We start from the raw sequence: 131,229 nt of genomic DNA, 5'->3' as shown, positions 1-131,229 counted from the left end.
TGGCATGATCCTCCCTTTAGTAATATGATGCAATCACCCTCTATTTTTGCAAAATGATGTGGTCTTTAGAATCTAGTCATGCTGATAAGTGAAGAGTGGGTGTATAATTACTTTTGCCCAACACTATGCTTAATTGAACATATCACTGTTATTTTGCACTTTTCAAGGAAATAGAGTGTAGTAATGTTTTTTCTTTCTGTTTCTTCAAATGGTTTTTTTCAAAGTCATCCTAATCTCTGCACTAATAGCAGCCAGTACTAGACATTTATAGCCACTATAATAGCCATCATCATAATTTTAGATGTACTTTTAGTGAAAATATTAAGCTTTTAGTAGATGCAAAAAATAAACTGTTTTAAAGAAAGCAATCATATAAAAATTTTTGTTTTTTTAAATCATTTTATTAGGGCTCATACAACTCTTATCACAATCCATACTTACATCAATTGTGTAAAGCACACTTACATATTCGTTGCCCTCATCATTCTCAAAATTTGCCTTCGACTTGGGTTCCTGGAATCAGCTCCTAATTTTTCTTTTTTCCCTCTCCCTCCCTCGGTGGTCCCCCCTCCCTCATGAACCCTTAATAATTTATATATTACTATTTTATCTTATCTTAAAAAGTTTTATTTTAAATGTCAGATTGTTTACATATTTGCTATCTACTTGCAACTGAGGACCACCTAAATTCATTCTCTCAAAGCATATTAAGAATTTTTTTAAAAAGCAAAAAGAAGAACTTAAGAACCAATCATTTAACCTTGACCATGGTGTTCATGGAAACATGCAACATCTCTAAGACACCAGGAGAGCCAGTATGGTGAAAGTCATTTCCCTGAAGGAATTCTCGAACTTGCATCTCACCTGCCTGGGGTTAGTATCCAGGGGCATGGAAGCGACCCCTCTCAAAGCCATGGAGAGACACGTTTGCTACCTGACTTCATTACATGACAAACAAACAGCCAGGCGCTGAGGTTGAGCAGCAGGTGTGCTCACAGCCAGCCGACACATCCGGCTGGTGAGTGGGACAAGCGCCCCATAAACTGCCACCTTCTTCCTGCCAACCAGTGTCCTGTGGGCAAAGGAAAGAGGCTCCCATATTCGGGGAAGACTCTGTGTAGACTGGGGTTTCATGAGACCCAAGGAAGGTCCTTCTTGGCACATTAATAGCACTTCGAGGGCATTAGTGACAAATTTTGTGTGTTTGCAGTCTGTGCTGGAAAGCTGTGCTCCACATGGCCTGAGCAGGGTTTTTTGTTTTATTTTTCCCAAAATAAGTGTAAATCACAGATATTCAGGGGCCAAAGCTTAGAATTTAAATTATTTCATAAGGGCTTTCTACTCTCTCCCCAAATTATGTTTGTAGCAACTTTTCCTCTCGCTCTTCTCACAGTATTAAACTATAGAGCAGTGTGCGTGCACTACTGTGTGCCTGTGATGCTGGCTTCCTGGCTTGAAGTTTTATGTTCTGTTCACTGAACAGATTAGGAATTAGCTATTTTTAAAAGTTTTTTTTTTTTACATAAATTGTTTAAAAGATATTAATTTTAAAAATACACCTTAATAAAAATGTGGTTTCATTTGACCATTCCTTGGAATCAGTGATGTGTGTGAATGATGGTTTATTTGCTGATAACATCTCTCTGGTTGACTGAGACATATTTCAGTTGTCTCCCAGTCCCTCCAACCCCGGTGTCGGGAGACCCTGAGTGGCGCAAACATTTAACACAGGTGCTTTCAAACAAAGGCCTGCTAATCTCCTTCTGAAGAATCAGCCATCAAAACCCAGTTTTCCTCTGATGCACCCCTGAATCAGAATCCCATCGGTAACTCTCCAAGGCCCCTCCAAAGCTGGCTCACACCATTTAAAAAAATGACTTGCCAACATTTAAATGTTGGCAGAGGTCTCCTAAAAACCGTATGACCTTCTTTGGAAAAAGAAGAGGGTCAGAGAGCCCGGATCGCGTGGTCTTCACCCCTCCCTCTCCTCCTCTCCCCCCTCTCCCCCACCCTCGCCGTGCGCCTCCCACAGAGGCCACGTGCTGCCGCGCTAGTGCTGCTTGAGACAGGCAGCCCATGGCGCTTTCGCGCATCCCGGCCCTGTAGGCAGCGGAATTCTGGCAAAGCTTTTGAGAAGGTAGTCAAATTCTTCTGAAGTGATTCCCAAGCTGTTTGGGAATCTGAGTGGGGAGGGGAGGGGCAGCACACATACACCTAAGAGAAAATGAATTTGGAATCTTCTCAGTGAGCTTTCTTGCCCAGTAAATACTTCAAAGGAGAAAAAGGCACAATGTTTAATAGGAAGAGCGTTGGCTCAGTCTCTCTCTGTGAAGGGAGAAGAGGAAATGAGTACAAGGCCAGAAGGAAGCTCCTTCCTCCAACAGAGCCACGCACCACTGCACGATTGAGGGACCAGTCCAGCCTTCCAGACCACTGAGCAGAAGGCCAGTCATGGGAGCGTGGAAACAGAACAAGGCAATCCAAGAACGAACTCATCAGGACACTTCTGCAGACAGCCTCACAGGTGCTCCCTGGGCACACAGAGCTGCTGTTCTTGCTGTCTTCAGATGCGGGAGAGGTTTCATTCTTGTTTTCTGGTCGGGCCTCTGCCAGCTTCTAAAATATCAGGATAATCTTCATAAAGATTAACAGAAGCTAATCTCCCAGATCGCCCTTCATAAGTTTCTTCATTCTTGGAAACTAGTTTTTGCCTGTAGAGGAAGGGGAAGATGTATTGTTAATGATGCCAATGGGTGAAAGGGACGTGGCTATTTGAGGAAAGAGGAACGTGTCTTTATCACATCAGTGAGTGGCAGTGGCTTTGATTGAGTGAAGTAATCATGTTTGGATGGCAAGTTCTCATGCTAGGGATTTCTCACTAATTCCATATGAAGAGTAACTTTCTTTTACTAAAGGGTTGGGCCCGATAAGTTGTAAATGATATAAGACGCTTCTTTTGGGAACAATAAAATTTCTGTCTCAGACTCACTTCCCATCAGAACCAGATGCAGCACCAAGGGTAAGCCAAATGAAAATCCAAGTTGTTATTGCAAAGTGGATTCTGACTTGTGGTGGCAATGTGGGTCACAGAGAACTGAACTCCACAGGGGTTGCTTGGCTGTCATAGCTACAGAAGCAGATTGATAGGCCTTTCTCCTGCAGCACTGCTGGCTGGGTGGGACCCACTCCTTAGGAGTTGAGTGCACCATATTTGTGCCTCCCCGGGACTCAGAGGATAAGCCACCGACCCTTCAACCAAGCTCTCAGGGCAGATGGGTTTCAAAATAACCATCAGTCACAGAACTACATAAAGTCAGGGCTTGCAGATGGATCTGTGTATTCTTTTACATAAACAGATAGACAGGCAAGTGAGGGAGGTTTAGATCAATCCCTAATCCACCTCAAATTATCTGTCAGACCTTAGGCCAGCCAATTGCTGTGGCCAGGTGCAAAGTGACATACCTGCCTCCTAAAAAAGTGTGTTGACCTCACTGAGGGGCAGGCACTCAGGCTCGTGTCCATTTCTCTCACCCAACTCCCTAGCAGCATACATACTTTAACCGAATGTTTTCTTGTGTCAGGAGCTGTATGGTGGATTTATACTTCTCTTCCGCTTCAGTAAACTTGGTCTGGAGTGTTTTCTCAAGATACATCACTGCAGTTTTCTGAAAAAGAGAAGTGTTATCTTTTCCAAACCAACAGCCCCTGGGGTAGAGTAATACAGCCGAGCTGCACAGGGCTCTAGCTGTGTGTTTCCCGCCAACCTCCACTCTCACCTTAGGCAAGACCCACCTCTTTCTGGAGTTCCAACTGGGTTTGGTAGAGGGTGGTGTTAAGTGATTCGAGGACAACGGCTTGTGCATGCAACTCTTCCTCTATGGTCTGTACAAGAAGAAGTTGTTTCAGGCCCCAAGACAAAGAGACCCCGGCCCTGTAAGGCACCTGGATTAGAACCTAACATATGCACAGTCACTACCCTTCACCTGTACCCCGCATAGCCAACTGGCCACCACACTCTTCATTTTCCCACCTCAGTGTCTCCAGATCTAGACCTCTTCAGCTTCACTGTCACTGTCCCAGACCCTGCCCTCACCAGCATTCACACAGGTTGTTACAATGGTGATTCATCAAACAAGTATTTATTAAATTTTCCTACTGCGGGAACTCTGGTGGGACAGTGGGTTACACACTGGACTGCTAATGGCAAGGTCAGCAATTCAAAACAATTAGCCACTCCATCGGATAAAGATGAGGCTATCTACTCTCATAAAGAGTTGCAGTCTCAGAAACCCACAGGGACAGTTTGACCTTAGCCTATAGGGTTGCGATGAGTCCAAATAGACTTGTTATCAGTGAATGTAGACATATATGTTATCAGCCTTTGTGGATTATACATCTTAAGAGAAGAAGATAGGGGAAAATTAAATAAAATACTCACAATAATCAATTGTCATAAGAAAGAAGGAAACAGGGGATGCTGGAAAGATGGAGACCATGTAACACACACTGGAGAACTTCATGCTAGTCAACACAGGCGAGCCTAGAGTGGAAAACTCTACTCTTCCAGGTCACAGGAGGAGCATAAAAAAGATCCACTAAGCTTTAAAAAATGACAGGCTTTTGGCTTACCACCACAATGACTGGCTAGGAGTTAGCTTTAGCCCTGCCACAGTCGCAGTTGGTGCTGGGCTACCTTGGCTGGTCCAAGAACTCTACGTCAACACTGCTACACCTGCCATTGCCTTGGGTCTATATTTAAACCCCTCAACCCCCATGGTCAGGCAATTGGGGCCTCTTTTATTTCTTAAAAATAAATCTTCTCTCTTTCCTGCCAAAATCACAGCTGGCTACAGCTGGCCTCCAGGGCACTCCACATCACCTAGGGTACCCCCTGCCTGCCCTCTGTGGTGCTCTATGCCACAGTGGGCCATGCTGCCACAGCTTCTCACGTGACTGACCGGCACACTGCCACCCTTGTGTCCCTCAACTGCCTGACTAGTGTCCCCTGAGAGTGCCATACAACTTGTCCTCCAAATAACAGAATCCCAGCTGGTCAGTGAGGGAGTGAAATACCAATGAGATAAATCAGTAGCCTGACACTCCAATTCAGTTGGCTACAGGAAGTCCAGAAGCATTCCTATAAGCCTCCCAAAGAGATAGTCCAGTGCTCTTTGCTTCTCTGGAAAGTGGCGCTGAGCTCCTCTAAAATGACACACAGACAGCAACCAGCCGAACAACCTCAATGAAGAAAAACAACAACAGGAGAAACAATATGTAATGTCAGAGGAAGTGCTGAACCTAATGACGTGCATAGAAGAAGCAGATGTTGATTTACACAGAAAGAAATCTTCAGAATGCTGTTGGAGTCATACAGGATAGAATGGAAGCAATACAGAAAAAGGATGAAACAATAGAGGAGATAAAGGCCACACACTGAAGGGAAATACAAGAGTTAAGGGATGAAGTAATAAAAGAAAATAAGTTAACAGACATCACCAATAGACTAGAAGACGTGAAGAATCATACCAGTGACATCAAGGACAACCAGGCAGACTTCAACAAACAGAAAATACAGTCAAACAAGTTAATCAAAGAAGCTGAAGAAAACCTAAGAACAATGTCTGATGCTATGAAGAGGAATAACACTCGAATAATGGGATCACCAGAATAAGACACAACCAAGAAGTCAACTGTAAAAACAGTAAGGAAATTCCTGGAAGAAAATTTCCCCAGCTCAATGAATGAGAATCAGGCAACAATTCAGGAAGCAGATAGGACACCAGCTAGACTGTATCCCAGGAAGAAGTTGCCAAGACAAATAATAGTTAAATTGTCTAATTTTGAGGAAAAGGATAAAATCATAAGAGCAGCTGTGGGGCAAAAGGCAGTCGCCTATAAAGGTACTCATATAAGAATTTTCTCAGACCGATCAGCAGACACCATGATGAAGAGGAGTGAGTGGAGTAACATCTTCAAAAAGCTGAAAAAGAACAATGCCAACCCAAGAATTCTCTACCCTGTCAAACTATCTATCAAGATAGATGGAGAAGTAAGGTCTTCCCAGACAAGGAAAACTCAAAGATTACATTAAGAAAAACCCAATTCTACAAAAATATTCTTACCAACCCACTCTAGTCAGAAGAACAACATATAGCAATCAGAAATAGGAGACTACCACATAGAGCAACTCCACCCAGAGGTCAACATATTGAAAACAGTCCCCAAGATAACATTAGCTCAACACTGAAAAGAAGATAAGAATGAACCTGAACCACCCACCCATACACACAATGGACTGACAAAAAGGGAGGTAGGAAAATATCCAACATAAAAGGTACAAGATGACAACACGGAGTCCACAGTCAATGGACTGAACTCACCCATTTACATACCTGGATTGGCAGACTAGCTCAGGAAACATAACCCACCAATCTGTTGTCTACAAAAGACAGATCTCAAGCTCATAGACAAAAATAGGCTGAGAATTAAAGGCTGGTGAAAAATATACCAAGCAAACAGCAATCCAAAGAAAGCAGGGGTTGCAATCCTAATCAGACAAAACTGATCTCAAGGTGCAAGCCTTAACAAGAGATAAGAAAGGGCATTCTATAATGCTCAAGGGATCAGTAGACCAAGATCCCGTGAACATAATAAATATATACATGCCCACCGAGAGAGCCATGAAATTGATCAAGCAAATGGTCCAAATATGAAAAAAGAAATCACAGGTTCAACAATCATAGTAGGTGACTTTAATACACCATTCTCTGAGATAGATAGATCACAGGGGAAAAAAAGCTTAACAAAGAAGTTACAGAACTAAATTCCTAGATAATTTGACCTACAAGACATTTTTAGAGCTCTTCACCCACATGAAAAAGTATTCATATTCTTTTCAAGTACACATGGCACATACTCGAAGATAGACCACACGCTGGGACACTAGTCAAGCTTGAGTAAATTCAAGCACATGGAGATCACTCAGACTTCCCTCTGAGACTACTACACAATGAGGCTGGGAATTTTATTTAAAAAGGTGATTAAGAAAACAAGGGAAAATAATTGGAGATGAATACCTCCTTACTGCAAAATGAATGGGTACTGGTACAAATCAGAAATGAAATTATGAAGCTCTTAGAAATCAATGAGAATGAGCATACAACGTACCAAACCTTTGGAACACAAAAATGCAGTTATCAGCTGAAGCTTGATAGTGATAAGTGCACACACAAAATGTAAGACAGACTTATGATTGATACACTGTCACAAATCCTCTAGCAATTAGAGGATAGTCAACAGAATAATCCTACTAATAGCAAAAATAAAAAATAAAAAAAAATAGTAACAATAAACGCAGAGATAAATGAGTGGGGAAACAAGAACATAATACAAAAACTCAATCCAGCAAAAAGTTGGTTCTTTGAAAGAATTAACAGAATTGGTAGACCATTGGCAAACCTAACCAAATAAAGGAAGGAATAAACATCAATATCCAGGATGATGGATGAAACAGGAGAAATTACAATGAACCCTAATAAAATTAAGAGATTAATTACACAGTACTATGAAGGTGTATACTCTAATGAATTCAACAACTTGGAAGACATGGACAAATACTTGGAAAAACAATCCTTCCCTAAATTATACCAGATGGATGTCAAGGACCTCAACATACCCATAGCAATAGAAAAAATAAATAAAGTTATCAAGGGAATACCAACTAAAAAATCCCCCAGGCCAGACATATTCACAGGAGAACTCTACCAAGCTTTCAGGAAAGAACTGACACCAATCCTACACAAACTCTTCCAGAGCATAGAAAAGGATAGCAAGTTTCCAAACTCTTTCTAGGAAGCTAGAATAACACTGATACCCCAAATGGGCAAGGATCTACCAAGAACTGAGAACTACAGACTGATATCGCTAATGAACATGAATGCAAAAATTCTTAACAAAATATTGGCCCATAAAATGCAAAATTACATAAAATGAATAATTCATGATGCAGTGGGATTCATTCTAGGGATGCAGGGGTGGGTCGACATCTGAAAGTTCATCATCAATATTTGCTACATTGATAAGAAAAGCGAGAAGAACCACATGATAGTATCGATAGATGTAGAAAAAGCATTCGACAACATCCAACATCCATTCCTGTCAAGAAGATAGGAATGGAAGTAAAATTCCTTAATATAATACAAGACATATATGAAAATTCAAAGCCAACATAGTAATCAATGGAGAAAGATGAAAACATTCCCACTGAGAAAGGGGACCACACAAGGATGTCCTTTCTCCCTCTTTCACTCAACATCATACTTTGAGTCCTAGTTAAAACATAAGGCAAAGGAAATACATTAAAAGAATTCATCTGGGGAAAGAAGGGGTGCAACTATCATTATTTGCAGATGATATGAATCTATATATTGAAAACCCCAAAAGCTCCACAAGAGGAGTGCTGGAAGGATAGAGGAATATGGCAGAGTGGCAGGATACAAGATGAATAAACAGAAGTTTATTGGATTGCAATATACATCAGACAAGATCATGGAAGAGGAGATTAAAAAGGCGGTACTCTTCACAATAGCCTAGCACAAATGGAAATTTCTAGGGATATAACGCATATACTTGTGTAATAAGTCGAGTTTTTCAGCACATATTTAATGCACTTTTTGTGGTAAAATTAGGGTCTTCGGCTTATATTTGGGTCAGCTTATACTTGAGTATATATTTGTATGAGGAAAACTACAGAACACTATTACAAGAAAGCAAAAGTGACCTCCACAAATGGAAGAATTCTCATGCTTGTCCATCGGAAGACTCAATATAGTAAAGATGTCAGTCCTACCCAAGGCACTATATAAATTTGACACTATCCTGATACAAATACCAACATCTTTTTTCAAAGAATTGGAAAAACTGACTACCAACTTCATAGGGAGAGAAGGAACCCAGAATTAGCAGAGAACTCTTCAAGAAGAAGGAAAAAGATAGGAGGGCTTGCTTTACCTGACTTTAATACCTATTACATAGCCACAGTGGTCAAAACAATGTGGTACTGGCATAACAACAGATACTCAGACCAATGGAAAAGAACAGAAAATGCAGAAATAAAAAACATCAGCATACAGACAACTGATCTTCAATAAGGGGTCAAAAATATCATATGGGAAGTGGATGCCCTCTTCAACAAGTGGTGTTAGGGAATAAAAGGATATCTATCTGCAGCAAAATGAAGCAAGACCCTCACCTCACTCCATGCACAAGAATATAAAGTCAAGGTGGATCACAGATCTCAAGGTAAAACCCTAGGGCCATCAATGAGGGAATTGGGACAAAACTAAGAATGTTGATGCAGGGAGTACATAAGCTAGTGCAGATAGGGAAGTATGCAAACACAGAGGAAGCACAAACTGACAAGTGGGATATATTCAAGATAAAACACCTGTGTACATCGAAAGACTTTGCCAAGAGAATAATAAGAGAGCCCACAGACTGGAAAAACATCTTTAGCAATGACACCGCAGACAAAGGCCTTATTACTAAAATCTGCAATACTTGCTAGCCTACAAGAAAAAAAACCCCACACAAGTAGCCCACTGAGGAGGTGGGCAAAAGACCTGAGCAGTAGTTTCCAAGGGCAGAAATCCAAATGGCCAATAAACATGAGAAAATGTTCCTGATCATTAGCCATAGTGAAATGCAAATTAAAACAACTATGAGATACCACCTAATGCCCTCAAAGATAGCCCAATACAAAAAAATCAGAAACCAACAAGTTCTGGAAGGGGTGTGGTGAGATAGGAACTCTCGTCCACTGCTGCTGGTCCTGTAGGTATGTGTAGCCACTATGGAAATCAATCTGGCAATACCTAAAACAAATGGAAATCCAGCTACCATATGATTTAGGAATCTCTCTACTGGGCATATACCCAGAAGTAAGAAAGAGACCAAGACCAGAGATCTGTGCGCCAATGTTCATCATGGCGCAATTCACAGTGGCAAAGAATGGGAAATAATCAAAATTTCTATCAACTGATGAATGGATGAAAAAAACTCTGGTATATACACACAATGGAGTACTATGCAGCCCTAAAAAGATGTGATGAAATCATGAAGCACATTGTCTCGTGGGAAGAGTTGAGGAAATTATGCTAAGTGATGTTAGCCAAGCACAAAGGGACAAGTACAATATGAGTCCACTGAGGTAAGCTCAAAAGCATAATAGGCATCAAGGATAAGCTACTTAATGCATAATTCCATGGTTGAAGTCCAGGCCCTTTGGCAGAGGTCAGACCCAACCCAGGGATGCATATGGCAGCCAACTAAAAATTAGGGGGAAAGGGGGAAGAAGAAAAAAAAAGACAAGGATGGTGGGAAACAGGACACTAATCCACCCATGGGGAGGGTACTGTTTATGTTTCCACAGGAAAAGGAGAGAGGGACAAGACCTCAACCTAGTGCACCAAGCCTTGAGGGCAACCTACTGGCATGGAGCAGTGAACTAACACAAAGGATGATGGGGCTGGCCCAAGCTGAGCTTTGTTGACCCTCTCCCCAGAAGAATGTAACACAGCGGACAGCACTGAATATAGCCTGGGGAGAGTGGCAGATATGACCAGATCACATGGACACAATCTAAAAGGGAGAGAAGGAGAGAGAGAGAGAACCTCATCATGACCCACCAAGCCCCGAGGATGACATCCCTGCTCAGGGGAGCCAATGGACAGCGAGGACCATAAGGCTGGCCCCACTATGACATACTACGTCCCCTCTCTGACTCACAATGCTACCGGGGACAGCACTGGAGACCCTGTGAGGAAATTGTGCCTGGTCTGCCCACACATAGCGGGGCACACATGAAGGGAGTGCCACGGGGCAGCCAGGGGAGCAAAGTAAGCAAGTCCTTGAGGAATCCTGACTCGGCACCTCATCAGACCCAACTGGGAAACATTCATAAGGGTCAGCAGACAGATCTGGAACTATTTACAGGCTTTTTGTTGGTTTGTTTGTTTTGTTTCTTTTCCCTTTTTCTTCTTTCACGCTATGTTTATCTATATAAGATAGGCAGGATAAACAATACTGAGGAGAAAAAACAGGACTGGTGGTTCTGGGGGGACATGGGAGAAGAGGGGATGGGGAGCCAACAAACTCAGGGACAAGGGAACAAAGAGATGTAAAACTGATAGCAAGAAGGACATAGAATGCCTGGTGGGGTTTGAACAAGTGCAATGTATCTGAGAGGAATTATTGAGAGCTGAATGGAGGGTGAGCATGATGGTGGGACAGGAGTTAGGTGAAAGGAAATAGAGGAAAGAAATAGGAGGCAAAAGCTATTTATAGAGGTATAGGCATGTATATATGTAAATATATTAATTTATAACAACAGGGATATAGGTCAATGTACATATATTTATATGGTAAGTATTAAGATAGCAGATAGACTTTGGGCTGCTACTCAAGAGCTCCCCAAACATAAGAACACTTTGTTCTAATAACCTGGCACTCTTTGATACCTTCCCAACATGATCACTGAAGACACAATGGGTGCATAAGTAAATGTGGTGAAAAGAGCAGATAGTGCCCGGCTATCAAAAGATATAGCATCTGGGGTCTTAAAGGCTTGAAGTTAAACAAATGGCCATCTAGCAGGGAAGCAACAAAGCCCACATGGAAGAAGCACACCAGCCTGTGTGATCATGAAGTATCGATGGGATCAGGTATCAGGTATCAAAAGATCCAAAACAAGCACTTATATTGATGCAAACTAGGGGGGTAGTACTGGAGACCCAAAAGCCCACCTGTAGACAATTGGGTATCCCCTTACAGAAGTGTTATAGGGAAGGGATGATTAAATACATATCAACATTCCTCTAGTTTCTGAATGCTTCCTCCTCCCCACTATCATGACCCAGTTCTACCCAAATCTGGCTAGACGGAGTATGTACATTGGTACAGATAAGAGCTCTTGATACATGGAATTCAGGACAGATAAACCCCTCAGGAACAGTGGTGGGAGTAGTGATACCATGAGGGTAGGGAGAGGGTAGTGGTGGGATAGAGGGAGAGGGGAAACTGATCACAAGATTGAATATATAACCCCCAACCCATCCCAAGGGGGACAAATAATAGAAATGTAGGTGAAGGGAAACAACAGGTGGTATCAGGTATGAAATAACAATAATAACAATAATATATAATTGAGCAAGGATTCATGAGGGTGGGAGGGCGAAGGGAGGGATGGGAAAAAAGAGGAGCTGATATCAAGGGCTCAAGTAGAAAGAAAATGTTTTGGAAATGATGATGGAAACATATGTACAAGTGTGCTTAATACTGTTGAATTATGTAAAAGCCCCCCCCAATAAGATGGTTAATAAAAAAGGAAATAAAGAAGGAAACAAAACAAGGATGAAGCTCGAGGAGAAGGCGTATGAAGGACTAGGAAGGGTGAGCTTGGAACTGAGATTGGTTAGGGAAGTACCCTCCAAAGAGGGAGCATTTACACTGGACATGAGAGCGGAAAGAGGGCTGTGTAAATACCCTAAGAAGGCAAAGCACTCAATGCTTCTGAGGACCTGAAGGCACATCAGTGGCTGGAATCAAGAGAGCAAGCAGAAGAGTGGGCCGAGGTGAGGAGAGAGAGAAATGACAGGGCATCCTGGACCTGAGAAATCTCTTTGTTAACCAAAGACAAGGAAGTACCACTGCAGGGTTTGACACAGAGAAGTGACACAAGCAGTTCACATGTAAGTAACACATGTGTTCTGTGGAGAATGGGTTGGAAGGTGGCAAGAGGGGAAGCAAGGAGCCCAAGGAGAAACAGTGATCTAATGTGTGAAAGTATATCATATTGGAGACAGAGATGGATTTGGCATGTGCTGCAGAGGCATCACTGGAACTGGTAAGTTGATAAGGGGTGAAAGAAACTAGTGATGATTTTTGAGGTTGAGACTTGAACAGCTAGTTAGTGGAAGTATTCCTGGTTGACAATTACAAGGGGTCAGATTTCCAGGAAAGGCAGGAGTGTGCAGTTGGACACATCACGTTTGAGGTGTCTCTACATCATCAGTGTAGAGTGCCCAGTGAGCAGTTGTTTATACAGCCTAGGGTGCCGTGGGGCACTCACAAGCGACGTATTGAACTGATAGCCACAGGGTCAGCCATTCAAATCCACCAGCAGCTCCACAGGAGAAAGGTGAGGTTGTCTATTCCCATAAGATTTAAAGTCTGAGGGTCTCTGAGCTGGAATTGACGTGCTGGCAGTGAGTGAGTGATAACAGGCCTGGTGTTTCGAGGAGAGCAGGCAGTAGGGTATTCGTCTGAGAGCACATGATCGAATTCTGCAAGACCAATGACTAATTCCTTGCAAATACCCCTTTTCAACAACATAAACCTGCAACTATCCACATGGGCCTTGCCAGATAGAATACCAGCAATCAAATCAACTACATCCATGGAGAGAAATGATGGAGAAGCCCAACCTCATCCATCACAGTGCCACCAGGGCCAACTGGAACAGACACTCAAGTGCCCCTCTGCAAATTTAAGTTGAGGCTGAAGAAAGTGAAAAGAGCCAGAAGACAGTTTTGGGTACCGTATATACTCGAGTATAAGGCAACCTGAATATCAGCCGAGGCACCTAATTTTACCACAAAAACTGCCTAAAAAATGTGCTGAAAAACTCTGCTCATACATGAGTAGATATGGTATATTTCATTTGAATTTTAGAGACCATCTCAAGAACTGTTTGGCACGCGGAACACTGATGAGAGAAGACCAGACAAGTTGTTATCAAATATATCATACATGAAGAGACTTAACAGTCATTTTAAAAGGTGGGAAAGAGAGCAAAGACCAACGGGGATGCCAGAAAAGACTCGGTGGAAACTTGCTCATGGAGGCATGAACTCACGAAGTAACAGAGCTGAACAGATGATTTTAAAGGTTGACTTGAGGAGACAAAGTGTTATAATTACCTGAAGGGTGACTGAGGGCCGTAGTCTCTGGGGGCCCATCAGTGTGGTCTTCTTTATGATTTTATAATTGCATCCCATGACAAAGGTCATGAATATTTAAATTAGCACAAAAGCATTCAGAATCTAAAACCAAACAGCCAAACCCAGACTGAGTTTGTCTCAGCCTGTCTTCTCAACCCTGGGCTGTTTTGTCAATTCCGACTCATACTGGTGCTGGGGCTCCAAGGCCCATTCCTTTTTCTGTAGAACATCTTCGTCTGTTTGCCTTTCCACATGACTGGCACCTGCCTGGGCTCTCAGATATCATCCTATGCTTTATAACGACAAATCTTTGCCCCAAACCAATGCACTCAGTCAAGGCTGACTCATATGGACAAGCTGACTCAATGGAAACGCTTACCTCTTTGGTCTTGGTCAATTCTTGTAATTTCACAACATTCGTCGCATGCTGTTTCAAGAACTCCTTAAAAAAAAGGAAACCGTGAGAAAGGGCTTCTGTCAGAGGTGTCCTGGTTGCCCGAGGCTGACTACAAGGCTTCCTGCTCCCTGCTTCTGTAAGATCTACCCCAGCATCGGCCTCCTGTGAGCCTTCACATGCCAGGAGGTCCAAGAGCCCCTTGTTTGAACTGTTTGGGACCTTCTTGGTGATTCATATTAACAACCACACGGATGGTCGGGTTTGGGCAGAATTTGATGTAAGCATTTCATGATGAGTATCAAAGTGGAAGGAACATGGCTATGACGGGTAGCTAGTCCTCACCCGTTTTAATTCTTTGTAGCTAGTCCTACTAAGAGGTGCACATTGCCACAGCGACAGTCAAGGAGGAGAGGCCATCTAGTGACTGGGGTTTAGGGTTTCGTACATGGTTGTAGAGTTGGGGACCCCACGAGCCATGAGATCAGACCATTCTGATGCATAGGATTTGCAGTGGTGAATTTTTCTGAAGTGGACTGTGAGGCCTTTCTCTCTACCCATACCTGTCTAGCATACCTGTCTAGCATCCTCAAAGCATGAAAGCCTTCACTAACAGATGGTTGGTGGCTATGCCTTGGGGGTGGGTACAGAAGCTGGATCTCCTACACAAAAGGCAAGAATTCTACCACTGACCCACCAGCGCCGCCAAGTGGTGCAAGCAGTCAGTGCATTGAGCCGCTAACCTGAAGGCTGGAGGCTGGAGTATATATACCCAGGCATGCCTTGGGGAGACGTCCCGGGGATCAACTACTGAAACCTTCACGAAGCACACTCCTACGCTGACCACACGGGGTCGCCACGAGTGTATTGGTGTACATATATTAACAAACTCTAAAAGGCACCGCCATCCGGTCCGTTCCAACCCAAGACGGTCACTGTATGGGAGTGAAAAAGTGCGTCTTTCTCCTGAAGAGCCACGGGTGGTTTCAAACTGCTCCCCTTGCGCGTAGCCGGCCAACGTGGAACCACGACACCACCAGGGGTTCCTCGTTGTACATATTAGGATCGTGTTATTTCCCGTCCATGACCATTTTCATCCCAATACCTGCGGTCAGACGGTCCCGCAGAAGGACAGCACCACTGTCAGTCCACTTGCAAAGATGCTCAGGCAAGCAGGGAGTCCATGCCGAGAAAGGCAATGCTATTGCTTTGGTCAGGGGCACGCCCGGGGACACTGGGCGACTGCCTCGGCTCCCCATCGCACTCCCAGTGGGCTGTGGGCTGTGTTACCTCCTTCTCTCGGGTGAAGTTCTCCAAGGCCGTAGTGTAGGAGTCACTGATCCTCTTCTTCTCTTCTTCTGACTGTAACTCAAACTTCTTTGTCATCCTGTGTTCTGGAGAGGCGACAGGCAAGCAAGTATGGGCAAAGCAGGGGCAGAGTGAAACTCAGAAGATACGAAAAGAAATGTAGACACGGTCACATGCAAGGCCCTTGCAACCCAGCATGTGGGCTCCGCCACTCACCTGGAGTTGCGTGGGTGTCACATGCTTGTGGCGCCTGCCCTTCGTAACATTAGCCACTCCAATTCGACTCACGTGTCTCTGCTTCTGTTTGGTTTAGTTTAGTTTGGATCTGATGCTTATTCTTTCATAGTGACCCCGATAGGACAGGGTAGAACTGCCCCTGTGGGTTTCCAAGACTGTAACTCTTAATAGGAGGAGAAAGCCTCGTCTTTCTCCTGAGGAGTGGCTGGTGGTTTTGAACTGCTGACCTCGCAGTCCACTTGTGATCACTATTGCCCTGGGCTCCTCGCTATGAGTCAAAATTGGCTCCATGGCAGGGCTGATTATTTTGTCTATTTTCTCTGCTGAAGTAACCACTGCACCCTTGGATTATCTTTATTTTAAAATAAAGATCTTGGTGAACATGTCTTTGACAGCAATATAATTCATTATTCACTTGGCACAGGGCTTAAATGGCATCTGTTTAGTTTGGTTTGGGTTTTGGCAGAGGAGGCTGCCCACAGAAGCCAGACGTAAGCAGGAGGAAGGCATGAAAGGGTAAACATGAATCTCCTCTTCTGGGCCGTGGTTCTGAGAATGGCTGGGCAGGGTGTGGGCTGCACCTAAAGGTTGACCTGACCTACTTATGAGCAGCCAATGTCTGCTCTTCTTCTACATGGGTTGTAAGAGTTTACCTTGGCTCCAGGAGCCTGAGCTGAGTGTAGTCCCCGTCCTTGGAAGGCTGGGGGATGGTCTGGGTCAGGCACCAGGGTTCTAGGTAAAGCCGGACATGAGCAAGGCCCGTGGACCATTCCCTGACTTTGCAGGTAGGGTGTTCACACTACCCTGCGACATTTCAGGGACCCTTATGCATGGGCTGTGATCTATAAGGTAACAGTTCGAAACCACCAGCTGCCCAAGGGAGAAAGCCAGGGCTTTCTACTCCTGTGAAGAGATCCCGTCTCAGAAGCTCCCAGGGGCAGTGCTACCCTGCTCTGTATGCACTGTGAGCAGGCATCGACTCGATGGCAGAGTCAAACCAGGATGTGAGGATTCACTTTCTCAGGGACGAGTTACCTTTAAATGATCGCATTGTTGAAACCAACGCACCCTCTGATAGGAATGGAACAGGATGTGGCTTAGGTTTGCAGATGCAAGCCCCAGTCCTGCTTTAACCAGTTGTCTAGGCCCAGTGGCCAGAATTTCTGCACCAGAATCTCTCTCCTTTGTCCATTTATGAAGCTCCATGAGAGTGGCAGGGGCTCATGCAAAGCACTCTGTATGACCCAAGCTTTCTATTCAATGCTGGAAATATGAACGTGCCTATCAAACATGGCTCCCTTTGGAGGGATGTGCTGGGACAGAGGATCTTGCCGTAATGGATTGCAAGCCCTCCCCAGCAGCTCAATATTGAAAATCCTCATTCTGAAACCTCTGGAGCTTGGAGGGGCACTTCTGTCCAGATAGCAAGCCTACACACCCACCCGTGTCCCCACACGTGTTTCAATCCATGAGGGAAAACTGGCAACTAATGAGTTTGAAGCGGTCTAGCCTTAGACCCTCTGCTGGCTGAATCCCAGAAGAGACCTTGTGGTCACTTTTGCTTTCTTGGTAACTCAGACACTACCCACATGGGAGTCCAGTGTGGTGGCTCCACTGTCCTCATTCTCAGAGAGTCCTTGGCCATTTTCCTCAAGTGTGACCAAGCACGGAGGCTGGTTTTGCAGCACCCCTTGGCATACTCACTTTGCTGTAGCAGGATCTTTTCTCGTTCCATCCTCTCATCCTTCTCCCATTCTGACTTCCTCTTGGACCACTTGTCCTCCATCTCATCATGAATGCTGTCCTGGGGGCGCACAGAGACACACCATGCAGGGAAAAAAGAAAAGGCCCGTGCTTGCTTCCCAACAGATCACTGAAGATAAAGTGGGTGCATAAGCAAATGTGGTGAAGAAAGCTGATGGTGCCCGGCTATCAAAAGATATAGTGTCTGGGGTCTTAAAGACTTGAAGGTGAACAAGCGGCCATCTAACTGAAAAGCAACAAAGCCCACATGGAAGAAGCACATCAGCCTGTGTGATCATGAGGTGTCGATGGTATCAAGTATCAGGCATCAAAGAACAAAAAAATCAAATCATTGTGAATGAGGGGGAGTACAGAGTGGGGACTCAAAGCCCATCTGTAGGCAACTGGACATCCCCTTACAGAAGGGTTGCAGGCAGGAGACAAGCCAGTAGGGTGCAGTGTAGCAACGATGAAACATATAACATTCCTCTAGTTCTTCAATGCTTCCTCCCACCTCCTACCCCCACTAACATGATCCCAATTTTACCTTACAAATCTGGTTAAACCAGAGGGTGGATACTGGTACAGATAGGAACTGGAAACACAGGGAATCCAAGACAGCTGAACCCCTCAGGACCAGTGGTGAGAGTGGCGATACCATGAGGGTGAAGGGAAGGAGGAGGAGAAAGAGGGAACTGATTACAAAGATCTATATATAATCCCCTCCCTGGGGGATGGACAACAGAAAAGTGGGTGAAGGGAGATATCAGTGAGTGTAAGACATGACAAAATAATAATTTATAAATTATCAAGGGTTCATAAGGGAGGGAAAAAAAACGAGGAGCTGCTACCAAGCACTCAAGTAGAAAGAAAATATTTTGAAAATGATGATGGGAACAAATGTACAAATCTACTTGACTTAATGGATGAATGCAGGGATTGTGATGAGTTGTATGAGCCCACAATAAAATAAAAAAGGGAGGGAAAGGTCCGTGGTTGTGAGCAGCACAGGGAAAGTCCCTGACTGCACAGCACCCTGGCACGAAACGACACCCTTCTTTCCAGCTTCCCTCCCTGGGACCCTTGCTGCAAAGCGCCTTTGTGGGCCACGTGGTATGGGAAGACTACCCTGGCTAAGCCCATCTGAGCTGCCAAGGCAAACAGGGCTTGGGACTTGCCCCTCTGGAACCGGCCTGCTCTGGAAGACAAGCAGGGTCTTCCCTGGGCAGAGCTCCCCACTCCACTGAATCACTCCTCAGAACCCGGGGAGAAACACCAGAAACGCCTAGGAGCTAATTTCAATATTTTGAAAACAGTGTCCAATTTTTCCTCGACAGATCTAACTTTCTTTGTGGTTAAGGGTAAGTCAATTAATGCAGCGATTCTTCTCTCCCCAGAACACCCATTGGCAGCCAATGCAGGGAGCATGCTGTTCCAGAGTTCGAACATCATGCAGTATTGCACAATTGCTGGCACAATCAGTTTCAAAACATTCTCTTCCTTCTTGAGTTCCTGACATCAGCGCCCTCTTACTGCATCCCGCCCCCCATCACTGTACTCCACAGCGAACCCTGTTTACTCGCTATCCCTATAGGTTCATTGATCCTGGGGTTCATATACTGAAGAACAGAAAAATCATCCACCCTGGATTCCCTGTGTTTCCAGTTCCTATCTGTACCAGTGTACATCCTCTGGTCTAGCCAGATTTGTAAGGTAAAATTGGGATCATGATAGTGGGGGTGGGAGGTGGGAGGAAGCATTGAAGAACTAGAGGAAAGTTATATGTTTCATCGTTGCTACACTGCACCCTGCCTGGCTTGTCTCCTGCCTGTGACCCTTCTGTAAGGGGAGGTCCAGTTGCTTTGGGCTTTGGGTCCCCACTCCGCCCTCCCCCTCATTCTCAATGATTTGATTTTTTTTGTTCTTTGATGCCTGATACCTGATCCCATCGACACGCTGTGATCACACAGACTGGTGTGCTTCTTCCATGTGGGCTTTGTTGCTTCTCACCTAGATGGCTGCTACAGATGATGTGGAAACCAGATCAGGTCCAATGTGCACCTGAGGAGGGAACAACTGACAAGGTTTCAACCATTTGTCAGGACTATCATTTTGATCTTCAGTAGTCATGTCTTCAATGCACTCTGTTTGGTAACCTGCTTCTTCTCATCTATCTTTTATGGGTAGAGGGAAATCACTGGAGGCTTATTTCCCATTAGATCCCACAAATATATCTTGGGGTCCCACTGTCATCCACAGCCTTCTGCAAACCCGATTTTCACAGTTTGGGCTCTGATACTATTCCCTCGGCTTTGGATTATCTGAGTTACGATCCTTTGGTCGCTGATATTGGGGTGCAATGGCAAATTAGTTGATGGGTTCAGACTTTATGAACATAAGACCCCAGGAAGGTGTGACATGCAGGACCTGGGGGCTACCAGGAAGTCCGAGGATGCTGTACCCCTTTCAAGTTTAGATGCAGATTCACATGAGACAAACGTGTACTTCAGGCCAATTTGTATGGACTCTGTTTCCTACTCTGTAAGATCCATGTGCAGCTCATTGCCCTAAGGCCAGGCTTAAACTTCTCCAGAGAGGCACAGGTTGGAGCAAGTGTAGACTATGCCCAGGAAACGGAGGCAGCTAACCTGGACATAAGCCTGACACTTCTCTTAGGCTGTGCTCTGGGATGTTTTCCCTGATAGTATAAATGCACCTTGGAAAATGAGCTTTGGACATAAGCTAAACACTGAACCTGAGTTGTGAGCACAGTTTCAGAAGTGGTGTTAAGCTGGTTCCCTCCTTTGATAAGGTTTGACCAAGTGGCTCTGCAGGTCTCAGACTGAGGACTTTCCAGCAAACTAGGATGCATGGGTCCCCCTGATGTTCGGTGCCATTGAGTTGGTTCTGACTCGGTGACCCTACACACAGCAGAACAAGCATTGCTCCTGTCTGGTGCCATCTTCCCAATTTTTTTTAAGTTTGAGCCCATTGCTGCATCCCCTGGGTCATTCCATCTCACCGAGGGCCTTCCTCTTTTCTGATGCCCCTCCACTTTACAAGCATGATGTCCTTCTCCAGGGCCTGGTCTCTCCTGACAATGTATCCAAAGTATGTAAGACCAAAGCTTACCATCCTTGCTTCTTTCCCCCCCACCCCCCAATCATTCATTAGGGGCTCATACAAGTCTTATCACAATCCATACATACATCAATTGTGTAAACCACATTTGTACATTCATTGCCCTCATCATTCTTATAACATTTGCTCTCCATGTAGGCCCCTGGCATCATTCCCCTCTCCCTCAAAGACCCTTGATAATTTATAAATTATTATTTTGTCATATCTTACACTGTCTGACGTCTCCCTTCACCCACTTTTCTGTTGATCATCCCCCAGGGAGGAGGTTATATGTAGATCCTTGTAATCGGTTCCCCCTTTCTACTTCCCCTTCCCTCCACCCTCCCGGTATCACCACTCTCACCACTGGTCCTGAAGGGATCATCTGCCCTGGATTCCCTGTGATTCCAGTTCCTATCTGTACCAGTGTACATGCTCTGCTCTAGCCAGATTTGTAAAGTAGAATTGGGGGGGGGGCATTTAGGAACTAGAGGAAAGTTGTATGTTTCATCATTGCTACACTGCACCCTGACTGGCTTGTCTCCTCCCCACGACCCTTATGTAAGGGGATGTCCAGTACCATCCTTGCTTCTAAGGAGCACTTTGGCTGTACTTCCTCTAAGAAAGATTTGTCCTTTTTAATAGTCCATGGTATTTTCAATATTCTAAACACATTGATTCGTCTTTGGTCTTCATTATTCAATGTCCAACTTCCCCATGCATATGAGACCATGGAAAATACCTTAAGATACGTCAGGCACAACTTCGTACTCAAAATAACATCTTTGCTTTTCCACACTTTAAAGAGGCCTTATGTAGCAGATGTACGCAATGCAACCTGCTGTTTGATCTCGTCACTGCTGTTTCCATGAGCGTTGACTGTGGATCCAAGCAAAACAAAATCTTTGACAACTTCAACCTGAGTGGGCCAATTGTGAGGATTTGGGTCTTCTTTACACTGAGTTGTAACCCATAGTGATAATAAGCCTTTCTCCGATCCTGATGCCACATTATTTTTCACATAAGCACACTTTTCTGATTATTTGCTCAGCATACAGACTGAATAAGTATGGTGAGAGGATACAACCCTGACACACACCTTTCCCGATGTTAAGTCATGCAGTATTGCCTTGTTCTGTTCCAGTAACTCCCTCTTGATCCACATACAAGTTCTGCATGAGCCCAGTGCAGTGTTCTGGAACACTTCCCGTTCTTCGTAAGACTATCCATAATTTGTTATGATTCCCACACTCACATGCCTTCGCCTTCAATAAAACACAAGTACGCATTTTTTCCAGTATTCTGTTTTCAGGCAAGATCCATCTGGCATCATCAATGATATCCCTTGTTCCAAGACTTCTTCTGAATCTGGTCTGAGCCTCAGTACAGTTCCCTGCACTGCTACAACCATTGTTGGATGATCTTCGGTAAAATGTTACTTGCATGTGATTATCAATGATACCTTGAGTTGTAACACATAGTGAAGGCTACAATCCTTGATCTTCATCAGCAAGTGCTTCAAGTCCTCCTCACCTTCAGCAAGCAAGTTGTGTCATCTGCAAACTGCAGATTTCCAAATTCTGTTGGGTCACCTTTCTTTGGAATGGGCACACATATGGCACTCTTCTAGTTAGCTGGAAAAGTAGCTGTGTGGCAGTTACATAATCTCCCGTCAATTTGAGCGAAGGGGTGGAGCCTAGCCTGTCAATCAAGTCATTACCCATAAGGCCTCTGTGTGGGCATAGCCTTCTCCTGAGGAATCTGGAAACTCCTGTCTTCCTCCTTGGAGGCGACACACACACTCTCTGCCTTCCCTTCCATGCAGTTGAGACACTGAGAGCTGGAGGAGACATGTGAAGACCGCACCAGCATTGAGATGCTCCTACAGCCACTGGATCCACAAGAACTTCTACCCACTAGCCTGTGATCTTGCTGCATTTGGCATCATTGCATGTGTTGCATGTGTCGAAAGAGGAATTTATGGACTAGTATCAGACTTATGGGCTAATATCAGACTGATGGACTTGACCTGGACTGGGCTGGGATATTTTCTCCATATACAACTGCTCTTTTATATAAAGCTCTTTATGGATTTGTTTCTCTAGTCAACCTGGACTAACACAAACTATCTTCCAAGCTTCCTGGCTAAGATGAGTGAGTACTTTCAGTGTTTCATCAGCTTGTTGAACGTTTTCAGTTGGCATTCCATCAATCCTTGAAGCCTTGTTTTTGGTTAATGCTCACCGTGCAAGCTTAACTTCCATCAGGAAGAACCATGGGTTCTTGCTCATGTTGCCTCCTGAAGAGGTGGGTGATTGACTAGTTCTTTTTGACACAGTAACTCTGTGGGCTCTTCGATCCATCATCCATTCACCAAGTTTCAGAGTTTCTTTTGGCATCCACTTTGATCTTTTCTTTCTTTCCTGCCTTTTAAATGACCCTTTGTTTTCTCTATGAACCATGTTGTTTGATGTCATCAGTTCAGCTGTGATCAGATGAGCGGATTATGATCCGAGACAGACAGTCAGGGAGCACTTCCACACCTTCCTTGAGAGGGTTCCCATCAGGAGCCTTTTTGGATGGCGATTTGGTCTTAAAAAAAAGTCTTTAAAAATTCCCATTCCTTTTGACCCAGCACTATTGTGCTGAAACCGAAAGTTATATATTCAAAGGTGTTCAAAACAATATTACAGCAAACAACTGGAAACTATTCAAACGCCATATAGTAGGAGAGTAGTTAAGCACTTAAATTCCTTTCGGTTAGATTAATATCCAATCCTTAAAATGGGGAAACAAAATTTACTTGTGGTTACCAGGGGCCAGAGGAAAGGAGAAAGGGGTGGGCAGCTATTACTTAAGGAACACTGAACTGCTGTTAATGGTGATGAAAAAGATTGGAAACTGACTACAGTTATGGTTGCTCAACATAATGAATGTAACATAGTGAATGTGACATAGTGAATGTGACATAGTGAATGTGACATAGTGAATGTGACATAGTGAATGTGACATAGTGAATGTGACATAGTGAATGTGACATAGTGAATGTAACATAATGAATGTATCACTGAATTGTACACATGAAAAAGTTGAGATAGCAAGTTGCATACATGAGTGTACGCGGCATGCACACACACAACCACAAAAACACAAAAGCAAACTAAACCCATAGGAATGGGTACATGCCAACTCATAGTGACCCTACTGGAAAGGGGAGAGCTGCCCCGCAGGGTCTTCCAGGCTGTAATCTTTAAGGAAGCAGAGTGCCACATCGTTCGCCAATGGAACAGCCAAGTGCAGTGTAATAAAATCATTTATTAAACAAAAGTCTCACAATGTCCAGTTATTGTCCCTCATACCCTCCCATCTCTCTAACCCTTTCCTGAAGAAACATGTCCTCTTCAATCGACACCACATCCATCCGAACAGGCGTTGTGGCTTCCCCCGAGGGATTCCAATCCTGTTCCTTTGGAATGTTCTTTGATTTTGCTAACTAAAAGAAGTCGGAAAGAGCAAGATCGGGGTGTAGGGATGATGAGGGAAGGTTTCCCAAGGAAATCCTCATACAACAGCCCTGCCGGCCCTCAAATCATGAGCAGGTACATTGCTGTGATGGAAAACAAAAACAAACTCCTTGGCACAAATTTCCTGATATTTTTCTTAGCAATGCAGCTTTTGATTTTCTTAAAAGTTCTTCCTCATAAGCCCCCGTTGGTCCCTGAGAAAATATATCAAGATTTTCCCCTCAAGGATCCCTCAAAAAAGAGTCACCATCACTTTCTGAGAAGACTGACCTCCCTGCTTTGAATGCCATTGGCCCAGCAGATCCTCTGCGAAGCCATTGCTGTGTTTGGAGCTTGCTCTCTAGATTGTGTTGGTCAGATCAAGACTCGTCGTCCGTGATGACCTGCTCCAGTGAGCTAAAAACCCCCAAACGTGCTGATGCCAACATGCTCACTTCCACCTGATTCTGGACTTCAGCCACAGGTTCTTCATCCGCCGCAGTGGACGCTCTTCTTTCTCGTGCATCTTCTTTATTTTTTTTTTAATTTTAACAATTTATTGGGGCTCATACAATTCTTTTCACAGTTCATATATATACATACATCAATTGTATAAAGCACATCTGTACAGTCTTTGCCCTAATCATTTTTTTCTCTTTTCTTCTTTTACATTTTATTAGGGACTCATACAACTCTTACCACAATCCATACATATACATACATCAATTGTATAAAGCACATCCATACATTCCCTGCCCCAATCATTCTCAAGGCATTTGCTCTCCACTTAAGCCCCTTTCATCAGGTCCTCTTTTTTTCCCCTCCTCCCTCCCCATTCCCCCCTCCCTCATATGCCCTTGGTAATTTATACATCGTTGTTTTGTCATATCTTGCCCTATCCGGAGTCTCCCTTCCCCCCTTCTCTGCTGTCCCTCTCCCAGGGAAGAGGTCACATGTGGATCCTTGTAATCAGTTCCCCCTTTCCAACCCACTCACCCTCCACTCTCCCAGCATCGTCCCTCACACCCTTGGTCCTGAAGGTATCATCCACCCTGGATTCCCTGTACCTCCAACCCTCATATGCACCAGTGTACAGCCTCTGTCCTATCCAGCCCTGCAAGGTAGAATTCGGATCATGGTAGTTGGGGGGAGGAAGCATCCAGGATCCGGGGGAAAGCTGTGTTCTTCATCGATACTACCTCACACCCTAATTAACCCATCTCCTCTCCTAAACCACTCTATGAGGGGATCTCCATTGGTCGACACTTGGGCCTTGGGTCTCCACTCTGCACTTCCCCCTTCATTTAATATGATATATATATACATATGTATACATACATATACACATATATACACATACATACACACACTTATATCTTTTTTTTTTTTGCATGATGCCTTATACCTGGTCCCTTGGGCACCTCGTGATAGCACTGGCCGGTGTGCTTCTTCCATGTGGGCTTATTTGCTTCTGAGCTAGATGGCCGCTTGTTCACCTTCAAGCCTTTAAGACCCCAGACACTATCTCTTTTGATAGCCGGGCACCATCAGCTTTCTTCACCACATTTGCTTATGCACCCATTTGTCTTCAGCGATCCTATCATGGAGGTGTGCAGTCAATGATATGATTTTTTGTTCTTTGATGCCTGGTAACTGATCCCTTTGGGACCACTCGCTCACTCAGGCTGGTGTGTTCTTCCATGTGGACTTTGTTGCTTCTGAGCTAGATGGCCGCTTGTTTATCTTCAAGCCTTTAAGACCCCAGTCACTATCTCTTTTGATAGCCGGGCACCATCAGCTTTCTTCACCACATTTACTTGTTCACACACTTTGGCTCCAGCCGTTGTGTCGGGAGAGTGAGCATCATAGAGTTCCAATTTAATAAAAGAAGGTATTCATCGTGCATCTTCTTTAAAGTGCCTAATCGATCTAGACACAGTCGTCCTCAGTGGCACAGGGGGAAAAGTAGCACAGCAGTCCCATGAACTTGGTGTAAAGCTTCAGTGATTCGGAAAGATGTTCACTTGAATTTTGTTAAGCATTTGATAGAAACTTTGACCTCAAAATAGGCACAACAAGTATGTTTTGTTTTGGTTTTGAAGACATGGCGATGATAAGGAGGAGCCCGGGTGGCCCTGTTGGGTAAGTGCTTGACACTCCACATTCACCCCCATGTCATCCCGCCAGGCCAAACCTTGCACCTCTCGTACGCTCCTAGTCCACCAGGGGCGCCGTGACTCACCTGATACACATGAAACATATTCTTCAAGTATTTATATTCCTTTCTCAGCTCCTCTGGATAAAAGGAAAACAACACACTCCTCAGTTCTGATGTGCACACTTAAAGAGACAAGAGTACTTTCATACTTTTGCCACCTCAAACCCCACTCCTAAACTCATAAGACCTTGGTGCAGCTCAGAAATCACCTGGGAAGCTTATTAGGGATGCAGCTGCCCGGAACCACCCCCAAACTACTGACTGGGAATCTCAGGGAAGGAGCCGGCATCTGTCTGCAATAGGCTCCCTGGTGACTCTGATAGCCGGCAAGCCTGAGGACCAGGCTCCAGGGTCAACAGACGTCTGTGGAGACGAGGGGAGCAACACCTCATGGCCCACATTTGTAACATTTTAAAAAATAACACTGCACGCTGTCTTGAGACAACTGGAAAAATCAGCAAGGAAGAAATAAGATAATCCCTTTTAAAAATCTAAGGCAAAATAAATGTAATCGCAGAATATCTCCCCCCTGTGGACTTCCGTAACTGTAAATCATTTTTTGTTGGTTTTTATTTATTTTTTGATTTTAATAAATCATTTCATTCAGGACTCTTAGAGCTCTTATAACAATCCATACATCAATTGTATCAAGAACATCTGTACATATTTGCCATCATCATTTCCAAAACATTTTCTTTCTATTTGAGCCCTTGGCATCAGCTCCTCTTTTGTCCCCTCCCTCCCTTGCCCTCGTGAGCCCTTGATAATTTATAAATTATTTTTATTTACATACTTTATACCATCTGCTGTCTCCCTTCGCCCACATTTCTGTTGTTCATCCCCCTGAGGAAGACTATAAATCTTTACAGGAGTAGAAGCCTCATCTTTCTCCCAAAGAGTGGCTGGTAGTTTTGAACACTGACTTTGAAGTTAGCAGTCCAAGGCTCAACCCATTATCAGTCAGGGCTCCCGTTGCCCTTCCCAAGGGCAGCAAAGCTATTGGGATAAATGACCTTCATACATCTGGTGGAATTGAAAGACATGTCATCACGTTTGGGGTGAGATACTTGCTAGATTGCAATAGCATTGCCTTACATCTGTAGAACTTTAACATGTACTGTGAAAAAATGATTTCTTATTATTGTTCCCAGTTTCCAGACCAGGAAACAGAGCCTCAAGAAGATGCCGGCGTTTGCTCAGATCTGAAGACATAGTCCAGGTCTGTCTGTCTCCCAGGCCTGGAAGAACATGTTCCCGGAGTTCCCTTCACCCCCTTCCAGCCTTTTCCACTCCCTTCACCTAGGCTTAAGAGAGAACGTGGAACTAAGTAGTGAAGCCTGACCCCGTCTCTCCTTAGACCAGTAGTGCTCAACCTGTGGGTCGCGACCCCTTTCGGGGGTCTGATGACCCATTCACAGGGGTCACCCGATTCACAACAGTAGCAAAATGACAGTGATGAAGTAGCAACGAAAATCATTTTATGGCTGGGGTCACCACAACATGAGGTGCTGTATGAAAGGGTCTCAGCATTAGGAAGGTGGAGAACTTAGACCTTCACGGGCAGCCATTCACCCAGTCACACGCCCTCGAGGCAGACATACCCAGCTTCTGCTGGGCAGCCAACTTCTCTGCCTTCAAGGCTTCTTTGTGGCTTTCTTCCAGTTCACCAATCTGTGTTGCATAAGCCTCTTTGAGCTCCCTGTGGAAGCGGGGAGAAGGGAGAACTGTCAGTGAAAAGCTTACTCCCCTCCCATAACACAAGAAGTCAGTACACAGGATGAGGCTTCACTTCTTGAGACACGTCCCTGGTGTTCCCTCCCCTCAAACTACTTGAACTGTTTTGAATTGAGCTGTCGAAAGCCACCCTCAGCCCCCAGGCAGTATTGTCTGAGCCTTCCATCTAGCTGGGGATAGCTCGGGTCACCTCAGACACAGGGATCATTTCAGAACCCAAGATACCCCCAGCCCCTTTTCCAGGAGGCTGCGACAGGCTGTGTTCCTGTCAAGTGTTCCATAAGAAAAGCTCCCTCCCTGCCAGTTTTCAGCTCCTAGGATTTCTGGACTGGTACCAATGCCCAGCAAATAGTCTGGAAGGGGAAGTTTGGCATAGTTTAAAGCAGTGGTTCTAAATCTCTGGGTCTCAACCCCTTTGGGGGTCAAGCAACCTTTTCACAGGGGTCGTCCGACTCATAACAATAGCAAAATGAAGTAGCAATGAAATAATGTTATGGCTGGGGTGGGGGGTCATCACCACATGAGGCGCTGCATGAAAGGGTCGCGTCATGAGGAAGGGGGAGAACCGCTGCATTAATGCAACCCAGCTCTGTATTTCCTCCCTGGTTCGTCTTCGCGGCTCTGCTGGCTGGCTGTCCTATAACTTCTTCCCATGTGACCCAGGCTCAACCTCCCAGCCAGGAAGAGCTAGAGGTGGGGGGAAGGAGGAGAAGGGGTGTGGTGGGCTTGAGAACAGTGGTTTCACACAGAGATCCAAAGGGGAGAGAGAGAGAGAGAGAGAGAGAGAGAGAGAGAGAGAGAGAGAGAGAGAGAGAGAGAAGACATAGAGGAGAGAGAGAGAGACTGCTCTCAACCACCACCACCACCAAAAAGAGATTAGAATGAAGCAATGAAATGATAAGATGCAAATGTAGGAAAAGTCATAGTTAGTGATCTCTGATCAAACTATCCTCCTTTTCAAAGGCAGGTACCTCATTGTCCCCCACCCCTCCCCCTTCCAGGCTGCCCTTCAAGCCGTCGGGATTTTCAGTGAGCCGAAATCCTGCAAAGGATGCTGGGGCTACAACACACAAGGGCATGTGCTGGCAAGCGTACCTGTGCTTGTTTTCAAAGTTCTGCTCCAACTCGGCACACCGTGTTTCCATCTCACTGGCGAGCTGGAAACGAAGCCTCACATTAACAACCCGGGAGTGAGACCCATGGCACAACCTGCCTCGTCTGCTCCAGGGGACACCCGCTCAGCACAGCTCCTGCTGCAGTGCCAGGGCACCCATGACTCCTGAGGCAATGGAACCATATGTGCTGGTCTGTATGCTTTTGTACTTAATCCGTTCCTAATGCTGAGGTACAGAAACCATCTTTTCCACTAGCTGAGTCTGGTCCCCTCTGCTAGACTCTGGTCTAAAACTGTGGCCTTCCGGTTCTAAGGATTTTGATCGAGAGAGCCAAAGAGGGCTACGATTCCGACCCTGCCTCCATTGACCCTGAAATCCAGTGTTGCCACGTCCTTGTTGGCAGAATGGTCCAGTGCTAGCAGCAGGGTTTGCTCATTCCATTCTAGTCTATCAGAAACATCTGGCGAGTGTCCCAGAAAGAATGGGAACTTTCAAACCACTGAGTGGTCACAGTCAGCTAAACCCAGAGTTCAGGCTCCTGCCCTGAGGCGGGAAGGCTTTATGTTATCAAAGATGCAGGGCTGCTGGTGCAGCCAAGTGGTCAGCTCCAGCAGCACAGACGGGCCTGCCACAGTGGGGGCCGGTCCAGGCTCTTTGGTCAGGCCGCACAACAAACTGGTGAGTTCACAGAGGGCAGACGTTTAAGGCTCACAATATCGGGTCTCTTCATGGAAGTGGTCTTTAACTATGTCTTCAGCACAGATGGGGCCCTGGTGGTCTGCGGTCGTTAGATTTAATGTCAACCCACACTTGAAGTCACAGCCTGATGCTGCCTCCTGGGGGAGACATGGCCTTTTTATAAGAGAAAAATCAGGGAACGTCTTTTCCCTCTGCCCCTGTGCCTTGCTGCTTGCGGGGACCCTGTGCCTGGCTCCTGGGCAGCCCCACGTGGGCTGCCTGACACTGAGAGCTTCCTCCGCATGCCATGTTTCCACTGACCTTGGGCCCATGGGGCTCTCTGCCCACTGGCCTGTGATCTTCCTGCATTCCGCTTTCCATCATGGGCCCGCAGCTACCTGTGTCTGAAAAGGGCTCCGGCTAGCATCAGACCCATAGGTTTAAGTTGGACTGGGCTGGGCTGCCTTCTTGCTGTGAGATTTCTTCTTGACAAAGAGCCCTTTCTTAGACATAGACAAGGGTCACTGGTTTTGTTTCTCCAGATAATTCAGCCTAACACATGGTCTCAAGGTTCATCTTGCCCAATGGCCAACTATTGATGAGCTGAGTGAGTTTATGCAGGTCATTTAACTGCTCTGAGTCTGTTTCTTTGGCTCTAGACTGGAGACCACAAGCATGGAGAGTTTTAATACAGATAGGATAATGAATAGTAGTGGGAGAGGCCTCAGCTTGAGTCTTAAGCTGGGTCAGTCTAAGGGTCAGACACGTATGGGGCAAAGAGAGGCCAAGGGCAGGCCTGTCAAGTAACCATCTCAGAACTAGGAAGTTGACCCTCATGAGTGAGTTTCAATAACAACAGAGGCCCGTGTGGTCAGAACCTGTTTGTGGGCATAGTTTTGGTCAAGTGCTCCAGTGAAGCCAACCAACCACTCCTGCTTGAGATGGGGAAGAAGGGATTGTGAGAAGACAGATGGCGAAATCTAAAGGAGAAGGGTCACTAAATTGCCCAAACCAAAAAACCCCAAACCTCCCTGCCATTAAGCTGATGCTGACTCACAGTCACCCAATAGGACAAACAAGTAGAATTGCCCTGCGAGTCTCTGAGACTGTAACTGTTTAGGGGAGTAGATAGCCCTGTCTTTCTCCCTCTGAGCACCTGGTGGTTTAGAACTGCTGACCTTGCAGATCGCAGCCCACAGCCCTGCCAGGGGCTCCTTCAAGAAGCAAATGTCTATTCACAGATTCTGAAGTGTGGGCACTGGGAGCTTCAGTGGTAGCAACAGGAAAGGGGAACTGGCGGCTCCTGCCATGCTGGAAGCATGGAGTGTGGGGGGTTCCATCAGTGAGAGGTTCAGCCACTTAACTCACCACACAGGTCACCCCCAGTGTGGGGAGAACCATGTCACTGAACACGCAGGAGCGACCCAGAGAACTTCCAGGACTACCTGAGCTCGATCTTGGAGACTTGAGCTCTTGCCATCATGGATGAGAGTGGAGTCAGAGAACTAGGACGGGGTAGCCCAGGTCCTATCTTCAGATGGCTGTGGCCTGGACGACATGGTTTGCATGAGTTAAACGGCCTGGCATCTGGTCGGGTCTATAGCAGGTGATCTGAGAAGACTAGGTTTCCTCCTACATACATGTTTGTTCATTTGAGGTACACTCACCAATTTTTGGGCAGCCTGGTGGTCCCTGTTCAATTGCTCTATGATCGCCGTCAGTTCCGAGATCTGCTCTTCCAGGTCAGAAATGATATTAGTCCTGCGGGACAAATGAGTCTTCTCTCATCCATGGAGCTGACTTTTCTATGCAGCCAGGGTCCCCTGGGAGGGCGGGCTCTGGCCTGACCAAAACACAGCACCACCATCATCATAGGGGCTGAGTGGGAGGACGGAAGGGCGGTCCAGGAGAAGGAGTTGGCTGTAGGGTGGTTGAGCCCCAAACTACCCTTTTGGACTAGCTATCCAGAGTGAGGAGGGGTGGCATCCTCTTGAATAGCAAGGAGATTGGAATCTGTCAGAAATGTATTCGGGTTTGCTTTTGCTATGTGAATAATTGTAGAGATAAGGCTTTGAAGCTCGGAGAGGAGAAAGCGGGAACACAGGACTGATGGTGACGGTGACTCACAGACGGGGGATGGGTCTGAGGTGGAACTGAGGATGGATTGCATAGAGCGGCTTTGAGAACAGGAAAACGGCACCCTGTCTTTGAGCCTGGCGTCTTCCTGAATCGTTGGTTATTTAGTTGGACTTGGTGGAGGTGGAGTAGATAGGATGGCAGGCAGTGCTGATGTCCAGCGGAGGTAAAAGAAGGTTCCCAATCCTGTCTACCTGGAGGCAGGGAGGATGCGGAATGAGAAAACGAGAGGCAGGATACAGGAGGAGAGCGTGCCAGCGTCCAAGAAAGCTGAATCGCAGAGCATCCTGTCTTTGGGCTGCGATCTTCACTGTCGATAATCCTCACACACCTGGGCTGCTTCTTCTGTCTTATTTTGCCACACGCTTCTTAGAAGACCAAGAAATGGATGTGGTACTGCCTTTGCCTGTGAACCAAGGCCTGCTTGCTTGCTGCAGAGGGTGGGCAGCAGGGGAAAGAAACTGGATGGAGGCTTCCCTGGATAGGAAGGAGTTCAGCTTGTGCTTTTCTGGGCCAAGTCAGAGCGGGGTGACCCTAGGCCTTGCCTCCCTCACAAAGGTGTGTGGAGCCATGAGCCGACCCTCAATCTGAAGGCCTTCGCAGAGGTAATGCCGACTGCTGACAAGTCGTGTCCTTTCTATACACAACAACACAAGGCTCCCCAACAAATCAGGAATCTGTTCCAACTCACGGAGAGGCCTCGGGTGTCAGAATCACGCTGGGCTCCACTGCGTGGTCTGTGGCTGAATTTTTCAGAACTAGACGGCCATCCTTTCTTCCCAGGCACCTTTGGGTAGACTAGGACTTTCAATCGTTCAGTGAGCAGCGGGGCACGTCAACTGTTGCCCCCGCCAGCTTCTCCATGCACTGACAGCACCAAGTACCTAACAAAGCGTGTGTGTGTGGTGTGTGTGTGTGTGTGGGGGGGGGTGTCTGGTGGTGATGGTAGTTGTCTTTAAGATTTCTGGAGTTCTCATCAAAGCAGGCACAAGCCAGGAGGCAGAGAATCACTTGGGAAACCTTCGCTGAAGGGCAGGGAAGGAGATGCAGCTTTGGGAGTCGGGATGGAGCTCCAAGGATGAGGGGACAGATTCGATGTGAGAGTGGATGGTTAGGAGTGGACGGGCTTTAGTGACAGAGAGAATGGCAGGGGTTCAACTCCGATGGAGCTAGCGGGAACCTTCCCTTCCACGCTGCGTCTCCAAGAGGCATCGATTGAGCGAGGTTTCTGTGGTCGTCATAACGAAGCGCATACCCAGGTTCCTGGAAACTACGGTTGTGTTTCATGCACATTCTCTGAATGCATGCTTTTTCATGAACATTTTATCTGCTTCTCACCTCCAGGAAAAGCTGTGCTATTGTCTACCAGTCGCATGACACCACACCCAATCGTTTTCTGGTTCATCTGCCTGATGTCACCTTCGTTGGCCCCTTGGGTCCAGTAATGGGACCAGAGCAGAGAGAGGTGGGTGTGGCACAGGCCTCAGTAAACAGGGTGGAGTGTGAAGGGAGCTTGCAGGGCCTTCAGCAGGGCACCCAATGACCTGGGCATGGGTATGGATTGTCTGAGAAGCCAGGCTGGCCCGAGAGGGAAGGCGTGGAGGGGTGGATGTCGGTCCGGGAAGTTACCTGGAAGTTCCTGTTTTGCTGGTGATCTCAGTTTCTGAGGGCTTTTTTTGGTCGAACAGCTCATCCCCTAATGTGACCGAAATCTGCTCCCGATTCCGAACAAGGCGATAGCCAGGTGACACGTTTACCACTTCCTAGGCACCAGGACGACAGGTAAGATCGCAACGCAGACTCAGAGTGCCAAGACCCCACAGAACGTCTACTCCTGTCCTCCTCACATTGGATGGACTCAGGGCACTGCCACACTCTCTCCCACTTACTGCTAACACTGGCCGTTCCCCTGAGATCGAAGCCCAGCATTCAGCTGGCTTCTCCATGTCCACTCAGCCGCCCCCGAGGCCTCCAAACTCAAAAATGCAACACAGAATCTTCCACAGCACACTCCAGGCTCAGCCCCTCAGCTCTGTACCTCCTCTGAGATCTTCCTCGGGGCCAGAGGCTAGGAGGCAGCTGGGCATCATGGAAACCACTCAGTTAGGGGTACCAGATATCCTGCCTCTGCCACCTACCAATAGTTAATCTCCATCCATGTGCCTCAGTTTCCTCATGAAACAAAGGTTCTCTTCCGCAGCTCACTGTGGTTCCCAAGCACAGCAAAAGCTTGCCTGAACATGAACTCTATTCTGGCCTGGAGGAGCTCTCACTGTCTGGTTTCTCGGACGCTCTCCGGCCGCCCAGGTGGTATTGAGTGGTAATTAGACGCTGGTTCTGGGCGCTTGTCGACAGAGTTCAAGCTCTGTTTCTGCCACTTATCAACCATATATGAGATGAGGGGGGATTTTTAAAGTTTGTAGAAAAATGGAATTATATTATAATGAAATGTTCCCATAAACTTTTTGAGGCTCCCCCCATTTAATATGCAACAAAAACAGCCCCTCCTCACAGGATCGTTGGGAAAATTCAGTGAGGTAAGTATGGGCAAAGGCTCATGCCCACACACAGTAGGTGCTCAATTACGGTTAGTCCCACTGTCCTCTTTCCATGTTTACTCACATAAGGTAGTTTCATGCTCTGTTTTCCAAAATTGATTTTCAGTCCAAGAGGGGAAGGTTTGCTCAGAAAACAACCAGAAAACAAGGAGAAGTTCAGAGCTTAGAAGCAACATGTTGGCCCTGCCCTCCACCCCGCTTTGCTCTCTGAGCTCCACCCACTCCACCTTCTTCCCATACCCTGGGTGGCAGGAGAATCTAGGCCCAGGCCCTATAAGATGTTCCTGCCCCAGGAGACTAAAGAGTTCTCTTACCTATGATGGCGAAGCACTTTTGTTTTGCTAGGATTTAAGTCTCTCTTTCTCCCCTGCCCCCCCCTAAACACCCACCCACCGCACATACTCAATTCATTGGAGAATGAAGTATTTTATGTAAATAAATGTTCTGGACAAAGACACACATTCCATTGAGATGGGAACATTTCATTTTAAACTGTTTTTGCATTCAAATCTTTATGCATGCTATATATAAAAGTGAATCACCACCGCCATTGCCAGGAGTCATCGGGTCTGTTCTAACTCATGCCGTGTGTGTGTGTGTGTGTGTGTGTGTGTGTGTAACAGTGATCCATAGGATTTGCACTGGCTGATCCTTCAGAAGTGGACTACCAGACCTTTCTTCTGAGGCACTTCTACTTAGACTTGAACCTCCAAGAGGAGTTGGCCTTTCTGTTAGAAGTGCAGTGTGTGAACTATTTGCACCACCCAGTCTCCTTAGCAAATAATAGATGTTCCCAAAGGACTTCCCAAGTGAATGGGATGCAAAGATTTGTAAAGGCCTAAATAGTTCTACTTCTAAGCTTGTAAAATGTGGATAAGCATTCTAATTCGTGAGTTAAACACACACACACACACACGCACACAGAAACACTAGAGTAAGTTAGTGGTGCTTCCTGAAGCTCTGCCCTTGAGGGGTCAGTTGCTGTGGCCTCCAGGCAGGAAACATCTGGGAAGTAATCTAGCTAAAGACTTACTTGTAAAGCCTTTGAAAACTGCTGGACTAGGGAGCCACGGAATCTACACATAGGGTCTAAGGTTTAGGAAAACCTTGGTGCCTTCTGGAAATCTCTGGCAGCAATTCATTGAAGTCAAGCTGGGCTGTGAAGCCCAAGGCAGGGACATTCCTTATGGACATGCTTCCAACTACTCCTGCAGCACAGAAGTAAACATACTTACTTTGGGTCAAGAGGTCTTGTTGCTAGATGGCAGTCATCCTGTTTTTTTGAGTCTGCTGCAAGAGGACTTAGCCTGGAAGGGAAATAATAAATAAAATAAATGAATTCTGTACCAAAAATTGGAAGATGGGGGAAACCAGAAAGCACTGCCACTCCATCACGTTGTTGTTAGGGGCTGGACGTCTAGCGACGTTGTGCACCATAGAAGGAAACAGGTCTTGCGCCAGCCCCACGATGGTGGCGCTGGAGCGCCTGGCTGAAGCCACTGTGCGTCATTCAGCTGCTGAGAGCAACTTCCTCTTTTGTGTTAACCTGTTTCTTAAGCACAGCATTCTTTTCCCGGACCCAGTCTTCCCGGGTAAAATGGCCACTGACCGTGAGACGAAGTCTTACCACGCTCATTTTCAATGAGTATTCCAGCTGTTCTTCTCCCAAGACATTTGTTTGTCGTAGAAACCTTTATTGAACAAAACGGTCATTTGGGTCTGTTAGGTAGCTTAGCCTAGGGAATTGGGAAGTCCATTTACTCATGGCCAGGAGAGCCAGCAAAGGACAAAGCTGGATCTTCCCGCTGGTAGGCGTGGATGGGCGTTACACCTGGAGCAGCCTGCCTGGGCCAGGTGATAGCAATTCAGCCAATGGGAGCGACCTAGGGTTGTTCACCATGCCTCCCCCGGAACCCTTGAAAAGGCAGGGACTGGAAGGGAGAGGGGCTGGGCTGGTCGTCTTCGTGGGAGGAGAGATCCTTGTGTGACCCGCAGCAGTCTGGAGCAGTCTCTGCCAGGCCGCATGGTCAAAGGATTCCTATGGGTGCCACGTAAAACCTGAAGCTTCTTTTAACTCTTATTAAATTCACTTGGATCACAAGCCCGGCTTCAGCGTGAAATCTTTCTCGCGTGGAGCCAAGGACCGAGGCTGAAATCTAGCCCGGAGACAGAGACCTTACAGGTCTATACTCCTCGCTTTAACCCTCCCTCCCAAGAATCCTGTGTCCCGAGTGACACCATGTCAAGTAGCAGTTTCAGCCTCCTGGAAAGGCCCAAAGGATTTGTGTTCCTTCTTGCTGTTCTTTGAACTTCAGGAACAAGAGGAAGTCTAAAAGAGCGAGCCTGGGCTGTCGGCTGATGGACTAAGGCTTTCCAACAAACACTCAGAGAGAGGAGAGCTCTTGCTGGCTCCAGACGATGAGCAGTTGCATTGTCAGTGTGGTAGTTCCATAATCTGGTGTTAATTGGGGGACTTGAGAGGATGAAGAGTGAAGGGGTGGAGTCTAGACTGTCAATCAGGTCATAGCCAATGAAGCGCCTGTGTGGGCCTGGCCTTCCCCTGAGGATTCTGGGAATTCCTATTTTTCCTCCTTGGAGGTAGGTGGGAGACTCTCCCTCTGCTCACTCCCTGAGAGAAGGTCTACTGACAAGACACATGACACTATGCTGATAGACTGTGTGCCCTGGGAGCTGAAGGAGCCATGTGGAGACCCTGCCAGCACTGAGATGCTTCTACTGCCACTGGGTCCACAGACTTCGCACCCACTGGCCTGTGGTCTTCCTGCCTTTGGCGTCATTGCATGTTTCATGAGTCTCAAGAGGACTTTATAGTTGGTATCAGACATTTGGGCTATAACAGACTTTATTCCATTTATTAAAATTCTTCCTACTAACTGTTCATGATCAGCTATACCTTTAAGAAAATCTATCAACATTACCCCTTGGGAATCCCCTAACACAGTCACCATACCCTTCTGAACTGACCTCTCTTACTTGAATTTAATTGGCCCAATAGATCCCCTCAGAAGTCACTATTTTGGTTGGATCTGATTTTTGAAGGAACCCCAATATGATTAAGAGAAACTCGTCTGCAGCCAACCACAGATTCCAGAGACATGTTTAAACCCATGCACACGTTAACTCTTTAACTTATCTTCATGTGTGGTCTGGACACAGACATTTTCCTAATCTGGGCAGTTCAAGGGAACCTCAGGCCCAAGGCCTTGGCACTTGCTCTCTGTCCCAGGGCATCTTGGGGTCGACAGTGCCACGAGGGCCACCACCATCCCCACCCCCCGGTTTCAAAGTGGGTATCTTGTGAGCGAAGAAAGACTGCAGGTGGAACTCAAGCCCCTTGAAGGGCTTCACCTACCCCAGCGGTCCTTACTTGGGCTTCCCTTTAGGGGTCTTGTGTGGTGGTCGAGGGGTCTTGATTAGCTTCCGTGGTCCCAGGTTCCAGGGGTCCCAGCAGGTACAGTAGATCAGAGGATTGGGATACATGATTCAAGGTCATGGGCAGTCTGGGCTGCTGGATCAGGATCTTGCTAAAATGGGGAAAGAACATCAGCAGATGAAACCTGAAGGCCCAGCGTCTCCATGTGGAGTCCGCAGGCGGTGTTGATCTCTGCAGGTCTTGCTTGGGGCGGGGGGAAGGGGAACACCTCCGCTCTTGCCGCCCAGTAGACTTGACTCAAAAGCAATTTAATCTTTACTATCATTGAGTGCTTACTGAGCCTGTTTCACAATACACAGTCAATTATTATTATCTGGACTTTATGAATAAGTATAACAAGGCCTGGAGAGGCCACGGAGAGAGCAATTGAGAACAGAGTTGGGAATCATGAGACGGTCTGCCAGTCCCAGGGTGTGAGGCAAACTAGGCTGTGGGGAGGATGCTTGCAGGGCTGTGGACAACTGTCATTTACCATCCGGAACAGCAGAATCTCGATATTTCAATAGCCGGGTACACCAGCTAAACATTAGCCTCTGACTTGATACCCTTCCAAGAGGAAACCACTCTGAACAGCTGCTGTGGGCTGTCCTTCCAGAAATGTTCTAAGTCTGTAGAATGGTCTATGAATAGACACAAAATGTGCCCTCATTTGTATACATTCTTTAAAAGATTTGGTGATCTTTACAGCAATTTACAGAATTGTGTAGGATTTATAGGAATTCTATATCTCATTTAGGAAACTTACATAATTGTGAAACAAACAATCCCCCAAACTAGAGCCCTGGTGGTGCTGTGGCTTAAGCATTGGGTTGCTAACTGAAATCTTGGTGGTTTGAACCTCCCAGCTGCTCAGTGGGAGCAGGATGAGGCAGTCTCCTTCCCTAATACTGACAGCCTTGGAAACCGCAGGAAGCAGTCCTGTGCTATCGAGTTGCTATGAGGCCAAACTGAAGCCATGGTAACATATAAACAAATACATATATATATATATATATATATATATATATAATGATATATAATTATGTGTTATCAGTTGGGACTTATGGCAACTCTATAACACACAGACACACACACACACACACAAACACACGACTCTAAGAACATTTTTGTTTAATTTTTCTTTCTTCCTCCTCTTGTCCTTTCCCAGATTCCTCTGAAATGATTTTACCTGAAAGTCAACCGCCCAACTGCACGAATTGGTGATACCGCAGTCAGCAATGAGCCAGCTGAGTTTTCAGAGAGAGTTCACTGTTAGTATGAACAACCAGCAGGAAACAATATGATATAAAACATCCCTTCCACAGAGCTTACCTTGAACTGCCCCCCAATTTGTTTTTCCCATGCACCTCCTCCTCGTCAAAAGTTTTAAAGAAACCCACACCGTTATTGAGAAATCAACATGAAATCAGAGCAGGTCAAATCCAGAGGTTCCAGAATTTCAGCCTCAAGTGGCTATTCCAGTTGATTGAAATGCCAAAACAGAAAATAACACTTGATGTGTAAGTCCGGGGACCGCCTCCCAGTGACTCCAATCAGAGGCTTCCAGAAGGCTCACCGGCCTGGAACGGGAGTTCCCGGTGAGAAAGACAGTCCGGCTGAGTCTCAATCCTGCGGCGAAAGCCAAGCTAGAGCAGACCGCTGCTCCCTTCCATTCAGACTCCCTAGACTTGGGCCTGGCTGTGAGGTTGGTTTGTTCTTGGGAGGTGTCTGGCAAAGGCTTGTTTATTTTATTGCTATGGAAACAGAATGGCAGAACCTCATTGGCTCAGAGCTCTTTGCTCGGAAGAGAGAAAGTGGGAGACGGCGTCCAGTGAAGAAATCCTCCGAGACCCAGACCGTGACCATTCTCAACCAGCAAGGAATTCACAGCCAACGTCACCATCTGCCACCAGGCAAAACAAGCGATAGATGCACTTTCGGAGGAAACAGGATTAGATGGCACCCGTAAGTATAATTGAACTGCGGCAATAATTGCCCAACGGAAAAGGTAACGGATTTTGAATGGCTGTGCCATTTGCTCACAAGAACCTAACGTCTGCAGTGGGCACCTGCCCCCTGGAACGGAATATGGTTTTAAAATCTGTGAAGTCGAATCTCTCTTGCACAGGGGCGTCTTCTTCCATCCCTAAGGGCTTCAGATGTTTATTCCTCCCTAAATGACGTTGCTTTTTCTCAGTGCAGAGGAAAACAACAGTAACATCTTGGCATCGGTTCTGCCGTGCTTGTCCTGCTGTGGAGGCTTGCATGCTGCCAGAGGTGTGGCAAGCCCCAGCATGATGGCCCGCGGGACAGATTTCCGTGCAGTTTCTAGACCAATATAGACTAGGGGAAGAAAAAAAACCCCAAGTGCCTAGAGACGTATTTCCAACAATCTGGCAATGAAAACCTTACGGATTCCAACAGAACACTGTTTAAATCGCTTGCTCGGATCCATCATCAGGAGGGAAGGGCAGGCCTTTGAAGGAAGGCAGCGTGTTTGGGGAAGTGGGGGCCAGGGCGAAGGGTCTCCATGGATTGGAGAGGACAGCAGCTATCTTATCGTCTATCTAGTCTATTACAGACAGGTGGCTTCCATTTGTATATTCCTATACAACTCATTGTAAGAAATATATCTTAATACATTGCATACCTTAAACATTTTAATGTAATAAGACACTGCTGACTTGTTCTCGTCGGTTCCCCACTCTCTAACCCTGCCCCCATTAAACCTCATTGCACTCCAACAGTGTAGTCTCCTGGCCCAAGGGCCGGTCACCACCAATAGCTCACAGTTCCCAATGCATCTACTCATGCGTTCATTGTCTGCTGTGTGCCAGGCCGTTGCTAAAGGCCTGCTGCGTTCAATGAAGGCACCTGGATCTTATTTTAAGGGACTCATCAGTTGCAGTGGGAATTTACAGCAGGAATTTTTCTTCTAATGGGTCAGACAAGGTTTAAGCAGGGAATGACCCTGGTTAGACTTGCATATTGTCATTCTGACTGCAAGGGCCAGAAGCCATTAGCAAGGCCAAGCTAGGCGGCCAGGCAACCAATCAGCTGTCTGTGGCAGTGGTCCAGAGCGACAAATGGTGGCCTCAGCTGAAGCTGCAGTGGGGGTGGACAGAAGAGGAAGCAGTAATACTTGGTGATGGATTGGATGTCAGGGGGAAAAGGAGTGAAAATGATGGCTCCTGGGTTTCTCATTGAAGCAGTTGATTGGATGGTGCCATTTATCAAGATGCAGGAAGCCTGGGAGATGCGCAGACTCAGAACAGATCCTGAGTTAGTTCGGAACATGCTGAGTTTGAGATACCAGGGAGATAGTCAAATGGTGATGTCCAATGGTTTGTTACAGGTGTCTGAAGCTCAAAAGGAGTTTGCGCTAGAAAAACAGTTAGGAATCAATAGAGCAAATATTTAAAGCCAAGAAATGTCCCCCAGAACAATCTATACTGTTTTGTTCTCCCTCCATATACATATATTCACATATCCTAGATACTGATATTAGCTTAACTCTAAATTTATATAATGGAAACAGAGACGGATATCAGCAACATGCTCAGAACTCCAAATCTGTAACCTCATTGGAATGTTTTTTGGGCTTAAATATCATTGACGTTCACCACAAATACATTTCCTATTTGGCTTATTCCCCCAAAGTATTCATAATTCTTATTTTTTTAAAGGCAATTCAATTGAGGGATACAAAAAAAATTGTCAAAGTTTTTTTTTTAGTTAACAAGTTTAAAACTTAGTTTATTGTAAACTTTCTCAGTAAAAGTGTCAACAGTAAGTTGTGGGTTCTAAGAACTGCTTCATACTTCCTGGTCTCAAACTTAAGGTATATCAATGGCTTTAGACCTTATTTTTCAGCGGTGTCACTTTCTAAGGAAACAATATGATAGATGGACAGTTCATTGTTTAGATGTAAGACCTGGCCACTTCTGAATGAAGTTTGTTGGTTTGTGTGTCAGTTTGACAAATGGAGGCTGCTTTCTATACCAGAGAAAGCACAATGGGAAAGCTGCTGCAGGATCGTTTCACCGAGAGCCACAGTGAAGAGCTATCATCGCAGAAACTGAGGGGCAGTTCTACACTGTCCGATCTGCTCCACATGGGTCAGATTTGACTCAATGGCATGAGGTTGGTGCAGAGTCTGAAGACAAAAGCAGACAAGACGATGAAAATTTAAGACAATATTAACGTTTATTATCCGATTTACACTTGATAAAGCAAAAGTAGGTGCACAAAGAGTTGTTTGACGAAGTTCAAAGTCCCAGGTACCAAATAATAGATCCTGTCTCTCTGGCCTAAGGCAGACGACAGTGATGCCCACTCCTGGGTGGCTGGGCTCCTTAAGCAACCAATCTGTGTCTGCCATTTTGCTGCTACTGTTTTGCCGGTAGAGGTGTTGGGAGACTACCCACATGATTGGTGGTTCAAACCCACCAGCCGCTCCAGGGGAGGAAGCTGAGGCTGTGTGCTCCTGCAAAGATCTACAGTCTCAGAAGCCCTGTTCAGGGCCAGGGAGGCTGAAAGAACGCTGTGGCAGTGTTTTGGGGGCTGTGTTGCTGGTGGAGTGGTGGCCTACACCCATCTGATATCAAAGAAGTGGATCATTAAACACCAGCACCGTGAACTCCAGATGCCGCCAATGGTAACAAGCAATAATCACGAGTTCTCGTGGTTGCAAGAAACAAGCTTTGAATACTGACAATTGGCTCCTATGAGCTGCTTCTAGCTTACTTCCTTCCCTTGCCAAAGTCTGTGCTATATGTCAAAGGAAAGACATATCGCACAAAATATTTTTAAAAAAAAATGACTAACAATGTTCCTTCATTTTTATTTAAGGCTATTTACATGATTTGGGATCATCAATGTTGTAAAATGATTTTTCATAGGTGAAACCCTTAGTTCTGAGCTCATAAAGATATTCCTATTTGAAAGAATAACTCTGCAGTACCTGAGGTAATAAAGTCACTGAAAACATTTTTGGAGGAAGAAGTTGAGGTTTCCTATGGTGCTAAGAAAGCATGTACCGTATACACACCGAGTTTTTCAGCACATTTTAAATGCAGTTTTTGTGGTAAAATTAGGTGCCTCAGCCGATTTTTGGGTCGGCTTATACTCGAGTATCTACGGCAGTTGATGTTATAGAGAAACTGGAAACGAGTGGCGCCCAAGGGTCAGAGGTAAGCTGAGGAAGAACTAGCTGCTGACTCAGTCTCTCCCAAAGGCTCTGCCCACAATTCCATCACAGTAGAGATTTCCAGGCTGCATTCAACATGAACTTTTTTGCTGGAAATGCCGAATGTAGCAAAACCTACTACTAAACAAAGACTTTGTTCCCGAAACCAGCACCCAGAGGTCTAAAATTACTGTATTTTGGTGGAACATTATCACCCTTCTTTTCAAAAACCTAATTCTGGCTCCTTTAATCAGATGTGCTGATTTGGCAAATTTTCCTGGACACCAGCCCCCAGTTTGGCAGACTCACAGGGACCCTATGGGCAGCACTCCCACGGTGGAAATCTCCGCAGCAGCAGGCTGCCGGCACGACCGACGGGCCTTTGGGTGAGCAGACACGTGCTTAGCCAACTGAGCCACCAGGGCTTTTCATTCGTGTCCCTCCTCCCCCCACCCCCCAAAAAGTAACGATCTGGTCATTTACATATCAGTTCTTTAAAATGTATTAAATATAATTCAATACAGCACACTATACAAATCTAGCTCAATTTACAGCTATTTATAAGCTATATATAAATCTGATCATTTGGTACTTTGTACTATTCTCTGGGCCTTCATTCTTCCTCTGCTTGATGTTTCTTGGAAACTGATGAAATGCTTAGGCAACAGATGACTAGTTTCGTGAGAGAATAAAAAGTTTTACCAACTGGCTACAGTCTCCTCACGAAAGACAAGCCCCATGCTGCTTATTCTAAAGTGAACTGCAGTATCTTGGAGTCAGCACAGCAGGCCACCCAGTGTGATGCCCACCGGGCTGCAGAGACCCCTTCTGTACATCCGCTCTGCGGACTTCAGCACGGCTGAATGGACCAAGGAGAAAGGGGTGAAGACCACCTCACATTTTCTGTTTTGGGGAAAGTTAGGAAAATTTTTATCAAAAAGCTATAAAAAGGATAGAGAACTCCTACATTCTTATCCTCCTGGATATTGGTCTTCCTACCCTTCTGAGCGCACTGCTCTTGGGGAAGAAAGGCAAGAGGAAGGCAAGCCCTCCCTGTGGCCTGGGAACAGGCAGGAGCAAGATCCTTCTGGGTTCACAGCTTTCCAGTGACTTGTCTTTCAGGATATTTGCATATTAAACACCCAAATAAATAGGCTCATCCCTCTTTTAAGAAACAATTAGAATCAGTCCCTCTTCGCTTCTCTCCATCCCGCCTGTCATTTGCTCCAGATGGCCCGACTCGTTGATGCTATCTGAGGAGCAGACCTGGATCAGCTCACAGCCCGCCTCACCCTGATGACTGCTGAAGCGTAACCCCAACGGCTTACCACGCCATTTCATAGTTTAAGAGAGAAAAAAAGGGGGGGGGGGTTGAACCAGAGAAAACACAAATGCTTTGACTCTCCCTTTAAGCAGTTCACTCTCTAATTCTACCGCTGTCTAGTACCAGGCAGGTGTGTGTTCATTCGATCACATTAAGAACAAAACATGATCTCAAAGGAAGCACCTGGGATTGACTTAGTTTATAATTTAATGTGCCTGAGAATTTTTGTGCAAACACGTCATTGTTCATTAAAAATATGCATAGCATACTTTGGAAACTATTTAATTGCAATCAGTGTTCCATATAAAAGTTTTATATAAATAGACAACATCCCCTAATTCCTATGGATTGCACTTCTGCTTTAATTCCTGGCAGCCTTCAAGGATATTTGAATGCCCTTTAATTAGGTTCATACTTCTTGGTCACTTACCAAAGGAAGCACTCTGGAAATGAGTTTCCTTGGTTCCCTCATAGCCCTGTTCTTTCTTCAAGTAAGCCTCTTTCAGGGCCACCCATGTTGTGTTTGTGCGTCTATGTGTGTGTGTGTGTGCAGGCTGCATAAAAATACAAATTTAAAAAGTAGCCAGATGTCTTCATTCATTGCAAATACAAAAGGAATTTGGGTGGTTTTTGTGCTCCCCGTGACTCAAAGGCCTGCAAACCTAAGAAAAGGGGATTTCCGCTTCTGATCTTGTGCAAAAAGGCAAGAGTTCTTGCTTTGCTAATGCTGTAACCTGCCTGTAGAGATGGGACACCCACAGGGAAACCATCACCTTGGAGTTTACCCATGGCTTTAAGCAACAAACTTTTCCTTTCTCTCTCTCTCTCTCTCTCTCTCACCCAAGGTCTCCCTGCTTCGGCTTGCTGACCTGAAATAAAGTGGGTTAGCAAGTTCAGGATTTCTGGTATGTTGCAGTGTTACAGAACCTGGACTTATTCACCATCGATTCTCATGACAAGAAAATCTACCTGAAGGAGTGTAGAAACTTCCCTTTGCTGTCTCCAAACGCTCACAGTCCCTTCATTGATCAACTTCACTTACCACACCTGGTCCGCTAGGACCGTGTTCCAGCTCTATTTCCCTCCCACCACTTGCTCCTTTGCACGTTCCCAGCCCTCCTACGACATACTTTCCCCTCACGTGTCCATGCACGTCTACCATACATGAACTCAGGTCACTACTGAGCCTCAGTCCTCCTTCACGACACCCATTTTGGGTGAGGATGTGCAAACTGGGGTTCCAAACCTACCTATCATGACTGGAAGACTCTGGTTCCTCCTCAGTCCTAATAAATTGCTACCCGAATTTAAATAAACAGCAGAGTCTGGTTTTTGAAGACCAATTTCTGCCTCTTGGCTTCTTCCTTTCTCCTGGGCATTGGGGGTCTTGACCACTCTGGCTATCCCCAGTCTCTTGAGCCTGTCCACCAAGTTCATCTTCAGCTGGCCAATGTCAGGAGGGTTCCGGGAAGGTCTCAGGCCATACATCTCCTGGAGGAAAGTTTCAGCTGGTCGGGAGGCCAAGAAATTTTCAGAGGCATGTGCTCGAGATTCAAAGGGCAGCGGGGAAGGGCAGGGAGAGTGCAAAGGTGAATTTGGTGGAGTGGAAGGGGTAGTCAGGGTTTTAGGGGGACAATGGCGGAGGAAGGGGCTCTCTGAGACTGGGCTATGGTACACTGTAGCCGAGATGCCTTGCTCTTGGAGCAGCTTGGCCAGACTCCTGGTGCTGCTGAGGGTTATAGTGGCATCCCGTCGGTTGGTGATGGACTCTCCAGTGCTGAGTCTGTAGGAGGACAGCGCAGAAGGGGCTGCTGTGCCCGATGAACTGCTCCCACCACTTCCGCAGGAGAGTGAGGGGAACCCAGAACTTCAGAAACAGACAGAAAAGGGGGACAAGAAGCAATTTGCAAGTCATAAGTACTTAAAGTAATTGTAAGTTATCCTTAGTTATGCACCATTATACATAATAATACATATACAAGATTATATGTTGTACACAAGGGACTTGGTATCAGATTAGTACCTGGACCCTGAGGAATAGATTCAAGGAATAAAAATTCTGATGTGACACATCAATGATTGGTTCATTTTAAAAAATATTTTGCAGCTTAATGACTAACTTATTAAAATACATTTCTTTTCAACAGAACATGAAAAGGAGGGTGTACTCTTAAATTTTAACACTACAACATTCTTAAATTTAAATGCAAAGATATACCTGCAGATAATCATCTGAGTTTTCTGATAGAAATTATTTTAATTTACAGAATAAAATGGATCATTAGATTTTTGATTAATATATCAATAAAAAAAGAACTACATCCAAAGGTAATGAACCGCTGATGAACAGTCCTTCAAGGTTTTTGAAAATCCAGCATTTGTTAAACCTAAGAAGTTGCTCTAAAAAGCAATTAACCTCTTAACCTTTTAACTTTCTACTACTGAGACATAACCTCCACATGTTAAATTTCCATTTTCTCAAGAAATGCTAACTCCAAATAATAGTCATATAAAGCTATTCTCAATCTTGACTTAGAACATGTGTTTCTGGGAAATTAAAAACAAAAACTAAACTAAAGTTAAAACCGTTGACAGTTATTAGAATCTCTTTCTCCTATGCAGTTAAACGGGAGAGGGGAGAAGGCAGGGAAGCAAACGAAACAGGAACTACAGGATTGCAGGAGCGGAAGGCAAAGGCCAAGGTTGGGCAGGGACAGACACCTTAAAGAAGTTAAGGATGGAAGGAAGAGGTGGTGTTTCTTTGGCCAAGTCTCCCACCCCTTCTCCCCAGGGCAAATGCTATCAGCGTTTCATAGACAACTAACTTCAATACAAAATACTCAGCATATTGAGATTTATCAGACTAATGAACAAAATGTAAATGGAGGATTAAGAAATTTTCTAGAATACCAAATGTGTAAACAGGGGAAAATTCAAGCAAGTTTGACTCCTTGGTCAAGTCAGTGCAGCTAAGAGCCTCTGACTGGTGTAGTTTATACATCGCACCATGGAGCCCGTCTATCCCTAGTCTCCCATGTCCTTCAGTCCCACTTGACTGTAGAATTTGCCCATCCTTTCCCAATCATACACTGAGTATGATGATATCGGCCTGAATGGAGAGTCTCAGGACCCAATTTCAAAAAGCACTCTGTCAGATCAGTGTGGGACAGGTAGGTGCACCTGTTCATTCCAGACTTTTATCGAGAGCTTCACTCGCTAGCACTCCAACTACTCTTCTAAATAACGGTTTTGTTAGAATCTTGTAGAGTCTGTGAATCATAATCTTCTCCCTTTTCAAAATGACAGGAGTTAAGACTCAAATAAGTGGCCTACGTTAGCAAGCACATAGGCTTTGGTATAATACATATGCTAAACTTCTCTATTATAACTTTAGTTGATTCTTCTTTCTTCTAGTTAACATTCCCCCTGTAGTTTTCATAGCTATCATGGGAAGCTTTTTAGGTGCCTTTGAGAATTGGCTGGATAGAAACAGCAGTGGTGTGGCTTGAACCCTGGAACATGTGCTAGAATATGTGTCTCAGCCCCAGGTTGGTCACTGACTACTGCTCTGCCCTTGGCCACTCCTAGTTCAATTACCTCACCACTTGACGGCTCAGTTTCTTCATGTTTATAATGTACACTTGCCTGCCTACTTCAACGGCCAATTGAGCCAGTGCAAGAAGAAAACAGTTTAAAGACAAGTGACCAGAGAACATTTATTAAAACTCGGAGAACAAATGTGAACGTGAGAAGCAAGCTGGATGAAAACATAGATGAGGAGGAGTGAAGCCCCAGGATGCCCAGACTCTTACCTGGGGGTGACCTGAGTGATGTCAGAAGGATGCAGTATCCTACAGGTGGTGAAGGTGAAGGTCGAGTTTGTGAATGACAGACACTTTCCTGGGTTTGGGGCTGCAACTTTAGGAGGATGTCAGGGAATAAAATATAAAATCAAAAGACAAGGTTGGTAATATAAAGAGTTGATCATTACTTGTTAATAATACAGTATTTATCAAACGCCTTTTGTTCTAAAGTTTGCCAAATCGGAAAAGGAAACACCAAGGCTGTGCTAGTATCACCCTGAGAATATATAGGTCCTCCTGCCAGACTTTCACACTAGATGTCAAAAGGTATAATGACAGCACACATGGGACACATACCGTCCTAAAGAATACATTCAAATCAACAAAACATCTAGCCATCACCATCTAGCCAAACTACCTATGCCAGTGGGTCTCCAGGCTCCATGGGAAACTACAGAGTGAAAATTACTTCGCCAGCAATATGAGGCCACTGTTTACCTTTCTGATGGTTACCATTTGTAATGATGGCTCAAAGAGGCAACAGTGGGTAGCTGGCTTCTTAAAACAAGTCGAGACAGTGATACCGGCTGTAGAGCCTTCTGGACTAATATGTACTCATGAGTTTAAAAAAAGAGGAAAACAACCCACATTCACCTAAGAATGTGTTTGATAAAGCAGTAAAAAATATGTGTTATGTTTTCGATAGTCTGTGTGACGCAATGGGCCGTATACTTCTGCTCAGTGTTGAGATAAATTGGTTCCAAAAAGGAAAGGCACTTCTGTAATTGTCTGACTTAATTTTTTTTATGGGACGTAATACTTTCACTTGAAAGAATAAACAACGGGGACTATTCAGAACGGGGTATTTGGTGGCTTTCAGTCGGCTGATAGAATCGGCCTTAGAACAGATGTTTGAGTTTGAAAGCTTCTTAGTACTTAAAGGCCTTTCTGAAAAGCTGGGTGGTGATGGTAATGCATGTGCTTTTAATATAGTAGATACTATTTTTCATTTAGGAAATCTGCATCACCAACGCTTTCCAAAGGATCAAGGCATTATGTTATGAAACCACAGGTGGATAAAAGATGCATTCAAAATATTAAGTTAGACCAATGGGTCTGTTGTAATAAAATACGAAAAGTTCGATAGGTGCGTAGTAGAATGAATTATTTAATGTGGCTCTTCTAGTTATAATCTCTCTAAGTCCCACCAAACAACTCTTCCCTGGTGGGTCTCGGTAAGAGAAGGCGGGGCAGATACTGCAGAACTCAGCTGTGAGCGATTGTATTGGACAGGGTTCTCTAGAAAGACAAACCAGATTGCTAGTAATTATATATAAATATATTTATAAAGATAGATATATAATTCAAGAAATAAACCGTTAAATAATATACAGATAGATAATACAAGAAATTAACAGTTAAATTATAAAGCAGTGAGACACTAGCAGTCCTTCAAGTTTTTGAGAGCTTCCAATTACTATTCCCCTTCTGTAGAGAGAGCTGGGCTATATATACCCAGGCAGCAAACTGCAGGGCAGGTCCCCAACTGTCATCAACTGTCAGTCCCCAGCTCCAGAGATGAACATTCCAATCGTGTGGGCTTAAAAGGACCTCAACTGACAGCGACACAGTCCACAAGCTAGGCATCCCCCAGGTAGTGTACCCCTTTAAACTGAGGCACAGAATAACCAAGGTGAGGCTCACTGAGCCATTTATCCCTCTGCCCTTCAGTTAATCCCACTGTGTTTATCGGCCAGGCTGGCACAATAAACTATAGCAGCGATTAACAGGTTCGTTGTGACTGCCACCCTGCTGGGTGTACAATGAGCCATCTCAGAGGCAGTCGGAGGGAATCGGACGAACAGCAGCCAAAGAGAAGGCCCAGGAGTGAGGCATGTCCCTGAGACTCCAGGTCCCGGTGTGTTCAACCTCCTTGATCCAGGAGGCAGCCGTGGCAGGAGCAGAGCGGCAGCGGCAGCACCAGGAGCCAGAGCTTGGGGCAGAGTGGTGGACCTCCCAGCCCATTAATTAAAAAAAGGTCACTTTCACAAAACGTGTTAGTTGTGTACATAACTATTATTTTAAAATGAATTCGTGTTTTAAAATTTCATCAAGTCTGGTTTCTAGAATGGTCAATATCAGTAGCAAAAACCCTCATAGATGAGCCTCTGGAATGCTCAATGACTGTTTAACAATGCAGAGAGACCCTGAGACCAATACGTTTGAGAAGCACTGACGGACTCTCATTCCCGTCTGTCTGTGCAGGGCTCACTAAATCAAAGAGGAGAGAATGGGAACCACCACTAATAGCAAGTGCTATATTTCCCCATTATCTTAGATCCTTCCGGGATTAAGTATGTTGCAGTGAGCTTTGTGCAGAGCTAACCAGCTGATCACACAGTAAGTCAGAATGCAAAGTACTACCCGTTACTAGGCTAAATTCAACCTGTACCCGGCTCACCTGCTGACGTCATGGGTGGGAGGAAGATCCCCGTCATTGGCTCGGCCATTGAAGCTTTCTGCTCCACTTGAAGAGGGGGCTGAACTTGGAAGGTGATTCCCTCTTCTTCATCCTCTTCCAAATCTGAGAGGTGGTAGACGGCAGTGTCCTTGGGCCACTGGGTAAAGCCCTTAGTGATGACACCGGGCCGTGGGTCAAGAATGGTTCCCAGGTTTGGTTGAGCAAGCTGCTGCCAATGGTGCAGAGTTTGTGATCCTGAGTATGCAAGAAAACAAAAGGCATGCCTAACATCACCCACAAGTCTCAAATTCTGAACAGAAGCGAACATTACATGTGAAATGGTGATACTGATAATAATTAGTTCTTTGGGCTTACTAATTTGGTAAATTCAGGTGCCCTGTGGGAGACTGGAAGACTGACAAGATTACTACAGGTATGAATAATTATTTCAAAAGTTAGCATTTCAAAGGACAGCTAGAGCAATTTGAAGAGTATCATGTATGCCACTGAATTACACATGCAGAATTTGTTAAATTGGCACAAACAACAAAACAGCAAACAAGCCAGCCTCAGGATGAAGGCAATGTTGGAGAGCAGCTGTGTCCCTCAGAACTGGCATGGTGTTTACGCACTGTGACCAACATCAAGACTCCTCTGGCCTGGGACTGCGCCTCTGAACTCTGAAATCAAAAGCCAGGCTCCCAGGCCGAAAGGCATGTCAGATTTTTGGGGTTATTACCTCCCCATCTGGAGCAAATTTCTCCTCCCCAACTCCTCAGGACAGCAAGACAATGAGGTGGTGGGAAAAGGAAGCTGTGCCCTGGAACCCCGATGTAGGGTTATCCTGAGCATGGCACCAGATGCAAATCTTCACCCCCCGTCACGGGAGTCCCTTCGTCCTGCACACGTGCACGGTGTCAATGCCTGCATGGACCCCTGGGGTTTTCGGGCTCTCGCAGGTCACCTCAGGAGCCCTGGTAGCTCAGTGCACAGACGCTAACAGAAAGGTTGGCAGTTGGCAACCATCGGCTGCTTTGAGGAAGAAAGATGTGGCAGTCCACTGCTGTAGAGAGTTCAGCTTGGAAACCCTGGTGGGCAGTTCGGTTCTATTGGAAAGGGTTCCCAGGAGTGGGAATTCATTTCATGGCAGGGTTATAACTGACTTACTCAAGATTTTGTCTAATGTACAACTCTGAAGGTAATTGCAGAGAATCATCTGAAGATTGTTAATGTTTCAGAAAACAAAAAAATATATTAAATCTCGGTTCTGTCTTGGGAACTTGCCAAAGTGTTAATAGACTGGGAAAAAAAGGAAAAATCCAAGTACATACTCCTCTAAATTAAATTTTGTGGGCAAATAACTGATGGTTTCAAAAGGTGGGTTCAGAAGAAGGATTCCATCATTTTTATTTATCATGTCCCATTTATCTTCCCATGAAAATGACTGTCAACAATACTCTGTAGCAAAGAACAGGTAGAGCTTGTTACTCGCTCACATTTGTGTAAGGGGCACCAGTACCAGAGGACAGCGGATATCAGCCAGAAGGGCCCGCTCTTCACTCACTCACGTCCCACAAACGACAGCACTGCCCCATCCACGAGACTGCAGAGAAAGGTCTCCCTCCACTGGAGCACCTGGCTGGGAACGGGCTGCTCGGCTCTGGCCCTCTTACCTTCCAGGGGCTTGACGATCTGCAGCTTCTCTGGCATAAACCCCCGAAAGCAGCTGGCACTGCTGAGGTCCGCTGTCTCCGAGCGGTCGGCGCAGAGAGCAGCCGTGCTCTCGGTGGGGGTGGTGCAGCCACCACCAACTTCTTTTTGGTCAGCTAGAACCTGGATCTTCCGCTCCCATTCTTGAGCAAAGAACTGCTTCTCACTCAAGTAGTTCTGTCGACGCAGACTAAGGCGATGCAGTGCTGTCGCCAGATCGCCACCTCCAGAGGGTCCTGGCTGACCCATCTCCTCAGCATTCCTATGGGGAAACCACACCACTGATTAGATCGGTAAGGGTCACAGACGCAACCTGGGTTCCTCACCTTCAAAATACGAACTGTTCCAGAGATGGATCTGAGGCAGTCCCCCAATCACAATGGGATTAGTTCCTTAGTGTGACAAAACGTTAAGTCAAATTTGTAGGTGAGCTGGAATGGGTATATGTAGGTATCTTATTTGGTTGTATTTTAGCGTTCAGAAATGTCAGTACTGTGGGTTGTGCACTGGCTGCTAACAGGTCAGCGGTTGGGAGAAAGATGACGCCGCTTGTTCCCGTTCAGATTTAGTCTCGGAAACCTTTAACAGGGGTACTCTGAGTCGGAATTGACTATCACAGTGGCGAAGGGGGGATTCAGGGCAGCTTCAACTCTTTTCCTTCCACACCAGTGGTTCCAGGTCACAGGTTACTACTTCCTGAAATGGTTGAACATCTACCAATCCTTTCTGGTAGAGTTATTTTCAATTGGTCCATATTTTGCCTGCAGAATCCATCAAGATTTTTAACTTGAGGCTGGAATTTGTCTTCAGCTCCATTAGCTTGAGAGATGCCACGCTTGCTCTCCTTTGGCTTTCTAACTCTGGGCCTTTGCATAGTTCGTTAAAATACTGTGTCTTCATGAGCTGCCCTTTGCACATTTTATTTAGCTCCCTTCTCTATTTCTTCCAGTTGTTTTGCCTTCTGTCCACTTTAGAGCAGTTTAGTCTCCTCTGACATTCAGTAGGGCTCCTTCCTTCTTTCCTGTCTTTTCAGCAGTCTTTTGTTTGCTTTGGTACCCTGGTGGCACTGAGTTGGGCACTGGGCTGCGGACAGCGGCAGTCAAAACCCACCACCTGCTCACGGAAGGAAGGTGAGGCTCTCTTTCCCCGTAGGGATGTACACTCTCTCTATAAGAAATCCTATACAGGAGTTGCTATCAATTGGCAGTGGGTGGAATTCTGGGGTTTTCTTTCTTCATGTATGATGTCCCTGAGGTCATGCCATAGCTGATCTGGCCTTCAGTTACTGATGTTCAAAGCAGCAAATCTAGTCTTGGGATGGTTTCTAAATTTTGGTGGGAAATACTTCAAGTTGTACGTTGGCTCTTGTGAACATGTTTACATTTTCTTTAGCTTTAACTTGAATGGGGAGTGGATGGCCTGTACTGCCGTCAGTCCCTGGCCTTGTTCTGACTGATTGTGGGAAACAGAAGGATTTCTTCCAACTTGTCTTCCCGAAATATATGCCAAACTTAGCTGCTTGAGAATGACTATACGCTTGGAGGTCATCAGAAGTAGGTCAGGGTTATTCTCCAGAAGGGTAATCAGCCATCTAGACCAGGCAGACACAACTGTTTATCCCACAATAGGGCCCACTCCTTCTGATAAGGATAGTTCTCTGTTTCCTTGTAGGAGATACCAGAGAGGTCAAACCCACCCTAGGATGACCAAGGTTAGGCTGCCATCATGAATCTAGGGTCCACTCATCTTGTCACATGTCCCTAGTCCCTCTCATTCCTATGGGCACACCCCTTGCTCATCCCCTTCCTGTCACGCTTAGGCCTATCGTACATCCCCTTCCTATGTGTATGCCTATTGTACTGCCCCTTCCCGTGACGCGTGGTTACCTGTACTGATGCCCACCGAAGGAGAGATAACACTTGGTGAGCAATAAAGTGGAGGTTCTCTCCTGCTCTCACAGCCGGGCTCCCCTAGGACCACCAAGCGGGGCTGAGGTGAGCATGCCACCATGAATTGTGTCTGACTCCATTATTCCAATCTCTCCTCTGCCTCTCATGCTATGACTTTACTATAATCTTATCATCGCTGTACAATTGCGCCTACGGGACCCTCCTCACCCCACACCTGAAGAGATCGTATGTCTCTCTTTTGCATATCCTTCCACAATGGAGTCCTGTATCTCATTTGGCAAAGTTCACATGCTTGCCAACATTTATGTTTTTGGTAACAGGTATTTTGAATGAAAAGGATGCTGGTTTTTTCATCAATGCCTCATTTTCAATTTAAAATGGACAGCACTGGTCCATTTCAGCCCATTACTGCCTTATTGACATCAATGTATTCCGTTTCATTCTTGACAGCTTCCAGTGTTCCTAGGTGTGTGCTTCATGAACTCCGTGCTCTGACTATTCGTGAATGTTGGCAGCGGTTCCCTCTCCTTTCGAGTCGTGTGCCATCAGCACAAGACGGTCCCGAAAGCTTTCTCCTCCACGTTGACATGGGGCCGCTTCACTTTGAGGAGGTGCACCTTCCAACCTGAGCCTCATCTCACGGCTCCGGATCAGACAATGCCTACGTTCTGGTTACATGTAAGTCAATGAACCAAATTAATGGAAATTAAAAAAAAAATCTTAAGTTTAAGCAATCAAGAGTTTAAAAGAAACCTCAACATGCTTTTAAAATGTACTTTATCCTAATGGCGGCGAACAGATTTGGACAATAAGCATAAATTATGAAAAAGAATCACCTGTTTTTTTAATCCCTCCAGATTACGAAATGATCTACCTTACAAATACTGCAACAGGGCATCATTACTGGATGAAACCGGTGATTCTGGAATCTCCTGGGTGTCGGGCTGATCACTACTGCAACTTGAATGCGCCGGTCTGGCTATGTCCACTCCAAGAGCAATGCAGAATTACTGCCGTCATCAGTTAACTTACCCAGCGGCCTGCTCTGAGGTGCTGCCCTGCTTGTCCTGTGTCTGCTGCGAACCCGGCTCAAAAGGCCTTGCTGTCATGATGACACTCGAACGGTTGGAGCCCGGGACCGGGAGCAGCGCTGGGCAGGGGGCAGAATGGCCCCGAGAGTTATTGGCAACCTTGACGGTATCAAACACCCGCTTTTGTTGGGCCCTGTTAAAAAAGGAAGTGTTCATTACTGCCACAGCATGTTAGACGAGCCAGGTAAGTGCAGTTTGTTAAAAACACAGCCATGCTGAATAGCCCCTGAAGTTTAATGCCAATTAAGAGAAGTCCTGAGAAGGTATGCTGGAGAGCGAGAAAGCGCGCTCACCAATGAGCTTTGTTCACCATTAGAGGGAAAACGAGGCAGTACGGCACTCGTTTATTCTCACGAATCCTTATTACTTCGTCCAATGCCTGGGTAACAACACATGTGATCGGCACTTACTTTTGTTGAAAGAGACACGAGTTCTCATCCAAAGCGAACTTTTTACGCATGGTCCCCTCAATCTCAGCTGCCAGAGATTCCTAAGCAGAAAGAGTATGAGATTTCTAGAGGGCTCATATAAGAATCCTGTTAAAGCAAAGGAATTGCCCTCAAACCAATGAAGAGAATGTGCCCGACCCTCCACTTGTGGTGCTTTAATAAAACAAAGCATAAGAAGACAGTCTCAGACATTGTAGGACTATCGAGTTGATTCTGAATCACGGTGACTATGCATTGGGTTTCTGTGACTGTAAACCTGTATGGGAACAGAGAGCCTCATCTTTCTCCCGACTAGTGGCTGGTGAGTTTGAACTACTGTCCTTATAGTTAGCAGTCCAATGCCTAACTCACAACACCACAAGGCTCTTTATTTTATATATAAAGATACACAAAAATGAAAGGTCTGAAAGGACATAAACCAAGATGTTAATAATTCTCTGGAGGATAGGATTTCATGGTACTTAATTTCTTTTTGCTTTTCTTCAGAGAATTTCTAACTTTTCTGTAATAAACATGTACAACTTTTAAAATGGAAAAATATCATTAAAAAACAGAAAAGCAACCTTTCCTTTCCCCTGGCCGGGGCAGGGTGTTCTAGGAGAAGGGATGCCATGCTCATGACTGGAACAGATACAGCTATCTGACCAGCAATATGGATGACACAACGTACTGGGTGTGGGCAAGTAGGTACTGAAGTGAAATTACTCAGTTAGGGTTCTTCTAGCCATAGTCTTGGTCATTCTCACCAAATGACTGGGTGGGGACATGCAAATAAAGCGTAGAAAACTAACTCGGGGATTGGTCGGTTTTGCCATTACCCTGGGTCCACACTGAGCCATCTCAGAAGCTGGTAGAGAGAATCCAACGGCCACCACAAAGAGCCAGGAACACTTGTTTTGAGACCCTCCTCAGAGAGGCTGCAGGGGTGCAGCTCCAAGACAGGCAGACAGAGTGGCAGGTTTTTGGGCCTATGGAGTAGAGCCGACGGCCTTCAGGCAGGAGGTTGGCTTAGAGAGGAGGACGCCCTCTAATCACGTACCAGCACTAACGGAGCTTTGTGACACACGCTTGAGCAGGGTGGATGCCAAGGGACCACTAGGCTGAGCACAAGAGAGAGATGTGCCTGCAAGCATGGCTGGATGAAACTCTGTAACATGACTGTTTCTGATCCTGATTGGAACCTGTTAGTTTCCTAATGAACTGGGAGTTCTGTATGGCCACAGCAATGGATGGTCAAACCTTGCAGCAAAGTGTTGTGGGAGGGATGCCTGGGGTCAAAGCACAGTCAAGGAAGTGGGAGAGTGGAGACATGTCTGACCTCTGCCTTGTGGGATCAGCCTGGGGCTGATGTGGCATTTGAGGCTCCTTCCTATGGGTGGACACAGAGGAGGTCAGACGTGGCCCCCAAACCATTTCCTTCGTGTCTAAACCCTTTCCCGCTCTATCTGTTGAGAGGGTCCAGCAGCAGTGCTATTCCAGTGACTGGGCACAGTTAGCATGCAGGCCACGGCATCGAAATAGCATTCCTCACTAAAAGGGACCAGAGACCCTGGAGAAAGGGCTGATTTAGGATTTGGGACAAAGTATGACAGCCTTTGTTGCCAGAAATCACGGACTCAGAGGATGGCTAGACGGAGTCAGTGTCGGCTAGACGGAGCCTTACACACCGGGACGAAGCCCTGCCTGCTCCGGACCACCTCACATCGTGCTATGCTCGTGCCCCAAAGAATGGAGGGAGCACGTCACACAGGAACAACCTGAAGGAGCCTTCAAGTGGCCAAATCTAGGAGATGTATTTGAGAACAAAATAAACAATGATGGGGGATTATACGAATTGGAACTGAGTAAGAATCCACCTTCCTGTGGGGAAATGCGGCAGACACTACACTACCTCAATAGTGTGATCAAAGTTACCACCGCCAGATACAGACTAAATGTGCCACTGTACACCTCCTGCTACGCCACAGACCATGGCATCGCTCATGGGCCATGTCTGTCCAAAGTGCTTTCCCTGAACCTAATCTGGAGGAAACACATGACAAACCAGGTAGAGCCTGTCTAGAAAGGTATGAAAGACAAGCAAAGATAGAGGAATTGTCCCAGACTGAAACAGCTAAATGTAATGGGTCCTTTAAAGGCCATTATTTTGATAATTAATAAACTTTAAGTGGGTTCTGTGACTCTATCAGTCATATCAATGCCAATTTCCTGGGGGTGCAGGTTGGAGTGTGGGTAAGTAGCAAAGTGTCCTTGACAGTGTCCTTGCTTTTAAAACACACATTCAAGAGCAACGGAGTGTGTCTGCAGCCTGCCCTTGCATGGCCCAGGAAAACGAGACAGAAGGCTATGATAAAGGGGTAAAATGCTCAAACCTGGGGAATCTCGGTGAAGAATATATGACAGTTCTTTGTATTAGTCCTGAAACTTCAAGTTTAAAATTACTTCAGAATAAAAAAATTAAAAACCAAGCAAAACAAGCTGTATGTACCATGTCCTTAAGAAAAACAAGCAACTAAAATGTAAACTTTTAGTCTGTTAAATTTTTTTCACAGGGTTGTGCTTAGGATCTAAATTTTAAAAAGAAACCAGGATAAAAAATTAGGACCGAGAGGAAAAATTCTGAGCAAGTTTAGACATTTCATTAAGAAAAGTACTATTGACTGATGAATTAAACAAACATGATCCCTGTCCTCAGGGGACTTACCGTACTACAAGAGTGTTGAGATCCCCCAGGCCCTATTTGAATAAGTGGCATGGGACGAGCCTAAGGTAAAGGTGACCCACATTTAAGCAGTTCTAGGATAACCAAGATTAAAATCGGATTTCCTTGGGATTCATTCTCATGTATTACAACCGATCTGGAAAGTCATCCATTGGAAGGAGGGCTATAATCAACAAGTCCAAGTGAAGGCCTCTCCAATGTGAGACTCCAGGAACGGACAATGTTGCTCTCTCCTTCAGTTCTCTTCCCCACCATGAACCACACGCTCTCAGGGAAATTGACTCTTAAGCACGTTCCCTAAACACATCGCATCGTCTTCAGTCCTTACCGCAGAAAAATCTCCATAGGACTGGGAGAAATAGAGGTGGGCAGCAGGCCCAGATCTGCTCCGGAGTTCCTTTATTTCTTCTTGGGATTCATGGAGCATTCCGAGACATTCCATATTCCTATCTTGCAACTCATGCAGCTGAAAGAAAAGATGGTTCGTGTCCTTTACTGCCTTCTCAAAACAACAATAGGAGCAGGGGAACCCCACTCACATAAGTACTCATTTTATTCAGAGGACTCACTACATTTCAGAACACTCTTTTAATATACAAGCTCGGCATGGAGTGTATGTATCCAAGCCATGAGAAACCAGGAGGTGTTCAACAAGGTAATTCACAAATGTGGTTCTGTAAAAAAGGTGAAACATAACAGAGACAACCAGGACTTCTCTTTTGAGTATTTAATCCTTTACATCCTAAATAACTGGGAGGTCGTATGTAGCTATAGTCAAGGTAGTTAACACAATGTCAACTTTCCAGAATACCACTCTGAAGTCCACAAATGGCCAGGTCACAAGTGGAAAGCATAACACACATGAAGTCAGAGCGCTTGGTCATCCTCAACAAGTAGTTGACACTTCCCAGCCCCATTTCAGACTCTTCTTTACAGATAGAGACTTAAGTATGGGAAAGAAGACGGAAGACTTTTAGAGGATACTTTAACTTAAAAAATGTTTATGTGAACAGTTGCTTACATTTCAATAAACATGCATCATATTCAATTAAACAAAGAGTTTCAGTATACGGTTTAAAACCTAAACCAAACTCACTCTGGGCAGAACTGCCCCAGAGTGCTTCCAAGGCTGTAATGGTTTGTTTTTTTTTTTAATCATTTTATTGGGGGCTCATACAACTCTAATCACAATTCATACATCCATGCATGTGTCAAGCACATTTGTACTTTTGTTGCCCTCATCATTCTCAAAACATTTGCTTTCTACTTGAGTCCTTGGTATCAGCCACTCTCAGTACTAGTCCTGAAGGGATCATCTGTCCTGGATTCCCTGTGTTTCCAATTCCTATCTGTACCAGTGTACATCCTCTAGTCTAGCCGGATTTATAAGGTAGAATTGAGATCATGATAGTTGGGGGGGGGGGGGAGGAAGCATTTAAGAACCAGAGGAAAGTTGTATGGTTATCATTGCTACACTGCCCCTGACTGGCTCATCTCCTCACGGAGACCCTTCTGTAAGGGGATGTCTAGTTGCCAAAGCCCAACTGTAATCTTGATGGAAGCCAAGTGTCACATCTTTCTCCCACAGAGTGGCTGGGGGTTCAAACTGCCCACCTGCCAATTTCTTAACCCCTGCACTGCCAGGGTTCCCAAAGTTTTAGAACACTATTTCTGTAAGTGTGAGATAATTAGAATCAGCAGGACCGGGATGTTCATTAAAACTGTAGATTCTAGGCCCTTACTCTTTGCCCACTGAAGTAAAACCTTCATTTAATACTTGCTCTCCCAAGTGATTCCTATGAATGTAAAAGAGGCCACTACTTTCAAAGTTATAGCGAACACACCTTATCTTGAGAGTTTTATTTACATAACGTAAAAGGTATATCTAACAGTTTTTGCAAGTATGTCAGGAAAAGAGCAACAATCTTTGACTTTCTGTCTACATAAGCAGTTTCTAGCTACATAAATACTTGAATGCTGACAAAAAGCCAAAAAAAAATTTGGCTATTTTTCCTGACTTACTTGCAAAACCCTGTTCATTTCGCTCCCTCTCTTTTTAAATGAAAGAAAGGGACCGTTAGCTCATTACCTCCATCGTGAGTTGTCTTTGAGCCTCCTTGGAAGCTTGTAGGTGAAGTCTTAGTTCTTCCTTCTCAATCACGTGCTAACAATATATTAAAAGAGACATGTTAAGTTTTCCCATGTCATGTATAATTTTTCTCTTCAGAATATAGTCTAGAGCCCTCTTAAAGGTCATTCAGAAACGGAATAATAAAAAAACCCCAGTCCATTGTCCTTGAGTTGATTCTGGCTTACATCGACTCTATAGAGGGTGTCCAAGACTAGAACTTGTTATGGGAGCAGGCAGCCTCATCTTTTCCCCCAGAGGGGCTCGTGGATTTGAACGGCCAACCTTGTAGTTAGCAGCCCAATGTCTACCCCACAGCCTCACCAGGGTTCCTTTAAAACCCAAATAAAAGCAGTGAAATGGTCAGAAAAGAAAACATATCAGATGGAGGGGGAGGGTAGACACCGATGAACTTGGACGAAAGGGAAAGAAATCTTCAATAAAAGGACATTAGCAAAAGCTGATGGGGCAGGGAGACAATGGGAGAGGCCCAGAGTTCAAAGCAACAGAGGTAAACAGAAAATCCCACAGTCACACTGATCTCCGAGAGGACACATGGGAGGCACTCAGACTGAGCAAGGTAAGGACAGTGAGACCATTCTCATGACTATATCTAGGCATAAGAAAATGGTTTTTACAAGTTTATTAATGTAACTATGCTGAAAATATAGCCAAGAATGTGGTAGAGCATACAGGGAGTAAAGTTATGAGAATGTTTTAGATAGAAAAACCAAAAACCTGGAGGGAGGAGTCACTGAGCCTGTGGGCTCAGGACCATAGTCTCAAGGGGCACCAAGTTCAACTGGCATGACAATGTTATGTATGTACATGCAACTGTGTGTGTGTGTGTGTGTGTGTGTGTGTGTGCGTGCGCCAGTCAAATCCATATTACAATTTAGGAAAATGTAATCCCACTTGACAGGGAGAAACGGTGACTTTAAAGCAGTTACCTGTGATATTCACAACAGAGGAATATTAAGATAGAACTCAGACTAAAAAAGCAAAGTCCACGGGCTGCATCCAGCACCCTGCAGAACATGGAGTAATAGTTAACTGCTTAATAAACATCTGCGGGATGAAAATAAAGCCTGCCTCTTTAAGTGTGTGCTGCAGGTCTACAATCTGAGACAGGAGGGTGGAGATCTCCTCTTGGTACCGAATCAGCTCATCACTCTTCCCTGACAATTCCTCTGTCATTCTGGACATCTGAGCATTGGTTTCACCTTGGAAGAGAAACAACAGCGTCAGGTTAATATAAAAGTCGAGCAGGGCCAGCCCCTGTTCCAAATCCCATTCTATCACATACACGAGGCCATCACAAGTAGATTCCAATAGACAGAGCAGAAACCCAGGTTATTCAAATGAGAAACAAGCTAACGCTAGGAAATTACGCTAAGTGTGATGGCTTGTAAAATGCAAGCATGCAAATGAGCTGATGCCAAGGACTTAAGTGGAGAGCAAACGTTTTGAGAATGATGAGGGCAACGAATGTAGAAATGTGCTTGACACAATTTATGTATGTATGGATTGTGGTAAGAGTTGTATGAGCCCCCAATAAAATTACCAAAAAAAAGGAATGTTCGATACAAGAAGGTCAAGACGAATGACCCCTCAGGAAAAAAAAAAAGACAAGCATGCTTTTTACATTTGCTCCACTCCTTTTCCTTACAAAGGACGACGAAGCTGAATGGCGTGGTACTCTATTTTATTTCTACAAATGCCAAGAGGCCACCTCATTTGTGTCTTGCAGAACTCTTCAGGGACATAAATAAAATCCCACAAGCAATGAAAATTACGCTTAAAAAACCACACAAGCAAACATTTCCAGGACGGAGCACTCTTCAGCTGTAACAGAATGATGCAGCCCCTGAAATGCTTCCAGTGTGGCTACTCTAAGGCATCACATTATGCAGTCCGCGACCAAATGAACTGACAGGATGCCAACGTAGCTTCTCTTCCAATGTGCAAGTTTATATATTTATTTAAAAAAATAAAATTATTCTCCAGTATGTAGATGGAGCGCTGGTGGTATGGTGGTTACACACTAGGCTGAGATTCGCACGGTCGGCAGTTCAAAGCCACCAGGAGCTCCTCGGGAGAAAGACTGAGCTTTCTGCTTTGTACACAGAGCAGCGGTTCTCCCTTTCGCAGGGGTCACCCGATTCAGAACAGTAGCAAAATGACAGTTATTAAGTAACAACGAAAATAATTTTATGGTTGGGGGGAGGGTCACCACAACATGAGGACCCGTATTAAAGGGCCCCGGCATTAGGAAGGTTGAGAACCACTGGGTCAGAGTCTGGGAAACCCACAGGGGTCACTAAAAGTCAGCACTGACTCGATGGTAGTGAATTAGTGAATTTTTTTTGAGTATGTAGTAGCTAGGATTTCGTTAGGTTAACATTATTTCAAGCCAAAACACACAGACACATGGTTGCCATTTACTATAAACTGATAGTCTTTTAGCAGATTACCATTTTTACCTTTGACGATTCCTACATGTTGCTTCATCTTGTTCATGGCAACCCCTCCAGGCAGCACCTCCACTGCCCGCTCCTCCCTGTATTTCCTTTCTCCATCCGTCTTAACCCTTCTGAAGTTTACTCTTGGGTGGCCACGGGCTGAAGCCTTAGGGTATCTACTAGTTCCTATCCAGCAGCAAGTCTAGATCGCTTATGGTTGAGTTTTGTTCAACGTCGCTTTCCCACTCTGTCCAGGAGCTTCTTTGTGAGCCTTTTCAGAGCAGGGGGCAGTGGCAGCCGGGCACCATCTAGGACTTTGGTTCTTAGGGTCACACTGATGGTCACATGGTCCAGGAATCCACTGGACTCTTCCCACTGCTTTTGATGTGCATCACTTTCCCCCTCAAGACAGAGAGATACCCACAGTTGCACCTTCTATAACTGCTCCTGAGCACCTACGACCTGTCACCACTCACCAAAGTTGGATGTAGACTATATTGTCTCAAGACGATGGCCTTGAGTTATGATGGAATGTTAGGTTTTATATGTCATTAGTTAAGACCTGGCTCTATCTGCTCACCAGTTTCCTACTTTGGCAACTCATATCCTCTGTAGCTCTACTTCCTCACCGAGATGAGAGTTTTGTTTCTTTTTCTTCCAATGAACTACTTACTATTTATGGAAATACGGGCCTTTTAAAATGTTGGCAAGTTGAAACAAAGGATCTTTCAAAGTACAAATAGTATTGTATTGATGGTTGTGGGCTCTATGTGATTTTCAGTAAACTTTTATTTTGAATTTTGTCTCTCGAGGTGCTTCTACTGAATTCATTGATCTAATTTCTAGGTTACCAAAGAATCACCCTAGGGCTGCAAAATAAAATTATGTGAATACTTACGAAGTTCTTTAACACAGTCATTGACAAGCTGCTGTTCTTTCTCTTCATAGGTAATCGTTTCTGTCTTGATGTGACAAGCCTTCAAGAAACGAATCATCGGTACATTGGTAATGTCTTGCAATGCGTGCATAGAAACAACCACACAAACCTTCCATTTTCAAAGCAAGATAAAAGTTCATAACAGCTTAGGGCAAAGACTGTACAGATGTGCTTTATACAACTGATGTACGTATATGTATGAACTGTGATAAGAATTGTATGAGCCCCAATAAATTGTTAAAAAAAATAAATAAAAACTTAAAAAAAAAAGTTCAAAACAGCAAAAAAAGATCCCATAAAAGGTCTCCCAAAAATAAAGGCATGGAAGAAGACATAACCATCTCCACCTCACTCCTCCTTAGGGCCTCTGGACCTGCCTGCCCCACCTACCTCTGTCCGAGTGCCCATCTCTTTCTGAGCAGCCCATTCCTCACCTGAGCTGAAATGTCACTTGCTCAAGAAGGAAGTTTCTCCTGAGCTCCTCAATGGTACAATCTCACAGAACCTTCTACTTTGGGGCCCCAGTTCTCACCACAGTTGTAAATACTTATTGTGCGAGTTTCTAAAAATATATTCCATAGAATCCCTTTCTCTCTGTCTCCCCCAATCCATCAACTTTTCAGTGGAATCTCAGTAACAATGGAAGACGAGTATGAGGAAGCTTCAAGAAATCCATGGAAAACATCCTTTACCTTTTCATTTAATTTTCTGTGAGCCTTTTGAAGTCCCTTGTCTACGTGCCTTGTCTACTACCCCTTAATTGGAACATGCATGGCAAATCCTTAGGATGTTCCAATCATGCCATATTTCACTTGGATCTAAACCTTGTATGTCCTTTACAGTCCAAAAAACATGAGACTGAACGTGCCTTAGATCGCAGAACCATATTCTCTTCCTCCAGCTCCTTGAGTTTCTCATGCAGCATCTCCAGCTGCAGCAGGCCTTGAGACAAGCTGAAGGACTCGTTGAGCCGGAGAGGGGTGGAGCAGCTGGAATCCGTCTCACTCTCTTCAGAAGCAATGGAGACGACACGAAGCAACTCTTCCTTCTTGGACAGCTCATGCTGTAGCTGATTGACCTGTACACAGAAAGGCTTGAGGTACAAGGTGTTCTTTGTTTTGTGTTCTTTACCTGCAACACAGCTTCTGAATCATGGATCAACTGCTTTCTACTATAAAACAAAAATAGTTTGCTGACTAAAGCAACAAGTGCCGCAAAGGGAATAACAACCAAGCCATAGACACTTCCTCAGCTGCATTCACAGTGTGAACTCAACAATACAGCTTTCTCACACGGAGAAACCCAGAACCCACCAGCACCCAGTCAATTCTGACTCGCAGCCACACTGCACGGGGTTCCTGGGACTGCACAGCTTCACAAGAGTGTTCACCTCATCTCTCCCCAAGGGAGCCACTAGTGGCTTTGAACTGCTGGCTGACTTTCCAATTATGTGTCCCCCAGTGTACAAAAACCAATTTTCATATTCTACAGAATAGGAACACAGAGTAAAGGATAACAGTGCATTCTCAGAAAACAAGTAAACACAAAACTGAAAAACTTTCAAAAGATCAGAAATGACCCCTACTTCGAATTCTCATTCTAACATTTGTATTTTTCTATGGTCTATAACTGCTTATCTTCTTAGGGACTACTGGCTTTTGTTTGGGAGAATATTTTTCACTGTAAAACTGAAATGTAATTAGGCAAACATTGATAAAATAAAAATGGATCTCGGTAAGAATTAAAAGGTTATATAACATTTGAAACGTAGTCACTCTATTAACAAATCACTTCTTACTACAAATATTCACTGCTATGAGATAATTATATGTATTTTTCCTACTTATATTTTTATTTTGTTTAAGAACAGAGGTACCAACAGGTTATTTGTGGACTTATTTAAAAAATAAATTTAAGGTCACAGAAGAAAGCTGATAGTGCCCAGCTATCAAAAGATACAGCATCTGGGGTCTTAAAGGCTTGAAGGTAAACAGTCATCTAGCTCAGAAGCAACAAACCCCCATGGAAGAAGCACACCAGCCTGTGTGATCATGAGGTGTTGAAGGGATCAGGTATCAGGTATCAGGCATCAAAGAACAAAAATCAAATCATTGTGAATGAGGGGGAGTGCAGAGTGAAGACCCAAAGCACATCTATAGGCAACTGGACACCCCTTACAGAAGGGTTGGCGGGGAGGGGACGAGCCAGTCACGGTGTAGTATAGCAACAATGAAACATACAACTTTGCTCTAGTTATTTAATACTTCCTCCCCTCCACTATCATGATCCCAATTCTACCTTACAAATATGGCTAGACCAGATGATGTACACTGGTACAGACAGAACTAGAAACACAGGGAATCCAGGACAGATGAAGCTTTCAGGGCCAGTGGTGAGAGTGGCGATACCAGGAGGGTGGAAGGAAGGTGGGGTAGAAAGGGGAAACCGATCACAAGGATCTACATGTAACACACACCCCCAATTCCCCGGGGGGAATGGACAACAGAAAAGTGGGTGAAGGGAGTCATCGGACAGTGTAAGACATGACAAAATAATAATTTAAAAATTATCAAGAGTTCATGGGGGGGGGCAAGGAGGGAGGGGAAGAATGAAGAGTTGATACCAAGGGCTCAAGTAGAAAGACAAAGTTTTGAGAATGATGATGGCAACAAATGTACAAATGTGCTGGACACAATGGATATATGTATGGGTTGTGATAAGAGTTGTATGAGCCCCCAATAAAATGATTACAAAAAGATAATGTCACATGCAACGTTTACAGGGTGAGGAAACAGTTAACAATTGAGCAAGGTGATGGTGCTATAGATAACAAGCATGGGCTTTTCTACTGTCTAAAGCAGAGTCCCATGCCCACACCTCTGCATGGTAACTTCTCATTTCTCTACTGGTTACTGTATCAAAGCCAACAAAGCCTGTATGTAGTGGTGTTGTTTGTCTGATGTTATCATTTCTGAGGTGCCCTGATGAGTATGTTTCTTTGTGGCCTAATGCCTAATGCTTTCATGCTCCAAATACTGGATCAAAGGCTTACTTGATCAAAGGCTTGTCCCAATTGCTCCTCCAGCGCTTCATTCTGCTCAGATAAGACATGATTCCGCTTTAAGAGAGCTTGGCCAATGCGAGCTGCTAGCTCCAAATCACGGTCCCTCTGTTAAAACAAAGACACCTTTTCCTTTGAGTACAAACAAAATTAAACGCTCGTTTTAAAAAAAAACGGCAATCTTGCTAATCCCCAAAGCAATGTCCCACGTAGGCATCAAGATTCACTTAGGTGGTGTTTAATAAGCGTGGGCCGCGGGAGGCCCAGTCCAGAGAGGAAGGTAAGAGGACAGGTATCTTCTTGACACAGAGCGCAGCAAGTCCATCTCCAAGCTTTAAATCCAAGCTTGTGGACAGCTGGGCCTGAATCAGAAGGAAGTTCTTTTACATGAAGATAAGGCTTGTCATATAATAAAAGTCCAATACATATTTTTTAATGCAATGGTCTATTAGGTACATTAATGGTGTAGAATTTGGTACGCTAGGAAAATGCACTGGGGATTAGGTAGGGTTGAAAATAGTTCCATGTAAGGCAAATATTACCTGCAATCAAAAGCGTGCAGTACAGCACAGCAAGAGGCCCGTTGTCCACTGGCACAAAATGATGTGAAATAAAATAGAGCATAAGGGTTTTCCCTACACTATATGTATTGTACAGGGTTCTCTAGAGAGATAAACCAGATTGCTAGTAATTATATATAAATATATTTATAAAGATAGATATATAATTCAAAAAATAAACTGTTAAATAATATACAGATAGATAATACAAGAAATTAACAGTTAAATTATAAAGCAGTGAGACACTAGCAGTCCATCAAGTTTTGAGAGCTGCCAGTTGCCAGTCCCCTTCGGTAGAGAGAGCTGGGCTATATATACCCAGGCAGCAAACAGCAAGGCAGGTCCCCAACTGTCATCAACTGTCAGTCCCCAGCTCCAGAGATGAACATTCCAATCGTGTGGGCTTAAAGGGACCTCAACTTACAGCGACACAGTCCACAGGCTAGGCATCCCACAGGTAGTGTACCCCTTTAAACAGAGGCACAGAACAACCAAGGTGAGGCTCACCGAGCCATTTATCCCTCTGCCCTTCAGTTAATCCTACTTGTGTTTATCGGCCAGGCTGGCACAATAAACTACAGCACTATATTAGAGACGGGAGCCCAGAGAAGTTGTTAGTAATGATCTTCATCTTTCTGGAGAGACGAGGACACTTAGGCCAGGGTATAAGGAATCCTATCTACATATGGGCAGTGAAGATTGTACGTTGTAGGGTGGAAAATTGTGAATATATAGCTAACTGCCATATATAGGAATAGGAGAGCTGGGTCATCAATGTAAATACAATTAAGTGTTTATCCTTTATTTCCATAGAACTAGAAAACAGATGGTTGAATTACCTCCTAATTCCAGGCCTACTTGAGGACTTTCTCCTGTAAAATCTCAGCTAACAGCCATACTTGGAAATCATCCTGGCACTGGAGGGAGGGGGAATGGGAACTTCAAGGCAAAGGCAGTCTCCCTCAGACCAACCTCTGCGAGGTGACAGGGAGACTGACGGCTTCCAGTTGGAAGAGATACACTGCACGTATCCAAGATGCCATGGACTTGGGGAGAGCAAGTACTTGTGCTCAAGTGAAGACACACAGATGATTACCACTGAAGGGACGGATTTCTATGGAGTTGCTTTCTTAACAGGCAACTCTGTTCTACGGTAAGGGACTGCAAGGGTTTTTCCTTTTGAAAACATAACATTTGTCTGGGGTTCGGGGCCAGCTAGCTCCATAAACAAAAAGAAACCCTTTATAATTTCACAACTACAAGCTTCAGGAATCATTGTACTTTGGAAGGACCACTGGCATGCTAGCTGTCCCAGCTGTAACAATCAGATACATAACAATGCAAGCAAAGACATCATTTTTCTTTGAAGTGAAAACTTAATCGAATCCTACCTCAGCCAGGAGATGTGTGACCATGTCGATGTCATTGTAAGTTTTGGTCATCTGTTCCACCCGGTCGGTGCCCAGAACTAAGATAAGCAAAGAGAATGAATTGTACATAGGCTTCAGAGATACATAACCGAGTTTCATTAAGAAATAAATGATGAAGAATGCTCAGCTGTTATAAAAAGTCAATCAGTATGTGCTTGACACAATGTATGTATGTATGTATTGTGGTAAGAGCTGTACGAGCCCCCAATAAAATGATACAAAAATAAATTTAAAAAAATAAAAATAAGTCAATCAGGAAAATAAAAATCTGTTAAAAATAAATAAATAAATGTTTTCAGGTATCAGGTGCTCAGAAAATAGATCAATTAGTATGGATAAAACGTTTATCACACATTTTAAAAAAGCATCGAATGATGGGACTAGGAGAATGGGGTAAATAACCACATCCTACTATAGCCCAAACCAGCGGATCTCAACCTGTGGGTCTCGACCCCTTTGGGGGCCACCTGATTCATAACAGTAGCAAAATTATAGTGATGAAGTAGCAACGACAATAATGTTATGGTTGGGGGTCACCACCACATGCGGAACTGTCTGAAAGCGTCGCGGCGTGAGGAAGGTTGAGAACGGCTGCCCTGAGCAGTGACTGTTCTGGATGGGCAGTTGGGCTCCACAAACCCCTGCCTCTTGGCTAGCAGCTGAGAGCAAGTGACTGAGGGATGAGGTAAGGAGGGCCTATAAAGTTAAAACACATTTTAAAATTAGAATTCTGGTGTGATTATCTTGACCACCTTTTATCAGTAAACAAGGAAGAGGACTTGTAAGCACTTGAGTACCTCAAACACAAGGTTCCTTCCCATACGATCATTTAACGTACAAGGAAAGGGCAACTGTAACTCCCCAGTGATTCCACAACAAGAAGCAGTATCTTTTGAAGCGAATGACAGAAGCTTGATAAAAGAGAAATACTTTACTTGTGGGGCACACGTCACAAGACGTGGTATGCCAGCACATCAGCTTGTGCTTGATTCGAGCCAGCTTTCCAATGTCTGCCTCCGGACCTGGAAAGAACAGGCTGTGGAGCTCCAGAGCTGAACTCGTGTATTTGAATGAGCTTGACTGACTCACTTAATGAGATTCAGATGCATATTTAGAATACAGAGGTGATAACGCTCATTGGTCAAGGTCACTAGGAACAACAACTGGAAAAATCTACCAATTATACTAAAGTATTACGGAAACTGTTAATCATTATACAGCGGTTTACAGTGATCACCTCTTAAACAGGACCATGTATGAAACAGTCCTGACTTGAAATGTTCTGGAAAGACTTCTAGATACTGTGATTTAAGTCACATGTCCTCATTTCCTTAATTCCTTGGTCTGAGATTAACACTTCAGGTTGCCCAAGAAACTTGGTATGAGCAGACACTGTTACATATTTTATTTCTGATGATGTGAACTCAAGTTTTTCCTTCATTGCTAGCCCCCTTCTTATCTCACTGCTTTCTAACATTACTGCTTCTAGTAAGACTGGGACTGACTTATTACAGCCAAAATATCAACAACCCCATGCCCCAAATTAAACTCACTGCTATGGAGGCAATGCTGGCTCATAGCGACCCCCAGGGAGTTTCTGAGATAGCCCTTAGGCCTAGTTAAAGCTAACTGAGTCTCCTGATTCACTCATTCTGCAAATGTGACTCTTCCACTATTCACTAAGGTTTATATTTATGCCTAAAATTGATACTGTGTCACTCTTCTGCAGGCACTCATGGATGCCCCAAGGGCAGAGAGGGGGGAATGTTAGTCCCCAATGAAGATGGCCAAACCGAAAAAGCCAAACTCAGTGCTGACTCCTGACCACCCCCTGTAGGCTTCGGAGGCAGTAACTGTTTACAGAAGTAAAAAGCCCAGTCTTTCCCAACTGCTCCTAATCATCCGATCTGAGTCTGAGGGCTACACTGTGGTCAAAAGCCGTGCTGGTGAGCGATGGTGGCAGTCGGACAAGCTTGGAAACGAAAATAAAAAAGCTAAATTGTATCTAGGAAAAAGCAAACAAACATCTTACTCCAAAATAACTTATTTTTATAGGTAGAGAATGGGGCTCCACGATTTAACCATGGGGACAAGAAAGTCAGCTTTTTAGACTCAGAAACTGTCAGTTTACCACGGTAGCATAGCAACAATTATGGAAAAAGATACTTAAAGTGAGCACTTCACTACTTCTAGTCTCAATAACAAAATGAGGCACAAATCAAGACCAAATACTTAAGACTTTCAACTAATTATGGACAACTAGCCAATAGTTGCCAGAAACCAATTGTAATTTAGAGCAGGTTCTGGGTTCTGACTTTGTCTGTAGGAGTTTCCAAAGAACCCCCCAAGCGTTCTGATGCGGAGTTAGGGACGAAAACCACTCATCCACAAATCCCAGAGGTCACCTACAAACAGATTTTCTACAGCTCATTTAAAAACCCAACACATGGCTTAAGTCACAATTCGTCCAGAAGATGCAATGGCACATTCAATTTCAGAAAACACAAACCAAAAGGTAAGCACATGACCTCCAAAGAGCTGTGACCGTCAGCCACATAATAAAAAGGGAGAGACTGGAGGAGGCAGTAACCGGCAGATGGTTAGAACTGAACATGTTTTTGTGTGGAGAAATGAAGAGTTCCCGGAGATGCTTTCCATCGATCACAAGCTGAACATTAACACCTGAAGTTTACGACCCCTTCTACTAAATGATCTCATTTTCTTGTCTGAGGAATTTCAACCAGAGAAATTAGGGCTCTGTCCAAGACCAAAAGGCAACTGGTCACTAGGGGTAAAGCCGGGCTTGTAATAGGAAGGTGGTAACAGGTCTGCGCTTTCCCAGCCGAGAGCTGTGTACACGGAGGAAATGACTCAACAGCAGCCAACGACAACAATGGGCTCTGGAGTAGGCCTGATGGTATAGAGCAGGTACTCAAACTATGGCCCGTGGGCCACATGCGGCCCACCAAGGACATTTATCCGGCCCACCGGGTGTTTTAGCCCTGTTTGTTTTTTTACTTGAAAGTAAGATATGTGCGTGCAGTGTGCATAGGAATTTGTTCATAGTTTTTTTTTTAAACCATAGTCCAGACCTCCAACAGGTCTGAGGGACAGTGAACTGGCCCCCTGTTTAAAAAGTCTGAGGACCCCTGGTATAAAGGCTTACTAGCTGGGCTGCTAACCACAAGGTCAGCAGTTTTAAACCACCAACTCCTCTACAAGGGAAAGGTGAGGCTTTCTACTCGAGTAAAGAATTACAATCTCGGAACCCACAGAGGCAGGTCTACTCCGTCCACAGAGCGCCTGTGAGTCAGAACGGACCTGACGGCAGTGAGTCTGGCTTGTGTATGTATCTAAGCTGCATTTCCTTCAACAGTCCAACTCCTTGGGAGTAGTTCTTCAACACACGGATTGAAAAAGTATGGTGACAAGCTGCAACCTTACGACATACCTTTCCTGATTTTAAAATTGGCAGTGTCCCTTATTCAAAAAAGCTGATAGGTCAGGACAACAGACCGAAGAAATTGTGTGGGGACAGTGCCTGACCTCCTCCCACTAGCCAAGAGGGAAGGAGAATTGAACGCACACCAGCATCTCTGAAGGCAGATCTCTAAGGATGTTGTCAGATGTGCCTCCACCTCCAGCCTTCCTACCAGTTCTAACACCAGCTGTCCTTCCCACGCCACGCTGTCCTTTCCAGCGGGGCTCAGTAAGCCATTGCAGTGACCACAGAACTCACCGACAACACTCACAAGTACAAGGTTTAAGGAAGCTAATGGGCCTCACATGCTCAGGATGCAATTATTGGACAGGGCAGCCTCTTCTCAGCTGTGACTGCGCACAGGCCTCGCTCTCTGGTCTTTGGCCTCTCGGCTCTTTTACTTTATCCAGTTCATACAGAATTCATTTTAGGGCTGTCAATAAATGCATGCCCTAAGGGCTTGCTAGTCTGCCATAAGCCCCGGCCTGAAGGTCTTCAGGTCTAGTTCCACAGTCAGCAAATACAGCTCCTTCAATTAAGTGCCCGTAGGCACCCCACTCCATATGCCAGCCTCCTTCCTGCAGGCACTTGGCTTTACTCTGTGGACTGAGCTGTCCACTGCCCCATGCTCTGGATCTTGCCTCTGCTGCAGCTGATCTCTGCCACTCCTCTGAGCTCACAGCTGCTTCCTGGATCAAGGAGGTGTAAGAGCAGAGACCTTGGAGTCCAAAGGATGCATTCTACTCCTGGCTCTTCTCTGTTGCTGGCAGTTAAGCTCCCCACTGCCTTCAGAATTCCGAAGTGGCTCATTTTATACCCAGCAGGATAGCAATCACAATTAGCCCAGTCACTCCCAGCTGATTTCCCCAGCTTCTCTTACCCAGACCCTCCAGGAAAAGGCCATGTGGTGGAGTGACAAGACCACGGCTTAAAGGAACATAGTAAGTGATTCACTACACCGTACAAACTATTCGTTGAGCATTACAAACAATCACTTAAATGTTAAATAACTTAATTACTTTTCTTAAAGTTCCCCTTTTTACTCCATATGTGGGGAGTATCAAGAAAAATATGGGAGAAATGGAAACATCTGAGTTGCTTTCAACTTGGGACACTCAGTCACAGCAAAAACTCAGATTACTCAGACACAGCACAATCTATCTCTGGATATTGTTAAATCAGTTCGAGTGGAAGTAAGGCCATGCTGAACAATTGTTAGCAAATCCATTTTTAAAAGCCAGTGTAGCAAGATTACCCATAACTTTTCAATGGATAAATGCTAAAGGTATCAAAAATAGGCATCAGAAAACCCAAAACAAACAAAAACATATTGTAGAGAATGAGGGGGTCAGAGCAGAGACCCAAACCCATCTGTAGGCAATGGGACATCCCCTCCCAAAAGGGTCGCAAGCAAGGGATGAGACAACCAGGGTGCAGTACAGCACCGATGAAGCACAATATTCCTCTGGTTCCTTGAGGCTTCCTCACCCGCCACTATCATGACCCCAGTCCTGCTTTTCACTGAGGGCTAGACTGGAGCATGTACACAGGTACAGATAAGAGCTCACAACACATGGAATCCAGGTCAGAAAAACTCCTCAGGTACAGAAATAGGAGTAGCAATACCAGGAGGACAGAGGGAAGGTGAGGAGAGGAGGAGGGAAGATACCACAGGGGAAGGGAAAATTATAATAATTATGAAAACAATAATAATTTATAATTTAGCAAGGGGTTACAAGGGTGGGAGTGGGGGAGGGAGGGTAAAAAGAGGAGCTGATACCAAGGGCTTAAATAGAAAGTGAATGTTTAGAAAATAACTATGGTAACATATATATAAATATGCTTGATACAATTGATGTATGGAGTGTTAAGAGAGCCGGAAGAGCCCCCAATAAAATGATCTTCAACAACAACTCACTCATATAACGGAAAGTCTCCTCAGCAAGGACTGGAGAGAGGTCATTGGAGGCATGTTGGTGCTGGGCTGGGGACTGAGTCCAGTCTTGGTTTTCATACAGAAAGAGGGAGTCCACTCTCAGCTTGTACTGCGGCAGCTGTTCTTCTAGCAGGCTCACCAGCTCAACTTCGGGAAGGTCCTCATTGGAGCAGACTTCTAAAGGGCAGAGTCCCAGTAAAAAATTTACTAGGCTATCGAGAAACTCTGTGACATTAGTTTTGTACAAGAAAAAATGCCAACCAAATAACATTAAGCAAGGTCATTGTGCTGATAATTTTTAATAATATCTCTGAATTACACTTGATCTTTCTCTAGCTTGCTTTAATACGAAAACCTCTGAAATTAAAAAAAGAAAATGTTTTGATTACAACTTAATGAACATAACTTTTTAGAATTCAAAATTTATTGGGACAAAGTTCTTATTTCCTTCTTATGATTCTACTTATCAATGTTTAAAAGAGGGTTAATTTTTTTTACATTTTATTAGGGGCTCATACAACTCTTATCACAATCCATACAAATACATACATCAATTGTATAAAGCACATCTGTACATTCTTTGCCCTAATCATTTTCTTTTTCTACATTTTATTAGAGGGTTAATTTTAAACAGCTTAGAGGAATAGAGAAACCAAAACAAACAAGAGAAAAATAATCAGCAGAAAATAACCCAGTTAAACAGGATAAAATTACATGCTTTTTCATAACACAGGTGAGTGATTTGCTGAACATCACTAGATTTGTGTCTTTATTTGCAACCCAGTACATTCCCACTCAGCCACAGGCCCATCTTCTATTGCTGGCTCATCATTTGCTTCTGGGGCAAAGGCTGGCCAGTTGTCCTGGAGGGCAAAAGCCTACACACTTTGCCTCTAACAGACTACATTAATCCTCTACACCTAACTACCCCAGATACCTAGTCAATTTACTCTTCTATTTTTATTCTTCATGTTGGGCGGTCTGGGTTTTAGCATGGGCTTTTACACATGATTCTTCTGTTCATTAGCAACAGGATATAGAAATAAGGCTTTCCTTTTCTGAGCTCAAGTGTCTTGTAAACACCTCTATGATTGGAACTGCTATGAGCAGCCAAGGGGTTGTGGGAAGGTTAGGGTGAAGTGCAACCCCTTATTCAGATCAAGGCACTAATATTTCCTTGGGGATGTGGTCTACTTCATATATAAGTAGACTCTGTGGAGAGCTGCTTTGCTTCCTGCTGGTTGGGCTCTTGCATATGGCTCCTGGATCTCTTTGAACTTCAGCCAATGGCCTGTCATATTGGCCTGCCCACTCTAGGAGGCGGCAGCCTGTCTGTCACCTGACCTGCCGACCTTAGGTCCATCAGTCTCTGCATCTATCTGCTTGGGTTTTGCTGGTTTGTCAGCTCCAACAGCTACCCAGGAAAGCTTCCAGCTTAACATGTGACCCATACACTTGAACTGGACTGGGCTTACCCACTTCTACACACACACACACACACACACGCACACGCGCACACACACACAGTTGTTAGGGTCTATCGGATCACCCACAGTGACCCCAATGCAGACTGCCAGGTCCTGTGCCATCTCCACAATTGTTCCCATGCTTGAGCCCATCCTTGTAGCCACGGTATCAATACAGCTCTCCTTGAGGGTCTTCCTCTGTTCAGCTGCCCCTCTACTTCACCAAACATGATGTCCTTCTCCAGGAGCTGATCTCTCCTGACAACATGTGCAAAGTGTGGAAGATGAAGTCTCTACATTCCTGCCTTCCAGGAGCATTTGCCTGTACTTCTTACAAGTCAGATCAGTTTGTCCTTTTGGCAGTCCACGGTACTTTCAATATTCTTCCCCAGCACCACGATTCAAATGCAGCACACAATCACTCAACTGGTTCTGCTTCTCTAAAGAACCCAGTCTAACACAAACAACTTTTCATTCCTGAGCCTTAATTTCCTTCCCTGTAAAACAAAGAATCACCTTCCTCACAGAGTCGTGAGGAACCCATGAAACAGAAAGGCACCTACTAGAGAAGTACCTCACACCACAGGCACCCACACTGCATGCCACTTCCCTCATGCCTGCAACTCCTGCCCCCACATAGCTCAACACATACGTGGGCTTTTTAAATGTGTGTGCTTGTACCTGGTTTCCTGTACAGTCTGCCATTTAATATCGCCCACATTTAGCAGCTACAAAACGAGAGTCACCCTTTACCATGTTTAAAATTCCTTAAAATAGGAAAAACACCGATGTCATGTCAACCCCCTCACTTTAAGAGATCCCCTGTTTCCTTGGAGGTGGCATAAAGGAAGCATGTTCCATCTCAGGCACATGACAAATTTCACTCTGGGCAAGTAACTTTGAAAGGGTCGATTTCTACTCTTTGTACCTTAGCTTATCAGTGTCAGCTTATTAAGTCGAATACAAGGAGGTTGGCACTATCAGATATTCCTGTTTACCCAGAAAAGGACAGGTAGGGTTTCATAGCCACAGAAGGACAGAGATAAGGTATATTTAAAACTTCAAGTGTTCTAAAGGAGCTCTCAACCCTAAGATGATCTCTTAGACAAGGCCTTGAAAACAGAAACAAATTCCATTACTACAGATTCCATTATCTAAAATGTTTCTGCCACAAATATACACTGATTATTACTGTAATATCTGCAGGAAGAGAAGTTGGCTATAAATACACGCAGAGCAAAACACAGACTAGTATGCATCCAAAGAGCATGATACAAATGACAAACAAAAATGATATTCATTAAAAGAGCTATTATTCCCTAGAAGTTTTATTTTAATAAGTATTAATGAAATTCTGTAAAATTTCAAGGCCCTCAATTTCCTGCTTCCACAAAGTACTTTAAATTGTTTAGTAGATTGAACTAAATATCCTTCAGGCAAGCTCTTTCTATTTACTTCTGTATTTCTGATAATATACTATTATTACTATCCTGATGACCCAATGTATTCTCCAAATGTCTCCATGTGCCCACTGCTTCCCAGTCATACTGCCTCACATAGGTTCAGGATCTCTTATTTCTTCTAATGCCAATAAAATCTAAGCACACAACAATGTAACATTGATAATGCCAAAACCTGATTTAAAAGTTCCAGACATGTAAAGCAGCAGCAAATTATAATCCTTAATCAGGGGGAAAATGAGTCATAGATAGCCAGGAGATTGTGAATGATTAAAATGGACCATTATGCTAGAGATAAAGGAATTAATATGCAACAACTTTAAAACAGATTATTAGTATGGCTCAAGGATTTAAAGAAAAACATGAACTTAATGAAAAGGCAAATAAAATTTATTTATATATAAAACTCAAAATGGTACTAAGAGAATTGAAAAGTAAACTAACATAAAACTTACTGGAAGATAATAACATACTAGACATCCTTCAGAGAAAAAGGAAACAGTAAACTTGAAGATGAAGTAAAGGGAACTATGAAAAATGAAGCATAGTACCCAATCTAAGAACAACTAGATCTTAAGACATGGCTCTCCTCAGTACTGCCCTCATGATGAGACCACCAAAGATATGGGTGCTACAGTAAAATGTAGTGAAGAAATCACATGGCAATCAGTTATCAGGGAAAAAAACAGTGCCTAGGATCTTAGAAGCTTGCCTTAAAACAAGAAGCCATTTAAGCGAAGTGTCGGCTAGTTCCACACAGAAGCAGCACTCCAGCTTGTGTGGGCCCAAGATTGTAAAGAAAATAAAACCCAACATCGGAGAAGGGAGCTGTATTCAAGCTTAAAGATTCAATTATGAACTATATGTCGGAAGTGCCCTTTATGAATATTCTGATAAAAGTAAAATGACAGAAAATGCAATAATACCAACCTCAAACGAACTTCATGCAGAAAAGGATTCTTTCAGACTCATTTTATGTGACCAGAATTGCCCCACAGAATCCAATGAACGGTATTAAAAATACAAATCAAAATTCTCAATGAACACAGATACACACTAATAAACAGACCCCCTATTTATGCAAGCACACCTCTAGAAAATCAAATTCATAGCACATAATAATAATAACGAATAATAATAATAAACCAAGACAAAGTGAAGTTTTGTCAGGCAGGAATGCAAAGCTGTTTTAAAAAAGTAAACCAATAGACTTCACCATACTAACAGACTGAAGGAAAGAAAAAAACAAAAAAACCACCACCCAACCTCCACCCGCCCCCCAAATAACCACATGACCACCTCAACAAATACAAAATAAGAATCTGACAAAATTCAACACCAATTACGCATCCAACTAAGAAAAGGAAATTCTCACAGCTTGGTAAAGGGCATTGTGGTAAAATGAAATCTCTTAATATGGCCGTTCTGTCTTTCTGTAACTCTCACCAAATGATTGGGTGAGACCATCCAAAACGGGTGTGTGAAAGACTCACAGAGGAGGTTGATCCGTTTACTTGCCACTTCCCTGACTATAAGAATGAGAGGGCTCAGAAGCAGGACAGATGAAATTCCCAGGGCCATTGAAGTAGAAGAGCCGTCAGTGAGCATGTTGGAAATCCCCAGCTGATGTGTTGGGGGCAACTAATGCTATGCTGCACCCAGAGACCAAGGCTGAGGCTAGGAGACCACGGCACTGAGCAGGGGGCAATGGAGAAACTATGGAACTCGGAGGCAGAGCAGCGGACAGGCTTATTTAGCTGCTGGAGACTAGAGGTTAAGAGGCTGAGGACTAGAGAGACTTGGCTGCTAGCTGGGCAGCAGCTCTGCTGTGGACCTGACTATCTTATCGTCAACGTTTTCTGATCCTAGTTCATGGGAACCTGTTAACTCCCCTAATCACCCCCTTAATTGTGAAAATTGTCTGTGAGTTCTGTGTGGCCACTGCAACAGGTTATTAAACTTAATTGAAATAGAGCATCATGGGAGGAAGCGCTGGTGTAGAATTGGTGAATTAGGTATATATTAAATATGCTAAGGAACCTATAAGAAATATTACTAAAACAATTTATAGAGTTAACAATCACATATACTCACAAGTGATTTTCAATGAAACTAATAAGGTAAAATTCAATAGGGGGAAAAGGTGTTTTCAACAAAAGGTGGAGAAACAATGTTCGATTGAAATAACACAAAAACTCAGGATCTAATTTTATTCCATATTCAAAATTAAGCATAAAATGAGCCTTACCTAAATATCAAACCAAAATCTTTACAATTTAAAAAATGGAGAAGACACTCTTGATTTTGAAGTTTACATGGATTTCTTTGAAAGAATACACATACAACATGAATAGTAAAAGCAAAAATGGCTAAACTATATTCTCTGTAAAATTTAAAACTTCTCTTCAAAACACATGATTAAGAAAATGAAGTCACACCACAGTCTGGAAGAAGATTTTCACAAATTCATTTATCTGACTAGGGAATTAACATTTATAAAATAAAAAGAACCCTCATAAGATAATAAATACCTAACTAAAATAATAAAAATAGGCAAACAATTTAAATAGACAACTAAAATATGACTCAACATCATTAGTCATCAGAGAATTTCATTATTTTGTGTATTGCCTAAGGTTACTTTTCTGCTACAAGAGCAGAGTTGAGAAGTTGCAACAACAATAAAAATGAACAAACTACTCATTTGTGTTACAATGTACTTCAATCTCAAACATTTTGGGTTTCAGAAACACAGATTCAATTCATATGAACTTCTATGATGAAAGAAAGCAGTTGGAGCCAGAGATGGAGGCAAAAATGCCTTGATTTTAAGGGGGTTACAATGCTCCTAACTTAAGCTGCACACTTAAAGCGTATATATTTTATTCAATAAAGCTGATTCTAAAATGAAAGCAGCAGCAATAACAAAAACAATATGGGGTTAGATGGGTTTTCAAGCTTTGGAATTTATAGCACTGTGCATTTACTGATGCTGTCCAAGTGTTGTTCTCATGGCAGCACTGCGTATCTTAACACACCAACTCCTCCTCAACAAACATGACTGTCCAGGTAAATGGGAGAAAGGGGAATATGCTGACATGTGTCCCGCCTGTCAGGTTTTAGGGATGAATGAGTGAGTATTCAGAATTTGTTTTGTCTTGTGGATAAAAGGTCATGGGCCTAAACCTAGGTCTACAATGCTGGGCTGCTAACCACTGTGCCGCTCTACGAAAGAAAAGACAGGGTTAATTGCTTCTGGAAAAGATTCCAAACTTTAACCAAACTCACTGCTATTGAGTTGATTCTGACTCACAGTGAGTGACCCTAACAGGGCAGGGTTGAACTTTCTACAGGTATCAGAAACTAATAGGCATAGACACTCTCTTCTTTCTCCTGTGGAGCCCCTGGTGGTTTCAAACTGCTGGCCTTGTGATTAGCAATCCAATGCATAACCACGAAACCACCAGGGTTCCTAGGAAGGGAAGCTCTACCGTGTCAAGTAAGAGTCACTTGAGTTGAAATCGGCACCTCACAATAACCACCAACTAAGTGTGTATACCCTGTTAAGCCTTGGGAGTGTCTTATGCGACAGCGACAGATAGTGTCAGATGCTTGCAAGTTATATAAACACAAGTAAACTGTCCTTACCCTGTGGAGATTAAAAGGCTGAGTATGAATATGACATCATTCCTTCTCACTGGGGGCTTATGCGATACAGCTGAGTCAGACATAGACAAGGAACAGCAGACAACACAAACTGAAATGCCATGGGTTAGCGAATGGAGTGACTAATTCATTCTGTCTCTGGGGAGATCATGCTAGGATGGGAGGTCTCAGGTTCACCACGGCAGCTCTGATACACTGGACTGAGGCATCTATATTTCCTCCGACTAGCACTCGAACCTTTATTAATTTACACTCACCAGTGATGCTCTCCGAGTCTCTGTGATTGATATTCATGAGGTTTTCTTCACCTATTGGTGATGTAGAAATGGCATTCTGGGACTGATTCATGCAGGTTTCTTTCTTGCTTTGGTTGAGAAGGGCAGCTTTGGCATAGATCCAAGTACAGGAAATCCATCAAGCCATTCAATAAATAAATGGATCTGGTGATATGGATTTTCTCTTTTAAACGAAGTTTTCTGATGAGTCAAATGACATCTGCAGCCGGGAGCATCCTCATGTGATTATTACACAGTCCTGACCTAAAACAAAGAACCCATCAAGTGACTTTAGAAATTCGCATGTTCTTTAACAACAACAGGCCTATACTCAGGATGTCTGTGACTGAGGGTGTTATTCTAGTGACTCCCCATCACAGACAAATCGCAAAAGCCAATACTGGATGAAAGAGCCTTGGCACTTCTTCCTCAAAAAAAAAAAAGAGCACCTATCTTTCTTCTTTGTCTTTTAAAATGCGGCCTAGGAATTCTCACTATTATTAACTGCAAGATAACCTTTATGCTCAATTTCCCCATTTGTAAACTAAGGATAAAAAGAGTAATACTTTATGATTCCATTTACATAAAACTCTAGAAAACCTCAGCTTAGATACTGATTGTGGTGATGGTTTGTCAAAACGTATCAAAATTGTACACACTATAAATTAAATATACACAGCTTAGGAAGTGTTAGTTAAAATTCAAAAAAGTTATTTTGAAGAATTTAAGATCACTGACTGCTTCTAGTAAAAAGAATACGATGTTGTGGGCTTTACATGTAGAAGCAAAATATATAACAATAGTAGTACAAAGGCCAAGTTAATAAAAATAGAAGCATACTACTGGAAGGTTTTCATATAAAACCCAAACAAAATATCACTTGATCTTAGAGTTATGATAAATTAAAGATGTATACAAAATAACCCTGATGCTGAAAAAAGCAACCAATAAAATAACTCAAGGATTATAGGTAATAATCCAACAAAAAAGATAAAAATGGAATAATACAAAACACTGTCATGAGACAAAATGTGTATGAAATCCTGAACAGAAACCAATTATTTGCTCTGAACTCAAATTATAACAAGCAAAATAAAACCAAGATAACCTCTTTGGAATTCATCACCATCGCTACCCCCTAAACCGCAAACAGTTGTCATAACCTTCTGAACTGACCTCTCTGCCTTGAATCTAACTGTCCCTGCAGATCCACTTAGCAACCACTGTTCTGATTGGACCTTGTATTTTGAAGGCACCCCAGTAAGACAAAAGAAGTGCATACTGAGAAACTGTCTACAGCCATCCCCTCAGCACAGAGACGTAGTTCAGCTTTTTTTTTTCCAAACAAACCTATTCATGCATGAACTGGAACCCCAACAGCAATACTTTGTGGCTATGAAAAAAACAGCCAGTGTGAAACGGACTCATCTAGTGAGGGAGCCAATAAACTGCGGCCTGAGGTGGAATTTATTCTGCCCCTGTATTTGTATAACCCATGAGCTAAGAATCTTTTCAAAGTTTTTAAAAAAATAAAAAGGTTTCATGATAGACGAAAATTATGAGATTCAAATTTCAGTGTTCATAAATAAAATTCTATTGAATTACAGTCATAGTCATTTGTTTATATGCTATCAATTCACTTCTTTCATATACAATGCCTAAAATATCTACTACCTCACCCTTTACAAAGAAAGTCTGCCAACCCCTGATTGTCAAAATCAAAGATTTCCTAAATCAACTTCTTCAGGTACCCCTTAAGTTTACATATTTATAATTAGATCAGTAGTTTCAAAAGAATTTCAGTTAATTTTTAAAAATCACTTTACTGGGGGCTCATACAACTCTCATCACAGCCATCTACTGTGTCAAGCACATTTGTACATTTGTTGTCATCATCCTTCTCAAAACATTTGCTTTCTACTTGAGCCCTTGGTATCAACTCCTCATTGGTTCCCCTCCCTCTCTGCCCCACCTTCCCTCATTAATCCTTGATAATTTATAAATTATTATTGTCATACCTACACTGTCTGACGTCTCCCTCCACCCACTCTTCTGTTGTCCATCCCCCAGGGAGGGGTTATATTTAGATCCTTGTAATTGGTTCCCCCTTTCTACACCACCTTCCCTCCACCCTCCCGGTATCACCACTCTCACCACTGGTCCTGACGGGTTCATCTGTTCTGATTCCCTGTGTTTCCAGTTCCTATCTGTACCAGTGCACATCCTCTGGTCCAGGCAGATTTGTAAGGTAGAAATGGGATCATGAAAGTGGGGGTGGGGGAGGGAGAGGGAAGGAAGCCTTAAAGAACTAGAGGAAAGTTGTATGTTTCATACTGCACCCTGACTGGCTCATCTCCTCCCTGCGACCCTTCTGTAAGGGATGTCCAGTTGCCTACAGATGGGCTTTGGGTCCCCACTCTACACTCTCCCTCACTCACAATGATATGATTTTTTTTATTCTTTGATGCCTGATACCTGATCCCTTCAACACCTCATGATCACACAGGCTGGTGTGCTTCTTCCATGTGGGCTTTGTTGCTTTTCAGCTAGATGGCCGCTTGTTTATCTTCAGGCCTCTAAGACCCCAGACACTCTATCTTTTGATAGCCTGGCACCATCAGCTTTCTTCACCACATTTGCTTACACACCCGCTTTGTCTTCAGCAATCGTGTCGGGAAGTTGAGCATTATGGAATGCCAGTTTAATAGAATAAAGTGTTCTTGTATTGAGGGAGTACTTGAGTGGAGGCCCAATGTTCATCTGCTACCTTAACACTAAACCTATAAATATATGCACATAAATTGATTTCCCCATCATATATATTTCCATATGTACATGCCTATATTTAGACCTCCATAAATACCCTGTGCCTCCTAGTTTTTCCCTCTATTTCCTTTTACTTCCCTCTTGTCCCACTATCATGCTCAACCTTCATATGGGTTTCAGTAATTCCTCTCAGTTATAATGCCCAGACCTCTTACACCCTCTTCACTGTCAGGGGAAGCCAGCCCCTAACACATCATTACGGGTCCGGTAGGTGCAATTGTACAGCGATAATAAGTAAAGATCATAGTAAAGTTATAGAGAGCATGAGAGATAGAAATATTGAAATAAATGGGAGTCAGACAAGTTTCATGGTAGCATGCTCACCTCAGCTCCACTCGATGGTCCACGTGGAGGAAGAGTGTTTCTTTGAATGTTAGCCCACGCTTTTTATATTCTTTAGGGACGTGCAAGTCCCCTAATCACAGGTGAGTACATACGTCACAGGGAGGGGTGGTACCATAGGTAATACAATAATGAGAAGGAGTGGTCTAGGGACATACATGCAATAGGAAGGGGAGGAATTGGGGGTATACATTTGATAAGATGGGCATATAACTTAACTTTGGATGTCACAGTCAGTTTGGCCTGTTCTCTGACTCAGTTGATAGAGATCATTATTGGTAGGGTGAGAACGCTTGGTCTCAGACCTCAAGGAGGAATAGTTTATTGTCCCCAGTAGCAGGGAGTGAGGCCTGCCATATAGTCTGGTTGACTAACTGCCCTGGGGAGGATGTCTGTAAGCGTTTGACCTCTCCCCACACCTCACCACAGAATTTGTTAAAGAACATATTTCGTCTTGTCTACCCAAATATCCTACATCTATAGCTGCATTTCCAATTATTTTCAATGTCTACAAAAGCATTTTTTAAATAAATTACAAATGTTTGAGAAGATAAAGAAGAGGAAGGATGGGGAAAAGGAAAACCAGGAGGAAGAGAAAAAGGTGTCTCTTATACTGATCCAAATTTCTGTTTAAATAGAACTCTCATTCTTAACTATATTTTAATCAAAGACCATGGTGAGAAATGTACTGATACAAACCTTCTGCCCACCATTGTTACACACTAGCCAGTTCAATCTTATATTTACATTATTTCTATTATTATATTATGCATCTAGTGGTTATGTGTTGGACTGCTAACAGCAAGGTCAGTAGTCTGAAAGGGCTTCCTACTCCCCTAAAGGGGTAACAACCTTGGAAACTCAAAGGGGGAAGTTCTACCCTTTTTGCTGTTGTTGTTTGTTTTGAGGGTATATAAAATTCTATTGGTTACATGTTGTGCTGCTAACCACAAGGTCAGCAGTTTAAAACCAGCAGCCACTCTATGGGAGAAAGATGAGTTTTTCTACTCTCCTGAAGAGTTAAAGCCTCAGAACACACCTATGCTCCAGGTCTCTGTGCGTCAGAACACACAAGTGTATCTGAGTACGAACTATGGATTGTAGATCTTGATTTAGAGATTTTAAAATTTATTTATTAGTTTTAGAGGTTTTGTTGGTTTAAAGTTTGCACTCATACATATAAAACTAGAGCTAACGGAGTTGAACACAGAACGAAACCTATTTTGAGTCATGCAGGAAGAACCTAGACTCGCAAGAGAATTCCGACGGCCAGCCCAGCCTGCCGGCCACACACTAGGCCACAAGTGATCCCATCTTCCCGATGACTCTAGGTGACCCCAGAACAATGGCGACAGTGATGATGACAATAATCTCTGTATCATTTTCAGACAGAGATACAGTGCTCCTGGCAATAAAGTGACAAAGCTGGAACAACGGAGGGAGACTGTTGCTGAAGCTCATTCCTTCATGGAATCTGGGGGAGGTTGGCTTATGTAGAAATGTAACTATAATAGATCTAGTATCTCTCAAAATAGCATGGCGAATATACTAGTTTCTTATAGCTGCAGTAACAAATTATTCCACTTTTAACAGTGTAAACACCAATTTATTATCCTACAGTTCTGGAGGTCAGAGGAATGAAATGTTTTCACAGAGCCGAAATCAAGGTGCCTCCCAGCTATGCTCCCTTCAGACTCCTGGAGGGAATCCATTTCTTTGCCTTTTCTGGTTTCTAGTGACTCCTTGGCTCCAGGTCCCTTCTTTCACCTTCAACTCTTTCATTTCAGTCCATGGTTACCTACCCTTATTCTGTTGCCAAGCCTCCCCGTCTTCCTGGTGTGAGGTTCACTTGTGACTACATTCAAAGTGCAGCCACATTTAATCAAGTTCCGTAGCCATTCTGCAAAGTCCGTCTCCTGCCACATACATGAGTACTCGCATGTGCTCCAGACGAGGCCTGTGTGATCGGTGGTCATTACCGAGCTGGCCACAGGCCAGGAGCCGGAGCTCCGAAGACAGTGTGCTTACATCTGAATCCCAGCTCTGCCACTTGCTAACTGCATGGCCTCAGACGAGCTTCTTTTTCTGTACCACCGGCCTAAGAAAAGGTCTACCCTATGAGGAAGTTGTGGAAATTAAATGAGTTGTGTGAAGATAATGATAGCATGTAGTTTACAAAGTCAATGGGGGAGATGAAATCTAAAGCTCTTGGAACAATGGTTATTATTAATTATTATTATTTCTACCGCCAAACACTATTTTATGATATTGCTATGACATTGCTGTTAAACCTTACACAAAGTTTGGCAAGAGGACCACGACTTGAGAGCACCTGCTCTCTACGTGAAGTCACTGGGCACTGACGGGCGATGGCAGCCTGGTGCTGCTGCTCACGTTTCCTGCCTCTCTGCAGCATGAATAAACAGAGCTGGCAGTCAGGTCCTCAATCTACCAGCAAACTTTACTTCAGACAATGCCTTCCCCAGCCATTTTCAGTGCCTGGCTTAGCTGCGCACATACATATTCCTAGAGTGTCCGTAAGTGTCATCTACTTCTGGGCTAGATCTTTTCAGGACTAATTCCACTGCTTTTATAATCTACCCACTACACCTGCATTACTTCACGAGAAGCCTTTATAATTCATGCACGTCTGGAGGAAATCAAGTAGAAGAGTCATGTGGCTTATCTTCACAAGGGTCACCTTCACACGGCCGAGACTTTAGAATAACAACTAAAATGTGCTATATCAATAATGCTGGCAGAAAAACGAGCTGGCTAATGACTTACATAGTTTCACTCAGTCATGGATTTAAACAGTCATTAGTGAGTGACTAAATAGAGGCCCTGTGCCTTAAAAAAAGCTTGTTACTTCCTTAAAATAAGATGCTTTGGCTAACACAGACTTACAGAAAATAGCTGTCTCCCCTTTCTAGAAATTCCTGAAACATTTTTTGCATAGCACACCAAACACATTTCTCATTCTAAGACTGTGCCTCATGAAAACCAGAACGAGAACACTTGGTCCATGAGTTCATCTACCGCGATCTGTGTAGCACTCAGCTCTCTGAGTCCCAGATGATTTATAAAACAGCTCTCCAGGAATCCGGAAGGAAGCGTCCAGTTGCTTTAAGGATGTTACAACATGGCTAGAGGAGTCATTATTTTGGGCTATTTTAACTTCAAGACTCATCATTTTCCTCAATAAATATATGATTAGTTGACCTTAGGTGCATTAATGATAAAAAAAGTAAATGGAAAAAAATAAACCCAGAAGAGGCTACTTTAAATTATTAGTATTATAGTGACATGAATGAGGGACAGTGGCTGTGACGCAGGCTCAAACATAGCAATGACTGTGAGTATAGGCGGGCTTTCCTTCTGTTGCGATAGGGCTGCCATGAGTCGTAATAGACTCAATGGCACCTAGAACCCCAACATCATTTGGGGGAGGCCTAGTCAGAGTGGGAGGGAGGAGCTTATTCCAGTCAGACCAGCTCCTGTGCCAATCATCAACGCCAGTCAGCAGCAGCCTTTTAGCTTGAGGCAAATGAACCCGGACCAAGGATAAGTTATGTAATTTAAAATAAAATTCATTTACTATGTTCCCAAGGAGCCCTGGTAGTGTAGCAGCTAAATGCTCAGCTACTAACCAAAGAGCTGGCAGTTCGAACCCACCCAGAGCAGCCACTCTGTGTGAAAAAGAACCCGAAGACCTGGAGATCTTCGTCCATAGAGATTACAGGATGGAACAGCAGACAGGGCAGTTTCTCTGTCAGGCTGGCAGGAGGAATCGACTCTCCAGCACCAGGTAACAACCATGTTTCTACATTTAATAACAGTCTTCTGAAAAAGACAAGTTATTCATTCATTTTAATGCTTCTGGCTAAACCAAAGGTTTTATTAAAAAATAAAATACAAGAATTAAAAAATCCGATGTTGAACTACAATCAAGAAAGAATGACTTGTGGCTAAGAACTGAAAACAAGAGAGGTGCTGGCACTGAGCTCCAGGCTGGGTGGAGAGCAGCAGACCCCAGGCACGCAGAGACCGCTCACCAGCATCCAGCTAAGCAGTGCTAATGTGCCAGTCAACACACACTTACTTCTACTGACCCAGATTCTGTCAGCCATTGAGGAAACAGCATTTGTGTCCAGCCAATACTATGTCTCTCTTTGTTTAACTGCTGGTGAAGGTAAGGCCAGCCAAGTGTTTGAAATAAGAAATACAAAGTGGCAGCTCTACTTAAGGGCACGTTAGATTCCAAAAGGCTGTCACATCCATTCGTTAGAAGGCCGAGATCTTGAGCACGATGCAGGTTTATGGGGGACACATCTCCTCCAGCTGATGCAACCTGGCCATTTTTCAAAACTGCCCTGTATATTTACAACGAACATCTGTTGAGGCAGATGACCCTGCCCAGCTACAATCTCTACCAGCACAGCAGGGCGGGACCCTTTGCTGGCTGACACACACAGCAGAATTTCACATGCAGACTGGGAAAGGGCTGGAACCCCTGTGCCATGTGTGGGCTTTGATAAGTTTCCACAGAGCACTTGCACTGACATCCACTCCGTTCTCGCCTGGATTAACCTTTGACAGTCTATACTTTAACCAGCCTCTGCAGACACCGTTATAAGCAATCAACGCTTCACTGTAGATCGATCCCTTCCACTCTGTGGGGTTGTCCTTAATCAAGCCCACCGCCAATGGAACGTTTGATGTCTGCCATTTTGTTGCATTTTAAAACATTATTTCTACTTTTGCATCCATTCACAAGCTCTGTAGCACTGCTTTAGAAGCCCTGGGGGTCTACGGTGGGCTGCCAAGTGCAAAGTCAGCAGTTTGAAACCACCAGCTCCTCCGAGGGAGAAACCAAGGCTTTCTGCTTCTGTGAAGGGTTAGTTTCTGAAACCCACAGGGACAGTTCTACTCTGTCCTAGAGGATCACTGAGTCGGAATCAACTCGATGGCAGTGAGTTGAACACTGTTTGGGGGGGACAAAAAGGGGGCTGTGATGTTTATAAAATACTTAAAACCAAAACAAGTACAACAAACATGCTATAAACAATGACGGCCGAGTTGAAAATGACCATCTGTGGGGTGATTGATTGGCTGAGCTGACTTCTCTTTCTCTGGATCACTCTTTGTCTCTATCCACAAAAATTGTAAATTACCAGTTTTAAGTGAAACAATTTCTACATTTTGAAAGATTTATGAGAAAGTCAATTTCCCAGGCTTTATACATTTAGAGATGTAACTTGTAGTTCTACTTGTGCTTTGCATTTGGTTCCGAGACAAATATTCTAGAAGGATTAAAAGGAAAAACTTAAACGAATGTCTTGTTTGCCAAAGGGAACGGCCATACATCCTCTGAAACAAATCTTCCATGCCACACTGCCGCGACGGGACGTATGCCACTTCCTGACCCTCATCATTAGGACACAGGAGGATGGGTGACTGTTGACTGTCCTCTGTATCGTTTTCCTAAACACATTGAAAAGCCACCCTCTTGGAGAGAGGAATTTGGAGCAAAGTATGGGGATAAAAGGAAATTAAAAACAAAACCCCCAAATCTATGTAAGTCCTACTGTTCTTCTGGCAGCCTTGACCATATTATGTGTGCATTCGCTCAGTCCTTAAAGTCTGGACATCTGCGTGGATGTGCAGACATTTGCTGGAGGTCAGGTATGCATGCAGAACTAGCAATCGCTGCAAGGTAAACTACGTGAGCCTAGGTCCTCACAACCTCTTCAAAGGTCACACTGCTTTTTATGTGACGATGTAGCTGTGCTGAAGTGGTGCAATCAGATTTCAATGATGGAAACAGCCATAACAAGTAGACTAAGCCTCAATGTTGACACTTCCACGTGCTGGGTTACCTGGCAATTGCTTGGAAAGGAAAGGTGTTTCAAGGACAACAAGACTTTCAAGGTTGCACACAATTAGCCACATTACTTAAACAAACGTCTTTTTCATCCAGATGAAAACCAGTCACAGCAACATTGGAAACTTCCATTCAGTTTTTGTTTCTTAATAATGTGTCTATTACAAAATATAGGCAGCACATAAATATAAAGAATCAAGTGAACGTTACTTGTAATAACATAAAATGTTAAGATAACATGTTGTTGACTTACTTATCATTCTGTGTCACCATTAATCTACTTCATTTTAATGACTACACTGTATTTACAATATGCAACTACTGCACAGAGTTCATTGACTGTTTCCATCAGTGACTTTCAAACAAGGAACAGGTATCCACCTTGAAACTCAAGAATCTGTAATAGGGTCATTTTGTAAACTCTTTTTTGTACAGACCAGAATAAATATTTTAGGCTCTACAGTCATTTTTTTCTGTCTCATTATTATCTGTTATTTGCTTTTTACAACAGTTTAGAAATGTAAAAACCATTCTTAGCTTACAGGGCTGGCTGGATTTGGCCCGTGGGCTATAGTTGACCTCTAATCTAGGATTACAAGGATCCCACACTCTTAAAGAATATTCAGCACTCGACTGAAGCATCATTTTTTTCCCCAAACTCAACTTATGAGTAGGAATTAAATTTTTTCTTTAACATCTCAATAGGCTACAAGAATCAGTGGAAACAGTGAATATATTAAATAGTTAATCGTATTCACAGCATTTAAATGCCTTTAATTTTATGCTTCTCCCCCTCACCCATACTCGTCATACTTATTGTTTCTATAAAAGGTCATGATTGCCTTAAATTTATGAAAAAACAAAAGCAAAGTTGTGTCTGGCAGTCAAAAATAATTCAGTGATGATCAGGAGATAGATTAGTCAAAGGAATAATAATTTTTAAGAAAGCTCGAAAGCACTAACCACAAGCCTCAAATCGGCAGCCTTAGGACCTCATACTCACAAGCTATCTTGATTTATTTCCCTAATGGAAAGAATAACGTGATCCTCACTGACAAACGATGTAAAACTCTTTCTCCCGTTAAGAGACCCATATCATCTGTGGACCATTTGTTATACACCCTGGGTGGTACAAATGGTTAAAGGCTGGGCTGCTTACCAGGTTGTAGGTTTGAGTCTATCCAGAAGTGCAAGGGAAGATAGGCCTGGCAAGCGACTGGCAAACTATGGGGTCACTGAGTCTTCAGTGACTCACCCCAGGGAGCTCAGTTCTACTCTGACACACACGCGGCACTGGAATCAACTCACGGCAACGGGCTGCCCCTCGGCAAAGGAGCCACACAATGCCACCTGGTATTTTCAGTGGTAGCAATGCACAGGCTTTTTCAGGTAGGTTTCCTTTTAATTTCTAAATGGAGACTGAGCTTGGTCAGTGTTATTTAATTATCTGAAGGGCTGATAAATGGAGAAAACACAATTACTACAAGGGCAATCATTAGCAAATTATACCTAATTAAGTGCACATTTGCATGCTTTGTCATTTTACAGCTGACAGCAAAATTCTTCTCAGGAAGAAATGCTTCTGGTTTGGAAGTCATTAAAGGGTAGGAGATGCAGCCCCATAGCATACCAGGAAACCTAAACTGCTCTGCAGGAGACAGGAGAATAAATGTTTGTTTGCTTTTCCCATCTTTGAGGAGGACAGGAAAGGCGTTCTGAGGGAGAAATGCATCCTACAGAGATGGCAGCTCAGAGGCCACAAGAGCACAGGAATGTGCAGAAACCACAGGGCTGGTTTTGCCTTCGCCATAGGATGGAACTGGAGATGAAAGGCAACGATGTGGTTCTTGGAGTCTGAGTGCTCTGCTAACGTTTGGCTTATAGACATATTAAAATGTTCGTTCACAAGGGCAGCTGCTGTCAAGAATTTATATTCAGAATAAAAATGCATTAATCATTGTTATATTTTAAATACTTTCCTAACACATGGAAAATGACATGCTTCTGACTAAGTAACAAAAGGAAGAGTATAGGTTTTGAAGAATGAGTAACCAGTCAATAGCATTATGGAGCTTGTGGATTTCTTGTTCTTTTAACCAAAACTGCAGGAAAACATCTTGAGCAGAGAGGCATTTTATACACTAGATTCAGTGGATACGGAAATAGGGTCTATACTTCTAGGACCAAATAAATCCCTTCCTTTTCCCACTTTTTCAATTTCTGCAAATTATTAAATACTCAGTTCAAATGTCAGTTCTGGCATAAAGTATCCCCTCATATACAACTTTCCCCTGAACAATTGAATTCCTTAATCCACTAAATCACCAGTTTGCTTTGTTTACAATTATGCCACAATTGGAATGGTGTCATCTTCACTTTTGTAGTTTTGGCACCTAGAACAATGGCCTGAGAGAGTGGGAGCTGCAACCTGGTTTCACAAGCAGACTGTCCTACAAGAGGAAAGTTAACTAACTCCCTGTGGGGACCAAATATGTCCCCCACTTGCCAGTCATTCTGTATATTAGAAGATATGCTGGTTTATTTCTGACCCTTTAGTGAGTTTCCTGGGGAGAAAGATGGGGCTTGCTATTCCCATAAGCCGCCGTAGTCTCTGAACCTCACAGGGGCAGTTCTGCCCTGTCCTATGGGGTCACTATGAGTCAGCACCAACTCAGTGGCAGTGAGAGTGAGTTTGCTTAGTGTGCCAGTCCCCAATCAGCGCTGAGTGCACCAAGAAGCATCGGTTTCTGGGCTGGCAAAACTGAAAAGGAGACACCATTTACCTGCCACTTTCCCTGAGAGGAACCAGCACTTTGCCACTGGAAGCCAAACCCCAAACACCTAAGTTAAATGCATGATTTCACAGTAGAAGCTGAAGAACCTTTAGAGAGCACTCAAAAGCCAAGCCGTCACTTTGCAGACTAAGGTGCTGCTGGCCCACGTCGGCCCAAGGTGTTGTCAACGGCTTCGTGTGCCCTGCAAAGCTGGCAGTGGCGACGAGGAAAGGGCTGAAGCCTTTGAACTATGGGGTCAGTGGGGACTACTGACCATACCACGGACTGCCCAGCAGGCACCTTGGAAGAAGCCGTAAGACTCCTCAGAAGCAAGGATGGTGAGACTTGCTTTCACACTGGTCACGTCATCATTCTTGGCAGAGTTGAGGGCCAGCACCAAAAGAGGAGGCCCCTCAACGGAATGGACTGACACAATGGCTGCAACACTGGGCTCACACCTGGCCCCGCCTGCGAGGAGGGTGCAGGGACAGGCCGCGTTTGCTACGTCTTAACCAACTGATGACACTTGTAGACCATCCCAAATGGAACTAAGACTGCAGGGGGACCTAAGATAAGTTTAAAATGATACACAGTTTTAAGAATATAGCTGTCTGAAGTAAGAAATACTTGGTAAAAAATATTCTCAAGTCTATTCAGTTTTTCTAACTTGATCTAGAGGCCTGATGGTTCTGGAGTTAAAGTGCTTGGCTGAAACCAAAAGGTCAGGTCCAGTGGTTCTAATCCATCAGCTGCTCTTCTGGAAACCCTATGGGGCAGTTCTAGCCTGTCCTATAGAATTGAAAGGTATAAGGTCCCCAAGTGGATGACAACCCCTCCCAATAGAACAGGAAGGGTGTGGACCCAAAGTCCCACTTCATCTTCATATGACAGCAGGACGTAGCTAGAAGACTATCTCCGCCCGTATCCCCCAATGGTTTCGGTCCATACTCCTTCCATGGGGAACCGGACGGTAGGTAGATAGGGACAAAGGGGGGTTGTCTCCACCAAGCGCTTACGCTAAACAAAAATTAACTGTCCATGCCACAATAAAGGGGTTGGAAAGAAATCAGGTACACTAATTAGACACCTATGAGAAAATTCAGAACTGAGCATGCTCAAACTCAAGCCACCTAGGCCCAGACTAGGCAACAGTGACTGACATCACACAGGTGCACCTAAATTCAGTCAACAAGGTCGACCAATACTCTTAACCATGCCACCCTAGCCAGTGGAGATAGGAGGGATAAACGCAGGCCCCGGGTGGTCCGCCCTCCCTTCTCTTGTTCAGGTATGCTCTGCAAACGGAGGGTGAGCTTCCTCTCCCGCGCCTGCCTGCCACTCACTCCTTTGGGTCCTGCCCTGGGCTCTGCGGTCCTGTTCCGGTATTCCCTCCACATGTTCTCTGTGCTCCCCTGAAATGGCCATTTTCAGGGCGAACTTCCACGACCCTCGCCATGTGGCCTTGCACACTTTCCAAGGATAGTGTATACTTTTTGAGACTGTAATACCTGAAACTTCCTTTTCCCTCATAAACTTATTTGGATTTACAAAAGTGCTTCTGCCATGTGAATTCTTTCAGTGTTGGGAAGCAAGAATAGAGGTAAACCACCCCAGAAACCTAACAGGATCACTGCGTGGAGATGGGGCTCAGCTCACGAGTGTGGGGTAAACAGGATCAAGCAGTGCTATATACCAGGTATTGTGTTAGGTGCTTTATGCACACCATCCCCTTAATCCTCTCAACAACTCTGTACCATGACTATCAGTATTGGATGTGTACTTGTTAACTATAAGGGCCTATAAAGAAGCTGAGCCTTAGGGATTAATTAACCAGCCCATGCTAATAAGAACCAAGAATCAAACCCAAGTCTGTGTTTTTCTACAGCCGGGGCCTCTCTGGTAAAAGACCTGGCACGCTACTTCTGTAAAGAGTGAGAACCCAGAAAGCCTCATGGGCAGTTCTACTCGATAGCAGACAACAGTAACAACAAGAGATGTAAGTCAAACACAAACCTACCTACTGTGCCACTTTTCCTAATAAATAAAAATACCGTAGATACCCAAGTATAAGCCGACCCAAATATCAGCCGAGGCACCTAATTTTACCACAAAAACTGCTGAAAAAACTCGGCTTACACACGAGTATGTATGGTAAATTAGCCCCCAAGTTGCTCTTAAGCTAAGCTATGTAGAAAGGAAAAAACAAAACAAGAAAAAGCTTACTGGGCTCAAACATAAAACCAATTGTGAGGATGGCACAGGCCCAGACAGGGTTGCAATCTGTTGTAGAGGGTCACTGTGAGTCAAAACCGACTCTACAGCACCGAACAACATTCTTTTTAGAAAGGAGTTAGCTGATCCCTCACTGAAAGTATTTCAGTGTGATCGGTGTATCTTTTTATGGGCATCACTATGTTCTTCTCTAAGAGAGCATTTCAAATCTGAATTTTCTTCTTCCTTTATGTGGGGTATTCTCCAGCATCAAAAGATCGCTCAGAAGTGTTACTATGCATTAGGGAAACGTCTGCTACTTGTTCTGAGCAGTGGAATAGATGTAAAAATGAATCCTCACTCAAATAGATTCCAGGTCTATCTATATTGTAAGACTTGACCAAAGACAGACATTCATGAATGACTCTGTCCTTACATCTCTGCCATCAGTGGTGGGGAGAACAATGATACTACATGAGAAACGTAAGACTCCTCGGGTAGTTACAACTTGAAGGCTTTCTTGGACCCATTTACCAAACTCTACACAGGTCTTTCTTGAGTTTCAGAAAGAGATGTGTGCGCAGGAATATACCAATTAAGTTGCAAAATGTTCCAGCCACGAGGCCGACAACATTAGAAGACACAAATACTCACCACCACTCTGCCCCAGTTTTCTATCACTTCCGTATTTTCAAAACATCGCTGGCAAGATCTTTCCATACACAGTTAATGCACCGTCAGAAGAGAAGTCTAATAAATTGCTATGGGAGCTAGAGTATATATATACAAGAAGGCTTCAAAAAGTGGAAAAATTGAATGAAAAGACAATGAATTTTTACACAAACCTTTGAAAGTGCCCTCCTAGAACTTCAGAATAGAGTGAAAAGAATTTGATGGCTGTGGGTAGTTTCAATGACTAGTAATTACTAGAGTATCACAGTAAACAGGAATGACAGCCTCCAGGATTATAAACTCATTTCTATAAGGAATGAACCAAACTGAGAACTTTTTGAAATTTTTAAGTCCACTTTTACTTGGGTTTCTTCTTTTACTGTGAGGCTGTCAGCCACTCCACCGCACTGCTGCCAAGTACTTCTCCCCTTTCCAACCTGCTGCTGCTTGAGAAGCCAGATAGCACGTTATCAGAGGACCCAGAGTGTCTGCTTGAGATTGAACAGTAGAACCTGTTTTTCTGACCTTGGCTGCCTCCCCAGTGTCTTTTTTTCATCCCTCCAACACCAGGGACTCAGTTGCGTTTCTTCTCTGCCTTTGGCACTGACAGCTAGTGTTTTCTCACACCTTGTGTTCTTTTCTCTAAACTAGCAGGATACACTTTGCCCTTTCTTTTCTGTCTCCCTACAAAAGCATCAGGCCTCCCTCCTCTGGCCTCTGAGAGAATCTTACTGTTGATCGCTGTAGGGAAATACAAAACCGACTGTAGGCATTCCAAGTGGAGCGTGTTTCTGGCTCAGAAAAGTCTCAAGTGTCTCCTTCAGATTAAGCTGTTAGTCAGTGTTTAGTTAGCCTTTCCTGGAGCCTGGTGGCTCTAGACTGCTGACTACAAGGTCACCAGTTCCAACCCACCAACTGCTTCAATGGAGGCTGTCTAGGGCCTCAGAAACCCTGTATCAGGTCACTGTGAGTTGGAATTGACTTAGTGACAGTGGGTTTGGTGGCTCTTTTGTAGATGATTCCAGAAGACTACATGTTCCTTACACATACCACCCCCCCCACACACACACACATTGTGAGCTCTTTGAGGGAAGTCATATTTTATTTCCAAACCCTAACAGTAAATTGACACACGAGGATGGCAATACATGCCTCATGATAAACTTAATGATGAGAAATAATACTATACTGAATAAAGAAGGAACTTAATATAAAAGTTATTAGTATATTCTGACTTTTTTTCAGTCCAAAGTAAATTAGATGAATTGCCTTGTTAATCTAACATTGAAATAGTATAACGAAAATACTGTCTTCATTTATGGAAAAACCTCTATATAACACAGTTTTGTGTTAAAGGGATCATTTTTATAGCAATAACACAGTACCCTTTTCATCATAACTAAAAGTACCAATTTTTCTATTTTATACACAGCTACAGTGTAATCATTTGGCCCACAGCTTAGTTGTATTGTATTTCCCACCAAGAGCATTTGCAGCTGAAGATGAATGCACTTAAAATAAGCCACATCAAATGAGAAATAATCAGAGAGGTTCATATCTCCCAATTGCTGTAAGTCCCAATTGTAGTCTTTCAATTTTGTAACTAAAAATAAAACAAAAGCAAATTCAGTGGCTTAGCCTGGTATTAGCTGAGAAAGAAGAGATAGCTGAAAAGAACTGTTTTCTTAAAAGTTCCTAAATTATGTGCTTTGCGAACAGTAGTGCCATCTTAGAGACATTTTAGCTGGTTTCCAGTCTCCTCCTCCCTCTTCCTCGAGGCAGAAAGTGCCCTTTCTCAACCAACAAGCGTCCCTTTGTTTTGCCGTACACCACTGGGCTGAAAAACCCCAAAGAGCCACACACAATACACGTATGACTGAATGCACACGGAGCTGAAGGCAGGGCTTTGGCACTTGTTCCCTGACCATGTATTTACATAAGTGACAAATCTTTGAGAAGTCTGGAAAAACTCATTTTCAAAGTTGACTTGGACTTTAAATATAAAAAAGCAGTTACTAGTATTAGCATACGGATAGCTATAACCCACTGCAAGATAACCCACAGCCACCTATGCAGTTTCTGAAACACTACAGTACTTCATGGGAGTGGACAGCCTCATCTTTCTCCTGCGCAGTGCTTGGTAAGCTTGAACCACCAGCCAATCAGTCAGTGGCCCAATGTTGACCCTGCAATGCCACCAGGGCTCCTTAAGGATAGATATAGATCAACGGAATAAAATTAATCCACATACATAGAAATAAGCCTAAGTATCTACAGCCAACTGACTTTTCACAGTGTCAAGGTCATTCAATGGAGAAAGAACAGTCTCAGGCAAATGGTGCTCTTCATCAACTAGGCATTGACATAGGAAAAGACAAGTTGGATAACTGGTATATGTTTTAAACATTTAAAGGCATGTTTAGAAGAAAACATAAGGGTACATTTTCCTGACCTTGGCTTTATTACTGACTTCTTAGATCTGTCACCACGCATAACAGCATAAGGAAAGCCAAACTGGCCTCCCCACAACGAAATGCTGTGTGCACCCAAGAGCAGCTGGGAGGAAGTTAAAAGGCAGCCTACAGAATAGAAAAAAATAATCTGCACATCTGATAGTAGTCTGGTATGTAGGATACACAAAGAAGGTTCACAAGTCAACTATAGAATGACAAACAGGCCAATTTAAAAATAGGCAAAGAACTTGAATAGGCATTTATCCAAACAGGATATACAAATAGCCAACAAGCATCTGAAAGATCTCAACATCATTAGTTATTTTAGTACCAAACCAACTGTAGTTGGGTCGACTCACTGAAGCTTTACAAGATTACAGGACTGCCTCTTCACATAAAATAAGTTTTTATAAGATAAAATAATAATTTATAAATTATTAAGGGCTCATGAGGGAGGGGGAACGGGGAGGGAGGGAGGAGGGAAAAAAGGAAAATGAGGAGCTGATTCCAGGAACCCAAGCAGAAGGCGAATTTTGAGAATGACGAGGGCAACAAATGTATATGTGTGTTTTACACAACTGATGTATGTATGGATTGTGATAAGAGTTGTATGAGCCCCAATAAAATGATTTTTAAAAAATAATAAGTTTTTATAAGGTGATCAGATTTTAACATTGGTAAAGCGGGACACCATTGATAAAACTCATATCCTGGCGAAACAGCCACACGGCAGCAGAAAACCCTGTTACCCTAGCTTGTTGTGCATTCTTTCAAAAAATTGGGGCTTTTTTAAAACACTGCAGGACGTGGGAAAAATTGTTAAAAATCAGGACTGTCCCGCCAAAAGCGGGACATCTGGTCACCTGTGTGTTTTAAAGAAGGTCAGGAAGACTTTAAAGATGAGCCAAGAGAGAGAAGACAGTCAACCTCAATGAATGAAAAATTGCGACTGAAGTCCAGAAACTGGTGAAAGAAGACTGTAGAATTTCAGAATTGCTACAACAGTGCATCCTGTGGTCAGGCATTCTCAACTGTAAGCAAACGTCTTGAACTGAGCAAGCTTCAACTGAAGAGCTGCTGAAAGCATTGTCTGAAGATCAGCTGACTCAAAAAGCTGACTTTTAAGTAAAATCAAAGCTAATGAAGATGATGTTTTGGAACAAATCATGAACTGGAGATGAGTCTTGGATTTACCCATATGTTCTATCTAGAGATCAATGTCCAATCAAAACAGTGGCGAGCAAGTGGATTTGGCCAGTGACATTCAAGGCAGAGGTGTAAGCTCAGAAAGCTGTGGGGACTGTTGGGGGATTCTCAACATGTAATCTTAATATGGTCTTGAGGACACAGCAATCATAAGGGGCTTATTATGAAATGTGAGGATAACTGAAAATGGCTGGTCAGAAAAAGAGCAGGAAGACTGACTGCGGTCTTGTTTCCCATCATGACAATGCATTTGTTCATTCTTTGTAAGGGTGTCCTACAGAAATTCTGTTGGGAAAAAATAAGTCAAGCAATCAACAAGGGCAGAAGCGGCAATACTAACCTCTGCTAAAAAAGCTTTAAAAAGCCACATAAAGGATAAGCGAGGACATCATGTAATGATTAAAGCATCAGTCCACCACGAGGATATAAGCACAATAACCATCTTTATGTTTTCATCCTATAGTTTTAATTTACGGTATGTCTTTGTGTCTAAGGTGTGTCTCTCGCAGACAGCATATGAGAGTAAGTCAAAAGTATTGCTACAAAATTATATCCTCACTTGTCTACCAGTTTGTCACACTGCGGTGCCTTGTGTGCTGCTGTGATGCTAGAAGCTAAGTCACTGGTGTCTGAAATGCCAGGAGGGTCGTCCAAGGTGAACAGGTTTCAGTGGAGCTTCCAGACTAAGAACAGACTACACAAAGAACCAGGCTATCCACTTCTGAGGAATTGGCCACTGAAAACCTTATGAACAGCAGTGTTTCCTTCTGTTAGACTCAGGGTCCCTGTAAGTTGTCACCAATTCAATAGCACCTAGCAACAACAGAATCATAGAAACCTATTAAAACTATTGAAATATGAAGCTATTATTTTTTGAAAAAGACTCCATGTAGATCTATACACGTCTAAAGATGGTGTTTCCATCTCATTTACCCTTATATCCAAAGAATTCTACACTCTCAATTCTACCACATTAAACTGGCTGGGTTTTTTACACGCTTGTGAGATTCAATTGTGTTCCTGTTAAATATTTTTTGCACTTTGAGAACAAAAAGAAATGTGAAGGGGTAAGATCTGGGCTATAGGATGGACAGGGTAAAGGTTCCCAACATGTGGTTCTTATTTCCCACATGTACTACGCCAAGATTTTCCTGTAGACACTCAGTGGAGCCAGAGCTTTTTCTGGCTGAAGTGGCATAGTATCACTCAGGATAGGAGATTTAGTGGGCTCCGTGGGGAAGAAAAGATTTGACAGTGAGAATGGGAAACATCTTGGGGGCAAAAGTAAGTAGCAGTCAAAAGGAAGAAGCAGTCAGCCAGGTCGATACAGGAAACAGACTAATTTGGGTGAGAAGGTTCACAGAGTACAAGGTATTTAGAGATTTAAATTCAAGTAGTTCAGGTGAATCAATCTGAACTTGATCCTGCAAGGAACAGTTTCTAAATGCAAAGTAACATTTGAGAGAAACAAACCTGGAGGCAGAATGCAAGGTACATTTCTGAAATGGAGACAGATTTTCAGTCACATGAGGGCTGGGTTATTGTAATAAAGACATACTTTAACAAAAATAGAAACACGATGAGGGATTTGTTAACTGATAGATTGGGGCTGGACAAGGAAAAAAAATGATCTTTACGCTTTTTAAAATGATAAATACATTCAGCATATGCCTCGATCATTCACTCTTGACATCTCCCAAGCCTCCTTGCCCCTCAATTCCCTTGCAGGTTTTCTTCCCCAGACATCTGGGCCCCGCCTGCATCTGGCCCCAGTGCCTTCAGCTTCCTCCCCAAGCACATAACCCAGTCCAGCCAAAACAAAGGACTGCAGTAACCTTGAAGTCCCCGTCCTTTAACTCTGTTTGTGTTATTTCTTCCAACATCAATGTCCTTTCAGCACCCCCAAATTGTAGCCATTTTCACAGCTCAAATGCCACCTTCACGAACACGTCTTCCCCCAAACCCCTCTCCACGCAAACAGTACCCTTTAAAAACATTCTTCACTTTTCTTTTTAAAGAAATTGATATTTGTGTAAGCTTTTGGTTGTTCCTCCTCTGACAAACTGTTTATTCCCTGAGGTACACATTGCTAATTTATTTTTTATTTTTGCTCTCAATCAATTTTTTTATTGTTGTATTAGGGGCTCATACAATTCTTATCACAATCCATACATACATCAATTGTGTAAAGCACATCTGTACATTCATTGCCCTCATCATTCTCAAAACACTTGCTCTCCACCAAGCCACTGGCATCAGCTGCTCATTTATTTTTATAACCCCTTCTCCCTCTTTCATAGGTAGTTAAAGATCCGGAGATATTACTTTATGACAATGTCATGGTATAATGACGAAAGACACAGACTTTGAGGTCAGACTGAGTTTGAATCTTAAATCGTACATTTATTAGCTATGTGACTTGGGAAAGTTACTTAACCTCTTTGTAAATGGTGACGATATGGAGATAGAAGGTATCCATCGCAGTGTCAGAGAATTGATAAAAAGGCTTGAAACAGAAATCACTATTTTGAATGAAAAAACACAGACTGTTCTTTCATGTTTGAATATAGTTTCATGACTTATGAAAAGCAAAAGGCAAGGCCAATTGCTAGGTACAAAAACAAAACCCCACCTGCCATTAGGTGAATTCCAACTCTGAGACCCAATGTAATAGGGTAGAACTGCCTCATAGGGTTTCCAAGGCGGTCATCCTTAGGGAAGCAGCCAGCCACACGTTTCTCCCACGGAGCAGCCAGTGGGGAGCCCTTCCACAGAACAGCCAAGCACTTACCCACTGCACCACCACAGTTTCTAGGTACCAGGGGCTGTAAATATATCTTTCCTAAACCTCTTACTGGGCCGTTCTCAGTCTTCCTTCTGTTAACAATGGCTCTGTTTTCATTTGACATTTCAATATTCTGGGGAACTCTTTAGTGAGCTTCCTGTGGCAGCAGTCACCTCATTAGACTCCTTGTCTCCAGTCAGATTCTTTTTATTTGATCTCTGCAAGGTTCAAAGAGTAAATGCTTCCCTATTACTACTACCATTACCACCACCACCATCGCCCCCAGCCACCGCTGCTAGAAAGCCCCACAAGCTCATCTTTTGTAGGATAAAGTTCTTTCACATCTCATTCAAAAAGCATCTTCATGTGGCCGCAGCAGAGCCTCTAGCTTCATCTCTCAAAACTTCCTTTCGTCCCCTTAGCAGGAAACTTGGCCACACTTCAAAGTCTTTTTGTATGGCATTGCACTTGGCTTGAGCATCCTCCCACTCTTCTGTGCCCAGGCTAATTCTCATTTATTTTGCCAAGACTGACCCAGTCCCGCTCTCATGTCAGTGCCCGTTCTCTAAGCTTACCCGGCACCCTCATACACTGTGGCCACACTGCTCAACACGCTACCATGATTGCCGCTATCCCAATTCAGACCACAGAGACTGTGTTGCCAACACCGAGCACCGGGCCGAGGCCACCAAGCCGACTATGATTCGTGTAAATCTCACGTGTGTCACAGCACATGGCTCCACAGGGGTTTCAAGGGCTGATTTTGTAAGTAGATCACCAGGGCTTTCTTTCAGTGAGCTTCTCAGTGGATTCAAACTACAAATACTGCGTTGCAGCAGCACGGAAGACAAGCACACGTTCAAATCCTAGCTATCATTGACTTGGGAGTTTCCACTCTAACGTATTTGTAAAGATAAACGACCTATAATTATATAACAATCATTGTGGGTTTGGTACACAGTAGATGTTCAATAAATACAGGTAAGTTTCTGAGACTGGCTGGATTTGAATCCTAGCTCTATTGCTCATCAGCTGAGTGATGGTGGGTTTGTTGACTTATTCTCTCTTTGCCTCAGTTAACTATCTATAAAAAGACCTCACAGTAACTGTGCAGCCATGAGGACTCCTTGCTGTACTGCAAGGATAAATTAATATAGGTTACACATTTAGATGGGCATCTAACCCATAGTAGGTATTACGTGCCCACTGCCACTGAGTTCATTCTGACTCATAAGATTTCTGAGACTATAAGTTCTATGGGAACAGACAGCCTTATCTTTCTCACCCAGAGTAGTTATTGGGCTTGAACCACCATCTTTGCAATCAACAGCCCAATATCTAACTCATAGCAATCCCAGGGCTCTTTAAATATTATCTTCATGTTTATTGTATTCTAGAGCATTCAAGATCTGAACATATGACTATGAACCATAAATAATTTAGTTCCTTCAATGAAATGAGTCATTTGAGGATAATTTTATGCCTCAGATTTCTGACTAATAAGATAATCAACGAGGTTCAGAAACTGATATACCTAAGATAGGCAGAACTGAAACATGTTTCCATGTCTCACTGTATTTATGATGCCTTACATTTTGGGTACTGAAACGATTTTTTTAACCCTTTTTTGGTTCCAAATGCAGAGGAGACTAAGATGCTTTGGCACATGTTTTTCAACGGTAGAATCACAAAAGCTTGGAAGTGAAAAGGACCTTTGAGATATGAGCCCAATACCTCAATGTAAGTAAAATGACGTGGGTTTGGAATGGGCTTTAGGTTTGCAGTGAGCAGCTCTATTGGAAAGAGAATTGTAAGCGGAGAACTTGTTTAAAAGCAGGAAAGCAGGGGTTTGCAGATTTTTCTAGAAGCCTATGGTATGTGGGGATCAGTATTAGGAGACACCGCTTGAAAAGACTTAATGCCAGCTAAATACTTTAACTCTTTAACCCCTAGCAAGTTACCTGGCTTGAAGCTTTGAAGCAAAGCAGATGCAGATTGGAATCATTGTTTGGTTATACTAGTGAAGCATTTGAGTCTCAGATGAGTGCGGCAGGATCGTTAATAGACAACGTGAGCTAATGTTTGCAGAGTTCATAATCAGGGTGCCTGGCTGATTGAAATATCCATGTGCTGGTTCTTTATAATCACTTCTATTGTACAATTAGACAATATAAGTAAGATAATAAAGCAGTGCCTTTCACATATTATGTGCTTGCTGACTTGTTGAACATTACTTAATTTTAAAAATAGAAAGCATGAATAATTGCTGAGATGATAAAGCGTCTTCATCCCTGCCCTTCCTTAATACCAAATGTCCTTCACAATCTGTTTTTGAAGTGTCATGTCAACACGATTAAAGTGCTATTTGAAGATCACTCAGACTTCCAAAGCAAGGATTTGGGGGTTGGGAAAACATTTACTAAAATGAATAAAAACAAGCAACAACAACAACAACACAACCCTTGGAGGGTCCATTTCATTTTGTTCCTTTAGTGCAGTGTCGGTTGATCTTACTTCCAATTTGCCCAGCACGGGAACAGTAGGTATAAGTAAGAGGTGTGCAGGCAAGTGACAAAGTTCAGCTTTATTATTATGACCCAGAATCTTTCAAGTGTTTGGGAGCTTATCTTCCTTGTGGGTAGGTACAAGAACGCCTGCCAACATGCATTATTTCCGCTCGAAACTAGTCAGTCGGTTTTGCTTTTAAAAGGTGGGTAATACTTGGCATAAAATTAACTTCAAGAAGAGCTCAACTCGGCCCCACACAGGAAGATTTTTTTCAGTGCCCTCTCTCCTCACTCACATCACAGATGGCGACCGAGGTGTAAGGCTTAAAGTCCAGATACTGTATCGCTCTCGGCCGGGGCTCCAGATGGATGCTGTCTGGCGGCAGCCGGGCGGGTGCCAGTCCTCCAAGGAGAAGCTGGGTGAGCGGGCGGCCACAGGTCAGCGGCTAGCGTTCCCACCCCCACCTGGGAAGCGAGCCACGTCCCCAGTCCTCTCGTACCCGGTCGTCTGCCTCCATCCCCGCTCGTGACCTCCGAGGGGCAGAGGGATGCGGGACAAGGAGACTGCTCCGCCGTCAGGGGAAGTTGGCCAGGGCGAGTGGCCAGCGCGCGCTGGGAGGGTACTCACCGGAAAGAGCGCAGTCTTCCGATGATCTCTGCCGGCGGTCCCTCAGCCAGTTTCTAAAGCGGCGGCAGCTTGAGGGCAGCAGCCGAGGCTGCCGAAGCTGCCGCCGCTGCCAGTAACCGACAGGGCGCGGCAGAGTCTGGCGGGCGACTTCACACCATCATCACTCGGCGCCTTCGGTGCTGCAGCAACGCCCCGTCAATTTTAGTCCCTCCGCAATAGGCAGGCGCGAGTGGGAACCTACCCTCCCAGCAGCCTCCACGGTGCCAGCGCAGGACCCGCTGGGAACTGTAGTCCTCGTCCGCCCCGCCCCCGGGGTCCCGGGTCTGCCCCGCCCCCTGCCCAAGGGCCCCGCCCCTTCGTGGCCCCGCTCCGGGACGGGAGGCGGGGCGGGGCGGGGCGCACACCCGGGGCCGGGTGGGGCGATCCCGTCCCCGCGGGTTGCCTGGGGCTTGGGGCAGAATTCCAGGCCGACGGCCCCAGTCGTGGTCGCGCCCCACGGCGGCTCACGGCTCTCGCTGGGAGCGGGCCTAGGGCACTTTGCTGGCCCCTCCGAGGCCCGGGATCCTCGATTACCGGGGTCCCGCGCCCACCCCGAGCCCGCCAGAGGAGGATCGCTGACCATGGTCGCCTCCAGGGTAACGAAGGGAGGCCGGTCCGGGGAGGGGGAGATCCGGAGGCTGCAGCGGGACCCGACGGCCCCCGGCTCGGTCCGCACGCGCTCCGGGCGGTCCGAGGCCGGGATTCGCTGCCCTCCCTGCCTAGAGTCCACGCCCGGGCGTCCGCGGAGCCCCGCTAGCCGTCGCGCCCCGCGTGGCGAGCGCCCGGGCGCCCCGTGCAGCGCCGGCTCTGCGGGAGCCGCGGCCGGTCGCCCCGCGCTCGGCGCGGACCGAGGCACCTGCGGACCGGGTGGGCGGCGCTGCGGGGCTCGGGCGAGCTGTGGGTGGCACCCTGTCTCCCCAACTCCAGCCTTTGGTCGCGCGGGTGGCCTGCTGGCGTTTCCAAGCAGGAGACTCCCCAGAAGACTCTCTCTGGCCCGGGTCTGTATCATGCCGCCTGATGTGAGTTCGAAACCGAGTCCTCCGAAAGAGCCGGTGTAGGAAGGAACCTTTCACCACACGAAATGCTCCAGCGTCTTTTGAGTTCAGCCCTGTCTCCCCCCTTTGTGGGTTTGTTGTGTCAAGTCCTTTCCCCTGGAGGCTTGATCAGCGCCTGGCACACAGTAGGCGCAGAGCAAATATTTGTTGGAAGCATGAGTCACCAAACTACGTTTGAAAATTTTTACTGAGCTGTGCTGTGCGTCTCTTTGAAAAGTTCAAGTTGAAAAAAAGAACTAGCTTGCTTTCCGGTCACCGCGGCTCTGTTGGATGCTTACCTTGACTACAGCGCCCGGCTTCTGAGCAGTGATGCACTTTTAGGTGTTCCTCGGTCAGATGAAAGCCTTGGGACAAACCACTCTGCTGTGTGGAACAGCTGTAACATGGCCTTGGAAAGTGAAGCAAGGGGAAGGGATCTGCTCTCTAAAGGTGTGCCGCCTCCGTATGCCTATCCAGGAATTGGGTCGCTATGAGTAGGAATCGACTCATGGTCCTGGGTTTGGCTTTGGTGGCACAGTGGCAGGCAGAGGCTGGCGGTTTGAACCCACCAATCACTCTGAGGGAGAAAGCTGTGGCATTCCACTTCCCTGAAGATTGGCAACCTCGGAAACCCTCTGGACTGTTTTACCTTGGCCTGTGCGGTTATTTTAAGCCAGTGAGTTTAGATGTTATAGTTAGCTTTTTAGATACACACTGTCCTACTCGTGAATACATGGAGAAACTGTGTGTTGTTTTTTTCAAAGGAGAAATGACGGTGAGTCCCAGTGCAGCAGTGTCTGACCAGGGGCAGCCGCTGCCTTGACCTCAAGCTGGCTTGTGAAATTATCCCTTGGTTGTCTGGCATAGCTGATGCCAAACCCCTGGAATTAAATGATCCCAGTGGAGCAAGCCCTTTAGTCAAGAAAGGCTTACGTGTTGTGTCTTTCCCCCCCTGGAAAATAGATAATGTAGTGTTGTTTTCATTTTTTTTCTTGTTTAAGAAAGAGCCAAGTGATAACCAGAAAATTCAGTGAATAGTGAGCGACATCCCTAGCTTCTTGGTGGAAAGGTAAGCTACCAGAAGGGAGGGCCTCAGCCTGGCCTGATCACCAGTCGGGGCCCATCGTGCCCAGCACAGTGCCTGTTCCATACCAGGAGCTCAGGAAACAGCTGTGGAATGAATACAGATAAAATGTGATGACCTCTCTGCATAGTTAACTAGAATTTTACTGGGTCCAAAGATAGGAACATTTTTATGATTGTTGAAACATTGCCAACTTACTTACAAAGTGAGTTTTACCATATTGCATGGCCACTCATTATATTGGAGGCTACCTTTCAGCACGTCCTATCACGCTCTTGCATTGCTAGGATGTTTGGTCATCAGTTGATAGCGTTTGATCTTAACTACCCCAGAGCTGGAGAAGGCTGACATTATCCCAGGCCCCAGCACCTTGAATTGAGGATAATGAAAGGCAGGTGACAGAATACTCAGCTTTTCAGGACCCCCTTCCTCCCTTTGATTCATCCCAAGACCCCTTTGCTCCCTTTGACTAGTAGAAGGTACTAGTGTACCTTCTGAATAAATGCATGTCTTTTCTCAGAAAACTTAGTGTTACTCTGTAATTAATGTCAAAAATCATTGTTTCTTTCATCTTACTCAGATACATGCAGATACCATGACCCAGTTTGGATAAATTTGTTAAAATGAAGCAGTGAATCACCATTTAGATAAAAGAAGTGGCTGGAGTTAGGTAGAAGGGACTATCCAACACTGGCAAATTCAGAGCACTGCTGCCCTTTCTGTTGGGAAAGAGAGGAACCTTGGGCAACACTCATAGTTTCTAAAGCAATATACAGAGAATGTGGAGAAGTGACCATTTGAAACCTCAGGAGGTGAACACTAGACTAGAGAGGTGTGCAAGGAGCCACGGGGGCAGCGGGTTACGAGTTGAGCTGCTTCTATAGCACGAGGCCAGCCGACTGCAAGCACTAGCTGCTTCTGGGGACAGCGGCTTTGTGCTGTGACAAGATTTACCGCCTTGGAAACTCACAGGGGCAGTTCCACACTGGCCCCAAAGAGGCACCAGGAGTAGGAATTGAGTTGATGACCATGCGTTTAGTGTTTCGGGAAAGAAGGCATAGCTGCTAACAATTTCCAATAATAGGACTGAGATTTATAAGGTGAAAAATAATCAATCTGTAAGAGAATGTTTTTCCCACATGAATACTAGGGGGAAAAGTGTTTATCTTTTTTCTTTAAAAGTATGACATATTTCAAAATCTGCTCAGAGGTTCCAAATGACTTAAGGGCAATTAACCAGATAGGAAGGTTTAGAAATAAACTTGTCAAACTTGATTTGTAAGTGGAGTCATTAGAAATCCTTGTGACATTTTAGGAAATGATATCATTTATATCAAAAGTGGGCCCAACATTGCTTTCCTATGTTACTTTCACATTGCTAGAATTCTTTTTTGGAGCTCTGGTGGTGTAATAGATAAGTTATGTGTTGGGCTCCTAACTGCAAGGCCATCAGTTTGAAACCACCAGCTGCTTCATGAGACAGAGATGAGGCTTTGTATCCCACAGTCTCAGAGACCCACGGGACAGTTCTACTCTGCCTGTAGGTTGTTGTGAGGCCAGACCAACCGAATGGCAGTGAGTTTGTTTGGGTTTGAGGGTTCTTTTAAAAACTAGAACAGACAAGATGGGGAAGGAGAGATGTGCATATTCTGAGACTTGGAAACAATTCAAAGCTCCCTTCACCTTCGCTCTGCTCTTCTGTCACAGTATCAGATCCCAAATAGTGTTCAGGAGACAAAACTGCTCTTTGAAGACACCTTCAGGAATTGCTAGTCCTTGTGACAAGAAATAGCTACTTTAAATATCAAGTAGGTGAATGGTGCCAAGGGTTGGCATACTCAGTTGCCATCACAAAAATTGGCACTTAGAGTTCACCCAGAGGCACCTCAAAAGAAAGGTGTGACCCACTTCTGAGAAACATCAGCCATTGAAGGTCCCACAGAGCACAGGTCCACTCTGCCCCCAGGGGCCACCATGGCCAGACCGCAAAATGGGTGGTGGTTATACATGGCGGACAGCTCTTTGAGGCACTTTGAGGTACATCTAAGCATGATTTTTCTTGTTTGTTTTTTTTATAGTGGGATATTTCTGCATCTTGAAAGAAAGATAAAATAAAGAACTACTTTGGAACAGATGGACTCTTGTCACTTTCTATGAACTAAAGGAATTCAATGTCTCTTTTGGTAAGTGTTTGTTAACATAGCTCCAATTGTGTATCGTTCGCTGTATAGTTCTAACTCATAGGCACAACAGAATGAACATTGCCCCGTCCTGTGCCAGCCTCACAGTTGTTCCCTGATATTAGTACAGAGGAATGCAAAGGAATGTTCGGCTAGGATGTTCTGAAGCTCTGTGTGGCTGTGTTGACCTCAAGGACCTCGAGTCTGGAGAAGTAAATTCTCATTGAGAGTTTGTGTCCTTCAAAAAGAGCTGCTCTGCTTTTGGGGTAGACTTGTTATTCTATCCCTTTGTCCTTGTTCCTCATCTGTGTGCTGTGCCTTCATCCAGTTTGAGCTGAGCTCTCCTTGAAATCTCTCAGAAATCCCTTTGGGAAATATTGATCTCACTAAAGGCAAGCAAAAATAGCATTAGAAATAAGTTATCTGAACTTCACCACCACCACTAATAACATTTAAATCAATGTGTATTATGATGTTCAGATAGTTTGTTGTTTATATGTAATCCCCGATGTCCACTTTAGATACTAAATATATGATATAACCTGTAGTTATTTTCATTATAAAACATGTATTTTTAAAGATTAAAAAAATCCTTTTAGTGTGAATTTACTCACAACTGAGGAAAGACTAAAAACCTTTCTAAGGCATCGGTTCCACAGGTCTCTTGGCATTTCTAATTTCTGTGCTTCAAGATGAGTTGCACACAGAACAATGGAACTCCTGGCATATCCCAGATTGTGATAGCTTGTTAAGAAATAAAAGTTTTAAAAATTCAGCTTTAAAATTATCAGTGGTTTAGGCAAACAGGGAAAGTGAAAAGTTTGATTGGTAAAACATTTTGGCATAATTTAAAAGAAAAGCTTGATTTCCTCTATGTGACTCACTAGAGCATACTGTGAAATCGGCTTATTGATGGACTTACCTGAAGGAACAATTTGATATTAGTACACTAATGTACATTTAAAATAATTGTTCATAAAATGCTTAAAAATAATTTATCCTAAAGGTTCTTTCATATAATTTGTTTCTACTTTTCTGCTAACATGCCCTTTCTCCCTTAACAATATAAGGCAAATTTTACCCCACTAATTGAAGATGTGAGCAATCACATGGAGGTGCGACATGCCTTTGTCATCATGTGCCATCATAGGACCATGGGTCCAAACGCAGGAAATGCTGAGTTGTGGTCATGGCAATGTTTCTCTCTGAATTTGCTTTGAGGAAACCTGGTGCTGCCATGCTTGCACGTTGGGTTGCGATTTGCAAGGCCAGCGGTTCAAAACTACCAGCAGCTCCTCAGGAGAAAGACAGGGTTTCTGCTCCCATAAAGAGTTACAGTCTTGGAAACTCACAGGGCCAGTTCTGCCCTGTCCTATACGGTCACTGTGGGTCAGCATCGACTCAGGGGCAGTGAGTTTTAAGTTGTTGAATAAAAGCAATGATCTAAACTGTAAACCTTCAACTAATTTTCAATTAGAAAATTAAAAGAAAGTACTCAGTGTGTGGTTTAATGTACATAAAAATTTTTCTTACACTTAAGACAAAAGATGACAATGAATTATGCAAAGACCTGGGATTAGAAAGTCAAAAGGAAAGAAGGCTCGCACAGCATTTTTCACGCTGAAAGAACTGAAGGAGAAAAGAAGCAGCCAAGTTGAACAGTGAAGGATTCTGCAAGCGAAATACTGAAAGACCCTGGAAGCATCACAGGTAAATGGAAGGAATGTGCAGTCACTACACCAAACATAGTTGTAGTGTTCAGTCATTTCAGGAGAGAGCGTAAAACCAAGAACTGATGGTGTTGAAGAAAGAAGGCCAGCTGCACTGAAGGCATCGGCAAAAAATAAGCCTTCAAGAACTGACAGAGTACCAGTGAAGATATTTCAACAAATGGGCGCAACACTGAAGCACTCACTCGGACCTGGCCATTCGGCTAGAAGAGATCGTATTTGTGTCCATTCCAAAGAAAACTAAACCAACAGAATGTAGAAATTATTGGAAACGATCATTAATATCATACACAAGGTTTTGCTAAAGATAACTTAGAAATAGTTGTAGCTGTACAGTGACAGTACATCCTAAGTTCTATCAGGATCCAAACAGAATGTGGAACAAGGGATATCCTTACTGTTCTCAGGTGGCTCTTGGCTGGAAGCAGCAAAATACCACCAGAAAGATGTTTACTGGTGCTTTATTGACTATGTAAAAACGTCTGACTGAAAACAAATACAAAAAAGTATCTGATTGGATCATAACAAATTTCTATTCTGAAGACTGGGAATTTCAGAACACCTCACTGTGTTCTTGTGGAACTTGTACATAAACCCACAGAAAAAGGGGTGTTTAATCTGGACAACCTTGCTTGCTCATAGTGAAGAGGCCCTGGAGCACGTACTGATAAGGATCAAAGAGTGCAGCTTTGTTTCTCAACCTAAAGAAAACAAAAATGTTTCCAACTGGACTAATAAGCAAGTTACCTAGGATTTTATTTTACTTGGATCCATCATCAGTGTCCAAGGAAGCAAGAGTCAAGATGTGGAATTACACATTGCCTTGTATAAATCTGCTGCCAAGGACCACTGTAGGTGTTTACAAGCAAAGATGCCACTTTGAGGATTAAGGTGTGCCTAATCCAAGCCCTGGTATTTTCGGTTGCCTGATGGTCTAGGTCAGCGGTTCTCAACCTGTGGATTGCCACCCTTTGAGGGTCAAATGACCCTTTCATAGGGGTCACCTAAGACCATCAGAATACACATATTTCCGGTCTTAGGAACCGAGACACCGCTCCTCTATCCGTCTCCAGGCGGGGTAGCCCACATGCGGATACACCCACATACAAGTACCCTGTGTGAAGACTGTAACACCATACCATGCTTCAAGACAAAATTTCATTTATTTGTAATTAGAGATAAATATTTCACAATATATAATTACGTATTGTTTTCGTGATTAATCACTATGCTTTCATTATGTTCAATTTGTAACAATGAAAATACATCCTGCCTATCAGTTATTTACATGATGAGTCATAACATTAGCAAAATTAGTTATGAAGTAGCAACAAAATAATTTTAGGGTTGGCGGGTCACCACCACAGGAGGAACTGTAGGAAAGGGTGGCGGCGTTCGGAAGGTGGAGAACCACTGGGGTAGGTGGTTATGAATTGGGCGTGAACCACAGGTCAGCATTTCTAAACCACCAGCTGCTCCACAGACCTCTGCTCCAGTAAACAGCCACAGTCTTGGAAACCCACAGGGGCCACTTCTACTCCGTCCTATAGGGTTTCTGTGAGTCAGAATTGACTTGATGGCATTGAGTTTACTTTTTGGTAATAGACAGCGAATACGGAAGAGTGAAGAAGAATTTATTTTCTTTTCATTATGGTATTGGAAAAGAATATTAAATATGGAGGGGTTTCAAAAGCTCATGGAAAAGTTCTATTATCTTGTAATTCCATTTTTTTTCCACAAAATGTTTTGAAGCTCCCCTCATATATCATAGGCTGCCAGAAGAACCTAGAACTTTGTCTTTGAAGAATTACAGCCAGCATAGTCCTTAGTGGGGAGCATCAATGCAGTTTGGAAAGGTTATTAGGAGAGACCAGAGTCTGGAGATTATAATCATGCTTGGCAGAGGGCCAGCGAAAAAGAGAGTTACCGTCAACAAGATGGATGGACGTGGTGGCAGCGACAGTGGGCTCAAACACTGCAGTGCTCGTGAGGGTGGCACAGGCTGCCTGGGCAGTGTTTTGTTCTGAGAGTCACGATGAGTCAGAGCAGGCTCAACGGCCCTAACAGCACCAATGAAGAAAAACTATCCAGAGGGCAGGAAGGGGGAGGAAAGAGCAAATGGGAAAGGTAAACACAGGAGGAAGCAGGAAGAGTGTTGCTTGTGGGGATTACAATCAATGTCATGACACAAAATGTGTATGAATTATTGACTGGAAAACCAGTTTTCTCTGTAAACTTTCAGTCAAATCACAATAGAAGGTGTGTGTGTGTGTGTGAATGTTATCTGAGGATCAAAGTAAAATTATTACAATGAGTACAGCATAATATATTCAGCACTTAGCTAAATATCAGGAGAAAATGTCAAAGATGATGAGAGAGTTAAAAATTAACACCAGCAGGGAAAATGAATTGTCATTATGACTCCCAAAGAAGAGCGGCCAAAGATCAGAGACAGCACCGAGTAAAATGATAACAGATAAGAGGTTTGTTCTCTGCACACCCAACTCCACTTCCCTTCTGCTCCGTGTGGAATAAGTCCTTCCATTGCATGGTCCCCGCCCAAAACCACACTCACGCTGTTGAGTCAATTTTGACTCATAGTGACCGTTACACAGCGAGTTTCCAAGGTTGTAAATCTTTTTAAGAGCAGACTGCCTCAACTTTCTCCCATGGAGTGACTGGTAGGTTTGAACCTTGGACGTTGTAGCTAGTATTCCATTCCAGCGCTTACCCAACAGCATCACCAGGGTCCCTGCCATTGCATGGCAGTATTTGGCCATTTCAGATACTTGCATGTTGTCCTTTTCCTTGGCTCCCCACCCTCATCACCAAACTTCCACATCATCCCTTCACTTACTTAATGCTTTTCTGAATTTCCAGAACTGTTTCTGCACTTCACGAACACAAATTGAATCGCTGAGACCTGAAAAGCTGTCTGAAACCAGCATCCATCAATATTTGGTAAGAAAATGTTCTGTAAAAGCCTTTTCCAATGCCACTAATTCCTGGTCGCCTGCAGTTCTCTCCGTGGTGGTGTTTACTGTTTCTTCTTTCTATACTCATTCTTTTCTCTGAGTGTCTTTAATTAGTCCATCTTTTCTGTCTAATCTTGCTCTCTCTGAATAAGCAGTACCATGGCTGTGGCTGCTGGGATTTCAGACTGCCCTGTAGCTTCCCCAGTGTTCCTTTAGGCCGCGCAGGGACCTGGGGCGCGCAACACTGACGAGTCTCAAAATTTAACTACACCCCTCAGGCTTCTTCCTGGGCACTATCCATGCCCAGAACATTTCTCATTATCTTTTTCAAGGGCATTTCTGTTTAGTTTGATTCAACACTAATCTTTGAACCCCCACTCACCCATTACATTTCCTGCTTCACCTAATGAAGAGCTATCTATAACACTGTAAATGTTGGAGCGAGCCTTACTGCACTTCTACCGCACGTCTCATTATATACCAAGATCTAGGTGTCTGTCTCTGAAACCCCATTTCTTTCTTCACATGACTCTGCTACTACTCAAGTCTCAGACCGCTGCAGTTAGATTGGCCACCTCTAATCCTCTAGATCAGTGGTTCTCAACTTGTGGGGGCCGAGACCCCTTTGGGGGTCAAACGACCCTTTCACAGGGGTTGCCCGATTCATAACAGTAGCAAAATTAGTTATGAAGTAGCAACAAAAATAATTTTATGGTTTTGGGGAGGAAGGGTCACCACAACATGAGGAACTGTATTAAAGGGCCATGGCATTAGGAAGGTTGAGAACCACTGCTCTAGACACACCCAACAGTCTTCCCCTATCACTCAGATCACTTTTCAGCACTGCTACTGATACAGGTCTGCTACCAATAAGGTAAGTCACTTTCCAGGTTCAGAACTTCCACTGGCTTTCTAAAGCATATAGGATAAAGTCTGACCTTCTTTATATTGTTGTTAGTTGCTTTCAAATGGTATGGCATCTGATATTTTTAGTTTCATTTCTTGCCACAGAATCTTGGCATATAGTAGTCTCCTTAGAGTGAAACACTTTTCTCCCTTTCTGTCTCTTAAATTCCTCTCTATTCATTCCGAGTTGGCTTGCAGATCACATCTATGAAGCCTTCCTTGTATTCCTTAGTCCATTTTGCCCCTACTTCTCTCAGACATTTCCGGAAAGGGCATTTACTTTTTGATTGATACATAGGGCTCTCCATCTGTTCACTGAGTGTCCAGCCTCATTCACCTTTCTCTCTCTTGAGAAAACTCTGATATATGGTGATCATTAAACAATGTCTAAGAACCTGCCTGGGCATCAGTATTTCTCTAGGATATCCCTAAGTTCTACCTTGGTCCTTACTTTATACTAGAAAATGGAACCTGCCTTAAAAAAAATGCCTTATTTGCTATAAAATGAAATAAGCCCTAATACTCTCACCTGTGGCCTATTGTGGTCTTGTCTTTATATTTGTCATTTTTAGTTTTCATTCACACTCATCCCCTGAACTCTTCTAGGTACCAAGCCTTTTGTACAATGGGATGTAGTATCCCACCTGAGTTTTCATTCAAGTACTACCCTGCAGTCTGAGATAGCATTCAGAGGCACATCTGTTGTTATCTCCAACCTATGACTAAGAGCGAGCCTAGAACCCGAGAAACTCCCGTAGGTGTACTTGGAATCCTTCAAACCTCCAACCGAGTGCCATTTTACATTTTGAAGAGTGGAATCTCCCACCTCTATGCATCATTGGAGCTAGGGTACCATCGTAAACGAAGGAAGCAGGACCATATGTCTGCGTGCTCTTGAGGAGAAAGGAACTGGAGACGTTGTGCAATGAAAGTTGACACCAGGCTGGAGGCTGGCTCCTGGGGACTATCAAAACCTTCCTTGGCTCTCTCTAAACCCTGCTTTAAAACACCGTGAGTGAAGGCTGTGGATGACAGTGGAAACCCAAAATCCATTTGCAGGGTCCCCACACAGGTGAGGCCTCCGGGGAATCTCCCCTGACCATAGTCAAGGGATGTGAATAATCTTGTGATCAGACAAAGCACTGTAAAGTTGATTATGGCAGATGTCGGTAGGTGAAAATGTAGTATCTTCTCACTTGGTCTCCCTTTTAATCCATTTTAAAGTTGTTTCTGTTTTTAATATTTCTGCTTTCCTTTTGATTCAGGTTTTTCTATGTTTTGTCTGGTCATTGTTGTTGGTTTTTATTTGTTTGCTTCTTGTGTTTTGTATGATTTTCTGTATATGAAATTCAGGGTAGGTAGCTCCACTGAGATAGTAACTGGATTGGTCATTGCCGAGGGGCCTGGCAAGGCAAGATGGGGGAAATGGGGAGCTAACAACAATGGATATGAGAAGAACATGTTCTGAAATTGGTTGTGGTAACGACTGCACAGCGCTTCATAATATGATGGAATGAGTAAACTGTATGATTATGTGCTATATGCCAATAAAACGATTGTTTAAAACCCCACTATTTGTTGTCTTTTATTTGGACAACTTGTAGTTCCCCGTTGACATTGAGCCTATAAACAGGATACAACTTTGTAGTAAAGGGTGTTTGACAGACAGTCCTGGCTTTCCAAATGATTTGTATTGCCTGTGGTTTTGGAAGGAGCCCTGCTGGCTCAGTGGTTAAAGTGCTTGGCTGTGAACCCAAAGGTCAGTGTTTCGAGTCCCCCAGCCACTCTGCAGAAGAAAAATGTAGCAGCACCCTGCTTCTATAAAGATTTGTGGAAAATTCTTGGAATCCCTGTGGGCCACTTCTGCCCTGCCCCTGGGGTCGCTGTGAATCAGAATTGGCTCGATGGCAATGGGTTTATGGATTGTGACTTTGGAAATCCCCTGAATCTGCAGAAACGCTCATTTTCATCATTAACTTTATAGAATGAAAGGCTATGGTGCTTGGGTTGAGCTGTTCTTTTTAAATAATGCCTTATTGCATTGTAGTTAATATTCCTTAAAGGCCAGTGAGTCCTATTTCCCAGCCACACAGAATATTCTTTACAATATTGCAGAGTTCAGATATTCAAATAGGAAAACAGAGATCCAGCAGAGAAAATGGTTTCAAATCCTGTAGAAGGGCCTGTTCCACCCACGTGAACGCCAGGCGGGGTCTCTGCAAAAGCACCCACACAGCCCCATTTCCTGCTGTGCTTCTGCAGCCACCATTCCATGCCCATTCCTCAGACTCGGGATCGGGAACTGGGTTTCGTCAGGAAACCCAAAGTGATTCCATGTCGCTTGGCATCAGAGCACAATTTCCCAAGCTTCCTAGAATGGTGTGTAAGCCCCCGGTGTCACTGAGGCCGGTTCCTTACAGTGTGCTGTCAATCTGTTCTTTTCTTGGGGAAAAGTTCCCGGGGGAACCAAATCCAGATGAGCAGCGGTTTCGTTTCTAATGGAGAGCTAGCTGGTGGCAGCTTTCAGAGTCCTTGAAATTGACATCAGTGTGCTTGCCCGTTTGGCTGTAAGCAGACCTTTGTGGGCATCAAATGACTGCTTAGCGATTCCGAAGTCAAAACAATGGAAGTCAGTTTAAAAGCAATGTCTCTAGGAAAGTCTGATGGACATCTCTCCATCTATGAGGTGTTCTTTTCAGCCGGCAAGCCGAGGTGCCTTCCTGGGCAGTGTGTGTGCAGAGCTCTTCTTTCCGGGTCCTCCGATGCTCTGAGCATCGGGCGTATCTGGAGACCGCCTCTTCCAAGAGCACGTTGGTTTACGTAGAGGTTATCTTCTTGCTTCACTATGCCATAGCCGCCACACAGTATTCCCCTCCAGGATCTTGACCACGGGCTCAGGGTTGTTTTCATTTGGTTGGTTGGCTTTTGTCCTCTTAAAAGTTCCAAGAACGTGTGGGTAATCTTTCCTTCATGCTCAGGCTCCATCCCATCCCCCGATTCAAAGGGTCAAGGCTGTGAAAGTGGCTTAGCCCGATTGCCAGCACACAGTGATGTCATCTCTTTCCCTTCTCGCTACCTTGGGGGCAGTAACAAGATTCCTGCCATCTGTTGGTGCCTGTAAAAGTGTCCTTCGGGGCAGTGGTGTCCCGTGAGCGCCTGTGTCTACCGTGTTCCCGGTGGTTGACGCTGCTCTTTTCCCCTTTGCCTCAGTTCACTGCCACTGTATTCTTGGCAGTAGTTTCATGCACTTTAACCTTTTTAGACTTTTTTTTTCCTTTCTGACTTCTGATTTATCACAACTCGTGGAAAAATTCTTCAGCAATTTGAATACGCTCCTGACTGGGCAGTATTCCTCCAAGCTGAGCCCCCTGCCCAGTGGCGCAGGCCCTGGGTGGGCCATGGATGTGGCCAGTGAGCACTTGAAGCGAGAGCGCAAGCAGGAGTTCTCTCCCAGGCCCCCAGAGCTCTTCCCTGCATGAGTGTCCTAGACACCCTAAGAAACCAACCGCCTGTCTGTGCTCCTTCTCAAAGTGCTGACTGCAAATAGGCGTTCCTCCTTTACAGACTACAAGTGTTCCCCATCAATCATTAAGAACTAGTAAGCACCTGTTAGGTCTTAAAATAGTCCTGGAAGCTCCCTTTTCACACCTTTCTAATGAAAATGCAGCATCAGTATTGGGATGGGGGAACCAAATGTACTCTGGAGGCACAGTGCTCAGCAAAAGGTCAGCAGTTTGAACCTATTAGCTGCTCTAGAGCAGAAGAGTGAGGCGAACTGCTTCTGTAAAGGTGGACAACCTCAAAACCCTATGGGCACTTCTGCTCCATCCTGTGGGGTCACCATGAGTCAGACTGGCAGCCAGTGGACTTGGCTTTGGCTTAGGGGATACTTGCATAGCCAAAAAAGTCTGTTTATGCCTATTTTGTTTTTGTTTTTAAAACTCACAGGTTGAGGAGCCAGCCCTTTCCTGGTTGCCCCCATGTACTGGGGCCACCAAAGTGATAAATTCCACAAATGTTTCCCACTATGAACTGCAAGTGGAAATAGGTAAGACTCCTGGATTTCATGTCACTGCCCCTGCACTGGGAGAAATGGATTTAAAAAAAAAAAGATCATTTTTCAAGCAGGTATTTTTTTGGGGGGGGTCATCTGCAACAAAAAATATAATGTTAATTGTGCTAGTCAAATGGATCCATTAATTTTTTTGTCTATCCTAAAATAGTAGCTCAAGTTTTTCTCCAGATTACTGTCTGGAATTTTTATTTTCCCACAAATATTTTAGAGGAAGAGACTCTTCATACCACATGGGAGTAAATTCAACTTAGAAAGGTGGTTCAGATAATATCAACACACACACACATACACACCCAAGGTTTCCTTCACAGGAGGTACACCACAAGAGTTCCCATGACTGTGGCTTAGCACAAGACAAACAAAGGCCATGGTAGAAGATACACCTGGGAGGGCTGTCTCTCAACAGGGATGATGACACTGGAGATCCTGGGAGAACTGAAGATGAATTTCCTTTTAAAGATAAAACTGACAGAATTTCATGACTGTGGAGCATGAGGGCAACTGACGTTTATTAGCCAAACCAGTGACATCAAGTCAATTCTCACTCATAGCAACCCTGTAAAGGTTTCCAAGGCTTTGCAAATCTTTATGGGAGCAGACAGCCTCATCTTTTTCTCTCATAGCAGCTGGTCGGTATGAACCACTGACCTGGCGGTTGGCAGTCCCAACACTTACCTGACAGCATCACTAGCCAGGGCTCCTTTGTTATGCACATTTTAGTCGGGGTCACTTTAGAGCAGGTGTTTAAACATGAACAACTAACACTACCAAGGGCTGGTATGTGGAACAACTATAGCAGTTACACATCACCTGTAGGAATGCAAAGTGGCCTAGCCACTTTCAGAAACAGTTTGGCTGCTCCATAAAAGGTGAAGTATGGTGAAGAAAGCTGATGGTACCCGGCTATCAAAAGATATAGTGTCTGGGATCTTAAAGGTTTAAAGATAAACAAGCTGCCATCTAGCTCAGAAGCAACAAAGCCCACATGGAAGAAGCACACCAGTCTGTGTGATCACGAAGTCTCGAGGGATCAGTTATCAGGCATCAAAGAACAAAATGTCATATCATTGTGTGCTCAACTCTGTGATACGATCACTGAAAACAAATGGGTGAATAAGCAAATGTGGTGAAGAAAGCTGATGGTGCCCAGCTATCAAAAGATATAGCATCTGGAGTCTTAAAGGCTTGAAGGTAAACAAGCGGCCACCTAGCACAGAAGCAACAAAGCCCACGTGGAAGAAGCACACCAGCCTGTGAGATCACGCAGTGTCAAAGGGATCAGTTATCAGACATCATCAGAACAAAAAATCATATCATAGTGAATAAGGGGGGGGAGGGCGGAGTAGAGACCCAAAGCCCATTTATAGGCCACTGGACATCCCCTTATAGAAGGGTCTCAGGGAGGAGATGAGCCAGTCAGGGTGCGATGTAGCAACGATGAAACATACAACTTTCCTCTAGTTCCTGAATGCTTCCTCTTCCCCCACTATCATGATCCCAATTCTACCTTAAAATTCTGGCTAGACCAGAGGCTGTACACTGGTACAGATAGGAACTGGAAACACAGGGAATCAGGACGGATGATCCCTTCAGGCCCAGTGGTGTTAGTGGTGATACTCAGAGGGTAGAGGGACGGTGGGTTGGATAGGGGGAACTGATTACAAGGATCTATGTGTGACCTCCCCCCTGGGGGATGGACAACCGAAAAGTGGGGGAAGGGAGACGTCGGACAGGGCAAGATATGACAAAATAATAATTTATAAATTATCAAGGGTTCATGAGGAAGGGGAGAGGGGGGAGGGAGGGGAAAAATGAGGTGATGCCAGGGGCTTAGGTGAGGGCAAATGTTTTGAGAATGATGAGGGCAATGAATATACAAATGTGCTTTATACAATTGATGCATGTATGGATTGTGATTAGTTGTATGAGCCTCTAATAAAACAATTTTTAAAAAGGTGAAGTATATGTTAACAGATGACCAAATAATCTCACTTTTTAGGGTTTGCCAAGAGATTAACTTTTTTTGCTCAGATATAAATATTCTGAATGCTGCCTCTCTGGTTGTGGTATACATGTATAATGGATTCCTATACAACCATAAAAAGAAATTTATAATTCCTGAGTCTCAAAAGCATTATGCTCAGTGAAAAAGATGAGACACAATTGCTTAGATTCTTTGTTATTCGGTTTTCTGACACAGGCAAAGCTCCAGGGATCAAAAATCAGATGAGATTGCTGAATAACACCCCATTGTGTGACTACATCACATTCTGCTTATCAAGTCAGTTTTAGTCATTAAAACAGGGCTGTAGTGGCATCTTATTGCGGCTTTCATGTGTATTTTTTTATGTCGAGCATCTTTTCATGCGTTTAGAAGCTAGGTTATGCTGTTATCGCCTTATACATTTAATCTGCCTATTTTTTTACTAGATCAGTTATCATCTTATTGTAAAGTGATGAGTTCTTTATATATTTTGTATAGAATTTTTTTGCTCAGATATAAATATTGTAAATGCTTTCTCTCTGGCTTCTGTTTTCATTTTCTCAACATCTTTTTGAGAGCAGAACTTGTACATTTGATCGATATAGTCTCTTATGCTTGCTAACGTAAGTCGCATACCTGATTGCAGGAAGAGGGTTCGACAACTTGACTTTTGTCTACCTTGCAAGGCATACTCCGACAGGGACACTCGTGACGGTAAAAATTACAAACCTGGAAAACTGCACTGAAGAGCGCCTGAAAGCTTTACAGGTAGCAAGGAAAAAACAATGATACATTTGATATAACATCTAGTTGAAGAGACTGTACCTTAACTATTTTGGGGGCCAGATTCTTTATGATTCTTTCCATTAGCAAAAGGCAGATTTCTTCTTCCTAATCAACTGCAGTTAGAGTAGCCAAAGGATACTTGGATGTCAAATCTATTAAAAGGACAAATGCATTAGAATTTTAAATACCTATTAATATTGCATTTAAAACTATTATTAATTTATTCCAGTGATTAATATATTCAGAATGCTAGTCTGGATATTCATAATACCTTTAATCCCACCAATCACAAGTGGTCATATAGGGAAAATACAAAAATAAAAGAAAACTCTTTTCTTTTTCATCCAATTAAGCAAAATTAATTTTAAAATTGCTAAATTGTTTACCTTAATTGTATTTTAAGAAGATTATAATGCCATTTTCCATGTCACTGATCCTTTTTTCTATAAAGAAGGGAAGGCTGTTGTTTAAACATTGCATAATTTTGCAACTACTTAAACAAGGATGAATCCTAAAGTATCGCAACTAGAGTTCCAATTCCCAGATGCACAAGTTTCTTCCGAACAAAGCATGTTTAAATGTGTCTCTGTGATCAGTGGATGACTACAGGCAAGTTCTCTCAGTGGTATGCTTGTCTTAATTTCATTAGAGTGGCTGGAGAAGTATACGCTAAAAGGAAAATGTTATGTGAAGATCAGCTACCTCAAGAGCTAATCTTTCTGTCAGTCTTTACGTAAGTCAAAGATAATGAAGATTTAGTCCAGGGAGGCCTTTGACATTTATCAACAGGATCCAGAGGGTGAGGTGCTATCACAACAGTGACTTTGGAGGTGTTTTGTTGGGCCAGTAAAGTTCAAGACAGAGGTCAGCTTGGAAAGTTATGGTAATTATTAGGAAGAAGTTTGAAGAAAATTAAAAACTGCATTGGTGAGAAAAGGCCAAGAAAGTTGTGTTTTTGATTCCAGGGCAGCACATCTGCTCCTTCGTGGAGGGTAGCAGGTCTAGCCTATGAAAAGCTCCTTGGGAACCTTATCCCTCCCACCCTACAATCCTGATTTTGCCCTTGGGTCTTCCTTTGTCTCCCAAACTCAAATAATAAGGAAAAGAAACAAGAGTTGAGTCTCTCAATGATGCCTAAACTACAAATTTGGTGTGGCATAAATCAGAGTGCAGAATTCTTTGGAGAAGTGTCAGAAAGATGGACTTTCAGAGGTGTGTGGAACTAGGTAGAAGGTATGTCAAGAAACAATAACTTCACAGTTTGATACTTTGTTTAATACAGGTTTCTGTGACTTTGTAGAAATACTTTTTGACTTAATCGTGCAGGTACAAGGATATAAGGGCAGGAAAGCTGTATGAGAATGCTGACTGGTTTTTAAGGCTCACATTTGTCAGGAAGGGCTTTGACCTTGGTATTTTTAGATTTGCTTGTAGTCAGAATATAGTATTTAAGAATGTGGCCTTTGGGATTAAACTAACTCCGTAGCCTGTGTCCGCTTGCCCACTCCATGCTCATACTCACAGACATGTTTTCCGACCTACTTGAAGCTCCCACTTGGGTGAGGGGAGTGCCATGGCACATGAGGTTTAAAGAGAGAAAAACACTGACTCCGTGGGGCCCTCACTGCCACTACTGCTGTCACTTACAGCACAAAGGGGGTCCAGGGTGGGCTTTAAATGCCTGGTCTCTTCTATGTCTCTCCTAGAAATCAGTGACTCTATCCCACTTCCAGCGGCACCCCAATATCACAACATACTGGACAGTTCTCACTGTTGGCAGCTGGCTTTGGGTGATTTATCCATTTAAGGCGTATGGTAAGAAAGCTGGTTTTAAGATGAATTGGCTCGTTATTTAGCCTGGATGCTATGATTTATAAGGTTGGGTGAGCTCGAGTTTGTGGTTTATTACTTAAAATTTATAAATATAATGACCCATTCTAGATTTCCTAGCACATTTCTATTTCTGTTTTGTGTTGGATGTTTAGTCTTCACACAAAGTAGAACATGTCTGGCAGCAGGGAAACCACCACAGCCTCAGCCTGATTCGGTGCATTCGCACAAGCTGACTGCTCCCTCGCTTGCTTTCCTCTCTCTCAGTGGACAGCTGCCGCCATTGCTAGGCAGCAGTGGCCTGTCCCTCTGTGCACACCTCCCTGGCTGGGTTTCACTGCTCTCCTTCACTGGACTTGGCTGTATTTTTCCTGTCAGTGTCGCCAAATGCACACAGTACCTAGCACAAAGTCGTGTTCAATAAATGTGTTGATCGAATAAATAAATACATTTTGGAGCTTTGAGTTTTAAGACAGGTTTCGTGAATTGACCCTGAATTAACAGACACACACATACATATTCACACACTTTGTTTTTTTAAAGTAATGTTGAAAAATGAATAATTCTTTTTTACTGATCTGTAGGGCATCATTAGATCAAAACATTTTAAAGATTTCTGAAGGAAAATTACCTCTACATAGGAAAATAATTAGACTCCAAAGTATAACACTGTGTGTATGTGGGGTGGTGGGGTGCTGTAAGGAAAATTTAAGCTCTAGTTATGAGCAAAATTACTTTCAAAGTTCACCTAAAGACTTAAAGGCTTTTTTTCAGGTTCAGCAAGTCAGCTCTTGAGGACTTACTTTCCTGAAGGAATGAGTGAAACTTTAATAAGAAACATTCTCTTTGGTGCAGTGAGGGGACTGAACTATCTGCACCAAAATGGCTATATTCACAGGTATTTACTTATTTGTATTTTACGGAGTGCAGTCTCCTAGGGAATCTATAGGAAGGCACGGTTTAGTGTGAAGAGAAGAAACAGCAGATTAATAAGGGAAGGCTGAGGGAGGAAGAGATTCGCAGGTGCAGTGGTTGCTGGTGTGTTGTGTTCATTCACCAGGAAAACGCAGGGCCCTCCTCCGTGCCAAGTGCTGTGCTCACTGCTGGGTGGGTGCCCGCCTTCAGGGAGCACCCAGTCGAGCGACGGTGTGGAATCCTGTCTGGGAGACAGCTGCGGGGAATGGGATCCTACTTCGAGGTTTTGTTTTTCTTTCAGTACACGAAGAGCTGCTTTAGCTGCAGTTTAGGTTTATATCATATTTGTACAAGTTGCAATTAAACTTCCGATACATTACCCTAAATACCAGTGGTCTTGTTACCAAATCGTGGAAAATGATCACGGGAGGGCTGTACTAAGAAATCTTGTGTCGCCTGATTGGGTTACTGTTAAATAAGCTTGCTTTCTTATTGTTTGTCTTAGGCACCTTAAAGCTTGGTCTTACTGTTTTTGCTTTTAGATATAGTATTGTGGTTAACTGAGGTTTTTCTGACAGGCTGTTTTAATTCTTTGAGGTTTTATTGTATTTTCCTGGACTGTTGACTCCCACGCCCTTTTAGTGTCCAAAATCAGTGTTTTAGATGAACTAAAGCTATTTGATCACTTATTTAACATAAGAAATTTTCATGACATTCCTTTCCAAATGATTTTATATAAAAATGCTATCTTTTATTAGACAACAGTGCATTTACTTTAAATTATTTATCTTAAGTACATTTTTTAGAGTTCACCTCAGCTACTTTGTAGCAACATCCTAAAATAATATAATTAATAATTGGTGTGTTCCTTGTTTGAAAACGTATTGTTAATTCCAAATAGGTAGTTATATATTTCCTTATTTAGCTATATCTTGAAGAGCTGAAGGGGTTTCTTAATCCCCTGGATGTTTCACTTATATGCAGCAGGGAGCCCCCATTTTATAAAGAGCATTTAATTTCTGAGCATACACCTGGCTTTGTCTTGACTGGATTTTTATTCTTTCAACTATTGGCCAGTTTCCTAGTACTTAGGATTGTTTCTTTTTGTTCTAGGAGTGTTAAAGCCAGCCATATCCTCATTTCTGGCGATGGCCTAGTGACCCTCTCTGGCCTGTCCCATCTGCATAGTTTGGTTAAGCACGGACAGAGGCATAGGGCTGTGTATGATTTCCCACAGTTCAGCACTTCAGTGCAGCCGTGGCTGAGTCCAGAACTACTGAGACAGGTCAGATGTGGCCGTTCCATTGGGGTGTCTGTGCGTCTCAAGTGTCTTCTCACTTTGACTAAAGGACAGTCGTGCCTTAAATTTAGATCAGTGAATGATATACTGTGAGATGGTTTTCTCCTGCCAAGTCTCATTCATAGTAGAATTTAAATATATATGCACCATATATGAGGTCTATCTTGATTTGTTGCTCCCGGGATTCCCCACTCCCCTCCCGCCTCCACTGTTGTTCACCATCATTTATCAAAAGAGCACAGGTTTAGAAGTGTGTAATTCGCTCTTTACATTAAAGGACTTCTCATTAATTGTGCTTCTCTACAGGATTTGCATGGCTATAATGTGAAGTCAGATATTTACAGTGTTGGCATTACCGCCTGTGAATTAGCCACTGGGCAGGTGCCTTTCCAGGACATGCACAGGACTCAGGTAAATGCTCCGATTTCCTTTCCCAGGACGGTTGTAACAAAATACCCCAACTCTGGGTGGCTCCTAAGGCTAGAAATTGGTTACCCTCACGGTTCGGGAGGCTGAGAGTGGGAGAGTCTGAGGTCAGGCTGTTAGGACGGTTCATGTTGCTTCTTTCTGAGGTTTTCGTGGGGAAGCTTCGTGCCTCTCTCCTAGCTTCTGGTAACTCCAAGCCTTCCACGGCTTGCAGCTGGAGGTCACGTGGCATTTTCCCTCCCATGTCTGTCTTTCTGTGTCCAGTCTTCTTTTTCATAAGGACAGCACTGAGATTGGCTTAGGGTCCACACCACTCTAGTATCACCTCCTGGATCACTGAGACTGCTTGTCTCGGAAACAGGAAGAGGGGTGGAGGGGGGGGGTCCTGTAAGAAACAAAGAGAACATCTTCCAAGACCCTCTTTCTAAAAAGGCCACCCTCTTAGGTAGTAGGTTTTATTACCTCAACATTACCTTTCTCGGGGACACACCTGGATCCGTGACAGTTACTAAAATCCTTGAAACTACTTTGCCTTCATAAGATCCCTTTGACTCCAGGTAGTTTCTGCTGTTGACTCTTAGGATCTTGGCTGTGATTTTACTATTTCATCTTTAAAAGGCATTGAAGGACACTTCTCTTTTTTTCAGATGTTGTTGCAGAAACTGAAAGGTCCTCCTTATAGCCCATTGGATGTCAGTCTTTTCCCTCAGTCAGAATCCAGAATGAAAACTTCTCATTCTGGGATAGACTCTGGGATTGGGGAAAGTGTGCTTGTGTCCGGTGGCTCTCACACGGTCAACAGCGAGAGACTGCAGACACCATCCTCAAAAACCTTCTCCTCCGCCTTCTTTAACTTGGTCCAACTCTGTTTGGAACAAGATCCGGAGAAAAGGTAGTGTTCTTGCCTTTAAGTAACAAATGACAAGTGTGTTGTATATCTTCTAGGAACTATGAGATACTGCCCTTCAGACTAATTCAAATCTTTTGATCAAAAAATATAGTCTAATCTAGAAGATATCAAAACAAGGAGACAAAGAGGTGATAGTTATCCCATTTGCTAGCCAAGTGTCCTTGTTAAATCACTTAACCTTTCTAGACACTAATTACTGCCTCATGCGAAAACATTCTGGAAACTTCCTAGCAGTATAAAAATGTCAATTATTGCTTCTAAAATAATATAAACTACTCTTATAGGTAATTATATATTAGTATTACTATTATTGAAAACAAAGTCTCATTTATTCCTTTTTAGCCTTTTAATGTCTAGCACAGGCCCTAATAAATAGTAGGTGCCCAATTGAGTGTGGGTTAATAGAAGGATACCTTTAGAATTAATTCTTCCCATTGGTCAAGGCAGAAGCCGAAATGGGTTTCCTGGTTAAAATTCTAATGTTTTATGTTGGACTTTATAGCTCTAAATTTTAATTTCTAATATAGTTTATACTTAAAATCTACATACTTACTTGGGGTTCTATTCTTTCTATATAGAATAGTATATGTATTTTTTCATTTCAGGCCATCAGCAAGCAGTTTATTGTCCCATGTATTCTTTAAACAGGTAAGGTAATTTGTCTTCTATTATTTAAATGCTTTTAACTACATTTAAAAAAACCATTTAGTTATGTTGGCTTAATAAAACCTCCTGATTAACACAATTCTCGATAATACATCTACTCATTTATCAAGTGTCTCATTTTCTGATATTTTACATCACTTAAAAATTTTTGTGTGTGTGTGTGAGTTAATGACATACTTCTGGCAGTACCAAATTCCAGTGTGTGAATAAAAGGTCACGTAACTGGCTATGGTGCATAAGGTTATGTGTTTTAATTTGATATAGTCAACCTCCTTTTTCTCGTCATCCTGATTTTTCACATAATTGCCTGACCTTTGGAACCTGTGTCAATCAACAGGGTTAAGGTATAATAACTTCTGTATAAAATAAGTTACAAACAAAACTTTTTAGTAGTTCAATTATAGACATTCAGTGTCATCATGTACTACTCCAGCCTCACTGTGTTCTGACTCATTATAGAGACATTGATTCCTGGGTCAGAAATGATGAAAGGATAAAAACAATTCTGATAAAAATTGTTTTACTTGATTCTTAACCTCTTCCTGTTTTCAGATGACAAAAGCATTTTTAGGAAACATATGCCCCCAAACAATTTTAAACACTGTAAATATGATTTTCTTGAAACATGATTTATTACTTTAAAAGTGTTAATGCATTGACTGTATGTACCAATACTCTTCATTTCTTTACCAGATGAAAGGACAAAGCCAAGATTCGATACTTTCACTGTTGCCTCCTGCTTATAACAAGCCATCAAGAACAGTGCCTCCAGTGTTTCCGGGGACCGAGCCAGAGTATACTTTTCCTGAAGAGAAAGACTCAAACTGGGAATTCTAGGGCTGCCAAATCATTTTATGTCCTACATACTTGACCCTTTCTCCTTGCTGCTTTGTCTTCTGTCTTGCTAGGTGAACATACCAGAATTGTACTTGAAAATTCAGTTGGTGCACTGGAGAATCTATCATTTTGAAGCCCTGTCTGAAGGGACAGGTGCTTATCGCCGTGAGGTCAGCTCAGTGCTATCATACTCCAGGGAAGCTTCAGAGCCGTTCATTTAGTGTCTTCCAGAGATTTTTTTTTGATAGTTTTTGTTTGTTTCTTCCCAAGCTGTGACTAACTCTTCTTCTGATTCTTCAATATAACTTTTGAGCCACTTAATTTCTTCAGCAGTTTGCTGCCTTCAGGGGAATGAGTCCCTCAGAGGACTGTGCTGCCAAATACACCTGTTCCTTCCAGGTTCTCTGGCCTTTTTGATCCGCTACTGTGGGATCAGCCGGCTAGTTGATCTTGACACCAAATCCTTCTTGGAGCAGGAAAAATGTTTCTCCTTCCCATCTCTTGTATTAACATTTATGGTAACATCCAACTGAGCCTCACCCACATTAAATCATCCACTTGAAATACACAGAGAAGCCACCATTTGCTTTTTTTTTTTAAAGGGACTAGTTAAAAGTAACACTTTTCTATGGACATTATAAATCCTAAATTTATGCACCTTGGGGGAACTCAATAAAGATTTATTGAATTGAGTTTGTTTCTACTTATTTCACTTTGTGATTCAATAAAGCTCAAGATTCTATTTTGTATCCCCAAGAAAAGCCCTTATCAGACACATTTGTTTACAAAACCTAATGAATGGTAAACAACTGTGTCTCTGATTGACGGGAGATAGGTTCCTGGCCAGTTTATGGCTGCTATTACTCCTTTCAGGGGGGTAGCACATGTAAGGACTGGGAGCGCCTAATTTACCTCATTAGCAAAGGAGAGATGTTATAGCTCAAAGAAAATATATTTGCAGCCATAGTAAATTCGGACCTACCTCAGTTAACATTTTCTTACAATATTATTTAACATTACTTTAACACTTATTTTTAAATGATGGTCTTAAAGCTAATGAGATAATATACCTATTAATAGGTAATTTGAAATATAATCTTCATTTCTATTGACCATTTGAATATCTTTTTCTGTGATCTGGCTGTTCAATCCTATCATCAAGTTATCTATCGGGGTCCTTTTAAAAATGATTTATAAATATAGTCTAGATACATGCAGTTTATTGATTACATAAATTGCAAATATCTCAATTTCTTTTGATAAGGAAACATTATTTTAATGCAGGCCAAATTGTCGATTTTTGTCTGTTAAATCCTTTTTTAGTTTTCTTAAGAAATGGAACATGGTTTCAAAAATATTTAATATTGAATTGTGTACTAGGACCTTTATATTTAGCCTTTTATATTTGGGTCTATAATCACCTGGGATTGATTTGTTGGTTGGTTGTGCGTGTGAGGGAAGTCAGCTTTTACTTTTTCTACGTTGTTCTGTTGCTGCCAGCTACCCAGTACTATGTATTGAAGAGCCCATCGTGCACTGACTGTTTTTATCATAACCCAGATAGTCATAT

General features: G+C 43.8%; 3 protein-coding genes across 7 annotated transcripts; 1 reads left to right on the top strand and 2 right to left on the bottom strand.

The window, feature by feature from the left end:
* Positions 1–2,449: 2,449 nt before the first annotated feature.
* On the bottom strand, positions 2,450–38,242 carry FLACC1 (flagellum associated containing coiled-coil domains 1). The gene is made up of 14 exons (XM_075529825.1): positions 38,130–38,242; positions 35,977–36,048; positions 34,806–34,866; positions 33,813–33,946; positions 31,715–31,808; positions 29,350–29,411; positions 28,122–28,219; positions 26,545–26,597; positions 17,641–17,740; positions 15,682–15,785; positions 14,377–14,439; positions 3,793–3,882; positions 3,556–3,665; positions 2,450–2,711 (listed from the first exon to the last, which is right to left on the bottom strand). Exons 1-14 carry the CDS (start codon positions 38,240–38,242, stop codon positions 2,582–2,584), a joined length of 1,284 nt encoding a protein of 427 aa, XP_075385940.1. The 3' UTR covers positions 2,450–2,581.
* A 6,633-nt stretch (positions 38,243–44,875) lies between these two features.
* Positions 44,876–106,180, bottom strand: TRAK2 (trafficking kinesin protein 2). 2 transcript variants are annotated; one of them, XM_075529842.1, is made up of 16 exons: positions 105,983–106,178; positions 81,677–81,958; positions 74,810–75,004; positions 69,372–69,448; positions 67,412–67,528; positions 65,228–65,437; positions 64,321–64,399; positions 62,053–62,183; positions 60,922–60,996; positions 59,161–59,298; positions 56,072–56,151; positions 55,603–55,794; positions 52,624–52,922; positions 50,951–51,205; positions 48,499–48,604; positions 44,876–46,553 (listed from the first exon to the last, which is right to left on the bottom strand). In XM_075529842.1, exons 2-16 carry the CDS (start codon positions 81,765–81,767, stop codon positions 45,875–45,877), a joined length of 2,724 nt encoding a protein of 907 aa, XP_075385957.1. In that variant the 5' UTR covers positions 81,768–81,958; positions 105,983–106,178; the 3' UTR covers positions 44,876–45,874. The 2 variants fall into 2 exon arrangements, with proteins under 2 accessions (XP_075385957.1, XP_075385958.1); XM_075529843.1 differs by lacking the exon at positions 74,810–75,004 and having other exon boundaries at positions 105,983–106,180.
* Positions 106,181–106,398: 218 nt separating this feature from the next.
* STRADB (STE20 related adaptor beta) lies at positions 106,399–130,351 on the top strand. Of its 4 annotated transcripts, XM_075530455.1 has the most exons (13): positions 106,399–106,617; positions 108,057–108,124; positions 110,218–110,322; positions 114,930–115,010; positions 119,879–119,978; positions 122,636–122,757; positions 124,482–124,590; positions 125,380–125,503; positions 126,634–126,805; positions 127,127–127,231; positions 127,894–128,138; positions 128,762–128,804; positions 129,516–130,351. In XM_075530455.1, exons 3-13 carry the CDS (start codon positions 110,311–110,313, stop codon positions 129,657–129,659), a joined length of 1,257 nt encoding a protein of 418 aa, XP_075386570.1. In that variant the 5' UTR covers positions 106,399–106,617; positions 108,057–108,124; positions 110,218–110,310; the 3' UTR covers positions 129,660–130,351. The 4 variants fall into 4 exon arrangements, with proteins under 4 accessions (XP_075386570.1, XP_075386569.1, XP_075386572.1 ...); XM_075530454.1 differs by lacking the exon at positions 108,057–108,124; XM_075530456.1 differs by lacking the exons at positions 106,399–106,617; positions 108,057–108,124 and adding an exon at positions 106,987–107,731.
* The last annotated feature ends 878 nt before the right edge of the window (positions 130,352–131,229 follow it).

Source organism: Tenrec ecaudatus, chromosome 13 (assembly GCF_050624435.1).
Source record: "Tenrec ecaudatus isolate mTenEca1 chromosome 13, mTenEca1.hap1, whole genome shotgun sequence".
NCBI classification, from domain to species: domain Eukaryota; kingdom Metazoa; phylum Chordata; class Mammalia; order Afrosoricida; family Tenrecidae; genus Tenrec; species Tenrec ecaudatus.
This window is presented reverse-complemented; position numbering and strand designations above follow the sequence as displayed.

What these genes read in the sequence shown, in the direction of transcription:
- FLACC1 (XM_075529825.1), bottom strand. Translation starts at nt 38,242, where the DNA reads ATGTATCCCAATCCTCTGATCTACTGTACCTGCTGGGACCCCTGGAAC. An exon ending in ACCCCTAAAGGGAAGCCCAA is followed by an intron (nt 36,049 to 38,129) that starts GTAAGGACCGCT and finishes TTTCCCTTCCAG; the next exon opens with GCTAAGTCCTCTTGCAGCAG. An exon ending in AGTTGGAACTCCAGAAAGAG is followed by an intron (nt 3,666 to 3,792) that starts GTGGGTCTTGCC and finishes TCTCTTTTTCAG; the next exon opens with AAAACTGCAGTGATGTATCT.
- TRAK2 (XM_075529842.1), bottom strand. Translation starts at nt 81,767, where the DNA reads ATGAATCAGTCCCAGAATGCCATTTCTACATCACCAATAGGTGAAGAA. An exon ending in TGCAGCACACACTTAAAGAG is followed by an intron (nt 60,997 to 62,052) that starts GCAGGCTTTATT and finishes ATATATTGTTAG; the next exon opens with CACGTGATTGAGAAGGAAGA. An exon ending in TCGTGTCTCTTTCAACAAAA is followed by an intron (nt 55,795 to 56,071) that starts GTAAGTGCCGAT and finishes CTTTTTTAACAG; the next exon opens with GGCCCAACAAAAGCGGGTGT.
- STRADB (XM_075530454.1), top strand. An exon ending in TGAACTGCAAGTGGAAATAG is followed by an intron (nt 119,979 to 122,635) that starts GTAAGACTCCTG and finishes ACCTGATTGCAG; the next exon opens with GAAGAGGGTTCGACAACTTG. An exon ending in CAAAATGGCTATATTCACAG is followed by an intron (nt 125,504 to 126,633) that starts GTATTTACTTAT and finishes TTTTTGTTCTAG; the next exon opens with GAGTGTTAAAGCCAGCCATA.